General features: G+C 46.5%; 1 protein-coding gene and 1 long non-coding RNA gene across 7 annotated transcripts; both read left to right on the forward strand.

Moving 5' to 3' along the window:
* The first annotated feature begins 7,144 nt into the window (after nucleotides 1-7,144).
* Nucleotides 7,145-90,788, forward strand: NXPH4 (neurexophilin 4). Of its 5 annotated transcripts, none has more exons than XR_014521935.1 (2): nucleotides 7,145-7,251; nucleotides 24,825-25,308. XR_014521935.1 is itself a non-coding variant. In XM_083486760.1 (2 exons), the coding sequence occupies exons 1-2, from the start codon at nucleotides 7,198-7,200 to the stop codon at nucleotides 85,317-85,319; spliced, it is 810 nt and encodes a 269-aa protein (XP_083342886.1). In that variant the 5' UTR covers nucleotides 7,146-7,197; the 3' UTR covers nucleotides 85,320-90,788. The 5 variants fall into 5 exon arrangements, 4 of the variants coding, with proteins under 4 accessions (XP_083342886.1, XP_083342888.1, XP_083342887.1 ...); XM_083486760.1 differs by lacking the exon at nucleotides 24,825-25,308 and adding an exon at nucleotides 84,564-90,788 and having other exon boundaries at nucleotides 7,146-7,251; XM_083486762.1 differs by lacking the exons at nucleotides 7,145-7,251; nucleotides 24,825-25,308 and adding exons at nucleotides 62,337-62,914; nucleotides 84,564-90,788.
* Nucleotides 8,206-12,171, forward strand: LOC310699170. Of its 2 annotated transcripts, none has more exons than XR_014521962.1 (3): nucleotides 8,206-8,462; nucleotides 9,742-9,880; nucleotides 12,154-12,171. It is a non-coding gene; the product is annotated as an uncharacterized lncRNA (long non-coding RNA). The 2 variants fall into 2 exon arrangements; XR_014521963.1 differs by having other exon boundaries at nucleotides 8,206-8,445; nucleotides 9,731-9,880.
* Nucleotides 90,789-107,502: the final 16,714 nt, after the last annotated feature.

Here is a 107,502-nt window from a genome sequence, read left to right on the forward strand (position 1 = left end):
CCTACTAATTAGGCCATCTAGGTCTGTACTGTCTACTTATAATGGCTCTTCTTCCAGGGCCCCAGGCAGAAGTCTCTCCCAGCACTGCTTTTAAACTTTTAACACTTAGAGATTTTTAGTTTAGAAAAACTGGATGGGAGGACATGATAGAGGTGCATAAAATTATTCATGGCATGGAGAAAGTGTTCTCAAAAAACTATGATTTCGGGACATCGAAGAAGCTGAATGTTGGAAGATTTAAGGCAGACAAAATAAAGTACTTCTTCACACAGTGCATAATCTATGGCATTTGTTCCCATAAGATGTAGCGATGGCCACCAACTTGGTGTTGGAGAGAAAGGGTTGGAATGGAGTTCAGCACAATGGCAATTATTCCAAGCACGTTAAAACTTGGTTAGATTTACATCCGTCCTCATCCACCTTTAAACAAGTATTCCCCACAAAATATTTAGGCTAGAATAAATCGTAGACACTTAGCTTTACAAGTACAGGCAGCAACCATTTCGCTTGGGGGTTCCCTTCCTGACCCCCACATGCATCGGTGGAGCATGTATAAGCATGTGCTGCCCTGTTCTGCCTTCTTCTGGGTCCAAAAGGACCGTGCATCAACTAGGCATACCTAAAATGGTTGCAGTCTGTAAGTGAATGTTTTATTCACAGTCTCCATCGGCTGGCAGTAAAATAAAGGTGTAAAAAGGTTCCAAATAACTTCATAAAGAAAAGGAATTGGTTTCCTTACAAAATGATAATGCAATCTTCAGGTTAGCAAAGAAGCAGGCTGTAAAATCTCCCTTTTGGAGAGAGTAAGGTTCCTTCATTTTTCTTGCATCTGGGAGCCACTGACTGTATGGAACCTTGCTTGTTTGAGGAAGCACAAAGAAAAAAAGACTGAAAGTGGGGAGCAAAGGCTGCTGTGTGCCTGCCAAGCCACACTCTGGTAACTTGAGCTCAGGGCTCAGGTTAACCCTTTCATGCATGAAAGTGTGAGTCAGTGACTGTATATAAAGAGAATTAGACAAATCCATGGGAGATAAAGCTATCAATGACTACTAGCAACACTGGCTTATGTTCTGCCTCCACTGTCGGAGGCATAAGGCTGTGTATACCGGTTTCTGGGAATCACAGGGTTTTGCTTGCTGGCTTCCCATAGGCATCTAGTTGACCACCTGTGAGAACATGATCCAGGATCAGGTGGGCCTTTGGCTGATCCAGCAGGGCTTTTCTTATATTATGCTTAACTGGAGATGCTGAAGAATCTGGGACCTTCTGAATCCAAAACATGTAGATCCTTCATTGAACTATGGCCCTTCCTTAGCTCAGTGTTTCATACTTCACTCTTCAGACAAATTCACCTTTGAAGCAGAGGCCATATACATATTCTTATGCTTTTGAGACTGAGGCAAAACAGTTAAGTGATCTGTGCAGACAGGAAAGCCAAGGCTCAAGTGACTATATTAAATGCTACATTTTGCACATGTCAGAATATAAGCACACCCCTGGCAAATGCTGAACATGTTTTTCCACCTCACCCCAAACAAACCCCATAGGCATCATCTACACTTCTGTCTGCTTCCAAAGCCACATTTCTGGATGGTATCCTGGAATACAATTCAAAACTGCATGGTGGGACATAATGAACCACAGCATTTAAAAATGCATTGAACAGTGGGACATAGGGACTGCTGTGAAAGGACTTTGTAGAGTGAGCACAGTTTGAATTAGGACCACCACCATGTGTCCTACATTTACAGGGGACAGTTTTCTATTTGAAGGTTCAAGTTTAGTTTGTAGAAAGAAGAACCCTGAAAAGTGAGAGCAAAGAGGGGGCCTTGGAGTTGGCCATCAAAAGGAGCACCTGAGCAGCAGAGAGAGCAGGCCACAGATCACCTGGGCACAATCTTCCCCACGAGGGTGAATTGCATTGTATCTCTTTCTCGCTTTTAAAATAAATGTTATTTTTCAGTCTTTCAGAAATATTTTGACAAATCAACATACAACATACATTTTCTAACAAATACGTATATTTTGACTTCCCCCCCATTCCTTTTGTGGTTTTTAATTTTTTTTAATTTGTAACACTGCATCTCCTTCAGTACTCCAGTTATTAATTGCTCCCTAGTTATTCCTTGCATTGTATCTCTTTCTACATACTAATTATTTATTAATTAGCATGTGAACATTTTATAAAAATCTGTGTCCTTTTTTATGGTGAAACGTGTCCTCTTTATTTTTGCATCATGTAACTGGTGCCCTTAATCTGAACGGAGGTGCCACTTCAAACGGGGTGCCAACTAGAAAAAATATTGAGGCGGGGGGAGGGAAGACCTGCCCGGCATAATCAATCACATGATGTGGCACACACACAGCATTTTTGGGGGGGGGGGTACGAATATTTTATTGGGGGGTGTCAAATACCTCTTGGCCCTTAGGAGTTGGCTCCTATGACTTAAGATATCACTGGCTGTGATCAACATTCTTCAGCAGCATAGCTGTCAAGTGTCCCTTATTTGAAGGGACAGTCCCTTATTCCAGTGCCATGTCCCGCTGCTGTCCCTTATTGATGGATGTCCCTTAAATGTCCCTTAAATTTCAAAGGAAGCAGCTCCTCTCTCTCCCTCCCTGCCGGCCAGGGAGGAGGGAGGCTCCAACTGTGTTGCTTGGCTGTGTTGCTCACCCAATAAGAAGTCTAAGAACGACTGGGGGTGGAGCTTGCATGCCTTGTGTGTGGCTAGTTAATGCAAGCTGAGGGGGGTTTTGAATGCTGGATGCCATTTTGTTGCATGTGCTGCTGCAAACTTTGCAGTGCAAAGCCAGGCCGGGGAGCCATCTTAAGTTGAGGCTGCATAGGCCTTGTGGTGCATGTGATTCAGATTCTATTCAGTTGAACCTTTGGTTACAAAGTTGGTTGGACAGCGTTCTTGAAGCTACCAGCATGAGTTTGACCAGACTGCAGGAGGACAGGAAGACTGGAGTGCCTGGAACAGGTGAGGCTGCAGGTCCCTTATTTTGGCTGCTGGTCCCTTATTTTCAAATCTGTAAGTTGACAGCTATGTTCAGCAGGGCCCAGCTTCACTGGGGAGGGGGCAGGACAAACGTGCCAGGCAGGCTCCTTCCCACACATAGATCATGATTCCATTGCATACATTCAATCTCATGATTTATATTTATAGCCAGACATGGCAGTAAGGTGTGTGCATGTACTGGACATTTGATGACATATATTTTCGGTCTGTAAATCAGCACTAGTTCCCCCTGTTCTTGGGATCAATGTCCCTGATTATCAATGTGGTTTTTGAGAGAGCATTTGACGTAGGAAAACACAAATGATTTCTCTGTCTCTCTAACTACAAGTCCTGGCTTAACTGCACAAAGTATATACTCCTTGTCCTAGGAAAAAGGCCTGGGGCAGCCTTTTTCTCTTCAGACTGTTGCAGAACTGCTTCTGTTCCGATTGGCTCTAGCAACTCTCTCAAGATCTGAAGTTCAGCTTCATGTTCTGCCCTCGTGGTAAAGGGTTGCAGGCTGGTCTGGCCCCTGCCCCGGATCAAAGAAGCCCCGGTAAATTGTACCTTTCTCCCTCACGCTTGGGCCCCCCACCAGAAAGATGCAAAGATCCACTCCTGGTAAACATTTGACAATAAAATGGCGAAAAAGGTGGATTTTAAGAACAACTGTTGTGATTAGTTTCTTTAAGTACCTCAATAAAACAAAAGCAATGTTATCAACAGCAAACAGATCCTTCCAATCCCACTCCCTTTTAGTAAGCAAAAGGGATTTGAGCCTTTGGCATGCATATCTAATTCATACGTCAGCCTGCTGGAGTGTTTATATAACCATCGTCACCAGAAAGCTGAACTACAGTTGCCGAAGCTGCTGAGGAGGAATAACAACATGTTATCCCAAGTATTCAGGGTTGTCTGCCCCCCCCCCCACTACTTAAATGTCACCCCGGTACATTTGAATAACTTTCTTAAGCACATGGTGACAGGGAACATAGTATGGGAAGGTAATGCACCATATTTAAAATACTTTGGGAGTGATTTTGATTTGAACAAATTGCACCAATGGTAGTTAAGGGTGCAGGCTTTGGATGTCAAACACACGGCCTCCGTGGGCAGGGCCAAAAGCTGTAGGGTGATGCCCCGTGATGAGATGAATACCATTTCAAAAATACTTAGAATATTTGTATGCTACCCATACAAAGATTATCTGGGTGGCTTATAATGTATATTTAATATACTGTACAGTAACCATGAAAAGAAAAAATATGTAATGCAGCATTTAAACAAACAAACCTCAAGCAGCCTATAATAAAATCAATAAGACAAGACTCTCAGTCAGCACTAAAATTCCGAAAAGATTTTTAAATAATTTTAAAGGCCTGGGAAAATAAAAAGATCTTCACCTGGCACCAACACAGAGGACATGCCAGGTGGCGAAGCTAGGGTGGCACCATCGAAAAGCCCGTAGTTCACTGCAAACTGCTTTATCTGGTCAGTGCAAGGATTTCTGCCGTACACATACCCCAGTCTTGGCATATGCCCACCTACAACATCACTGGGCACTTTCCCAAAATTTCAGATATGCCCACTTGCCCAAAAGGATTGGCAACCCCTGTGAGGGCAGCAAATGTGTTGCACTCCCGATATTGTTGGATTACATCTTGCATCATTCCTGCCCACTGACCATGCAGGTTAGGGCTGATGGGAACTGGAGGCCAACAACATCTAGAAGGCACCATATTGGGCTATCCCTGCTATAGACCATGGCACCTCCCCACCTTCCTGACTCTTGAATCAGTGCTAGCAATGTACCAAGTACCCAGGAGGACACTGCTGGCAAACTCCTCCCAGTCCCTCCATCCACGTCTCAATGACACCAACCAGATTTGCCCCAGCACCCACAGTTAAATCAATGATTAGATATTTTATTGTGGACTAAGCCAGGGACTCAGCTAATCAGTAAAGGAAAAGCATTTTAAATGCATTGTAACACTGTGGCACCAGATGGCGCTGTGGAGTTCCGTCTTTCGGCAACACGATTTCCCACTATGAGGTTTACAACGCGTTTTGCTGAAAGTTTTTTTGACGCGTCTAGATCCAGCCCAGCAAGCATTCAGTTGATGCCCTGTGGGTATCATACTCCAACATCTGCAGAGCATCCTTTCACCTTGTGCTCAGAGGAGGGCAGAACAGAGGCTGGCCCCACAATCCCATGATTTCAGAAGCTGGTGTTTTAGGGAAAGAAACACACGGCATTGTGAAAGTTGTCTCCCACCTCCTGGGCATTTCCCCTCCCTGGCCACCAGTCCCTTGGCATGGCCACCCTTCCTGGAAGGCCCAGTTGTTCTGAGATACTTCTATGTGGGGTGGGAGATATGCCCCCCCTCACTCCGAGAGAGGGCACATTTGGCAAGAGCTCTCCCAGCACCCTCTTCAGAAAGCCAGGCAGGTGTGCCAGCTGCAAAAGAGCCAGGTGGCCAGTGAAAGGGCAAGCACCTGCTGGTGCCAGCATTAAAAGGGCAGCTTTATTGCTTCCTTGTTTGGGTTGCGTAGGATCCTGTCTTTACTCCCCCCCCCCTCCCTTGGTGGCTCCCTCCCCGCATCCCCGCTCCCCTGCTGCTCACACACCAGGCAGAGCCCTGTCAGCCTTCAAGGGGAAAGAGGGAGAAGAAAAATAACACTTGAATATGTATTCCTGCTGAAATGAAAGAATTACTGCCCGCATATGAGGCGGCAGACACCTTAGAATATATAAGGGCATCCTCTGCATACGCAAGAGGCAGGTTCTTCAAGTCAGCTTGCTCTGGGGGCAGGAACTGGAGGGCAGAGGGGCCTCTGGGAGGAATCGTGTCCTTGATGGGGCAGCCTCTGTCTTTAGGTAGGTGCAGGTGGCTGTGGAATATAAAGGGGATTTTGATTTTGAAGTGGATGGGTCTCCAGTTCTCTATGAAACAATTAAATGCTTGGTGATGGGATTCAAGCCCACCTGGAACTAAGTGTCTACTGCTATGAAAGACCCTCCCCAAAATCCAAGATGCGTAAGCTTTCTTAGTGGTAAGTGAAAATAACCTGGCACAAACTCTGCGCATGCTTGAGGACACTATTTTCTCTGTCAGAGAGGTCTTGAGGCACCTTAAAACATTTGTTAGGGTACACCCACCCCTCTGGAAATTCTTTATTATCACGTTTCAGAGAAATTTATAAAAATAATCCTCAAAAACTTAACATGTACTAGGCGTTAAAAGCACCTCTGACATTTTTGAAATATTACCTATATAGAAAGTAAAATAGCAAGGTTAGCCTATAGTTGCATACAACCCGTTAGACTGATCACTACGGCTGAAAACAGATCCGAGAGCTCAGATTAAACCTTATTGTATGCTGTCCCCTGTTTAGCCCCCCCCCCCAACATCTCTTGTTCGAACTGGAAGATTTAACACTCTGCACCCTGCGATTTTGCGCATGGATCTGAACCCACTGAAGTAAACGGATTGACGCGTGTGCTGCCGAGTGTGGGGCGGGGGTGGCGGGGGCAACCTTTGATGTCTTCCTTCCCCTTGAGATCACAAGTTCAAACCAACCAACCAACCCTACTCTCTTCTGTGAAAAGTACAATTTTAACTTCTTCAGCATGTTCTCCGCCTCCCCCTGCTCACATTTTCTTTTTGCCCCAGACTCTTTCCCTCCCAGGAAGAGGTGTAGGAAGAAAAATCGCAACACCCTCTCCCACCAGCGGCGGGCGGACTGGGATTGGTGAACTAGGGAATTAAGGAACATCATACACCCCCCCCCCGCCGCCGCCAGCGCCCCCTTCCCTGCCAGCATCTTGGGCAGGGCGCATGCAACTCACGCCCGTCTCTTCTCCGCGCGCTCCCCCCCTTCCGATCAAGTGCAGAGTCAACTTTCTCCCCCCCCCCCCGCCTCAATTCTCAGTGCATCTTGGATTGCTGCTCCGGATACCTGCTGCTCCTCCTTCCCGCACAGCTCTCTCGCGGTCTCCTTCCCACCGCAAGGATTTTGTTGTTTTCCCTTTTTTTTGGGGGGGGGGCGCCTGCTGCTGGTGGTGGTCTTGCTTTCTTCGAGCTCCCCACACCTCCTCCAGACCCACCTCTCTCTCTCTCTCTCTTTCTTTCTCCCACCCACCCCCCTTCCCCGCCGCGCTCTCGATGCTGGCGGAAGATTTTTGCCTTGAAAGATGAAGGTCCTTAGCTGGGTGCACCTGCTCCTTAGCCAGTGGCTCTTGCAAAAGGTAAGGGGCGAGCGGGGAAGGGAGAGGCGCGGGCGGCTTGGCTGGCTGGCTGGCTGGCGAGGGGGTCGCGGGCGGGGGAAGTTGCCGTCGCCAAGAAGGCAGCCTTGTGCCCGAAGCAAACTTGCCCCTTGGCACGAGGGAAGGGAAAGTGGGCACCAAAGGAACCAGGAGGGATTTCTGCCCGGTCCAAAAAAAGGCTAGTACTGTGTATATGGCGAGGAGGGATGGCTTTAATTCTGGCCGCCGCCCGCATCGTTTCCCCAACTTTGACTCGACTCCGGGTTACAATTCGTTGGAATGTAAGCAGCAGAGACTTGACGCGTGTCTCGAAAGTTAAGGGAGACGCTGATTTCTGGGGAGCGGGGAGTCGTCTGCATGCATTCATTGGCGAGCCGGGCGGGCGGCGGGGTTGTGTGTGGGTTGCGTGTGTGTCCTGTTTTCTTAGCGTGGGGCACAATCAGATTATGTAGCAAGTTCGTCTCCCCCCGCCCACAAAAAAGAAACCAGCACGGAGCGCCTGTGTGGGGTGTTTGCTTTGGTTTTTTTGGCGGAGTGGGGCGAGGAAGAGAAGAGATTGCCAAGCTGTAAAAACACCTCCTCCGCTCTCCTCTGGGGCGACGGCCCGTCTGGCGGCTCGCGAGACGTGAATCGTGTAAATATAGCCTGGCTGCCAATTCGGATCCTCTTCCCGCTTAGCCCGCAGACAGCGGCGGGGGCGGTTAGGTGTAACTCCGGGTCAAGGCGCGCTCGCAATGCTCGCGCCGCGGCGCTTCGCAATGGCATCGTAAGAAGCCGAAGAGCGGCGGCTTGGTGACGCGCGGGCACCCCGAGGTCGAGTGGTCGGTCCAGCCGAGAACAGCGCCGATCTTTCTTCCCGAACTCAGACGTTCATGCATCGGACGCTCGTGTCATAGTCCAGGACGATATTGCATATTCTTTCAACTCCCATAGGGCTGAAATGCGCACGGAGCGCGCTCGCAGGCGCGGCACAAGCGAGGCTCCGGCGCCCGCCCTCGCGTACCCGTTGTGTGTACAAACGCGCGCACGTGGTCGTGCCGTGCCACTTGGCTCCCGGAGGCAGGTGGATCAGTACGGAGTTGGTGTGCAAGGTTTGCACGTGGGAACACCATGGAAGCGTGAATAGACTGCACCTACACGTCCGGGTCACACCGTACAATAGCGATTTCGTGCAAGGTGGTGGGAAATAGTGTGTGTGTGCTCACACATATTTCAGACGCTTGTTCTGTGAGTTGTGCAAAGTGCTAGACAGCTGTATAAACGTACCTAGCATTTGCTAGGATCTGGGGCTTTCAGGGCAGATCAGCCCATCCAGACCTTCCACCGCAATCCCAGCATTCAGAGTTTTATTTCCATTTCATTATCTACAAAAACTGGTTTCCACCACTTTTTCAGAACCCACTTCCACTGGTTAGGAAAAGAGGTACATTTCCCCCCTCGTGACATGGCAACTCCCGCGCTCCCCTCTTTTGAGGTGCTTCTTCTGGTTCTAAACTGAGTAATTTTAGACAGAGCTTTGACCTTTTGCATTGGGTGTTCCTGTTGCGAATTTAGCTTGTCTCAAATGCCACAAGCACTGCAGAACCCTGGGAGCCACGGTCGCTCCCCCCCATCCGATGCACTAGTTCCAATTTGCTCGTCTTGAGGACAGGGTGGTTGTTTGCTTGGTGCAAGCCCTCAGAAAAAATCAAACTGGAACCCAGTTCAGGCACAAACCCTGCCCCCCCTGCCCTTCTGACCTTGACGCCCATCTTCTGAATTACAGTCCAGTCCGAAGAGATGTCTTCCATAAAATGCATCATTCTCTCTGTTGCACATACGTATGAAAGGGGACGTAACAGCCAGTGTGTTGCTGCTGGTTCTGTTTCTCCAACATGCTTACAGATTGTGGCATTAAGTGTTTCTTTCTGCCTAGTATAGTATACCCCTTATTGGTTAAACCAGGGCCCATTAGCTGTTCCACTTGGAGGCTTGCTCCTCTAATTTGCCCAGTTTAAACTGAGTGGAGAAGCACTTAAAGCAAAGTGTTATTAAATAATTGCAGAGGCCTTCCAACTCAAACCTCCCCCCTACTTCCATTCCCCTAGGCTTCGGGTCTTCTTTTCTTCTACCAAACATGCTGCCATATTTTTTTAAAGTGACTTTTGGGAGCAGAAATGACCTGGCCCTTGTGATTTGGAACTTTAGAACTTCCCAATTTCTCTTTAGACCAGTCAAACAATAGCTTTCAAAAAGAATCATAAAATTTTGATTCTCTTCCGTCTGCTTCATACACGTCCGCTGGTGTGCAGTGTGTGTGTGTGTGTGTGTGTGTGTGTGTGTGTGAAATAATTCTTTCACAGGTAACAGGCATTGCAGTTTTTAGTGCTTGCAAATGGGGAGTTAAGAGCTTCGGTTTCATTTTTAATTTTTTTCTCTGCCTGTGTCTTATTTTTCTTTTTATGGCATTGTAATGTTGCAGGGAGAAATAAGGAACAGGCTCATTAAGCACCAGGCCAGCGAGAATCGGATTTCATGACAATCAATTTTTACTTTTCAACAGTTTCATGAATGCAAACCCCTCCCCCACCCTCTTTTCTTTCTCAAGGAGCTACATACAGACTTTTGCAAGGTTAGATCTAACTAGTTTGTCTTTCTTGGGCTTATCTTATTCTATGTAGCAAGATGGGGAGGAAAACATTATTTGGGGGCTACCCTCAGCTTTCCATCAGCCTGAGAGCACTGCTTTTAAGAGGCTGTGGGGGGACCTTTGTTTTAATCAGATAACAGCGATTTTTGTTGCTGGCTGAAAGGCAGGGAGATCAAAGGAATGAGGTGTGCTTTGGGTTTGGAAAGAAGGTTTAGCTACTGGGGTTTTTTTGAGCCCTGCATTAGAGAAAAAAACATTCAGTGAAGGTACAAATGAGATGCTCTCCTGATTCTCAAACTAGGTCTTGTGCGATGTGTGTGTAAGAGAGAGAGAGAGAGAATATACACTACTGTGAGCTCAAAAAAAGCCCAAAATCTGGGTGGGAAATCCGCAGCCCCCCAACTACACCTCACTGGATCATCAGTTGTTTCAAATAAATATTACAAGCAAAGTTAAGGAATGAGAAACAATTCAGACACCAGTGCCTGGTCTGTATTAACTTCTCAGGCTGCAAGCTGCCACTATTACTGTGGAGGTGCCCCATTAAAATGTGGGGCTGCTTCTGTGGACTTCAATTTTTTATTCAGTTCCTTTGTGGCCCTCTTATAGTCCATCTTAGGCAGACAGCATCCCTCTTCAACTACATTTCTAATTTATCCCAACATTTTCCGTGTTGTCCGTACCATTTAGACAAATGAGATTTTGCAGTTGCCTATAGAACCAAAACCTTGCTGTGAATGAATATTTAGAGCAGAGCCCAGCAATATGCCATTCTTTCACCTGAGAATTTGGTTGATACTGAAGACCATTGGAAGTTTTTACTTGCCCCATCTGTGCTTCCTGGTTTCCAGTCTACCCAGCAGCAGGCAAGGAAGTCTAAGATCATGATGTGGAATCAAAAAAATAATAGTGCTGAATGTTGTAGCTGCCATGGTAGCATTTTGGGAGTTTCCCTCAAATAAACAAAAGAAAAGGAGCAGTTTGCTAGCCCTCAAGATGTGGACTCTAACTTAAAATAATGTCTGAGTGCTATCTGGTAATATTGATCTACTAACAGGGAATTGACTTCCCTAAAGTCAGGGGTGCATCTCATCTTTTGTATCTTCCAAGAAGTCTGTGATCGTGTTCATGGGGATTGTGTCCCCTTTTATCTTCACAAGATGATAACTAACTCAAGACTTCTCAGTGGGCTTGGAATGTAGATTTAGTGTTTCAGATTTATTTGTTTCTTTTAAATGCAGAATTGCCAATCACGCATATAAGTATCCTATCTGTGGCTCTGAGGATGTTGAATGTGATGCTTTGACTGAAAAGCATAGCTAAGTGAAATTTTACTCACCTATTTCTATCACTGAGATAATCAGATTCAACTTTATGCAACCTTTGGCCATAAGGAACCCAGGATGTTGCTTAATACCAGGTCAGCTATGGACAGACTGTGGACATTATACATTTAAAGCACATTCAGCCCACATGTAAAGCCCCTAATTCATCCCTGAAGGATCCAGGGAACTGTAATTTCCCCTTCACAGAGCTACAGTTCCCAGCACCCTTAACAAACTACACTTCCCAGGATTATTTGAGGCTAATTGTGTGCTTTAAATGTATGGTGTGAATCCATCTAGCCCAGATGGATACCCGAGAGCAAGCCTGGTGTGAGAAAGAACGACTTTGCATGAGTACCCTATCCATTACCAGGCTTTGCCCAGTACCAGAGCTTAGTGCTGAAAGGCTCTCTGTCGACCACCCACAGCTGTCCTTTGCAGAAAGGGCACGAGTGCCCCACAAGGCAATTGCTAACAAGCCGATGTGCATTGTCTCTCTGAAGATGCTAGCATTTTGGCACATGGCAAGCTCTGCAAGGGGGTTCAGCTGAAAATCTTGTTGACTCTCAGCCCAGAGTTCCCTTTCCATGCGGATCAGCCTTCAACCAGAGCATTTTGTCAAGTTGAGGTGGGAACTCTGATTATCCACAAACCAACCTGAAGTTCTTTTAACAAAGTGGTGGTGGGGAAATCTACAGACTTCAATAGTTGATACTGCTTTTTGAAAACAGTTCAGTTGATATTGAGATTCTTACCCAAATGTTGTTTATGGTGTTTAACCAGCACACGATATTTTGAGATATTTCTAACTTTGCTTTTGCAAATTGAAAAAAGCTTATTAATGGCAGCCCCCTGTGGTTCAGCACCGTCCGGGTCAACAGGACCCTGTCCATTAACTTGTTTTGTGCTTGTGTACATTTCTGTCAGCAGATGCTGGGAGATTATGAGCTCTGAGCTAAAAAAAAGTAAGAAATCCCCAAACATTGCAGGATGGAATAGAATAGTGCTAAACTGTTTGGTGTGCTTGCATTGTGGTTGCAAAAGAGACAGTAGAATTTTAAATTTACTTCACCAAGGAATAATATGTTGGAGGAAAAGAGGAACTGGGTGGGTAAAACATTAGAAATAACATGATCCAGAAGTGTATGAATGAAGAAGACCAAAAATGTAGCAAGGAGGTAGGGTTGGGGGATGTAAAGCAAAGATGTGGCCTTCCATCTGTGACTGGATTCTGCTTCCCATCATTCCTAGCTGAGGCTCATAGGATTTGGAGTCCAGCAACATCTGGAGAGCCCCTGTGTCCCTCACTCAGCCACCGACATCCCAAGAATCTCATTTTGGAGTGTTTAGAAGTTGCTACTCAATTTTGTACATTTTGTGGTGAGAGGTGTCTCTTTGTTATGAGGACCGCAATTCTGCTGCTTTTGAAGAGTGAAGGCTGTAGTGAACTAAAAGCGAGGGTTCAGATTCCAGAAAGCCATATTCATCTATTATAGCAATGCAGATAGATATCTGAAATCCAGCCTCAAATATCAACCTAATAGTGGTATTTAAAAATGTACAGTGGAAAAACATTGAATGTTGAAAAGGAGAGATTTGGAAATTGCTACAGCAGAATCTCTGCCCTTCCCCTTTCCTGATTCCATCTTTGTTTCCTGTAGTTCCTCCAGTGCTTTTTTCTGGGGGGGACGCAGGGGTATGCATACCCCTGAACATTTTGTGAATCTTTGTACTTTTATCTATTTACTGTATTTCTTTTTCCCGATTTGAACTATAAAATGGTGAGCCAAAACTTTTCAAGGAAAAAAGCACTGAGCTCCTCCCTATGTTCCGCTCATATACTGCCTCAGTTCTTTGGAGGCTGGGGGGCAGGGAGGGGCTGATGGTCACAGCAGGAGGCAGACGACCTCAGGACTTAAAAAAAAAATGATTCCTGGCTTGACAGAGGAAATGGGATTTAGTTCAGAGCCAAGAGATCAGAGATGGGATGCAGGACAAACCTCTACTTTGGTTTTTCCACTCAGTTTGCTTTGGTAGGGTGAATTTAGTGCATCACTTTTCCCCATATGAAAATGTTTCTAATAACGTAGAGCAGGGGTCAGCAAACTTTTTCAGCAGGGGGCCAGTCCACTGTCCCTCAAACCTTGGGGGGGGGGCAAACTATATTTTTTTTTGGGGGGGGGAATGAACAAATTCCTTTGCCCCACAAATAACCCAGAGATGCATTTGAAATAAAAGGACACATTCTACTCATGTAAAAACACGCTGATTCCCGGACTGTCTGCGGGGCGGATTTAGAAGGCGATTGGGCTGGATCTGGCCCCCCGGGCCTTAGTTTGCCTACCCATGATGAAGAGGCACCCTTGCAAAATGCAACACGTTTAACACATGTCTGTTTCTAAAGGAGTTCCACAAAATGAACATCCTACTATTTTTCTGACCCAAGGACAAAGGCATGTGTCCTCATCCTCAGATAATAATGCCTGTCCTTTTGCTGGGCTTGCTATCTTGCTGTGCTCGGCATTGCCCTGTCCTGGGGAAAGGGCTGGCTTCCTTTTCTTTTCCATTTATTACGCTCAATAGCCACTTAAAGTAGCTGATGGGTGCCTGGAGCCCCGTCTGGCCCTGCTGTTTCACAGGGTCATGCGGTGCCAGATGTTCCTGCATTTAAACAGCTGCCGTAGCCTCATTTTGATAAAATAATAAATCCCTCCTCTTTGGCTTTAACCCCTTTCTGGCTCATACCACTCACAGCCAGTGCTACGTAGCAACTTGGAGCTATTCACGTTCACACTGGATTGACATAATGATGTGAGGGGCAGGGAATTTTTTAACCAGTAGAGAAATGGGCCTGGATTGTAACTGGAGGGGGGATTTGTTGAGGCCTTGAAGCTGTTAGCAGATGTATAGAAGGGATAATTTTGAAAGGGGCTGCTTCTCCCGCCATTACAGCAATATTATGGAAAAAAGGGAACACTGAAATTCCTCCTCCAGTAAAACGATTCAGTGCACCGGAACACTTCTTTTCTTTGAATCTTGCAACCCTGGCTGGAGTAGTAACTGGTGCTCTTGTCTATAAGACTGGTGGTGGGCACTGAAGGAGTTATCCTGCCCAATTCTGAACTGAGAATCTAAGAAATATTCCCCATCTCAGCAGTATTAATTAGCAAGGACACACTTCTTCATTAGCCACAGCCTTGTTAAGAGCTCATTGTCTGACTGGCTCCCCCGTATTGTAATTGGGACTGGTAGGTAAACAGACAAAACACAGTTCTTATTTTGGGAGAGAAGCAATCATGTAACATGGGAAACAGCTTTTTCTAATGGATGCAGCAAGGTTCAGAAGGGCCCTTGAACACCTGAGAAAATGAGAAGCAAAATTTAAAAGTGTGCGCTTGTGGACTAAAAGAGTGGGGAGCAGGCTGAGAGCCAAGATGCCTGAGGGATGTGGCTGACTCGGGCCCTCTGGAAACAAAATGGCCGCTGCATGGCTGCTACATAAAATGGCACATGTGTGACAGGCTCCCAGTGGAGCAAGCTGTGCAATGCCATAATCAGTGCTGGCTCACCTTCCATACAGATGGAGTTCTAGGCAGCCTTCATGTTCTGTCCTTTAATGTGTGATGGGATTCCTGCTCTAACTATTTGTTTTGCCTTTTCCTTAAGAAAGGCCCAGGCTCACCTAGAACTAGTTTCATCCAAATGGCGAACACAGAGGTGGGCCTGGAGCTGGGAGGGTGAATTTAAGAAGCTTGCTTGGTCACGGACCTCCTGCCCAAGGGATGTGGCTGACTCGGGTTTGGCCAAGTTGCTCTTTGTTGGCCTCAGTATATAAAATAGAAAGGGGGATGCCTTACCTCCCACACAGTTGTTGGGAAGCTGAAGATAAAGCCATAAAAGCATTTTATATTATGAACAAGCAGTATGTAAACCAGGCTTCCTCAACCTCGGCCCTCCAGATGTTTTGAGACTACAATTCCCAGCATCCCTGACCACTGGTTCTGCTAGTTAGGGATCATGGGAGTTGTAAGCCAAAAACATCTGGAGGGCCAAGGTTGAGGAAGCCTGATGTAAACCATTAATAAATGCATCTGTATGAGTATGTGCAAGTCTCAGGAGGCATTAACACTTTTAGCCTTATTTAGTCAGTCCTATTTACTCTCATAGTTCCAAATTGAACCCTGGAGTTCTGGCTCCTATATTCTTCTGTATTTTCCACCTCAGTTTAGGCTTATGCGCTCTTACTTTTTGCCCTGCTCTTTCCACACAGAGGTCTGCACTTTAGTGGTCTGTGTCTGAGTGTTCTTGTGGTTGGTTTTTTTGCCCCAAGTTTTCCCCGCAAAATCCTGCTCTTTAAAGCTCAATCGGAGCAACTGCCAATTCTGGTTTTCCACAGGTTGACTTTGCTCCAATTGAGCTTTAAAGAGTAGGATTTTGCGGGGAAAGATCAGGAGCAAAAAAAAAATGAAGGAAAAAAACGGGGTGTGTGTGTGTGTTTGGATAGAGAGCTTTAAATTGTGGACTGTGCCTGGAAAGAGCAGAGGAGAGGCAAGTGTGGATAAGCCCTTTGTCTCATTAGACCCTCACTCATTACACATGCAAAAATATGAAAGGCAAGTATGTGCATCCAGGAGTTGGGCGGGGGAAAACAACAGCGCATTGTGCAAGCCTAGAAGGCCATATTGGAGATCCAGGAGTCCCTGATCTAAGCAAGCCTCGCACACCCTTTTGTCTGACTATCAAGGGGCGAGTGGACAGAAGCTGCTGTCCCTGGCTGAAGAGAACCTGCTGTGGATTTCCTTTTCTTCCCTCTCTTCCGCTTTGCACCTGCATGCTCCGTGTCCATCCAGTAAGGGGAGCTCTTGATTTCTATTCCTCTCAGTTTCCATTCTAGCCCCCTTTTAGCTTTAACTCAAAGAAGCTGGTTGAGAATTGGGACAAGCTGTAGTTGGCACAGCCAGTTTTCAGCCAGAATGCGGACACCTCAGAATCGCAGCTGTTTTTACTTTGTTTTACAATTTTGTTACTGGTATTTTCTTTTATATTTAAGCGTAAGTTTCTAGCCCTTATGACTGTTGAGAGATGTGTTTCAGATGTACAGTGCCTTTCTAAAAACTCGCTCCTTCTGTTTATGTGTAGTTCCTTCATGGCTTCCAGTGATACTGCTCTCTGCATATACCAAACCCAAACAGTACGTCATTCGGCAACACCTAGGAGAGTGTATGGGGTGTGTGTATGTGATTCCCCCCCCCAACTATTTTAATTGGTCACATTATATTTTGCCCTTTCTCCAAGGATAGCTGATTCAGAATAAGACATGCAAAACAAACTAATTTGAAAATGTTTGAATGGTAATCCATAATGCAATTGATTCTGAGTTAAAAATCTTGAGTTTCCATTGTGCAGGATTTGGAGAAACAGGCCTGGCCCCCAGCAATACGAGGAAAAAATCCTGGGAACAATTTGGAAATCTAGGGAATCCACCTCCCTTCTCTGCCCTGTATTGATTAAATGTTAAAATAAGACTACCTCATGCCTTATTACTTAAGAGTTGCCTTCTGTTCTTGTAGAGCAGGGAGAGTCATCAGGCCTAATCTGGCCTGCCAAACCTCTAGATCCATACCCACCTCCTCCCATCAGGTCCAGCCTATTCTCCCTAGACTGCTCTTTCCTTGCTATTGATCTGCAGTCCCTGTGCAGTTGTGCAGCACTTCCTGCCATGTGATCTCTCCCCACCCTCCAGATTATGCTCAGCTGATTGCAGGTTTCACTACTACTGAGCAGTAATCTTTCACTTTGTAGTTTGGCTCCATTCTCCACCCATATGTCACCCCTGATCACTTTGCCCAAGAGACTGTGTTCCTGGGGGGTGGGGACCCACCCTCCTTTAAAGGTAAAGGTAAAGGGACCCCTGACCATGAGGTCCAGTCGTGACCGACTCTGGGGTTGCGGCGCTCATCTCGCTTTATTGGCCGAGGGAGTCGGTGTACAGCTTCCGGGTCATGTGGCCAGCATGACTAAGCCGCTTCTGGTGAACCAGAGCAGCACACGGAAACGCCGTTTACCTTCCCGCCAGAGTGATACCTATTTATCTACTTGCACTTTGACATGCTTTCAAACTGCTAGGTTGGCAGGAGCAGGGACCGAGCAACGGGCGCTCACACCATCGCGGGGATTCGAACCACCGACCTTCTGATCAGCAAGTCCTAGGCTCTGTGGTTTAACCCACAGTGCCACCCGCACCCCACCTTAAAGCAATATAAAGAAGGCCTCCCACTGTTTCATGTTCCTACCTCATATTACTTCCATAGAACTGGTATATTCCATCAGCTCCCAGCATTTAATACAGCACATCCTGGCACAGCTGGCGTTCGCCCGATATCCTCAGTGGAGCAAGCCTCTCAGCTCTCACGGCACACCCATATGATTTTCCTTAGCATTGTTCTACTCCAGGGGTCAGTAACCTTTTTCAGCTGTGAGCCGGTCCACCGTCCTTCAGACCATGTGGCGAGCCAGACTATATTTTTTGGGGAAAATGAACAAATTCCTATGCCCCACAAATAACCCAGAGATGCATTTTAAATAAAAGCATGCATTCTACTCATGTAAAAACACGCTGATTCCTGGAATGTCTGCGGGCCAGATTGAGAAGGTGATTGGACCGCATCCAGCCCACGGGTCTTAGGTTGCCTACCCCTGCTCTACTCCCTCCCAGACTGTCATCCATTCTCCTTGTCCCATATCCTTGCCTGGGCAATCCAAGGAATTGAAAGGGGTGGTGGTGGGGAAAATGTGATGCTAACAACCAAATACCAAGATGAAGGTCTACCAGGCTTGCGTGTTGAGCATGCTGCTTTATGGAAGTGAGACATGGGCAACTTACACCCACCAGGAGTGACACTTCAATGCCTCAGGAAGATTTTGGGCATTGCACGGCAGGACAGAGTCTCAAACAAAGATGTGTTCTTCCAAGCCCACTTTGCCAGCATGTTCGCACATTTCTGTCTCAATGATGGCCTGGTCATGTACACAGAATGGAAAATGGCAGGATCCAAAAGGATATGCTCTACAGGGAGCTGACTTCAGGTACCAGGACTGTTGGCAGACCAACTCTGTGTTACAAAGACGTTTGCAAACGTGATGAAGGCTGGCAACATCAATGCCGCCATGTGGCAATCCCTTGCAGATGCCTGCAGTGCCTGGAGACGGACATTCAGGTCATGTATCCCCAGCATTGACCAGAGGAGAAATGACCACTGGGAGAAGCGCAGAGAGAAGAAACACCATAGTGCATCTGTAAGAGTGAAACTTGACACCTTCAGCTGTCTCACCTGCAATAAAATATGTTTCTCCCATATTGTTCTCTACACCCACAGCAGGAGCTGTAACTCTCCAACAGTTTTGTCTCTCAGGACAAATCAGTGCCAACAACAAAATTCCTCCACCAGTTCTGCATAACTGGAGTGGTGGTGTTGGTGTTGAAAGGCTGCCAGAAGAAATCGCATTGGTATGAGCACCAAGACGATGCACAGGAGCAACCCCTGAAACCAGATGTTGTAAACCAGATGTTGTCTTGCATCTGCCTTGCATGATCTGCTCCCCCCCCCCATTCTAATGTGTGCATAGGTAGGTAGGTAGATAGATATATGATAGAGATGATAGATAGATAGATAGATAGATAGATAGATAGATAGATGGATTGGATCAAGGTCCAGCTAATCTAGGACTCATTGCAAGGTGGTCTTCTAGAAAGCAAAACAACAACAACAACAACTCTGGGGCAAAATCACAGCAAGGGATTTTTATAAAACTGGGTTTGTCAAGAGGCCAGAGAACCAAGTTGTCAGGCTTAGGCTCCCCCAATTTGGGACTACATCTGTTCTGTCTAGGTAAGGTTTGAGTATGTAACTGTCACTCTTATTTGAATTCTGTCTAAAAGTAAAAGGTAAGGTAAAGGACCTCTGGATGGTTAAGTCCAATCAAAAGCAGCTATGGAGTTACGACGCTCATCTCGCTTTCAAGCCAAGGGAGCTGGCATTTGTCCACAGACAGCTTGCTGGGTCATGTGGCCAGCAGGACTAAACCGCTTCTGGCGCAACAGGACACCGTGGCAGAAGACAGAGCGCACGGAAACACCGTTTACCTTCCCGCCACAGCAGTGCCTATCTATCTACTTGCACTGGTATGCTTTCAAAGTGCTAGGTTGGCAGAAGCTAGGGCAGAGCAACGGGAGCTCACCTCTTTGCGTGGATTTGAACCGTCGACCTTCTGATCGGCAAGCCCAAGATGTGCTTAGACCACAGCCCCACCCGCGTCCCTGAATTCTAGCTATTGTTGCTGTTTCCATACACAACTGTCAAGGGCACTTCTCAGACAAGGAATACACATGGCAGATAGTTAAGTATTTCTTGTCAAAGATAGCACAGTCACTTCTACATCTCTGGATATCTACACACCCCAATCTAAAGGCTAGGCAACTATTCTCAGGTCCGCATTCTGTGGAGTAGTTGCAGCAACGGGGGACCATTCCCTCTCCACCAGCTTATGCACCTTCCTCCGAGGGGCGGTGTGCCTGCAGCTGGAGACTGTGCCTGTATGGAAACTTTCTCTGTGCATCCCGTTTCAATTCCCTCCTCGTTCTGGGAGAGTGGTGCAGGAAAGGGTGGAGAAGCACCTTCCCTTCCCTTGCCTGACCTGCCTTTTTCTCCTCTTCTTCTGACCTATCCTGTGCTCCACTTTCCAGCTCCGAAGCTTCCCCGTGCCTCTGATTCTTGCCTCCTGCCGGGTACAGGTCCCTACAAACCATTGCCCCTCCCTCAGAAATTGCATCTCCTTAACTGGGAGAGGGGGGAAAGTAATTGAGGGGTGGGGTGGGTAGATTTACCCTGAGTTAAATCTGAGTAGATTTAAGCTACTTCCTAACATGCCCTAAAGATAAGTGCTTAGTGATCTGTACTGCAACACCCTTGTTTCAGTTTGCTGCTCAATTGAGCACAACCAAAGCCATTTTGCTTCTGGTGGCCCAAACAATGCCCGTTTCCACCAACTCCTTCATGCCAAAGGCGCATCTGAATTTGAGAAATTATTATTATTACTATTATTACAACTACAAGATCACTGACAAACTGGAACGTGTCCAGAGGAGGGCAACCAAAATGGTCAAAGGCCTGGAAACGATGCCTTATGAGGAACGGCTAAGGGAGCTGGGCATGTTTAGCCTGGAGAAGAGGAGGTTAAGGGGTGATATGATAGCCATGTTCAAATATATAAAAGGATGTCACATAGAGGAGGGAGAAAGTTTGTTTCCTGCTGCTCCAAAGAAGCGGACACGGAGCAATGGATCCAAACTACAAGAAAGAAGATTCCACCTAAACATTAGGAAGAACTTCCTGACAGTAAGAGCTGTTCGACAGTGGAATTTGCTGCCAAGGAGTGTGGTGGAGTCTCCTCCTTTGGAGGTCTTTAAGCAGAGGCTTGACAACCATATGTCAGGAGTGCTCTGATGGTGTTTCCTGCTTGACAGGGAGTTGGACTCGATGGCCCTTGTGGTCTCTTCCAACTCTATGATTCATATGATTCTATGATCTCCACACAGTACATGTGGGGAATCACTTCAGCTAATGTAATGCCAATACTGTACATACAGTGGAGCTCTTTTTATTTTAAAAAAACTAATAACATGGAAGACCTCTGTGTTAAAAACTGTGCAAGACCTTGGCACCATTTTTCGATTTTTAAAAAATGCCATCAGATTCGGGGTGTGGGTGTGTTATTATTTAAATGTGTAAAGGTACAAAAATACCTGCTTGCATGCCTAGAATGGGAAAAGGTAGGACCAGAAAACACATCCTAAGAACATTCCACCAAGCACTGCTCACTGGTACAGATGGGATACAGCAGAATGGTTATGAAAAATGTGTGGACACTTGCATACCAATTGCCCACATGAAAAAGCAGATCAGAACAATCAAATCGAGACGTTCAGCCCCCATCTGGAAGTCCCCTAAGGGAGCCATTGTTAAGTCTCATGTGCATTCTAGCCAATGGTAAGTGTTACAGTCTCAGGAGGTGCAAGAAGCACATTCAGTGCTGTCTGAAAATGCCTCATTTACTGCCCCCCACTTACTACACTGGCTTAACAAGCTTTTTGTGAGCCTGAATGAGATATGGAGAATGAACCGCAGGTGGAGGAAGGCTGGGCCCGCTCCATGAAACTCTGAATGCACCCCGCAAGCAGCGAATTTGGTATCTCTTGCAGAATTCAGCATTGTGCGAAATCTCTTTAAAAAGTAAAGCAAGTTTCTAGCACTCAGGGCTAAACATTTCTAGCTCATATGAGGTAAAATCATAGGGTTGTAGAGTTGGAAATGTCCCCAAGACTCATCTAGTCCAACCCCACAGCCATCCCCAGGTGGGCTTGAACCCCCACTTTGTGGTTAACAGATGCACTAACCCATTGTGCCACTGGGGGAAATCTCACACATTGAGTTAGGGGTTTAAAGAGACTTCCCGCAGAATAGAGGTGGTGAGTGCTGCAGAGCTCATTGCCCCCTCATGGAAAACAGAAATGGAATGTATTATTCAAATGAGAGTGAAAATGCTCTAATTTGCATAATTTATTCCATTTGCAGAATCTGTTTTCTTGGTGCTAAATTTGGACCAAGTGTGCTTGTGGGCAGAGTGTACAGCAGTCCTGGGTACAGGAGGAACTATAACTCTAACTAATAATTATTTCTGAAGTGCTCTTAATCGATATTAAATTTATTTTCTGAGTGTTGCATACTGCCTGGATTCCTGCATCTTACAGCAGTAGCCGAGGTGCTAATGTTAGGAACTATGCATGATTGAAAAGCTGTCTCCAAGAGACCGGAGTGCTGGCTGGTCTCTTTCCAGCCATCTCCAGAGCTAATATATTGCCGAACAAACACACTGTAATTCAGATTGAAGCTTTCCAATATGACTCATTTCCCTCCCTTTTAATAACACTCCCCCTGCTGCGGCCTTTAAACCCTTGGCTGCGAGCAATTCAATAAGGAGGCACACGACCCCGTCTGCCACCCCGAGACAAGCGCTGCGCATATCGCAGGACGCAGCACATCCATCTGGAATAGAAACGAACCAGCGGCTGGGAAGCTGGGGCTAGACTGGGGCAGAATCCGACTTCTCCTGACAAATGCCACTTGCTTTTTAATAAGAATGAAATATTCTCCCTTTGCCGCCCCCCCCCTTTGCGGTTGATTATATTTGAGAGCATTGCAAGAATCAGTATAAACAGGGAGGCTGGAGGTCAGAACTGAGGGGCACCGTCAGAGCTAGGTTATCAGGAGGTGTGGGAGAAGATTGACAGACACAGAGGATGTTGTGGCCAGTAATCAGAGTGTCCATGGAGGGTGGGGGGCTCTTTCCGTTTGCATTCACTGGAAGTTCATGTGTGAGCTTGTCTTATTCAGAAGTGCGGCTGTGCAGATGAGGGTTTAGAGCTCCTTTATCTGTACCTGGAGCGAGATGGTTGCTGAGCTTCTGTGGTTTCTCCCACATCATTCCAGGAACATTAATAAATGTCTGTCCACATGGTTGTTTTGTTTTTGCTTTTCTTTGTAACAGAGAGACGATGCCCACACTCCCTTGGGAAGTGTATTTCTTCTCTGTTACACAAACACCATAAAGCAAAACATCATGGTCAAAGATGTCCAAAACTTGTAGAGGGAGTAACTGCGGAGGCAGGAATATTCCATGCTGCCCCAGGAGCCTCTATAAAGTGGGCCTTAGACTTGTTTCCAAGAGAGCAGAGTTCAAGTCCTACCTCTGCCATGGATTCATAATATCAGCCAGGCTAGTATTTCTGAGGGTTTCCCAAAAACAATGCTAAAAAGTATTTGAGCCTTCCGTATTGCACATGGACGCTGGTTAATGCAGGAGAGAATTGGGATGTTTGTGTAGTCAGAGTCAGCTGGATTTAAAGATTGTGGGAAGGTTGGTGCCTCTTTCGTGAAGTTCTAACTTTAATGCCAAGAAATTAAGAAGTGGAGTGTGGTTAGGGGCAGGACTTTGCAATATGCCTGTGCTTTATCTCTCCTCCGCAAACCCCCCCACAGTTGAGGAAGATATCCCGCAAGCTAACAATGGCCAATATTTTTTGCAAGTGTGCAACAGGCTCAAACTGTTGCTCTGGTTAATGTTCGCATAAGTATTTAAATGGCGTTTGTGAATTATTTGGAAACAGTGCTATATTATGTAAATGTTTCTGACGTAAGATGTTGCGAAGATTTCTGGTGGAAGAATGGCATGCAAGCTAACTGATTATGAAAGTAGACATGCAACCCCCTGTCTTCTGAGCCATTCGTGTTAGTCTGCTGAGCCAGAAAGAAGGCTGTAATGCAGAACAGGAGAGACAAGCGGGTCTGTAGCTCTATGGGCCCCCCAAGTGTGCCAGGCCTATGGGACCCCCCTATGGGTGAGAGTGGTGACACTCAAGCTGCAGGCTGGCTATCACACCCATGTCCAAATATATGTCTGCGTTTAACTGGAGGACTAAACTAGGAAGAGTCAACAGTATCATATTGAACACTCCTCTCCAAAGTGTCCCTGAATTCTGCTTTGAACCCAGTTATTTATTTATTTTACATTCTTAGCCCACCCTCGCTTTAGGGAACTCAGGATGAAGTACTGTACACGATTCCCCTATTATATTCACACAACAGCCCTGTGAAGTAGGTTAAACTGGAAGATAGTAACTGACCCCAAATCATTTAGAAACTTTTGTGGCATGTATTTAAACCCAGTTTTTCCTCTCTTAAGTCTTATGCTAGCCATCACATAATACTGGCTCTCACTTGTAAGGCTTTCTATACTGGATCCCTTGGACGGAAGACTATTGCTGCAGTGTTTGTTGGTGACGGAGTGTCCAATGTTCACGATGATAGGAACCCACTTCAAAGCACAGTCAACTGATTTTACTTAAGCTGAATGCAAAATGTTCATCAGCAGAAACCTGGGCTGTGTATCCACCATACATTTAAAGCATATTCCCTGTCAAAAAGAATCCTGGGAACTGTAGTTTACCCCTCACAGAACTACAATTCCCAGCACCATTAAAAACGATAGTTCCTGGGATTCCTTGGGTGAAAAATGTGCTTTGAATTATGGTGTATATGTCAGCTCACTAGAGCTGTGGGACTAAAGAATGAAAGGACACCGGCTGCTCTGTGGTGAAGCAAGATGTGCATTTGCCTTCCCCTGTTACACCCAGCTTGGCTTACTTGCATGAGCCATCCTTGGCTGTTTCCTCTCTAAGGACATTAGTAGTTCCTGAGTGTGTGCTGCTGGTGTGGATTGCAGAGAATGATATCAGTGTTAGCTGATCCAGCTTTGCGGCAAAGGGCTGAGATGGATGGCCTCTGAAGTCCTTCCAACTCCTGCAACGATTGCGTTGCCATGCGCCTATCGCTCCCGTCACCATAATCTGCTACAAATGAGCATTCAAGGCAAAATATTATCCCTCCTTAGCAAATCCTCATGTGTCGGCGACACAGGTTTTTAAAGGTCGCCAGCGTTGGCGCGAGACCCCGGGAACAAATGGTTCGTGTCTCTTTTCTTTGTAGGTGATCGAAAAGCCCTTTCCTCTCCCCACCCCAGCCGAATCGCTTCCCCTGTTCAGCATTCCTCCTCTGCTGCCAAGGCTAAATGGCCCCGAGAAGATGAAAACTTTTCTCCGCGCCCGACTGGATTGATGCTAAAGAAATAATCAACCCCCGGATCGCCGGGCGAAAAGCCATTCGGCAAATGAGCACCGGGACTGCAATCTCGGCTATTAAGAGCCGCCAAGGCTCACTCTAGGATTGGAATTAATTTCCCCCTTCTTCCTCCCAGGGCCTGTTGTGGGGATGCTATAAAAGCTGCTGCTTCAGCTCTTGAGGGGTTTTGGGGGTGGGAGGGGGGAACTGTCCCATGGTGGACCCGCTGTCTCTTTATCTCTAATCCCTCCTTTAGTGCTGGTCGCAGGCAGCTGAACTCACACAGTTAGCACTCACAGTGGACAAATACTTTTTAATTTCTTTTGCTCCCCTGAAGGGCAGAAGAACATCTGCCATACACACACACACACACACGTATCTACATCCATATCACAGTCACAGAAAGTCTATGCTCCACTAGGTCATTGTGCATGTCTGTTTTAATAAAGCTCTTTTGAATTTTGTGAGGGTGGGAATGTGTCTTCCTTATGTAGTTTTTGTTGAATGCTGAAGATGCACATCTTTACCCCAGCTTTATATATACATATGTACATATGTAGGGCCCACCCTATTACCTTGACTGTAATTTTTTAAAAAACAAACAAACTATTTTAATACTGCATTTTAAAGTTGTTGCAGCACTCCCTGGGAACTTACGGTGAAGGGTGGGCAAGAATTCTAATAAATAATAAGACTGACAAATTAAGTTTGTCAAAGGAAAAGCCTTTGAGAAAAAAGAGGGAAAACATCTGTCTCAACCACGAGATTCTTAAAATACAGATGATTTAGCTCTCTGAATAAGGTATGATTCAGAGAGATCAAATCCAAATCCCAAGAGCAGCAGCTCTGAGGAAAATCTGTAAGGGGAGATTTAATTTGTCGCCCTGAGCAGCAGCCTGGGCTCTGACTTGGAACAGAAGTGGGTGACCAGATCCACCAGGCCAGCATAACCAGAAACAAAGATGGCAGAAACTCACCCGGGGCCTAAAGAGACCCCTGGAGTCTTTACCTGTGAAGCCTGACCACCCCACCCCCAGGAACCAACCCCTTCCACTCCAGGGACCCACATCCAGTGTTAGAAACTCAGATATATAAGCTAATCACCAAAGGCCACCTTAAACAGAGGTTGCAGTCGTCACAACGGAATACCTAGGCACCATTTTATTTGCAATGGATATTATTATTATTATTTATTTATTTATTTATTTATTTATTTATTTATTTACTATACCGCTTTATAAGGCTTGCCGATCAGAAGGTTGGCGGTTCAAATCCCTGCTATGGGGTGAGCTCCCGTTGCTCGGTCCTAGCTCCTGCCAACCTAGCAGTTCGAAAGCACGTCAAAGTGCAAGTAGATAAGTAGGTTCTGCTCCGGTGGGAAGGTAAACAGTGCTTCGTGCGCTGCTCTGGTTCGCCAGAAGCGGTTTAGTCATGCTGGCCACATGACCCAGAAGCTGTCTGTGGACAAATGCTGGCTCCCTTGGCCAGTAAAGCGAGATGAGCGCTGCAACCCCAGAGTCTTCCGTGACTGGACCTAACGGTCAGGGGTCCCTTTACCTTTACCTTTATACCACTTTATATTTAAAAGAAAAAAGATCTCAAAGCAGTATAGAACACATTGAAACATCAAATCAATCCAGAATAAAACAAATTAAAGCTTCAAGGGAAATATTTCAGATCTAAGTGACATTTTGCTTTCCCCTTATTTGTTTGCCTACTAAATTTATATAGCTGCCCCACTGGAGAAGTACTCTAGGGCAGTGGTTCCCAATTAGTTAATTACTGAGGACCCCCTATTTTTCAAAAGCCAATCCATGGACCCCCTACTTTTGAATTTTTTGATAACCCTATGCGCTGGGGGGGGGTGCGCCCAAGGTGAAGCACAAGTCCCAGAGCCCAGTGTGCCACTCCCAAAAGCAGCGCCACTCAGGACTGGGCTCTTAGCGTCCCGTCCCCCCAGCTGCCAGAGGGCGGCCGAGAAGGATGCAGCTACCACACACTGGAGGGCAGCTGAGGGGAGCAGCGGGCAGATGCCCTGCAGGCTCTGTGCTGCTCACGGTACGCGCAGACACGCCGTCGCAGCTTGCGTTCCACTTGGGATGCGAACGGGGCTCCGGAACGGATCCCCTTCGCATCCCGAGGTACCACCGTACAGTTGCATTCTCTGGACCCTGAGAAAGGTCTTTATGGCACTATCAGCAGTGAGGCTGAACAAGCACAGAGAGACCAAAATATAATCTGAACACCCTCCACTTACAACTTCTTTCTTTTTGCAATAATTGGGTTGCCACAAACTTAAGCAGGGGTTACCCAATGCTCATTAAATACTTGTTCAGTAGCCCAGAGTGGATCCAGTGAAGTTTTCATTTTTCAGAGGGCAAAAGGGAGGTTGAAGAGTCCACAGCTAAGCTGAGGTTTGAACATGATACTTCCAGGGTCAAGAGTCAAAGGGTGGTTCCTAAATCACAGGAGTGGTGTGGGGTATGCTGCTGGCTAGCAAGGGAACTAATTATGCCAGATCTTCCCAATTGACTGCTCCCACCCATTAATGCTATTAGAGTCTCATGGGATGGAGCCATAGGGAAACAGCAGCCAACAGTGGAATTGTTCCTGTAGCATCTTACAAAATGCATTGTTATATGCATGCAAGCGCACTCAAATTTCTCACATTCAGTAATTCATGACTCTTGCCTCCAAGCCCTACTAAAATGAGAGATTTTGCACAAGTACGACTGCGTACTAACAACTCTCATCCATTTCACTGGGGCGAGAGACGTTTCTATGGTATGTTTAATGCCAATACCACCCAGCTGCCCAAATAAGCCACGTTACACCAGTGACACACCATATTTAATGTGAACAGTGCTCCTGCATTTCTGCAAGCATCTGTCTGCTGCAAATGTTGCTCCTTTCTCTTTTTTTAAACTGGAGTACTGGAGCACTGCGTGGTTTTTAATGGGTAATAAACAGAAGAGCAGAATATCTAAAGGTAACTCTGTGACCTCCATTAATGTCATGTCTGAACATGTTAAACAGTTTAATGGCCCCATTAGGGTCCCAGCTAATGGTCGGAAGGCACTAGATATAAATGGCTCCATCTCTGAAGCAAAAGTAGAGGCTGCCTTGGCCCCCCCAAAAAATGCTGCTCGAAGGAACAAGGTTCTGAAAGGTGCATGGTACCCCTTCACTTTCTGTTGCTTGGATTGGAGACTTTTTCCACTGTGATGCATTTTCAGGGACTATATTGCCTTCTACTGAGCAGTTATCAGAAAACTTCCTGTATCCCCAGTCTACAGATTGGAGAACGGATGCACAGAGAAATTAATGCCTCAGTATCACATGTTCCATTTCAGTATCTGCTGATTCCTATATTAAAGGCTAGAGAGGGGAAAGGAATTGAAAAACAAACTGGTAATAGTGCTTAAATTTTATGGATCACTATTCCAAAGTGTACATGATTTCAGTCATCTTAACAGGAATCCTGTAAGGTAGCCCAATACAATTGCCTCCGTATTATAGAATGCCTAGGGGCACCTGCTGAGGGACAGCAGCTTGCCTAAGACCACCGATTTGGTTCCTGGGGTGAGCCAAGGTTTGGACTGTGGACCTCTCTACTTGTAATTCATCCACTATGGAGGACACTGTAGCTCTCCAGATGTTGCTGGACTTCCAACTGCTATCATCCCTGACCGCTAGCCATGCTGGCTGGGACTGGTGGAAGTTAGAGTCCAACAATGTCTGGCATGCTGCAGGTTCGCTGTACCTGGCACTCAGGAAGGACCATAGGCTAGGCAGCGTGAGGGCAGGAAGGGCATCTTTTTACCCCACATAATGTCGGGAGTGAGATGTGACTTGGTGCATTTGTTTGGTGGGAGTTGACTTCTCTGGTCGAGATGAATGGGAATGAGTGGATCTGGGCAAGTGATGGATGCTTTGGATTCCCCCCCCCCGCCCCCCAGCATTCTGAGAGAGGTTGGACTTTCAGCCTTCTAATGCTTCAAAGGACATTTTGGCTAGTTTATTACAGCAACTTTTTCTGAGTCACTGAGATAAAGGCTGTATGGAAATCTAAAGCAGAAATAAAAATGAAGAAGAGCAGCTTTTCTTCCAACTCTCATCACTGCAGGTCTCTTCCATTTTAATCTTTGGAACATCCCGGGGGGGGGGGGGAGGTTCGCTTCCAGCTACCATTGGCAGCCCCTCTGTCCTCGCCCTGTTCATTCCGGGAACTGAACAGGGAGAAGAACAGGACATCATCACTGTTGCCCTGCCTTGCTTCCCCAAAAGTCTTGCTCTCCCTGTTCTTCCAGCTCAGTCATCCTCGTCTGACTGTACTTGTCCACAAAACAAATCATCCCTCCTGGTGCCTCTGCTTTGATTTCTTTTTTAGCAATATTTCTCACACGGTGATTTTCATCTGTGTTCCTGCTCTCCCTCCCGTGGCCCCAGGAGAGAGCAGGGTTATGTAGATAGAGAGGGTGTGCAAATAATATATTGTCCCACCTGAGCCAAGCGAATCAACTCTCTCCCTAGAGGGCCTTTAAGATGCAGTGGGGCTGCTGTTTGTTTTGCTTAACTCTTTAAAGCGGATGTAGCTGAACGAAATCAATTGGGTAGGCAAACATGGTATGGGGGAGGGGAAAAGCAATCCTGGGACTGAAGATGGCGAGAGGAATTGAGGGCCAGGGGTGGGCCTGAGATTCCACAAAGACAGCCTCCTGCTGTTTTGGCGAGCAACCGAGGTGGGATGGTCTGTGGCTGTTTTCTGTACGTTCACCAATATTGTTTGTGTGTTCTGGGAGCAGGGAAGGTCCTTGTTATTTCAAGCTTTCCCCTTCTTGGAATTACTTGGGGAGCCTGGGGAGGCCTTTGCTCCCACCGCCACCCTCTGATGCCCCACTTTTTCATTCCGACGTCTGACCTTATGTGCCACCAGCAATCGGCTCTCATACAAATCAAGGGGCGAGCAGTATGGCGGGGGGAAAGGGAACTTGGAAATGCAATTTATGACCCTTCCCGATAAGATCTTATAAAATTTCCTGGGCACACTCGAAATTACATTTCCATAGCTCCGTCGCACTGATCTCCTTGAGTATATGATACTTGCCACTTTTATGGCTACATTTATTGCAATAATAAAGCGAAATGGTGGGGCCGGTGGTGGCAACGATGGAGAAACGGGGAGCGTCGAGACATTTCATTTCCCCCATGGCAGCAGACAAAACTTTTGCTTTCCAAAAGGAAACACCCGCCTGGGAGTCAGGCCTCTGTTTGGTGCCCTGAGCTGGGGGTGAGCCATGGTGCATCCCAAACCACTTTCCTTTCTCTGCTTTATGTGTGGTGCATGGAGTAGAGGAGGGAAGGAAGAGGAGCGAAGGGAAGGCCCGCTGCTTGGTGGCAGAGTATTTGCTGTGCATGCAGAAGGTTCCTGGTTCAACCTCTGGCACCATCAGGCAGGATTTTGAATCTCCCCAGTCTGAGACCCTGGAGACACAGGACCATTCAGTGCCAGCAGTACTTGAGCTGCTGAGGGCTGGTGTAAGGCATCTTCCTAAGGCATTCTGTTTTCTAGTTCTTCTTCTTCGTGGTGTTTCTGCAGCTCCACATTCGGGTTCTGTGCCAAAGCAGAACAAACCCTTGCCAGGCAGGTGGCATTGCCCTACCACGGTCTGCCTGAGGCATTTAGTTGGGGTCCGTATCAGCTCTATGTGTACCCCAAATTATAAGGTGGCTCAATATTCAGAGAAGGGTCTCATAGAACCATAGAATTGTAGAGTAGGAAGGGATCTCGAAGGTCATCTAGCACAACCCTCTGCATGTTTCCAAGTCAGATGGTGCCATTAACGAGGCTGATCTGGACCCCCAAACTTCTGAGTGGCTCTGTGATTGTTGACTATTTTTCTCCCTGAGTAATAGAACCAAGCTGACCTGGGTGGGAGGGGGAATCTTTTGCTTTAATGGGCAGGTCCATACCCTCCAACATTTCCCTGATGAAAATAGGGGCGTCCCATTCCATAATGATAACTTTACTGTTTATACCCCGCACATCTTTCTGGGTTGCCCCAGCCACTCTGGGCAGCTTCCTATACACACACACACACACACACACACACACACACACACACACACACAATAAAGCATTAAACATTTTTTTTAAACCTTCCCTATACAGGATTGGCTTCAGATGGCTCGGGGATTGGGTAATTCCACACCCTCCAACATTTCTCAAATGAAAATAGGGATGTCCTAAGGAAAAGCGGGACATTCTGGGATCAAATCAGAAACTGGGACTGCTTCTCTAAATCAGGGAGGTCCCTGGAAAATAGGACCACTGGTAGGGTGTGCAGGTCTAGCTTTAAATCACAGCTAGCTATTTTCCCAGTGCACTCCAATCAAAGTGATTCAAAGTAGTGTCTGTTTTTCACATGGATCTATGGCTCTCTCATGGCAAGTCAATGGAGAGCTTTCCCATTGCATTCCCCAGAATTGGAACTTGTGTATGGAACTCTTCCCCCAACGGTCCTTGGGTTAACAGGGTCATTGTTGCAGCTGGGTGGCCAGCTGGCTATGAGAAACATAAAATCATAGCCAGGCTAGTGGTTTATCTAGGTCAGCATTGTCTAAATTGACTGGCAGTAGCTCTCAAGGGTTTCAGATGGGGGACAGTCCCAGCTCTACCTGGGGGGATGCTGGGGAGTGAGCCTTTTGCTACCTCACCTTCTGCTTTTGGAAGTCTATAAGAAGCTGCTGCAGGAAAGCGGCTGTGAGCATCATCATAGAAGGCTGTTTCTAAGACTAAGGTGAAAATTTGACACTACCTTGTTATTTCTGCTAGGGGATGGTGTGTGCTGTTTAAGTACAGCATTTACCGTACATAGGCTTTCAGAAGTTTAGAGTCTTAGTATTCCTTATAATACCCTGTAAAGCAGACTGGTGGCGCTGTGGTCTAAACCACAGAGCCTAGGACTTGTCGATCGGAAGGTCTGCGATGGGGTGAGCTCCCATTGTTCGGTCTCAGCTCCTGCCCACCTAGCAGTTCAAAAGCACGTCAAATGTAAGTAGATAAATAGGTACCGCTCTGGCGTTTCCGTGTGCTGCTCTGGTTCGCCAGAAGTGGCTTAGTCATGCTGGCCACATGACCCAGAAGCTGTCTGTGGACAAACGCCGGCTCCCTTGGCCTATAGAACGAGATGAGCGCGCAACCCCAGAGTCGTCCACAACTGGACCTAACGGTCAGGGGTCCCTTTACCTTTAAAGCAGATCAGTATCGGCCTCCCTCTCCCACTGGCGGTATTTAAGAAGAGCGCTTCTGGACCAGACCAAAGACCTACCAAGGCCAGCCTTTGGGTTCCTGCAGTGGCCACCGAGATGCCTCTTGGGAAGCCTATGGCTCCATGGTAAAGCGCACATTGCAAGCAAAAGGGTCCGGGTTCATTTCCTGGCATCTCCAGGTGGGGCTAGGAATACCCCCTGTGTGAAAGCTGCTTGTCAATGCAGACAAAAACTGACCTAGATGAACCAATGGCCTTAATTGGTGCAAGGCAGCTTCTTATGTTCCCACTTGCAGGGTCAAGTTTCAGACAGGTATGTGTGCTGAGGTTTGCCCAAGGCTACTTGCTCAGTTCAGGCCAGAGCCCAGATAGTTTACCGCTCATTCTCCCATAAATCCCTGCTCAGAACTGCCTCCCACTGAGTTCAGTAGGACTTAACCCCAAGTAAGTGTGCATAGGAAAGTATTCTGCCCCACTATGGCTGCTTTCCCATATTCCTTCCCCACTATGTTAGAGCTGTATTAGTTCCATCCTACAACTGCGGCTGTTCCTTGGATTGTTGGAAAGTAGCAAGCTCACATTTTTTTGCTCCTGCTAATCAGCCAAGTCTAGGCTGCTTGGCTCTCAGGGTAGGGAATCTAGCCCAGGGGGGATTAACCCCCCAGCCTCACAGGCGAGGATGAGCCGGGCCGCAGCCTGGTTGTGTTCTTACAAGGGAATAATAAGAAGTCTTAATAACCTGCCAAGGCCTGCGCTCAAAGGAGAGAGCGGTGTGGAGATTTCGAAGTGATGAGCCTCTATCGATCTCACTGCTGCCGGGGATAAAGCGATGGATAAGGTCTGCTTTCCCAGAAGCTGCCTTCTGCCTTCTGCCTTCTGCCTTGGCTTTAGGGGATTCTGTGTTCGTGTGCCTCGATCCCAACCACCTACAGCTATTTGCTGTCCTCGTCGTGGACTCATCCTCCTTTCTCCTGATCTGATGCTGAAGGCTCCACTTGCAAGTTACTCTGCCGTTCCATATCTGTGCTGTGTCTTTCTAGGAACACACTGGAGTTTTGATGCATTGATTATGCCCCTACTAGTCACTGCTAGTCCACTTGGCAGACCAGAGGAATACGTGGGTGGCCTTTCAACATTTCATAGTTTAAAATGGGGTTATTCTTGTCTACTGCCAGTGTGGTGTAGTGGTTAAGAGCGGTAGTCACGTAATCTGGGTAACCGGGTTCGCGTCTCCGCTCCTCCACATGCAGCTGCTGAGTGACCTTGGGCCAGTCACACTTCTTTGAAGTCTCTCAGCCCCACTCACCTCACAGAGTGTTTGTTGTGGGGGAGGAAGGGAAAGGAGATTGTTAGCCGCTTTGAGACTCCTGAAGGGGAGTGAAAGGCGGGATATCAAATCCAAACTCTTCTTCTTCTTCTTCTACTTGTAACAGTTCTGTTCACACATCCCCAAACACTGACTTATCTCCTAGTTAGCTACTTGTCATTATACATATAGTTGCTCTCCCTGCTGCCCATTCATTCTGCCAGATTCTCCTGCATTCACTTCTGAAGGAGTGTGAATAGACCATACCAGTTTGATCGTTGCAATTTTCTCAACACTTTTAGCAACCTTTAATTTCTCAGTAAGCAAGAGAAATGGAAGGAAGGGAAGGAGCACACTGGTATTTGGGTCTACATATGCATGCATTTTTCTTGCTTGAAATAGGCATTGCCCTGCCCCCCAACCCCTTCAGAGGTGTACAGCTTAAGACAAACTTGAACAAACTGGTGTTTTTCAGATGTTTTGGACTACATCTCCCATCATCCCTGACTAGGGGCCATGCAGACTAGGGGTGGTGGAAGATGAGGTTCAACATAATGTGGAGGTGACCTGGTTGGAGTGAGGTGGAAATCCTATGCATGGCTACTGAGAAGTATGACTTACTGAGTGGGACTTACTCCCAGATAAATGTAGATTGGATTGCTGCAATCCTATTCCACTTTGCCTGGGAATGAGCCCTGTTGAACTCAGTGGGACTTACTTCTGAGTAGACATACATAGGATTGAGCTTTTGACTTCTAGAAACTCTAGGTGGTAACTCTAGCAATTGACACAGGTTTTTTTTTTAATTTAAAAAAATAGCATCCTGACGTCTCCCCCAAAGGTAATTAGAGGCAAGGACAGCTGCCTCCCACCCAAGAGATTGTCCTTGGTAAATGCAATCCATGTGGCACAGTAGATACAACTGAATTGAATAACAATAAATAAATAAGCCAGGAGAAGCTGGGTTTGCACAGGACTAATAGGCCAGTTCTGTACCAATCAACCATAAAGCAGCTTTCCCCTCTCTTAGAGCAAGGCTGTGATCAGCTCTGATTGGCTGGCCTTCATATCAATCAGAAAGCCACCTCCCTCTCTCCAGACACATCTCAGTGTGCCTATAATAAATAACTTAACCAGATGCCCATACCAGATGCTTGAATGAGGAAATGCAAAAAAGCAGAATATGTATGGCACCATGGGTCATGTGGTGTATTTATTGTGCCCATTTATAAATGTTCATAAGGGGAAGTGACCATAGGCTTTGGTCATTCCAAGTTTTTAATATATGGGAGCATCAAGGATTGCAGTCTCATTGGTCCCCAGTTACATTCAGTAACATAATATCATGCACAACACCATACAGCAGCATGGGACCTCATTTTGTGTGTGTGGTGTCCCCAGTTTAACAGTAAAGCTCTTGAATCAGCAGAGTGGGTAGATCTCATCTGGACATTCTCCCATCCCAGCAGTTCTTGAAGTATGAGGTAGGCATTCCCTAGCGAAGCATTATACATCTAAGAAATCCCGGACAGCCTGAACAAGCAAGCAGGTGGATGCACAGAAAGAAAGCAACCGCTTCACTCTTCCTCCAGTCCTAGGACATGAAGCCAAGCCATGGTTTGGCTTGGTATTATGTCTGAATCTAGGTTCATGGTTTGTCTCTCCCAACCCATGAGCAGTTTGCCAACAACAAACCTCAGCTATAACTTTTTGTCTGTTTGGAACAAAACAGACCACAAGCCCAGATTGGCTTGCAGTGCTAAGCCAAACCATGGTTCAGGTCTGGGTAGCATGGCAGCAGCACAATGAGGAGAGGTGGGAAGAGGTTACAATTTCTGCTTTGTGCAGCTGTACATTTGCTAGTTAAGCTATAGTTTGTCTTAGAATTGCATGCAAACTATGCCAGGTTCTCTTGGATTTCATTACTGTCTTTTCTTTGCTGGGTCACAATTTGCAATGATGGTAGAAGCCCTTATATGCTGCAAGGTGGTTAAGGCACACAAGAGCCCTCTCAATAGACCCATAGACCTTAAGCCATGTTGTTGTTTGGCTTGTTGTCCCTAAACGTTTTTTCCATGCCTCTGCCTTTCTCTGACTTTTCTTCGCAGGTTCCTTTATCTCATTCTGCTGCCTATTCCTCCCCTTCAATCTTTCAGTTACTGTTCTTGACCCTCCTAACTCTTAGGTTCCCTATAACCTAGAATTTGCCTGCCAGCTTTATAATTTTTTAGTCTGTTCCTTCTTCCATGGGACATGTGTTTTAATGGTAGATTACACTCTCAGCTATCCGTTATCACAGAAGCCGGCCTGTTTCTGACCACTTTGTGCCCTGAACAGTTGGAATGTTCAAGCACATTCTGTGACACCACACCAGTTTAACCAATCAGACGCCTTGCAGCAAGTGCAACACAGTAGAGATTTAATCTGTATAGGCCTCAAACATAGGTAGAGAGAAGAGTCTTCCGCTGGAGGTGTTTCTGTATTTTTTTTTACTGCAGCTCATCACCTGGAAGGTTGGATGAGCTGACTATATTTAAAATTGGCTTGCCTTTTCATCCGGGTAATCAGTTGCAGTAAAAACTCAGAAAATGCCTCTAGCTGTACAAACACATCTACCCGTATCTGTACAAATGACTGTCTGGGATTGTGGCCTAAAATATTTTTTTTCAGCTGTCTACAAAACTAGCTCCTAGAAATTTGAAATACATTTTCCAGCCTGATCCCAACCCACTATTCACCTGTCCTGCAGTCAACATGCAGCCTCACATTCACTTGAACCCCTTCCTGTGTTGAAAGCATGTGTGAAGGCATCTCATGCATAGCGCTTCTTCTCTTCCACCACTGATGCATCTTCTGGTCATGCTGTGAGCAACTGTGATCAGGGGCCTACAATCATACCAACAGACACATGTAGGGGCCTCCATGAAAGGGAGGACGTCAAATGACCCATGACTCCCTCGTGTATGTAAGGACTCTTCTCACAGAAACCCAACACACAGAAGATGAGCACTGGGCATACCAGGCAGTATTAGAAACTCAGATATATAAGCTTGGCACCAAATGGCTCCTTAAGCCAGGGTTGCAGATGCCAAAATGGAATGCCTAGTTGCCATTTTTGAGCCAGACGACTTTTTGGTTCCTGAATTCCTTCAGATTGTGCAGATAAAATATAATGGATAGAATTCTACAGGATGTGCTGCTGGTGTGATCCAAGGATCCCCAGGCACACACCTCCAGATGGTGGAGGCAGACGTCTTCACTTGGTTGCAAGTAGCTGATAGCCAGGTGCAAAATGTGCCCGGCAAATTTCGAACGCTGAGGGCAGGAATGGGACTAACCCCCACATCGCCCCTCACATAGGCTTTTAATGCACGAGAGGGCTTCTGTGACTCACTGATGCACCACCAGCGCTTTGTCCTCCCCGCCTCCGGCAGAGAAATTAAATAATGATATTTTCGTACCTGGGAGCAGTTTGGGCTTCCAGTTTTGCTACTTCTGCGGCAGAAGGTTTTAAACCACTGATATGCCAACAGCAGCAACCTCCCATTTCCTTTGACCAATTGGCTGGTAGCTGTTGCCAGCTTTTTATGTATCACATCCATAGCTTTCCTTTCTCTCTCCACATTTACTGGGTTCACTGTTCATTTATTCCGTTCTCTCCCTCTTTTTTTTTAAACCACCCGATGAGTCACCCAGCTCAGATTCAATGTCCTCTTGGCGGCTGCTTCCCCTCACTGCTTTTCCATTTTGCAGAGTTTGGTGGTTAATAATGTGGGAAGGGGTGTGTGTGGAATTGAGTGGTACCTCCTCTCTCTTTCTCTCCCTCTCTCATTCCTCTCCCCTCCATTCCTGATTTCCTCCAGGCCAAAGATGTTCAAACACAGAGAGAGAGAGAGAAAAGAAAGAAAGGGAAAAGGCAGGAAACAAGTGACAGGGATAAAGCACAGTAGAAGAGGGTGGGGGGAGAGCAGTGATGAAATATTTATTAGCTGGCATGCGTTCCGGGCGCATTAATAAAGCAACCACATTTGCATGGTGCTCCTGTCAGGGGTGGTGGTGAGGTGTCTTATTTGAGGGTGGGGAAAAGGAAAGAAATACACTGGGTTGTGGCAGAGGAGTGGGTGTGAGAGAAAGAGAAGAATGTGACGTCCTTACAAGAGAGAGATTTAGGACCTGGACACTATGTGCAAAATGTATGCTGGATGGTTCAATCAGTGGCTATTAGTCATAGTGGCTACGTGGAGCCTCCGGTTTCAAGGACAATATGCATTTGAATGCTAGATGCTGGGGTCAACAGCTGGAAAGGGCTCTTGCCTCCAAGCCAGCCATGTTTCTGGCTTCCCGGGACAGAGCTGTAGCTCCCGTGGGGGGTGGGGGGAGAGGCTAGCTAGGTTTTTTTGCCCCAGGTGAAGTCTCCAGAAGGGTGCCCTTCAGGCTTGCAGCATGTGTGTGTATGTGTACAGAAATGTGCATGGTGGGGTGCCATACGGGGTCTTTGACCTGGGTGAAATAAAGCCTCATTTGCCCCTACCTAGGGGCACTGTAAGAGGCAGTGCTGGTCCAGAATATAAGCAGAGCTCTTCCCACATTCCTCCTGGGTTCTGATGGAACATAGGAAGCTGCCTTATTGCTCCATGTAGCTCAGTATTGTCTACAATGACTGGCAGCTGCTCTCCAAGATTTCAGCCCAGAGTCTCTCCCAGCCCCAGCCCCAGGGACTGAACTTGGGAACATCTGCGTGCAAAGGGTCAAATGAAAGCTGAGTGGTTTCTGCAAGGGCCTCTTGAGTGTCAAGCAGCAGGAGTTTCTGTGGCCTGCATTCTAGGAAAAGCATCACCTGCTGGTTTTTTGCAAGCAACACTGGTAAAATAGTTGGCAATGCTTGAGGTATGCTGCCGTTGAATACATACATTCATTTCTTAGCATCATGGTCAACAGGCACTGATATGACCCCCCTTGGGGCTACCTAATCTTCATGAATTGAATGTTTAAACCTTAAAACAACAACTGCTCATGTAACACCTTTTAGTCATTTAATTCCCTAGGTTTAGTTTCGCTTTCTGGGAAGAAGTACTTCCTTTTGTTTGATGCACAAAGGTTCCTAACTTTTTTTTTTTTTTTTTGCAGAACTCATGTGCCTTCCACAGGTGTTTACCATGCAGAATTTCAGCCACCAATGCTTTTCATGGCATGTGGGTTTAAGGTTGTGGGAAGAATCAGCTGTTGAAGTTCTGAGTGTGATGTAGCTTTGGAAAAGGCTAAACTCAGTGTGAAGGACAGAAAAGGTGAAGTAGGGGTTGGTCGTGTTGTATGTTGGAATCTTGGTACTTCCCTGATGAGTAGGAAGTTTTCAGGAGTAAACCTTTTAAAAAGTTGGCTGTTTCCTTGTGAGGAATGAGAACTGGAGACATGGAGTGTTTTTGTATTGTTGCCTCCCCTCCCTGCAAATGCAAGCTGAAAAGTGGGAAGCATGCAAGCATCTAGACAGATGGTGCTAATCTTCAAAACAGTGTAGATTTCCACCCCTCCAGCATCAGCATACTCTTGTAGCCCTCCAGATCTCCTTATCAGCCAGCTGCAAAAGTTGTTGGTTCTATTCCAAACTGTCAAACTGTTGCCTTCAGCCTGCACTTCAAGCAGGAAAGATGTGTGCTCAGTAGCTTGGTGTCACCAGCCATCAAAGGCCATCTGGCAAGCACATTCAGCTCCAAGTAATACAGAAACGTGAAGGAAAGGTCATTTTGCGCGTCTAAAAGAGAATGCCTGCAACAATCCTCTTTCCTTTGTTTGCATTCTCTCTCTCTTCTTTTTCAGCCTGTGTTGTTCCCTTCCTTCCAGTCTTCCTCTCCCTGCATCTATCTTTGCTGTTATCCCCTCTCTCCCCCCTCTACGTGCTTTCCCTAGAAACTGCTCAGTCCCCCTCTTTTGCTCTGAACACGGTGGTTGGTATGCCAGTCCTAAGCAGACACTCCTGAGTTGCACCCAGGACCCCCTTGAGAGGACCAGTTAGGGTCCCTTCTACATTTCCATCCGGCACTGTCGATCTTGCTGTAGTGAATCCGATTTCCTTTTTGCGTTGGGGAAGGGCAGGGTGGGAAAGAAGAAAGCAGAGAAGCCCCCCTGGCGACGGCAGCTCCATTAGCGCCCACGACTAATTGTCAGGGTGGTTTTGAAATTAAGATCAAAGCCTTTGAAGTCGGGGTCGGGAATAAGCGGATAGGCACCAAATGCCAAGCGCAGGGAGTCCAGCCAGGAGCTGGTTAACCAGCGTTTAGGAAGGAGCAGTCGGGATGTAAATGAAATGAGTCTGTAGCTGGCTGGTTCCCCAAACAGACGGCCAGAGACCGACTCTCTTTCAAATGCCTTTGATTCTGGATTTACTTTGCAGAAGGTTGGCTGTGTCTTTACTAGCGTGCAGCCCATGTGAGAGAAGGGGGAGAGTTAGGAGCGCAGTTCCTTCGGAGTGCGAAGGCAGTAGGAAAGATGGGGGGAGGGATATCAGTGGGGGTTGTTTGGAGCGGATCAAGAGGAGGAGAGCTCCAGACGCAGCCCTCAACTCCACACTTTTTAAAAGGTCCAAATTGTTTAGTGTCAACATTTGCATATTAATCAGAGAAGGATTTTTCCATAGAATGAGTATGCAAATTATGCAAAAATCAATGTGGTTCCACTATTTCCCCTCCTAGTTATGGAGACAAAGCACTGCTCACAGGGAGCTGTGAAAAAAAGCCAGTGTGGTGTAGTAGTTAGAGTGTCGGACTAGAACCTGAGAGATCAGGGTTCAAATCCCCACTCAGCCATGAAGCTCGCTGGGCGATTAGGCTAGTCACTGCCTCTTAGTTGGATAGTTTGCCATGTTTTAGGGAGCTCCTAGCAACTTAAAATAGGGCTCTGTGTGTGTATATACAATTTATACGTAGCTGTTTAGACTTCCTTTCAACGGGTTTCTGATTAGGGGCTCATCCACACTTTCCAGGCATGGTCTGCAATTGAAAGTTCCATCTCCAAGCACCCCTTTTTTTTGCTCTGGTGCTTTCTCCGCAAAAACCCGATCTTTAAGGCTCAGTCAGAGCAAACGTCAATCCATGAAAACCCAAATTGACGTTTGCTCCAATTCAGCTTTAAAGAGCAGGTTTTCATGGAAAAAGCTCAGGGCAAAAACAAACATATAAATGCTCAAACACCTCTGCCTGAAAAGAGCGGAGGCAAAAGGTAAGTGTGGATAAGCCCTAACTAACCCTCCCTGAATTTCACAAAGAACGGGATGCTTGCATGATGCATCCAGTCTTCCTGGATCATAGAACAAAAGCTAATGAAATCTTTTCTTGCCTTTGTGTTTTCTGACCTTTGTTTGTATGTATGAGCATTTGTGCGACCATTAGCTACAAACTACTGATGTACAAACTATGCATTAGTTGATCACCAAGCCTTGAAATTGCAGGCAAACTTGTTATGGAGGCTGCAAACTGAAATGGGTCACGAGGAACTTATCATAACATGTGCACTCAGCCTGTTATCCTAGCTCTCTTGATCAACTTGATGTATACCTCCAAATAAAGTACAGTATGTGACTCTGTGTGATCAAATGCTCCCCCACATAAATCAAAACCAAACCTCCCTGCTCATGGAAAACCAGCACATCACTGAGATAATGAGGCTTGGCCCCTTCTCCTTAGCACGCTGGCATTCCATAGGCTGGTCTTCCTCAATCTGATGCCTGGCAGATAATTTGGAATACTACTCCCCATCATCCCTGGCCAACAACCTCTTGAGTGAGGGTAGCAGATGGGGAAAAGCTGCAAGAGGGAGTTTTTGTGTTGAAAAGAAAATAGCACAGGAAAGAGCATCCCTGTATTGTGTTCTCCCTCTCTTCCACTGTCATATGTAGTTACTAGTTGCCAGATTTCAGGACTACAGCTCCCAGCATCCCTGATGGTTGGTGATGTAGGCTGGGACTGATGGGAGTTGTAGTCCAAGAACATTTGGAGGGCACCACATTGACTAACCTTGCCTTATGTTGTTGTGCTAAAATGTTGGGTGCTTCCTGCCTCAACTCCTCATCATTGGCTGGTGGTGTTGGGAAAATGCTCAGCACCATGTCCATGAGGGCAGGGAGGAAATATGTTGCAGAAGGCGGGGAATTCAACACTGGGGCGCCATCTTCAGCCATAAATTCCATCCCTTTTGACTCCCTGCCAGTCGTCCAGTTCCTCTGTCTGCATCCCGAAGTGGTGCAGGCACCGGAGGACTGCCTCACTTGCCTTTTCTCCCTGCTTTTGATCTAATTGCTCCAGGCTCTGGGCATCTCCTTTCAGCTCTCAAACTGGCACCCAACCCTTGTGCCACTCATTCCTCGCTTTGGTCACCCACCTCCACCTTGAAGGACTTGCCCCAACTACTTGCAGCTCTGGCCTCTCAGGAGCCTCTCCATATGCAGTCATATGCCTACTTACCTGAGAGTAAGCCCCACAGAATTCAGTAGGACTTACTTCTGAGTAGAAATGGATAGGATTGCATTGTCAGGCACTTGATGTGCATATATTTGATTTGCGTACACTTGATTTGCATGTTCAGGTGAACAAACTAGTACTGTGTGTAAATTTTCTACTTCATTTTTTGGGGGGGGGAGAGGACCTTTCTCCATCAGTTAATGAGAAAAGAAATACCATTTGAAAATTATCAAAAATGGGGAGGGGGAGAAAATGTTGGTGAAATTCTCATGGATGAGGTGCTGGGTTTTGGTTGCATTTAGCTTGCTTTCAAGGGAGTTGAGGGATGTTTGTGGGTGTCCTTTCTTTCATTCTGCAATTCAAATCTCTCTGGTGGTCTGCACTCTGAAGCTTTCCTGAGTGCCTGTGCTTCCTGGAAACCCAGTGATGTCCTCAGCCGGGCTTTTCTGTACACACAGAATGCAGGAATGCACCTGACCCTATTGTCAATTGCTATTGTTGCTTTAAGGCAGGGGCAGTCAACCTTTTTATACCTACCGCCCACTAATGCCTCTTTCTTGATGGTAAAATTTCCTTACTGCCCACCAGTGCTCGATGGAAGGAGGATTCAGCTTGTGCCGTAGAACCCCCTGCCGCCCACCCAGAATCCTGAAACGCCCACTGGTGGGCGGGAGGGACCAGGTTGACAACCCATGTTTTAAGGTGAAATCTTCTTACTTTTAAAGAAATTGGTGCAGAAAAAATATTTTAAAAAAGAAAACCAGTGAGTTCACTGATCTAAGACGCTCAGTGGTCAACCTCTTGAGCCCCCCCCCCCACTTCAATAAAAACCAGTGAAGGCTGGTTCATAAAGGCAGACAGAGCCCTGCTCTGGCAACTTAAGTTTTCCCTCAGCCAGTGCCCCCCCCCCCCGTCTTGGCTTCTTATTTATGACCAATCCAGGGTGGCACTTCCTTTGGCATCTTCCTCATCCTTAGCCTCAGTGTTTCCCTTGCAGAAGTCTGCATGGAGGACAAAAGGGACCAAACTAGAATGAGCTGCTGGCTGGCCTTGCCTCTGGCTCTGGCTCTGCTGTCCCTGACTCTTGCTCCCCCTGCCTCTGGTCTTCCTGCGCTCTGTGCTGCCAGTTCCAATGGGCACCACGGGAAGACGCCATGAGGTAACTTCTCACACGGGGCTTCATCAGATCAGGATTTCTGGGGGAAGGTTAACTGGAAAAATAAAACACACCAGCACCCCTCTCTCTCACACACCCAACGAAAGTAGAGAGAAGTGTCCTGTGAAAGAGTCAGAGGAACAGAGGGCACTTTCACAGGTGAACTAAAACTTCTGGGAAACTGGAGGACACATTTCGGCGCAGAGCATGGGAGCAAATTGCTGGCGCGTCTTCTCTTGCCTCCCACGTGCATTCGCAAGAGGACTCCCCTGTGGCTGCCTTGTCCCTCCCTCCCCCCTGTCTGCAACCCCCCCCCCCGTGTCCCAGCAGCGGTTTGTTCTTGGGCTGCTCTTGTCAGGCCCTGACAGATGCAGCTTGCTGCGCCATTTCTTCTGGCCTCATTGAGGCAATCGCATTAAAACCCTCTCTGGTGTCCTTCCCCTAGCCAAGATAAATGGGATCTGTCACCAGCTGTGTGTTCACTCCTAACCCTTTGGAAATGCCACGCTGCCTGGCTCTGAACTGCAGGATGGAGCAGGGGGAGGGGAGGCAGGCGGGAGGGGGGCAGGAAGGGCCAGGGAGGGATGTCGCTTGCAAGCGCCAGTTAATCTCATTACACCCACGTAGGTGAAGGTACTAGGGCTCTGCCGGGTCATGGTGAAGTAGAGAGGCTAATAATAGGAGTCCTGAGCGTTTATATCTCGCTTTGAAGAGTTCACATCCATTATCTCATTGTATCTGTATTGGTCAGTGGTATTATTGTAGGTCACTGGTGGGCAGGAGGGAGACCACAGCTGAGAAAGAATCATTCGTCTAAGACCATCTAGGAAGTCTATGGAAGAGGCGGAATTCGAACTAGGGGCTTGTCTTGGAGGACAGTCTTGGAGGCTTAAGCTGCCCAGTCACATTTATCTTTCCCCCAAAGTTCTCTTTTAAACAAAAAGCTGGTGCAGGGGGCAGCACACAAATGAGTGTTTGCAAGAATTTGTTTGGACTACGGAACCTGTCACCCTCCAGCAGTGGCATAGCGTGGGTTGTCAGCACCCGGGGCAAGGCAAGTAATTTGCGCCCCCTAACCCGTGGATTTGCGCCCCCTAACCCTAACCCCCAGATGTTGCGCCCAGTGCAGCCGGCCCCCCTTGCACTCCCCACGCTACGCCACTGCCCTCCAGAAGCTTCTGGACTCCAGCTCCCGACACCTTCCAATCAGCATGGCCAATGACCAGGGATGATGAGATTTGTATTCCAACAGCACCTGGAGGTCACAGGTTCCCCATCTCTGCCCTAAACGGACTGGGCCTGGCATATTCCAGGAACAGCCTGCGCCCCTGTCTGTCTTCTCAAGCACGGTGATCCAAGTCAGCCCCTGCTTTAGAGCTGAAGTCAAAGTAGGGTGTGTTGACGTTACCTCCTTAGGGTGCAGTGAAGTCCTCCCCCCTGTAATTTCACACCTCTTCCCCCCACTAGCTGTTTATATCAGCACAGCTTCATGTCCTGACTCAATATAAGGCAGCTTCCTGGGCTCCTAAGCAAGGGGCTCCTCTGGGTTGTCCTCTTCCACGTCTTTGCTTCATGAGAGGTAGTGCAGTGTACTGTGGTACCTGGGGTTACAAACACCTTGGGTTACAGACTCCGCTAACATGGAAGTAGTACCTCGGGTTAAGAACTTTACCTCAGGATGAGAACAGAAATCACGTGCCGGCGGCACGGCGACAGCAGGAGGCACCATTACCTAAGTGGTACCTCAGGTTAAGAATGGTTTCAGCTTAAGAACGGACTTCCGGAATGAATTAAGTTCGTAACCAGTGGTACCACTCTACTTCTCAAGGTTGTGAACTGAAAAGCCCCAGTTCAGATCTTACCTCAGCCACAAACTCATGCCAACTTGAATAAAATACTGTATTGTGGGGCGGGGGCAGGTAATCAATGCACATACACCACTTGAATGGCCATCCCCCATGAAGTTTGAGGCCCCGACCCCCCTAAAATATTTTATTGGGGGGACTGAAGGGACCTTGACCCCTAGGAATTGGCTCCTAGGCCCATGGCATTAGGCAGGATGCTGCTCTTCGCAAAGCTTCAGCCCCTTAATTTATAATGCACAGATAATAATACTGAGCTGTCTCACAGGGCTGCTTTAAGATTTAAGGAGACCATGTATGTGAAACACTATATAAAGGCTATTTTCAAAATTCGGAGATGTGCAAGTTTTGAAGGATAATTGTTTTTCACTTCACGTATTGGTTTGTGAAGAGTGTGAATTAGGTGTTTCTCATAAAAGTGCAAACAAAACTGAATTTCTTCCCCATCCCTAGTGGAAGGTTAGGCTGAGAGGCCGTGCTTAGACCCAAGTCAGCTTTGTGTCTGAGTGGGGATTTAAAATCTAGTTTTCCTGGTCAAAGACCAATGCTCTAACCATTACACCATAAAATCTAGCAGCAATACAAGCCTAATCAAGACCAAAGCTGTCATATATTTAAGTACCAGCTCAGTACAGGAAAAAAGGGGTGGTATTTAAAATACGTATCATATTTTCGGAGCTCTACTGACCAGGCATCTAGGATTTTCTCCTGCCCTGCCTGATTCCAATTAAGTTCACTGGGCTGACACATTTGCACTGGTTCAGTACACTTCACTGCACACTCCACATAACAAAAAAATGTGCTCATCCCACCAAGAATGTCACAGGTGTAGTTTATTAACGTACACACCATAAGGCCTGAGAAACCCACAGAAGGTTGTATGTAGAATAAGCAGCACTGGATTAAATATTGAAGCTGGCTATCCACATGATGTGGGTCCCTGGGCCTTGAGTTGCATTCCGTGTGTGTGTGTGTGTGTGTGTGTGTGTGTGTGTGTGTGTGTGTTTTGTGTGTGTGTGTGTGTGTGTGTGTGTGTGTGAGAGAGAGAGAGAGAGAGAGAGAGAGAGAGAGAGAGAGAGAGATTTTAAAGAACCTAAACTCAAAACACTATCTAGGGAAATAATTGCTGTTGCCTTTGGCACACGCTTCTTGCAGGAGCCTGCTCTAGGGAGACTGTCACTGTGAGTAAGGGGCAAATGACCTGTGAATTGGAACCGGGTGTCATCAGCACCAGGTAATTGCTGGGTGCTCCTGGCTCTCTTCCTCAAGTACATGCATGTCCAGTGCCCTCCTCTGCCCCACGTGCCATCGACCACACTGCCTGGGCTGCCAAGTGTTTTCCAATTCCCTTTCATCACGCCCATTGCAAACTCTTGCTGTGAAAGGGAGTTTGGAAAAGGAGAGAAAGTGGGAACATGAGGAGCTGCAGTTCCCTCCGTGCCTGGCTGGGGCTGATGCAAGCGGCCTTCTTTAGAGGAAAAGGGGATTGATGGATGAACCCCTAGGCTGCCCACTTCCACATCACCAGAAAAAGGGGCAAAGAGGCACCGATTTCCGTGACATTTGCATATGTTAATTTGTACATATCATGGCAAATTTAGAAATATCTGAAATTTAAATAGAAATACATCTCACTGCAGGAAAGACTATGGCTGGTTGACCTCTATGGCTGCTCAGACTGCTGTCTCGGTGCTACCCGATCCTGGTGGGCAAATTCAAAGCCCCTTCCTCTCCCTTCCTATGTTTCTTTATCTAATAGCTCTTCAAATATGGGATGGGGAAACTGCCACCCCAAGGGCTACATTCCCTTCTGGATCACTTTCCGTGAGCCACCCAACAGGGGCCAGAGCAAAGGTGGGCAGAGCAACCAGTGCAAAGTTTGTCTTTGCACAGTAGGCCACTTCCTACTCACACCTGAGGCAAGCAAGAGGCATTGCCAGAGCTCAAGGACGCATTCCAGCCAGGCAAAACACTCCAGGAGACTAAGAAGCAAGGCTGGTGATGGCCATGTCGTAGGGAGCCATGGGTCTGGTATGGCTAGAGTTCTGAAGTCCAGATCGAGAGGCTCATTTGATCCTTGGGCCTGAGGTTCCCGCACATCTGGAATTGAGGACTGTCCTCTGCAAAGTGGGTTGCATGCCCTTCTAATGCCTTTCGCCACAGCAGGTCCTTCAGGATTGTCCCGAGATTTGCCAGTCTTGAGCTCAAGCACCTGATTTTGAAAAGCTTCCCTTCCTTCATTTGTTATTTAATTCAGTTCTAAAGAAAATCTATACCCTCCCTTTCCTCATCCAGCTGAAGATGCGTCTCAAAAAATAGCAGCCAAAGATGCAACGCAGTGAAGGCAGCAGTACAAAAAAGAAAACAAACAACAATGAAAGCCAACAATGAAGGAGTTTAAGAGGAACTGCAATCAACAGCATAATAAAATGTAGTAAAAGCCAGTTTAATACACACACACCCCATTCATCAAAAACAGAGGGATACACAGATACACACCCACAAAGCTTCTCAAGGGCAGTCTAAATTGGGAGGTTTTCAAGCTGCACTGGAAGGAGAAGGACAAGTAGCAGCTCCCTGTGGAAGCAGTTCCAAAGTCTGGGTGCAGCAGCCGAGAAGGTTTAATGCTGACGCTGTCTCTGGTTGTTCCTCTGTGTTCCCCTTTCTGCAGGTGGGGAGAGGGGAGAGCTGTCTTTCTGTTGACGGCTGAAAGTTTAGGACAGAAGAAGCCTTTGCTTCACTGCTTTCCTCACTCAGATTCAACAGGCAGTGTCAGGCAGGTAGCCGGCAAAGGCTTCTGTAGGGGAGCCAAGGCTGCGTCAGTTGTTGCCCCCATGGCACTTTCCCAAGCAAGCCACTTTTTAGAGGCACATGGGGCTCACCTGAGGCCCTTCAGAGGGTTTGTTTGGTCTTTATCCCAGCTTTCCTCCAAGGACCCCAAGGCACTGGCAGAGGAATGGGCACCAGCAGGGAGAGGGGTACCATCACGGCCACCCCCCGACATGTTCTGCGCACCCCCCCCCGCCCCGGGCGCCATGCTCCCAGGGCGCACGCCATGCCCCCGGGACACGTGCCACACCCCCAGACGTGCACCAGCCACGTCCCCACCCACTCTCCACCCCCGGTGCCAGAGCATGCAGCTTCGCCACTGCCCCAAGGTGGCCTGCATTCTTCTCTGATTTGCCATTTACCTTCACAACAACCCTGTGAGTTAGATTAGGCTGAGAGACAGTGACTGGCCCAAGGTTACCCAGTGAGCTTCATGGCTGAGGGGGGATTTTTCATTTGCTTCCACTTTCAATTTGCATACTACAAATAGCAATTCTATTTTGCTACTCACAAGACGTTTACAAGGCAGTAGAAACAACAAAATATACAAGGAGCACACATTCTATAACAATCCAATCCAATGCAAATAAGTCATAATAAAAAGTAAGACTTTAAAATAAACAACTTATTTCAAGCATAATCCAATTAGAATATAATATGACACATTAAATTGACTCAGAATATCAGCAAATAATAATTAAACAGAAATTCACTCTCAGCAATTACAATAAATCATTGCTAGACTATAATAAAAATAACAGCAAAGTTACAATAAAATACTACAATACATAAAAGACCATGTAAAAGGATCAAACTGAGCAACAAAGTTGCATAGCTTATAAAATTACAAAATACACAAACGTAACTCACCCTGTGGTCCAGGTCCAATATTATTGCACAAGACTCTTGTGTGCATACAGGGATGGGAACCCTGGTGCCTCAGGGCCTAGTCTAACACTCGGAGCACTGTTGTTGGACTCCAACTCCCAGGAGTCCCAGCCAGCATGGCCAACAGTCTTGGACCATGGGAGATGTAGTCCAGCTGCATTTAGAGGGCCACAGTTTCCCCATCCTTGCTTTATAAGGAGGAGAGGATAATGTAAATTTCAGGTGTTTTGGTAAGATCTATTCATTTGGGGCTCCGACAGGGAACAGACAGACACACGGACATACCCTGCTGGTATTTTAAACAGCACCAGTTTCCTCTCCCTACAAAAGCAACCATATCAAGTCTTTGTAGCTGCTCCAGAGGCTGCTGCTTATTGGCCAGCTACAAAACCCAGACATTCTTTTTCACTTTTGGTGGCTTTATTCCAAATGGTCGGATTTTTTCTTTCAACTCTGTATTGAAGCTGATGGGAGGAGTTAGCTAGGGGCCACCAGGTGTCCGAGGCCATTAAGCAGGTGCAGGGGGTACCAGATGTTTAGGGCTTGCCGGACACATCTGGAAATGTGAAAATCTGCTGCATGCACCACCACAGAATGGCTGCCATGAGAGTCTGACATAGTCAACAAGGGACAAGTAACTTGTGAGTGCAAGGCAGAGCTGGGATCTGCAGTGCACCCTAGAACACAAAATCAATAGTGTTATCTTGAAGCCATGCACAACTGAGCCTCCCTGTGTCCTGTTTTCTTGCCAAGGAATCCAAAGACCTGCTGCCATCCAGCTGCTGGGAATTGCAAGTGGGGAGAAGACTCTTGTGCCCAGGTTCTGATTGTGGTCTCCCCTGTGGGAAGAGGATTAGATGGGCCTTTGGCCTGATCCAATAAGTAGCCAGCTGTGTGTGTGTGTCTGTCTGTCTGTGTCTGCAGGGCTAGGGAGAAAACGGGCCGAAGAAGCTATAGGTCCAGCTCCACTGGGAGATTCAAAGTGTGTGTTCTCCATCTTTGAAAAATCTGGTTACTCCAGAGAGTGGCAATGGCCCAGATCTGTCCTCCATATTTGGGCTTCCATAAACTCAGTGAAGCTTATGAAGAACCATTTTATGCTATGTGGCAAATATGTTTGTGGCATATCTGCCAAATGTAAAGCATTGAGCTTGGAAAGTGAGGCGCACATCTCTAACCATGCAGCAGAATTGCACCATCCTTATTGGGTCTGTTCCAAGGAGTGCACATGGTAGACATGTGGCAGATGGGGAAAACTGCAGCAGCATTAGTGGGAAGCTCTGTATAGCAGTTTGTGTATTGTACTGTATTCCCTAGATTTGCTTAGCTGAGGCATCTCAGTAAAGGGAAAACGCACAGTTTCCCTGCACAATTGTGATGCATTTTCAGTGGTGGTGGCTGAGAGAACGCTGTTCGGTAGCCTCAGCCCTGATGGCATATCAGCCGCAACACTAATTTCCTGGTAATTTCCTGTGCTGCCGGCGGGGTCCCCTGCACCAGGTATCGGGAGGGCCCCATAAATATGCATAAGATGAGGCTTTAATAACTGCAAAAAGAGATGGTGGCAGATTATCTCTCCATCCCCAACTCTTGTACTTTCATTATTTGTTTATGTGGCAGCTGTGCTCTTTCTCAACCCCCCATCTGCAATGCACCCCTGTTTCTCCCCTGAGTCAGCAGAGGCAATGATACCCACCAACTTGGTTGGCTTTAAAAGCGGATTAGACATATTCATGGGGGAGGAGAGGGCTATCAGTGGCTACAATTCACTGTTGGTGAATTGGTGTTGACCTTTAAAGCCCTAAACGGCCTCAGCCCAGTATACCTGAAGGAGTGTCTCCACCCCCAGCGTCCTGCCCGGATGCTGAGGTCCAGCGCCCAGGACCCAGTGAGCTGAGCATGGCCCCACTGGCACTGTAGCGAGGCCTACCAGTTGCATACCAGTCCTGTTTTCCCAGTCCCAGTCAGAAGATTTTTCGGGCCATCAGCAGGCTACCAAACAAGTTATAAATTCTGTTGGTTTGGCCTGGGCTAATCTATCTTCTCCAAGGCTAAAATATACCATTGCGTCCCACTCCAATCTCCAAGTGGTGCGAGATTCCAGGGTTTCCAGATGCTTACCCAAGATTTGTGTTTCCTTTTGGAAATGAGGCACAACAGAGACTGTGGTCTCTTTAGGATACATGGTTTATTTGCACATATATGCAACCTGAGCCTAGATAGAGGGGTTCACAGCATGAATACCCCAAAAGGGTCTTGTTTCTCCCTTAGCTACAGCCTTGGATTCAGAAATCAAACATTGTGCTCCGCCTCTCCAGCTTTCCAGCTTCTAGCTCACATAACAACTAACAGTAAACTCTGACTTTACTCATCCTCACTATCTGCAAGTTGAGGGAGGGGGTTCACCCATTTGCCATCTCCCACAGAGCCCCTTCCTTGGCTCTCTTTACACCTCACCAGGAGGCTAGTCTGTCCCTTTCCCAGAATCTGAAGGCTTGATTAGCTTTTAATACTTGCTGGATCCAGGGATTAGAGACATCTAGCACCCCAAGAAGAAGAAGTAAAAGAGTTTGGATTTGATATCCCGCTTTATCACTGCCCGAAGGAGTCTCAAAGTGGCTAACATTCTCCTTTCCCTTCCTCCCCCACAACAAACACTCTGTGAGGTGAGTGGGGCTGAGAGACTTCAGAGAAGTGTGACTGGCCCAAGGTCACCCAGCAGCTGCATGTGGAGGAGCCGAGACGTTTAGCCGGTTCCCCAGATTACGAGTCTACCGCTCTTAACCACTACACCACACTGGCTCTCTCTCCCAAGACTTGATTAAATTCTAATACTTGCTGGATCCTGGGATTAGAGGGGTTTGGCACCCACACCCTCATAATGCTACCAAACTCAGCTCCCCACTTATCACCACTGCCTTCTCAGCTCTGTCTGTTCCTGATCACTGGCCACGCTCATTGAGGCCAATGGGAGCTGTGCTGCAAAACATCTGGTGGGAACCATTTTGGCTACTCCCAACCTAGTAAGTTCTTGGCAGAGGTAAATGCAAACCAGATTTGCTGCTCTTGGTGTAATCCTATTCATGTCCATGCAGAGGTAAGCACTGTTGAATTCAATGGTACTCCCAGGTACGTGTGTATGGGATTTTAGCCCTGGTCTCTCAGCCATTATACAGCACAATCTTTCCTAACAAAGAAGACACCTGTTTTCTCTGTATGGTTGCTAAAAATAATCCAGATAAAATCAAAATTATTTGCCAACATAAACCAAACTCTGGCAGGAAATTTAAATTCCCCATGATTTTGTTTAAAATATGCAAATCAAACATATACCTTTTCCTAGTTTGGAAGGGCAGGGAGATATAGGGGGCACTGAGACTTTGACTCTTGATCACTGGAAACATTCTGCTGAGCCAGATATTTCCCTATACATTACCCACACTCAAGTTTTATTGGGGAGTACTGAGGCACTCCAAATATTTCTGGACATAAACTTATGTCTTCCTTGACCATTAGACATGCTGGCTGGGTGCTGATGGGAGTTGGGAGTCCAATAGGACCTGGAGGGCCATAGGTCATCACCCCCCCCCCCCGGCCTAGGCTCAGCACCAAGTCCTTGGATCTCTCCCATGGAGAATCAAGGCCGAAAGCCTGGACTCCTTGACTGCCTGCTGCACTTTCCACAACTGAGAGCAGGACCTGTGAATTCTGACCCTTCTCCCCAGGAGGGCAGCTCACGCTCTTCAACCCACTGCCGCCATTTCTCTTATTTCCACATCTGCCTCTTTCCCCTTCCTCTGGACTTGGCCATTCTCCCTGTTACAGATTTGGCTCCCAGTGCTACATTTCCATCCTCCACCTCCTTTCAGCATAGTTAAGGTACTCCTCCCTGCTCTTCAATTAGCTATTAACCTTGCCTGCCTCCCCCCTCCCTTTATCTCCCCATCTCCCACACTGTCTCTCTCTGCCTTTGAAGATGCATTGAAATATAGATAAGGCCCAATGCAGCAGAGAGAGAGAGAGAGGAGGTAGAGGGGGGAAAGTAAGGGGGGGGGGCATGGCAGCCTAGCTGAGATTGTCTTGCACTTGGCTTGGCCACTTATTACCACACCCCCTGGTTCCATTATTTCTTATACGTAATGGCTCAGCCCTAAACTATGGGTCAGACTAGATCCAATCCTGAATGCATGTTGGACTAGGACTTGGGAGATCAGAGTTCAAATCCCCATTCAGTCAAGAAGTTCACATTGGGACAGTTGCAGTTTCTCAGCCTGACCTGCCCCATCAGGGTGTTGTGAGGATGAAATGAGGAGGGGAGAATCCTGTGTGCCTGCTTGAGCTCCATGCAGGGAAGGTGGGAGTGATATGAATCTCTGCACTATACCAGCCACATCCCCATCTTGACTCATCATAATAAAGGCCATTTATGCAAGTGGGAAGTAATACTAAAGAAAACAGTATGTTTGACCACATGCAAAGTTTGTTCTTACACATCAAGGATTATACTTGAACCCCACTCACTACCAAAGAAAGAGAAAGAGAGAGAGAGAGAGAGAGAGAGAGAGAGAGAGAGATGGATTGCTGCAAGAAGTCAAAGTTCTGTGTTCAGAATGAATCATGAAATTTAAATATATATATGCAGTCATTTGCCTGGCTTTAAATGATTTATTCTGCTTTCACCATTCAGGTTTTCAAATCCACAATGTTATTTTATGGTATTAGCGAGAAAGGGAAAGGGTAACGGCGGGAATGGGAAACTCTGATGACCTTTTCATTGGGGCTTTGCAACTAAAAACGAAATCTGAGATTCCCAAGAGACCAAATTCTAGGCCTGATAGCAAACCTTGCATGTGTGTTCTTTTTCTTTTTTTAAAAATGATATTTATTAGAAGTTTAAAGATTACAGAAAAAAGAAAGAAGGAAAACAATAAAAAGTTTTACAATACATAAAAAGAAAAACATAAAAAACAATACAACAATACAGCAAAAGAAAACAAAAACACTAAAACACACATCCAGTATTCCATATCTTTACCTTTCATTTACTTGTTTCATCAACCTCCTCACACCTCCCTTTTTTGTATTCTAGTTCAATTAACTATTTCAGCAAATTCTTTCCATCTTTCTCAATTTTTGTTCTATAATTTATCTTAACGGTCCAACCTTAAATTTTTTTCATTTTAGCCCATTATCAATCAGCTTTTACCCTTAGATTTTAACCCATTTATAACCCTTTTTCATATTCTCTTAGATCATTACAGCTGGAAACCCCTTAATTGCTATCCAACATCATTCTATCATTCATTAATTTTACAATATTTCTGTAGATAGTCTTTAAATTTCTTCCAGTCTTCTTCCACCGACTCTTCTCCCTGGTCTCGGATTCTGCCAGTCATTTTTGCCAATTCCATATAGTCCATCACCTTCATCTGCCATTCTTCCAAAGTGGGCAAATCTTGTGTCTTCCAATACTTTGCAATGAGTATTCTTGCTGCTGTTGTAGCATACATAAAAAAAGTTCTGTCCTTCGTTGGCACCGATTGGCATGTGTGTTCTTTATGAATTGGCAGCCACAGGCACAATGCACACAGTCCCCCCCCCCCCGCTCGCCTTAGGAGACTACAGCCCCCACTGTCAAGTAGAGGGAGGGGCCACACAGTTATGTCCTTGCTTTTAAAAATGTATTTATATAGGAGATTTTCTACCACTTTTCTCCTTATGCTCCCAAGGTGGCATATATGACAGTAGTCACATAAAACACATTTAAAATCAATATCAAAACAGCAATCAAACTAATTCACTGAACAAACATCTGCAACCAATTCAAGCAGCAGAAAAGTGCTGGTAATGGGGGCCAAGTTCCTCAGCAAAACCAAACAAAACAGACACGGCTTTATAATATTATTTGTTTTGTGACGTGTAGGAATCTGCTTGAAAGAACATAAGCTTGAGACTGCTAATGGGAGAAGGAATTATGTTCTGATCGTACTTGTGCAGGGATGGGGAACCTTTGGCCCTCTGGACTACAGCTTCCATCATCCTTGACCATTGGCCATGCTTTCTGGCGCTGATGGGAGTTGAAGTCTAATAGAAACATACTGAAAGACTCTGAGCTCCCTAGTGCATTCTGATCTCCCACCTCCTTCACTTTCTCTTCCGGAAGTGTTTAAGTGTTTAGCTGAGAGCTAAGATAGACCAGGAGCATGGGGGCTTCTTGTAATAACTCAGTGGTGAGGGAAGGGTCCTCTTCTTATCACTGTGCATTGGTACTTCATAGAGCTGACCTTCAACACTGAATGAACGCAGAATCAGTGTGCTAATAAGTTCTAAGTCAAATGAAGCCCTGCTTCCAGAGAAGACAACTGGAGAGAAAGGAGTGAGTGTAAAGAGAAAAGTGTGACAGAGACCCAAAAGGCATTTGGGAAGGAGGAAGAAAAGGGAATAAAATATTGAGTGGGAAAGAGAGCTATTGGGGGAAAGTGGGGATTGTGCATTGTGGTGGATGGCCTGCAATTTTGCTAGTTTCAAAGACCAGGCAGAAATAATCACCTAGTTTTTTCTGGCTTCTCAATGAAAACCGTGTGTGTGCACATATATACAGAGAGACATCTATATATAAAAAAAATTCTAAAATTTATATCTTGAACCTCATCATCATAGATGATCCCAGAGCTGGAAGCAACAATATAGTAAGATATAGTAAGATATAAGACACCATTAAAACAGTGTATACAAGTAATTATAATAGAAAAAAAATTGATCAGTATCTCACTGTGCAGGCCCTATACATACATATTCAGAGGGCCGGCAGAAAAGAAAGGTCTTCAGCTGGCAGCAGCCAGACCTCATGGGTGATGCACAACTGGGCTGCCATTGCTGAGAAGACGCTCTGGCGAGTAATAGATCCTCTGACCTTACGTACTGATGTTAATCCAGAACTGCCTCGCGGCTGATCACAAAGTGGGATGGTCTTGGAAGAGGCCCCAAGTTGTGTGGACTTTATAACTTTGAAGTGAATTGGTTCAGGTCTTCCAGGGCTGGTGTTACATGATTCTGTGCTGAAAAGCCCATTAAAACCTTGTCTGCTGCATTTGGCAACACTATCTTAATGCAGAGCAAATCACAGTAAGTGGCTTAGGCTCCTCCTTTCCCCAGCTGATGTTTCCAAAAAGGAAATAGGGTCACAAATACTTTCTGCCCATGAGCGCAGCCAAGGGGAGGCAGGGGGGCAACTGTCCCCCCAATCAATACAAATCTTAGGTTCTGCCCCCCCAACAAAAGCCTGCCCACCCCTCAAAAATCCTGACCATTCCCATATATTCTCCTCCTTCACATAAAACTATGATTCAGCAGTCACCCTGACTTGCCTAGATCCAGGACAAAGCACCAGCTTCTGGAACGCCCCCCCCCCACGTCAATTCTGCCTTTGAAATCTTGGTAATGTCTAGGAAAATCCAGGCGTGTGGCAGCCCTAGTTAAAAGAAATGGAAAAAAGGCCCCAGGCTGTCTCTATTACCAGTTTAACTTCATCCACAAAGCACAGGAATGTTGCTTTGTGGTGTAATACAACTCCCCTGAGAATACAGTGGGTTTAGGGGAGCGTTCTGAGAGAGAAAGAAATGGCACCGCAGAGGGGCCAGAACTGAGCTCCAGTGAGATCTGGCTGAAAAAAAAAGCCCTTGTGAAGAGTGTGAACTTTTACTAAGAAATCCCTGGTTGGAATAGTTCTATGGCTGTGAGACCCTCAGTGTTGCTCAGCTGACCTCTCAATCTGGGGATATTGCTGATTTAACTTTCAGTATTGTCTAGAGGATTAATAAGCACATTTCTCTGGAATTGACACAGTTGTTTATCCAGTTGTTGTGATGCATAACACCACCAAACATTTGTATTTCAAACATTTGTATTTCAAATTTGCCTCCCCATCTTTTTAAAGAAGAGCTTTGTTGCAATTTTTCTGAGCATTTTGTTTATGTAATCCAGTCCTTAAAGTCAAGCCCTCCCGAAGCATCTTGCAGGTGAAAAATGTTTTTAAAAAACAAAACTATAAACACAGTATTAATTCCAGCCTTTTCCATGTTGCCTGGCAAAGTGCTGTTGACGTGCCTGCGGGGAGGAGAGGTCCGTGAAGCAGTTGGCATGTGGCTGGTGAGGGCCCACTTTTCTGAACTGCCTGCCCTGCATCTCCTGGTAGAGCTGCCATTATGTCACACTATATGGTCCCTTCCAAAGCCTTTTTAATATCTTTTTTTCCTGCTAAAGCACAATTAAACGAAAATAAAATGAAATTAAAATAAGCAAGCAAATGGTAGAATTGTACTGGCTGCAAATAGGAAACGAGTCATTAAACAGCTAATGTCAACAGGCCCAGTGACTTGAGTTAAAGGGCCTGTTTCAGTTATGCTGGGGGGGGAGACACAGGATGGAAGGCAGCAGGAAATGGCTGGTTATAAAGGGCTGATTTTGTGGGATAACCAGCCTCATACAACCAAGATGCTTAAGTCTATGCATGCTTAAGTTAATATGCATGAAGGGGTTAAGACCACAGAGTAAGCTTCCCTGCCAGGCTTAGCTCCCTTGAGAAGGACTAGGTAATCCAGCTTTTGTTTTCTTCCAGTCTACCTGAGAAATTTGCCTATGGTATAGAAGCAGTTAACATGGTCTCTCCAGATGTTGTACTACATCTGGGACTTAGTTGACCTTTGCGATAATGTATGACTGGGGTGGGGTGGGGTATTTTCAGTTTCTCTATAGCTTTTTGTACCATCCACCATTGTATCCTTCCAGACTAGCTTTGCGGGATGGTTCTACAATGGTTCTACTACTGTCTTGAGGATCTGCTGTAGACAGTAGTATGGGGAGACTGCTCTTTGTCCCCTTAGCAGTTATGGGGTTCCACAACGCATTATTTTATCCCCAATGCTCTTTAAAAATATGAAGCCATTGGGAGTGATCCTTAGTGGGTTTGGAGTGTGGTGTGATTAGTATGCTGATGATGAACAACTCTTTTCTCCATCGCACCTGAATCAGGTGTGCCTGGGCACAGTGGCGGGATGTGTGACCATGAATAACCTGAACTTGAATCTTGGTAAGAAGGAGGTTCTGTGGGAGAGCTGTTCTAAGGTCCAGAAAACAGTTCATATGCCTGTTCTGCATAGGGTAGCACTCCCTCTAAAGCTGGGGACTCCTGCTACATCCATCTTTGTCTCTGGAGGCTCAAGTAGCTTCAGTGGCTAGGGGCTTATCCATACTTCCTCTTGTCCCACTGCTTTCCCCCGGGGAAACTGTTCTTTAGTGCACAATCAGAGCAAACAACAATCAGGTTTTCCATAGATTGCCATTTGTTCTGAGTTAGAGCTTAAGAGCAGGTTTTCCCTGGAAAGGAGCAGGGCACAGGACAAGCAGAAGTCTGCACAAGCCCTGAGAGTGCCTTCTAACAGCTTTGGTTGGTGCAACAGCTACAGCTGTTTGTAGATCAGGAAATGCTTGATGAAATGTATTCATGGCATGCTGAAATCCATAAAATGTCAGCCTGTGCTTTCACTGAACATCAGACAGGCACCTACAGTATTGGCATTTAAACCCCTGCTTAAAACTCAGCCTGTTCAGCTGGGCTTTCTCCTGCAGGGTGGTCCAGCTATAATAATAATAATAATAATAATAATAATAATAATAATAATAATAATAATAACATGAAACATTAAGAACTTCCCAATACAAGGCTGCCTTCAGATGTCTTCCAAAAGTTGTGTAGTTCTTTATCTCCATCACATATGAAGGGAGGGCGTTCTACAGGGAGGGCACCATTACTGAGAAGGCCCTCTGCCTGGTTTCCTGTAACTTTGCTGCTCGCAGTGAGGGAACCAGCAGAAGACCTTTGGAGGAGGATCTCAGTGTCCGGCCTGAACAATGGGAGTGGTATTCAGGTATTCAGGGCCGAGGCTGTTTAGGGTTTTAAAGGTCAGCACCAACACTTTGAATTTTGCTCAGAAATGTACTGGGAGCCAGTAAAGATCCTTTAAGACCGGTGTTTTATGGTCCTAGTAGCCACTCCCAGTCACCAGTATAGCTGCCGTGTTCTGGATTACTTGTAGTTTCCGTGTCACCTTCAAGAGTAGCTCCACGCAGAGCACATTGCAGTAGTCCAAGCGGGAGATAATCAGAGCATGCACCACTTCTGCGGGAAGGTAGGGTCTCAGCCAGCGTACCAAATAAAACTGGCAGATGGCTAACCTGGGCACAGAAATGACCTGCACCTCCATGGACAGCTGTGAGTCCAAAATGACTCCCAGGCTGAACACCTGGTCCTTCAGGGGCAGGGTTACCCAATTCAAGACCAGGGAGTCCCCCACACCCGCCTGCCTCCTGTCCCCCCATAACAGTACTTCTGTCTTGTCAAGATTCAACCTCAATCTGTTAGCCGCCATCCATCCTCCAACCACCTCCAGACACTCACACAGGACATTTACTGCCTTCACTGTTCCGATTTAAAAGAGAGGCAGAGTTGGGTAACAATAACAATAATTTATTATTTATACCCCACCTATCCGGCTGGGTTTCCCCAGTCACTCTGGGTGGTTCCTAATAGACTATTAAGAACAAGATAAATATATCAAACATTTAAAACTTCCGCATACTGATAAACACCCAGCCCAACCACCCTGATGATCTTTCCCAGCAGCTTCATATAGATGTTGAAAAGCATAAGGGACAGAGCCCTGAGGCACCCCACAAGTGAGAGCCCGGGGGCCTGAACACTCATCCCCCAACACCACTTTCTGGATACTGCCCAGGAGGAAGGAGCGGAACCACAGCATAACAGTGCTCCCAACTCCTCTAGACGGTCCAGAAGGATACCATGGTCAATGGTATCAAAAGCCACTGAGACATCCAGCAGAACTAGGGAACAGCTTTCACTTTTGTCCTTAGCCCACCGGAGATCATCAATCAGCACGACCAAGGCAGTTTCAGTCCTATGATGAGGCCTGAATTGGAAGGGATCCAAATGGTCCTCATCCTCTGGGAGTGCCTGGAATTGTTCAGCAACCACCCGCTCAATCACCTTGCCCAAGAATGGGAGATTTGAGACTGGGCGATATTGGCCATATTGGCTGAGTCCAAAGATGTTTTTTTAAGAAGCGGTTTAATAACCGCCTCTTTAAGCAGATCTGGGAAGTCTCCCTCACAGAGGGAAGCATTCACCATCCCACAGAGCCCATTGTCTAGCCCTTCCAGGCTCGCTTTTATGAGCCAGGATGGGCAAGGATCAAGGACAGGTGATTGGTTTCACTCGTTCAAGCAGCCTGTCCACATTCTCAGAGGTTAGGGTATTAATTTGAGCTACTGATTTTTTATGTATTTTGTAATTGTTTTGTGGGTGTAATTTGATTGTTGATCTTACGCCACTCTCCACCATGAAATTTTCCTGTAACATTGGTGATATAGAATTGTTTTATTTATTTATTTTGCAAATGACTGAATCCTTAAGCACTGGCCAAGGGGATTCCAGTAACACCTGGAGGGCACTCCGTTGGCTTCCTCTGCTAGAGTATAAACCAGCTGTCTCCCCAGTGGCAGCCACTGACATGTTCCTCTTAGCTGCAGAAGCTCTCTCACCACCAGAAAACATGTGCTCACATGCACGCGCGCACACAAACCTCCCACTGTACAGATCATCATGTCAGACAAGATGCACTCACTCAGTAGCAGCTAGGGCATTAGTGGGGAATAAAGCAATTGAGCTGGGAGCAAGAAGCCTTACAGCTGGTTAACGGAACAGCTGGGGACTAGGATTGAAAAGCAAGCAATTGCTTGAACTCGCCACCTGGCTGGAAACAAAAGCCAGAATCTTGAGTTACTTTCCCAACAATTCCATAGTTAGCTTTGCAGCAGGTCTTTCACGCCTTTCTTATAGAGAGGCGAAACTGAGGCCAGAATGATAATCGGATCACTTGCCTAAGGCCGCCCAGATTGCCTGAGGCAGAACAGAGGGTTGGATTCATTTGTTTACTGTGTGGCTGTGATCAATGCTATATATAGCTGAGTTTGATTTCCACGCAATAGCATCTTCTTGAGAATCCTGGCATCCTGTTATACGTGGAAGTTTTCAGCTCTTGCATGTTTGCTTTTCATTTTAAAGTGATGACACTGTTCTTCAAGAGCTGTAGGATTAAATAATGTCTGGCAAGGGCTTCCGGTGGCTAGGGTGGAAGATCTGTTATCCTTCACACTCCTCTGTCCCTAGGCTACGGCTCCTGGTCTCAGGTATTCTGCCTTTACCTACTTCTTGTAAGATTTGAATGTTCATTTCTCTTTGCTTTTATGCAATTAGAAGAGCTTAACCTAGCATAACTCAAAGTGAGTTCTTCCCACCTCTGCTAGTGCTGAATAGAGTGCCTATTAAATCAAATTTAACTGATGCAAACCAGGGGCGGAGAATCTGTTGCCCTCCAGATGTTGCTAGACTACAGTTCCCATAATTCTTGACCATTGGACTGTTGACTGGGGCTGACTGGAGTTGGAGTTCAACTGTACCTGGGAGGTCACAGATTCTACATTCCTGCATTTGACAAAGTATCATTTTTTAAAATAAATAAAAAATCTGCATAAAATTTGCATAAAAATACATTTGCCTTGGTAAACTTGTGTATTTTATGTTTTCCTGGATTACACAATTTTGGTTTCCAGATTTGCAGTACATTTATAGCTTGTCAACTGGGAAGGCAGCCTATCTAGGAGAAGGAAAACTCTGATCCTATACTGCCTTTGAGAGAAGAAAAGGCTAAGAAGTAAGCCATACCCAAATCCGGAGTGGAGTCCCTAGGAGAGTTGAATAGCGCCTTGTACACCTCCTTCTGACGACTCCTGAAGCCTAGCTGCTTTCCTTTGGACTCCATCAGCAAGGCCAAGAGGGCAGCCCACCACCTCCATAGACACTGCCCAGGCTTGCGCCTTATCTGGTGGTCCTGACTGAAATATTTAATCGTGTGAGTTGGAAGAGAGGAAAATGTCATTTAGACCAAGCCCTACACAAAGTAAGACTATCCACCATCCATAGATCACTGCTCAGTGTAGACCACAAGTACACATTTTGAAGAAAAAAAATACTTGCTCACAGGTAGCATGAACTGATTGATGCAAGTAGCGAGTAGAGAATTTGTGTGAGAGACACTTTACCCATAAATTGCACCTAGGAGAAATTCCCTTCCAAGCTCATGGAGTGGGGTGGTTTGATCCGCTATTTTTGAGTTGGGAACTGGGCTTCATGGTCTTCATCTCAAATGACATTTCAGCCAGTGTCCTGTTTTCACACACACATCTGTTTAAATGTGGCTAGATTTAAAGAGGCCTCTTCTTTGTGGCCTCTGTACAGTCCCACCTAGAGAACCCGTTCCTGAGCAGGCCCAAATTTGCAGAATCTTCCAGAACCCTGGAAGTTCACAAGATGCCATCAGGTAGTTTCCCCCTCTTCCCTGCCAAATTCCTTCCCGAACCACCACATCGTGGGAAACAAAAACCACTCTTGTCATCTCACACCCTTTGGAGTAGTTTCATGTGTTCATTCATTTCAGGGTGCCCTAGATTAAAAATTGCCCACTGCTTAGGGGCTCAGTCTGAAACCTAGCTGGGTTTTGCAAACAGATGAAGGAATGAGAGGTAGCCAGAACTCTGTATATTGGAAAAGAAAATCGCAATCCTTACAATAATAATATAAATCCTGAAAGTTTTTCGGGGGGCAGGCTAGCGGGGGAGTTCACAGTAGGAAAGGAATGGCTCCTTTAAAACCAGCTAGGCCACAAGCCTAACAAGACTTCATGTTGACAAGGAGTTAGGCTGAGAGACACAAGAGGCTTGCTACATCAGCGGGAGAAAGGGGCTTCCAGTCACGGAACAAATTAGAATGGATATAGGTACTGAGCCACACAGCCTTGCAGTTTTGCTCCACTGGTGATCCAGCCCTCTTGCCCCCTTTTTGCTTCCGAAAAGCTCAGACACATCAGTTTCTGAGATGACGGGTTGTCCGTGGCCAAGCCAAGAGATTTTTTTTTTTTTAAGTCCGCCAAGTCAGATGCGACAGTAGGCGACAATGATTGACGAGCCTGACATGGGCCCACATGATGATCAAAAGCCATCAGAGCGCAGCTGAGGAACAAGCAGCGAAAAGCAGCTGGAAGGGAGGAGGAAGCTGTTTGAGGGGTGAGGGAGGCATCGCATCAGAGCGGACGCCCACATGATGGATAGGGAACTGAGAGCTACTGTAGCCGGCTATCTTCTGTTGATAGATGGAAGAGGCCAAGGTAGAGAATGGGAGCTGTGTTGCCTGTGGCAGACTTGGCAGTGGGGGGGGGGGGGTGAGGCAGCAGCAAGACAGAGAAGTGAGCAATATAAATTGAGATTGATAAATGGTCCATGTGGTCAGAAGGTGATGAATAAGCTCGATACTGCTTAACCCTAGACTTATCTAAGTAGGTTATGTATGTTTTATAACACTGTGGTACTGCGGGGCTGGAAATTTTGACTGGTTCATCTGCGTCTTGAATTATGAAGTGGTAGGGGGTTATTAAAATCTACAAGTCCCACTCTCTGACTCCCCTGATTATAGCCAAATCATGCCGCCAATAGCCTTCTAAAAACAGTAACCAAGGGAGCCGTTGCAGAAATCAGACCCCCACTGCCCCAGTTGTAATTTGAGCTCTGTTTCTTTCCATAAAAGTAGTTATGTGGATTCATCATTTTGGGTGATGGAGGGAATATGTAACCTTACCTTCAACCCAGTAAGTAAGAAAAGACGACAGTGATTCTCAGTTTGTTGGCATCTGTCCGTCTCGAGAGACAATGGAGTGCGTCCCCAAGCTGTGTTAGGCTGGGCAGTGTGCATGGAGGTTCTGGGCTACCCAGATGACAAGATTTCCCCCCCCCCCCCTGGCCTCACTGATGTCATCCAAAGGAAAGCAGAGCAATAAGTCTGACAGCCGCTTGGCAGCAGGAGTTGCCAGAAGGCACCACCCACCTGCCTTTGGGACTTCTCAGGTCCAACATTAGGGTTTTCCATGCTTGATGGTTCTATGTTGGGTGGCTGTTTGTTTTTATCTCTTCACTCCAGAGGTGATATGTAAACACTCTTTGCCATACAGTATTTGCTCTGTGATAACCCTTTCACACATACAAGTCATTCACCTGTTGTGGTCATCCCGGGATGCATGGATAAACCAGCAGCACATAGAAAGGTCAAAACACGCAACACAGCCTTTCCCAATGTTTGTCAAGCCCTTCTCTTGAACCTGGAGGAAATTCCACAATCTCAGTAAGCAGCGTCTTATATTAAGGGAGAAATCCCTTAATGGCACAAAGCTAGTTGGTGTCAGACAAACCAGACAAACCAGGAGCTGGCTGAGCTGGCCTAAGCCTGGCAGAGAGAAATCAAGCTTTTACAATAGTGTTTGAGTTATACCACCTTTTCGGCCAGCTTAATTTACCCTGGGTGGCCAGGTCACATGTCCAAGCTGAATGGGCTTCGGTCAGGATCTAGCCCAAGTCCCCACTCTCTGGTCCTGCCTCTGCCACTCCTCTGGAGTGCCCCATTATCAGGACTTAGGCTGCCTTGATATCCACTGGATTTGGCTCAGCTGGCTGGGTCCCAGCTGAGCTGAACTGGGGAAAATACGCTGGTGTATCTCCAGCTGAGCCAAGGAAGGGGTGTTATACTGGTGTATCCCAGGTATGCTTGGAACCTCCCAGCTCAGCCAGAGATTTGCTGGATCCTAACCCCACTCATGCTGGCAGATCTTGCTATATTCTGCAGTGGGCTGATACCAGACTAAATAAATTTTAGTCAATGAATCATATAAATTAATCAAGGAAGTTGATTGTGAATAAAATAAATTTTGAAGTAAAAACTGCTAATTATAACTAATAACAATGAGATTTCTGTATTGCAGCGGGTTGGACTAGAAGACCCTTAGGGTCCCTTCCAACTCTATAATTCTATGATTCTAAGTCATATTACTGTTTTTATTAGATGATGCCTGGTCATGTTGCAGCAGGCACCACCTTACAAGAAGTACTTCATCTTTGCAAACAAAGTGAATTACCATATTTTTCGCCCTATAGGATGCACTTTCCCCCCTCCAAAAATGAAGGGGAAATATGTGTGCGTCCTATGGGGCGAATGCAGGCTTCAGGAAGCTTGTGGATAGGTGCTTGCAGCCCAAAGTCCGGGGAGCGCGGCACTGCGCACCCCGGGCTTCGGATAGCAGCAAGCTCCGGGAGCGTTGGCGAGGTTGAGCGCAACCTCGCCATCGCTCCCGGACCTGTTCTGGGGGCTGGGGAAGTTCAGGCTTCCCCCGCCCCCAGCCCCGCAAGCTCCGGGAGCTAAAAACGAAGCCAAGACAGCTAGCGGGATCCATCCCGCTCGCTGTCATGGCTTCTTTGCTCTTTGGGGCTCGAGGGGAAAATAATTTCCCCCCTTTATTCCCCCCCCCCAAAATAAGTGCGCCCTATGGGCCGGTGTGCCCTATAGGGCGAAAAATATGGTATTTTAGTTTCAGTTCACAGTGCATTTTCAGACAACCTGTTTATTGAGCATTCATCTGGTTTGTTTGCACAAAGTTCTCATGGAGGTCATACAACTCCAGCTGTTTATTGGGCATTCAGCCTGATCTCTTTGCAGGGAATTTATACATTGTTTCTTCAAGCAATGGTTATTCCTTATTTTTCTGTGCTCCCCCAACCCCATCACTTCTATCACCACAAAAAGTCAGGTGGGGTTTTTTTAGAAGTGGGTTTGTTGTGCATGTGTGCCAAATCCATTTTAAATGTGTTTGAATCCCACCTAAAATAGCAACAGTTCGTTGGAGAATTTGGCAAGGAAGATGTTGACAAAGCCAAAGGTTTGTTTGTCAAAGAATTGAAAGAACAGAATGAATTAAGATTGAGAACTGCTTAGCTGGAAGGTCACTAAGCATAGATAGCCAGCCCTGAGATTACTGGATGATATGTTTTTAACTGAATCAGTTTTTATATGCTTTTAACTATAACTGTTTTTAGAATGTTTTAACTGTTTTAGAATTCATTGTTTTTTTAAAAAATAAAATTTGTGGGTGTGTTTACTGTCCTGGGCTCCTTCCGAAGGGAGGATGGGGCATAAACTAACTAAATAAATGTACACCATCCTTGGAGGAAAGCTGGGATATATGGAATAATAATAACAATGATGTGCTGCTAGAGAATTGCTGCAAGAAAGGAAATTTGGAAAACAGTTCTCCATTTTGTTTTCATACTTGTTCTCTGTTGACCATGTGGTCCAAAGGGTGGCCAGTGTAGGATGGAACATAACCAGAAATCCACAGTACTGAATTAGTGTTTCGAGCAAAAGCCCCTCAGGATGTGTAAAAAGCAATCATCAAAACACACACACAAATGAGCAGATGTGGCTCACAGCAGGGAGGTGCAAATTTCTATGGGAAGACAGAGTAGAAGATGTGGAGACCTTTGTTGTGGTCCCTTTGGCAATCTAAGTTAGATATTCATGTTTGGTAAATCATGTTTGGTGAAATCAAAACCAGCAAGCAGGTTGATTGCTTATTACACAAATCAGCATATACTATTCATTAATCTGTGTTATTCATGTACCTGGGTACTTTCAGTTGGATACCTGAGGTCCAGACTCACCCTTGGAAGGGTGTCACCTGCTCCCTAGTGGCAAGGGAGAAGTGTGGAGGAAGTGGTGGGTGTAGCATTGTGGGATCTGCTGGCCGGTCCTTTTGGGTAGCTAAATGTTGATCTCATGACCCGTCATCCTCACAGAGGCCCACATGCAGAATTAGTTACTAACCTGCACAACTCATCATTGTCTTGTTGTTGCAGTATCCTAGAGAAATTATGAGGAAGCTTTAGTTGTGTAGAACATAGTGGCCTGCCTCTGGTGAGCATAGGGCAGCAGGAATTTCATATGTGCACCAGAGTGCTGTGGAACGGGTGGCTTCCCTCTTACCTTCTGGGTTAGGGGTGGGGGAAGCTCAGGCCCTCTCTGGCCTTTGGGAATCTCCAGACCCTTAATCATCATTCATCCTGATTCACTTGCCAAAGCTTACACAGAGGTTCGATTATATATTTATTGAGCATTCACCCTGCTTTGTTTGTGGGAAAGTTATATGACAGTGAACGTTCCTCCTGCAATTGTCCTGATTTGCTTGTGGGGTGTCTATATGTTTTCCTGTTAATAATTTGTTCATCCCACAATTTTCAATTCCTTTCTACATCACTTTCCTAACTGCGAACAGTCTGTTTCTTTTTTAAAGCGGTCCTGTTATGCTAGGGTGACAAGAGCCCTTTAATCCATTGTAATTGCACATACCTCCTGATATGCACCTATAATAGAATCATAGAATTGGAGAGTTAGAGTGGACCATGAGTACCATCTAATTCAACCCTCTGCAATGCAGGAATCTCAACTAAAGCATCCATCCAACCTCTGCTTAAAAACCTCCAAGGAAGGAGAGTCCAACACCTCACAATGGAGTCTGTTCCACTGTCAAACAGTTCTTCCTGTAAAAGAGTTCTTCCTAATGTTTCATTGGAATCTCCTTTCTTGTAACTTGAATCCATTTGTATGAGTCCTACGCTCCAGAGGAGAAAACATGCTTGTTCCATCTTCCATATGATAGTCCTTTAGATATTTGAAGATGGCTATACTATCTCCTCTCAGTCTCCTCTTTTCCAGGCTAAACATACCCAGCTCCCTCATAGACCTGGTTTACAGACCCTTGATCATATTGGTTGCTCTCCTCTGCACACGTTCCAGCTTGTCAACATCCTTCTTAAATTGTGGTGCCCAGAACTGGACACAGTATTCCAGGTGTGGTCTGGCCAAGGCACAATAGAGTGGTGCTATTACTTCCCCTGATCTGGACACTAGACGTCTCTTGATGTCTTTAATCCCTCCTGCAAAATAGTGGCAGTCTCCGGGTGCCTATAGTTTGCTGATTGTTGTTCTTTGCCTAATTTACATATATTTTGATATTTTGCTACCCAGATTAGGCTGAGTATTTGTCCTTATTTGCCTTTTATGAAACTCACAGGCCTTATGGGTCAAACTAGACACTGATCCTCCTATCCACAGTGTTATTTTCCTCCCCCTTGTCTTTGTTTTTGAAGTGTAGGAAATAAATTTGTCCTGACAAAGGAGGTGTTGCAAAGATGAAACATCACACGTGAAAACATTGTCCTTTATTTCAACATGTACGTGAAGATACCAGCCTAATTTGGGGCCTTGGGTGCTAGACTGGTTTTTTCTTTTTTTATATATAGGACTTATGGGTATGCTTTCAAATGTAGTCAGGAGGTTAGGTTTCTATTAAGGGTTCTGGAGTTAGGACTGGCAAGTTGGAATGATGTGTGTGATGTGGAAGCTTTGCGGGCATGTGTGTAAGTGTGATAAAAAGTGAGAACCAGAAGCAAGGGCTGCTAGACTGTACTTGCAGCTTTTGAAAGGTTAGGGCTTTTTGTTAGGGTTGGCAAACAGGTACTGGTCACCAAGCCTGAAAACTCCCCAAGAGACAGAGGAGCCAGGCCAGGGTCAATAGCTTTATGTGACCTGTTATTAGCCCTTTTGGATTGTGTGGTCCCTGCCAAGTTTGTGGTTGCAGCACCACTCTCTGGCCAGCAGTAGTGCTGGCACTGAAGCACAGTGGTGAGCAGTGCGACAATTCAGACAGGCTGTCCCTCAGGGTAGACTAAAACCCCTTTTCTCTGATACCTTCACCTTCTGGGTGAACAAACTTGTTGTTTGTAACTTGGAGAAACATTCCCACACAATTCCCACACCTGAAGCAGTGCTGCCTGAAGGCTATATCATATGACATTAGTGGATTTGTAGTTTGACTCTCAGAATACCTCTGAGCGGAAAGTAGGTCTGTCTTCCTCCTCAAGGTCCTTTAGAACAGCTCCTGCCACCTCTGAACATGGGACAGTGCTCTCAACGGATTAGGTGGCCACAACCCATTCCGTAGAAGGACTTAAATGCTTAGCAACCTGCAGAGCATGGATATAATGAGCTGCATGATATTGTCACAGGCCAATGCTTCCTCTAGCACACAGCTGACAGTGGCTTTCAGAGTCTGATCCGGAGGTCTTTTCAAGTACTAGTACCTAAGATCCTTTAACTGCAGGTGCCAAGAATTAACCCTCTCAGGAGCCCTCTTCAGGCAGCATGATCTGTCCCCATGGAAGCAGTGCCGTGTGTGGCAGAGCAGGGATAAGCATCCTAAGCTCTGCTTTCGTCCCTGTCACCCTCTGCAAGTTGAAGGGGCCATCGCCAAAGCAAGGTGCCTCCTGTACTCATGGAAACTCACCATGTGATTTAGAGCCTAGTCTTCAGTAAGTTCAGGAGGCTTCCTGCTCTCGTGGAGGGCAACAGAGAGGAGCTTAGTGTGCTCCCCCCTCTCTCCCCCCCAACGATGCTACTCACATGTGAATAAACCCCCAAAGCAGACTAGGGATAGAAAAAACATTTTTGTCAAACAATTGCATTATAATCTCTGTGCTATCACCTCTCATGCAAAAGAAGAACCCAAGGGTTCCATTCCCCAGCCTAGTGCCCTCCAGGTGTTTTGGGATACAAATCAACTTTAATTTTGCAGCCTGTGTTTGCTGGTCTGCAATTGAATCCCACCCCCCAAATAGTAAAGGTCTGGAAGCTCCTTGTGTTCTTGCCAATTTGCTTTATATGGGTTGTAGACCTCCCTTAGCAGTTACAATGCTCAGAACTTCATGAGATTGCACGTTTCTGTATATTTCCTAAGTGAAATAAGCAGGATAGGGAAACAGCATTGTTATTATTTAAAGCTGCATTTTTGTGCCAGTTCATATGCCCATTTGCAGCTCACAACAGCTGTAGTTTTTAATTTTAGGTTCATTATACAATTGTAGAGCTGCTAGGGATTCAGTTCTCTAAAGGCAAATCTACCTCACACTTTCTGAAACGATATGCAAACAGAAACAGCCATCCTTCAAAATCCACACTTCTTCAATTTTTTCAATGCAATTCTCTGGCCAAGTGGTGTGTACAAAGCAAAGCAAAGCAAAGCAAAGCAAAGCAAAGCAAAGCAAAACAAAACAAAACAAAACAAAACAAAACACTGAACATGTACTAGGGTAAAGTGTGTATAAAATGTATTACATTAGGAAAAATTGCTTTGCAAAAATGTGTATATCAAGCAAAAATGCATACAAAATTGTGTGTATCAGGATAAATTTACACAAAAATGCTGTTGAATTTTCATGAGGACATTTTAAGAAATCACAGACTGATGTGCAAATGTGGAGAACTGATATGAAGAGTTAAAAAAACCACACAACGGAAACAGAGAGAAACCAAATATTTATAGATTCACACATCCCTAAGAACTACAGGCTGAAAGCAGCCCAGGTTTGGATTCTGGCTTAGCTGTGGCTGGTCCTGCATTTGAGGTGATCTGTGACAACATAGCAAAGGCCAAATTCAGTCTGTGGTGGCATGCTCCAAAAATTGCTTCGTCAACATGGACTTGCCATCTGCTGAACCAACTGGTTATGAGAATTAGCTCTAGTGAGGCAGAGGAGAGAAGATAGTGGCATACAGATAATGGAATCATAGAATTGTAGAGATGGAAGGGACCCCAAGGGTCACCTAGTCCAACCCCCAGGAATCTCAACTAAAGCATCCATGGCAGATGGCCACCCAGGCTCTGCTTAAAAGCCTCACCACCTTTGGAGGGAGTCCCTAGAACAGCTCTTAATGTCAGAAAGTTCTTCCTGATCATAGAATTGTAGAGTTGGAAGGTACCACAAGTTTAGTTGGAATCTCCTTTCTTGTAACTTGAATCCATTGGTTCGGGCCCTACCCTCTGAGAAAGAGAAAACAAGCTTGCTCCCTTTTCCATGTGACAGCCCTTGAGATATTTGAAAATGGCTATCCTATCTCCTCTTAGCCTCCTCTTTTTCAGGCTAAACATTCCCAATTCCCTCCTACCAAACTCCCTCATTTCATTAATATTGCTGGTTAGTTGGGTAGGTTGTTTCTGCAGCTGTGGAGAATTTGTAGAGCCGATGTGGGGAACTTGTAGCCTGCCAGATGTTGCTGAACTCCAGATCCCACCATCCCTGACTCATGGGCCATACTGGCTGGTGCTGACAAGAGTTGGAGGCCAATATCTGGAGGGCACAGGTTCCCCAATCCCGGCTTACAACGCAATCCTAAGCATGTTGCCTCAGAAGTAACTCCTACTGAATTCAGTGGGGTTTACCCCCAGGTAAGTAGGGTTAGGATAGCAGCCTTAGAGGTGGATAAGAGGCGTCTCGGGCCCTGCTCCTGCTTCTAACGAAAGGCAACTTCCCCCAGCTCCATGCCTTGTTTTTCTCCCCTCCGCAGCATGAAGTTCACACCAGCTGCCCTCTCAAGAGCGCACAAGGTTTAATTAGTGCTCTCCAAACGCCTGTGACGAAGGATGCAACACGAGGTTAACCCACGTGAAGCTGCCAGTGGCTGCTGCTTCTTTCCCAGGGGGACTTCTGCTTCGATTCCTATTCCCTCCTTTCCCAGAAGAGAGGCAGGCAGCAGGACCACAACCCTTTGCCCACCCTGGAGGATTCACAACTCGGCTCACGTAAAAGCTGAGGCCTCTTCCAGGGCAAGGCTTCTTCCATTCCTGCTTGCTTATGCTGGAGACTAGAGCCCCCTAACATGCATGGCCTTGCATCTTCACACCTGCCTCATGAGTCCGCTCCCCCCTGCATGCAGTTATTGCCCAGGGAGGCTCCATTTTGCCCAGGCACTGCACACTACCCTGGGGTGAGGGCAGGGGCTCTATGAGTCAAGCAGCTTGTCAGAGCTTTTTTACAACAATACAATTAGGGACCTTCTGCGCTTTCTAGCTGCATGGTGTGCTGGCTGCCCTCCTACCTGCCTTTTAATGACCCTCAGCACTTCCCTGAGCAGGTGTTAACAAACTGCTGGGCGTATTTTCCACACTGAATGCTGAGAAGCAACTGGGCGGGGGGGGGGGGGAGAGACTGCTTAGCAAACAGCACCTTTCTTTCAGGCATGGAAGAGCAAGGACTCACCCACACTTCCGCTCGTCCCGTGCCTAGAAAGCATAGGCCTGGGCTGTTTCTGCTTGCCCTGTACTTTCCAGGCCTGGGTCCAAGGGCTTCTGTCTTTGCACGGCTGCTTTCCCCTGGAAAACCCACTCTTTAAGGCTAAATCAGAGCGAACACCAATCCAGAGAAAACCCGATTGAAGTTTGCTCTCATTCAGTAAACAGCGGATGAGCCCTAAGTCTCTTTTGGGATTGTGGCGGGCTTAAATTTTGTCAGGCTGTACCCTTGGACCTATTTTCAGTGTCCTAGACACTTGAGCATGTCTGGAGTGCCCCTGTTTCCTCATTGAGGCTGTGTACAGTAGCCGCTTTTCATTTTAAGAACTAAACTGCCAGTAGGCTGGAGCTCTGTTCAATTGGCATAGCCAAAATTTTGGGGGGGCAGAACCTCAGTTTGCTATGTATTTTTATTGATGGGGCCCAGCTGCCCCTCCCTGTCCCCCCCGGCTATGCCCATGATCTATTCCCTCAACTTATGCATGGATATTAACAGATAAACAGTGGTCATGGAATCACACCTGCTAACCCCCAACCCCAAGCTCCTGCAAAAATTCTTCTTTCTCCAGAGCTGTGATGTCCTGCCTTCAGAAGCGGAATTATCAACATATAGTCAACAGCACATCAAAACAAGTCAATCCACCCATCACATTTGTATCTTGCTGTTCCTCCAACAAACTCAGTGGGCACCTTGAGCCGACCTACTTACTGAACATTCATCCTGATTTAGTTTACGAAGAGGTTGGATTATATTGGTCTTTATTGAGCATTTGTTCTCATTTATTTGTGGAGTGGTTATGCAAGAATAATTATTCACTCTGCATTTGTCCTCATTTGCTTGCAGGGTCTTTATACATTTTCCTCTTAGTAGTCATTCACTTATCCCACATGTTTCAATTCATTTCCCTGTCATTCATCCTAACAGCAAAAAGTCTGCTTCTCTTTTTTGAACTGGATTTGTTATGCTTGGGTGAGTGAACACTTTAATCCACTTTAATTGTGCAAACCTAAATTTCCAGGACACATTTGAATCCCTTCTGCAAAATAGTGACAATATGGAGGTGGCTGGCGTTGCTTACATGGGGGCTGTCCTATTTTATCCTCACAACTCTACCCCCCCCCCCCAGGTTAGGCTCAGAGACAAGGATTTATCCAAACCTCCTCTTCGCCCCGTCAGACGGACAAGCTGGGCATACTAGCCAAGCGGGCAGTTGAACCGGGCCTTCCCTATATTGCCAGTCCGATTGCTCTCTACATTAGAATCATGCTAGGTATCAAATCAAAATTCTGGGTATCAAGAACAGCATGTTAGAGCAATAGAGTTGTGCACCTATTGTTACATTCCAACCATTCAAAAATCAGAATTTGTGTACACACACACACACACACACACACACACACACACACCCCTCCATCCAGGAAAGAAAAAGTATGATTACAACAAGAATATGTTCTAGCCAAGCAAACGCCCTTGAGATGGTGTGTACTAGGGCCACTCTGGGGTGTGTGGCTTGAGGGAGGTGCATTGCCCAGACCCAAGATGGTGGGCCAGGTGGAGAGGCCTGGAGGTTCGCATCAGCTCTGGGTCTTGAGGTTCTCCACTCCTGCTGTACATGATGGAGGAGAGTGTGCCCCATTACAAAAACTCTCTGAGAGCCTCATGGGTTGTTGCGGATGTTTCCTCCCAAAGTATTTCACTTTTGCCTTTCCCCCACCCCAACACACACAAAGACAAACAGCAGATGCATTCTGACAAATTCACTTAGACAACTTGCTATTTCCCTGACTGTTTGGGTGCAATGAAATAGCGATTGGCCCCTTTAAAAATGTTGCAGTGGAAAACCGCTTGGCCCATTACATAACTGATGTTTTTCCAATATGTCCATCACATCCAAAAGACCTCACAACAGCCTGTGAAGTAAGTTAGCCTGGAAGATGATGCCTACCGGGCACCTGGTGCGCTTCAGGGCTGAGTAAGGAATTGAACCTGGGTTGCCCTAATCCAGTGCTCTAACCACTGCACCCCACTGACCCTGGCCATGCTATGTGTGGCTGAATACATAACTGCTTAGGGATTTTATTGCTATTAAGCAGTAGGTAAAAGTTGTGAAATAAATAAACTGTATGGGCGTATGTATGTCCTGTTCCTACATGCCAGTCAGACAGGTGGGCTTGCTGCCATGATCCCACTTCCCATAACATATATTTACTGTATGCGCAATAGTGCACATCTGAAAAGTGCATTTGACAGGGTCGGTTCAAGACCTTTTGGCACCTCACTCTGCCTCATGGCTGGGCCTGCCCTGGCTTTTGCAGTCATGTTATGTTATACAAATTCAGCTCTTTATTTCTTAGCCAAGGGCCACCAGCAAATCATACAGTAGCACAATTTAAAACATAGTGCATCACTGAGAATATAATTAAAACAAACTAGTAGCATAATCCATTGTAGTATCTAATCCATTGCAGCATTCAGTATTTCCCCCCAACAACATTAAATCTACAACAGTGCGAAAGTGTAACATTCACTACAGAAAAAGGGTCCTTCTCATTTACACTTTAGCCCAGCGCTTCCAGCAACAGAGCTGACAGTCCTCAGCCTTGCTCCAAATCGTGCTGGCAATCAATCTTATGGGATTCGGCCCATTCTTTTTTAATAGACAAAACCACAGAAAGCTAGCTAAGTCAAATATGATCCTGTGGGTCTGATTTGTCAGCAAAATGACCAATATGTCACCACCTACCCAATCCTTTATGTCCCCCAGCCATTTTTGCTATAAATTTCTGCCTAGGGCAATTACATAGACTGTACTGCAACACAATTATGTTCCAGAGTTTCCACTCTTGGTTGTCCACACTTCTTCCATGGCTGCTCCACAGAAATCCCTCTGAGCCATCCTAAAGTGACTGCAGAAAGGAAATTGTTTAGTGTTGCCAAGCTGATTAGTCTTTGGCACTTTGGTACCTATTTTTTGTTGAGTATGGGGGAAGGGAACTCATGTTATCCAATCTTGGGTAGAAGGGAGATGTTATTTGGGTAATAATATCTGCCAACAGCTCATGAAAATCCACATCCATGATATGCTGTCTCCTCACATTGAGAGCTTTATTTTCTCCCAGCATGAACATAAGATGAAAATCCTATCCTGAAAAATCCTATACTGGCTATCAGATTAATGGCAAAATTTAACCCAATCAAAAAGGTTTTAGCACCCAGTACCTTCTGCCAATGAGCATATCTATATTCCATACTCTCTAAATGCAGAACCTGTTCACCACTAGGCAGGCAAAGGCAAGTATCCAGACAGATTGTTTGGCAGTGGGTGAGAAAGTAATTAACCCCCAAAATCTTGAGTCAACAGCCTGACCACAGACTCCCACGCCCTGCCTGTGAGGGAGTACTACAAGGAACCAAAGCATTCCACTCCAGTCATGAGGTGTCTTCAAAAGAATGGAGAGCAGAGGAATTATGTCACTGAACTATGAATAGTTTTACTTCTTGCCTGGAATCATTGGGCCAGAAATGCCAACAGGATTTCCTGGGCCTAGTCCACTGTGTGTGGATTGGGCTGCCTGCCCCTGCAGTCTATTGATGAGCTGCTCCCCATGTATATACTAGGGGCTGTGCCCCTGTTCACTCTGGTCTCCAACCCCTCGTTAGCCCTTCTGAGCTTCTGCTTCCTGCCGCATGCAAACTACTAAGCTCACTTTTGATCTGCACCATCCCATTTCTAAAGGCTCTTCTGTTTTGCAGTCCTACTTTTCACCCCTTTTCCACCTTCACTCCTGTAAATATGCCTCTTGTGCTTGCTTCTGTGCAATCCCCCTTGAACACAAACCATGCCCCTGGTAACTTCCTGCATCTTCCTCCTTCCAGGCATTATGTTAAATGCTGACCATGGGATCCTCCAGTCTGGAGCTTGGCCTTTACATTTCTACATTAGCCGCGGCTTCTGGACCGACCTCGAGGGTAGCCCCACATACAGTAATCAATTTTCAGGGTGGACAATCACAAACAAACATCTTCCCAGCTTAATCTAGCCAGTGCAACCAAGCTAACATTCAGATAGCTAGGTGGTGGTTTGGTGCAGATCAAGGTTCCAGCCAAACATGAACGCTGAGCTGATATGCACTGAGGCACTTGCTGTTGGCTCATATAGAGGTGGCTACACATACTTGGCCAATTGTCCACCTTCGCTTGGAGAAACCTTTAGGAACATTATTTTTTAGAGAGAGTGAGAGAAACACATTGTAGCCACTACCAATTTCAAGAAGGAAGAGTTTCAGGAGGAGCTGTATCTTCTGTTGTGCACCATATTCAAGGCCTTTGAAATATTAAAAGATAATGGGATGGAATTCAACATCACACTCTTTGTTTGCTCCATCTGGGCAAACAGTTTGGCGTTCTCCCCGCCCCCAAACCTTGAGTCAGTTGTGGTGTGTACGAAGGGAGAGGAGGACGAAGTCCTGTTGCACAAGGGACAGTCCTTGCACAGGACTTCCACTTATGGTGCTCATTAGATCAATCCCATTCAAGAGTCACCAGATAGGATGTATGTTTGCATGCCATGGACCTCTAATATTAGACCTAGTGCTTCTGAATGAATCCAGCACCACTTATGGCTAGTTCACACATTTAGGCTCACCACTTGAACTCTGTAGCAACCAATGATGACTCAGCGTGTGTGAATGAGTCATCACAGATGAAGTGTTGCACAATTTTCATACCTCCTTCTGCCACCCAGCCCAAGCCCACCGCAAGGAAGCTTCCCTCTGGGCCAGTTCAAACATGCAGCATCAAATGGTGATTTGTATGCCTAAATCCACCATCACAACCAGTCAGACACCATCAAGGACCTCACACCCAAGACCTTTCAGTGGAGTAACATGGTCACACCTTCATCTGCCAGTCACCCAAACTGCACAGTAACCACGTATAGTGGAATCCCATACATGCATGTGTGAACTATGACACAATCCTATGTGGATTCACTTGGAAGAATGTCCCCCTGTAGTCAGTGGGCCCTACTCCCATATGAGTGTTTATTGTAAAGGCTGCCATCCTAAACACAGTTACATGGGAGTAAGTTTCATTGAGCTTAGAGCAAGCGTGGGGAACATGAACAGTTCATCTTGTGTCTGCACTATGAAGATAGACTTCTGTTCACAGATGGGTTACTTCAGAACAGATGAGTCTTAAAGCCTGCCTTCTCTCTCATCACGCTGAGACAAAAGAGATGCTGCAGCCATGATTTTCTGCCCTGGTTGCCTGAACTAATTACAGTCAGTGACTGCAGAGTTCTCTGCACTTTGATTCCATGTGCTGAAGAACTGAGTGGGGAGGACAGAACACTCTCTTGACTCGGACTGCATCTTCTAAGACTGCTTAGAGTGCTTTCAACTTTCATTTAAAATTTGATATGCACAAACTCCTTAGGACTAATGCAGACTAAAAGCACAGTGTGAACACACCCCAAGAACCAAACAAGGAGAGAGAAGGGGCGTGGGTTTTTTATAATATTATTAAACCTTTGATCTTAAAATCTACAACATATGATTTCTGGCTCTCAGCAAAAGGATGAAAGCAAGGATGGAGAATGAAATGCTGTTCCAATGCATGCTCAGAAAGTAACATTTGAAATGACAAAGTCCCTGACTCCTTTTTGAGGAAATGCAAAAGACTGGTGTAGCCTCCAACATTTTCCCTTGCGAAAAATGGTGGGATAGGTATCATGCCCCAGTTGCCGCCCTTGGATTCGGAGGATGTGTTCCTTGTTGTTGTTTTTTTAAGAGCTCCAGAACCTCATGTAGGGCAGTGTACCCATTACCTCTTGCTATGGCTCCACTGCTGGTGTTTGAAGCTGAGTACACATGACACTAGCCGCAATCCATAAGTATCCTACAGCTTCTTGAGAAATACTGTTCAATGTGCTTTCCCTTAAACCAGCCTCCATCCGATTGCAAACTAGAAGCTACAGTTAAGCTGCGGTGCATAGAGTTCAGGAAGCCATTGCTCATCCACAGATGACAGCATATGTGCAGACCGCAACTTCAGTGAATTGGAGTTGAATTGGAGTTCAGCACAGGGAAACAGGCAATGGGCATCATCTCTGTACTGAACAGCAGCATAAGAATGTGACTTGAAACACAGCAGGGGAAACATCCTCACCGTGTTTCATGTCTCTGATGTGCACATAGCATTGCTTTGGAGTAGCAGCTGCATCCCCCTCCAATGCCTGCCCTTCTCCCTCACTTAGGCCTCCTCCACTTTTGGATGAGTCTGAGCAGTTTTCTCCTTGCCCTGCTCCTTTCCCAGGGAAAACCAGCTCCTTGGCGCTCAGAGCAAATGTTAATCTGGAGAAGATCAGAATTGGCTTTTACTCTGAGTGCTAAAGAGTGGTTTCGTGGGGAGCGGGGGGAGCATCAGGACAAGAGAAAGTGTGGACAAGCCCTCAGAGTTGTCATCTTCAGTCCAGGAGACTGCCTAATTTGAAGAGCTCCAGGGCAGCAAGTCTTTATGGAATAGTTGTGCTTGCCTTCCTGGTGTGGCGCAGCAATCTTCATTTTACAGCAGGCAGGAGAAGGTGGTGGTGAACAGGCTGCTTGAGGAGTGGGTAAGAGCCCCCATATCTACAGGCTGGCACCCTGACCTGGAGCTCTAAGCTTACAGGTGCAGTCCACGTGTCTGGATCAGGCAGTGCAATCTGCTGAGGATGTGCAGCTCTGGGCAGAGATCTTCCCAGACATTGAAAAGGGGGTGGGGTCCACATGAAAGCAGAACTGTCCTGCCAAATCGGCTCCAGTAATAATCCAGAGTAAGCAGATGCATTTACTAGATGTCCCTTAGATGTCTAGAAAGCTTAGTTCTCTGGGTAGCTGGGCTCCAGCATGATGATAATAATAATAATAATAATAATAATAATAATAATAATAATAATAATAATAATAATAATTTATTATTTATAGCCCATCCATCTGGCTGGGTTTCCCCAGCCACTCTGGGCGGCTCCCATCAGAATAGCAAGGATGGCTCTTTTCATAGCATGATGGCCCATCTGGGGAAGCCAGGTCCCATGTGAGTTCCAGGATTGGAGCCCAACCAAAGGCTGGGCTTTTACCCCAGCTGAACCCAGCTCCTTGATTTGAGGAGCACATATCTACCTGTATCTTTTCAGCAAGTGTGAGGGGCATGTCTGAATATGAAGAAAGAAGCCTGGACAGCAGTAGCAATAGTCTCATTGACAGATGAGAGAGTGAGGAGCTCAAAGGAGCGTCAGACACCTTTCTACCCTGTCATCTGCTACTATCTGCCATCACTGCCTTCCACTACACTTGGCAAGGTGGCAGAGCTGCAGCTGTGAGAGGGTGGTGGTCAATGGGGGAGAGTGGGAAGAGGAAGAGCGCCTGCTTTGCCTGCAGAAGATCCTAGATTCATACCCTGGCATCTCCAGGTAGGGCTGGGAGAAACCCTAGTCTGGAACTGGGGAGCTGCCTGTCGAGTTGGTGTAGACAAAATTGAGCTAGATAGACGAATGGGTCTGACTGTATAAGGTTTCTGTGAGGTATTGAGGTGATAGAAGCTGAAGCAGGAGAGGTGAGAAAAACATGGGGACCCACAAGTTGTGGCTGGGCTTGATAGCAAACCATTGATTCTAGGAGCCATTGCAGATGTGTTAGAAGGACCTTTGAATTCATGGATGTGGTGCCACAATACCTACTGAGCAACTGCAGTCTGGTGGTTCCTCAAACCGGAATAAGGTAGTAGGGCTTAAGAATGGAATGGATGGAATGGAAGGCTTTTAAAGAAATTACAAAGCAGCCTCATATTATGTGTCTTCCTTGTTAGACAGTGCATCAGCAACAAATTTTAAGAGAGATTGTAACGCAAGTGCATACATTCATCAAAGTAATTTGTTGCTTCACCATAGGTCATAACTAGCAAATGCATGGATTGGAATCCTTCCAAAGAGATTTCAGTTCTGGAATATATTTAGTGGAAGGAGAAAAATTCAAAGATGTGTAGCGTGTTAAAGAGCAGGGGAAGGGAAATGGAAGAGGCAAGAGTTAAGAGCCTTAACAAAGCGGCCTGTGTGAAACTTCACCAGCTTCCAGAAGTAGCAAGTCAATCGAAGTAATTTGGATGCCCACCTACCCAAAGTGGCAGAGGAGTTTGCTCTTCTGTGGCTTTTTCATGGTGCATCTGCTCTGGAGTTTGTGACCAACATGGGTTGATCTAGAGGTGTGGGTCTGTGTGGGCACATATATGGCCCTGCCCTTTGGTCCTCTGATCTTTCCCTGCCCTGTGCTGTGGCCATTTTAATAAGTCAGCCTCTCTGTAGCAAGCAGAAGGGTGGAGGAGAGAACTAGATGACCTCTCTTTTAGTATCTACCAGCTCAGAAGAGAACAGAATTGTCATTAAGGAGGGGAGGAACCGGGATTTGCTAATAGGCTGACTTGACCAGCTTTACACCAGGGCTGGCCTTGGCCCTTGCTTCTCCAGCCTCCCTGGATCTTAAGCTGCCAAATCTCCCAGCGGTTTCAGTCATCACCTTTTGCAGCTCCTGTCTCCCTTTTAATGAGCATCCCTGCGTGCTCCCTGTACCTGTGAACAGCTCTGTGTCTGTAGCTCCTCTCCACCTGCTGCGCTTATGCCTTGCTGCCTTGGGGGATTTGGGCTGAAACCAATCAGTCAAGAAGCATTGGTGGTAAGAGTTGGTGGTGGCTTACATTCAAGGTGCGTGCAGCTGCGGGGGCTTTTATTTCCTCTCTTTTCTTTCTCACTCTCCACATTTTTCCTTTTATTTGGGATGGCTGCATATGGCTCTCTGTGCTGCTAGGCGAAGTGGGTCTGAGATCTGTGAGCCACAGGATGCAGTCCCCAAGGGCCGCTCCATGTCCTCAGGCAAATAGCTGCAGAAGTGGAGTATTTCTGGTCAATCAAGGCAAAGTGGGTGAGGGAGATGGGAAGGGCCATTCATGTGGCATCATCAAGGCTTCACAGAGCTCTGCCAGGGGCCTGTCGCTCACTCGTGTGCGGCTTGCTGCTGCTGTCATCAACTTTCTCTGAGTAAAGTCTGATGACAGCACACAAGTCCCTTCCCTGGGATGAAGCATCAGGCTCTAATGGGCTGTTTAATCCCGGAGTGCTGGGATGCGCGGCAGGAAGGCAAGAGCACGGACAAAGACAAATCTTAATCAAGGCAGCTTTTGGTGCCCCAGGGCCAACCCACAAATAGCTAGCCATTGGGATAGTGTGCTGTGGGAGAGACAGCTGTGGAGATTGACAGCACCCAAAGAATATCATCCCACTCTTAAAAAACCCACACAAAAAACCCAAAGCAAAACCCACACAATGTACTTCACTGCATTCACAGTTGAGTAGCACACACATTTATACTGAATTTATTTCCTTTATTGGATTATCCCTGGATTGGGAAAATCCAAATGTAATGGGGGAAAGTGTGAACTGCTAGTTGGATGAAGAGGACATAATGTGAACAGCACCAAAAAAAATATGGAGACACAAGCAGCTTCGAATCCACATTAAATTTCTGTGTAGACTAGTTCAGGGGTAGGGAATCTTTGGCCCATGGGCCATATTTGACCCATCTGAAGTCCTAATTTGGCCCTCAAGGCTGTTCTTTGGAAGCCATGCCCACCTGCCCCACACCTGACATCATATATGACGTCAGGTGAGGAACAGAAAGCCATGGAATAATGGGGGGCTTAAACTGGGCTCCCCATCGTCTGCCCTTTGGAAGGATTCATCCTCCTTGTGTGCCCAGCGTTGTCGACAAGTAGCCCATATGCCTGTGATACAAGCAGCTCTAGTGATGGCAAAAGAACACCAGCAATCCATCATGACCTGTCATCCAGCTGCTGCGTTGGCACAAAAACTTTCCTGGGCTTGAGTGGGGGAGAACAGATGACGAGAATTTGTGAATAAAGCTAAACTGGAATATGAGAGGAAAGGTTCCAATAAAGTGGAAAGGTTTAGAAGAAGAATACAGAAGATCAGGGAAGCACAGAAGGTTTAAACTTGGTTAGAGGGACTGATTGCTCATATCAAAGCTGCCAGGTTGGGTCAGTCTAGTGGTTCATTTAGCCCAGACTCCTTGCTTTCAACTGCACCCAATGTTGCTGAGAAACAGAAGGGACCCACACCTTATTATTTGTTCCTAATATCTGGTACTAGGCATTCAGTGACCACCTTGGCCAGTGGCTTTCAGTAGCAGGGTGTTGTGTTGTGGAGGTGCTTACCTGGCCTCCCATAAGAGGGAGAGGCAAAGAGGAGGCCGCACTGATAGCACCATGCAAAATCAAGGCTGTAGCACTTGCCCACTCTAGTCTCTGGCACTGGAAACAGAAACTCATGAATTCTGGCCCTTCCCCCCAACCCTGCGGTCACTTTGTGCCCTTGCCCATAGGCGCCAACTCCATGGGGCTTGAGGGGGCCCGAGCCCCCTCAAAAATTCGTTTGGGGGGGCTCCGCCCCCCAATAATCTCCGGCGCCCCTCCAGCAGAGCGCCATCGCCGCCCCTCCCCCAGCCCAAAATGCACAGGGAGGGGCGGGCTGCATGCCTCCTGCCCTCCCTCCCGAGCAAAAGCTCCACCCAATTTCCTTTGGAGCTGATTAACAGGCGCAGCACGCTCTCCCCTATTCGCTCACGCGGAGGCGGCGCCACTTTATTTGCATATTCATGAGCTTATTTATTATTCATGAGCTTTCCCGGGGCCCCCCAATATTTTTTATAAGTCCGCGTCCGTGCCCTTGCCAAACTGTTTGGCTGCACACTAAACCTTCCAGGTTTGCTTGTATTTTCACCCCTTCAGCACAAATAAGCAAGTACAAGTATACTTCCCAAAAACTCCTTTTTTCCACTTCCCTCAGAGCCTTTCCCTCTGCTTCCTCTCCACGTCTGTTCGCCACAGTTCAGTGCAGAGATGGGTCTGCCTAAGTCCACTGAAATCAGGAGGCTATGAGGGCACATGCTGTAGCTCAGTCTCGGGTTATGGTCATTGTATCTTCGCACTGCATGAATAGTCCAACCCCTCCTTTCTTCAGCCTCTGCTACCGACATTGGAATGGAACTTTTCCTAACTACTCCATACCATGTAACATTTCTCCGATGGAAATTGGGACATCCCATTCCATAATGGAAATCTTACTAAGTTGCCCCAGCCACTCTGGGCAGCTTCCAATATATAATAATAATAATAATAATAATAATAATAATAATAATAATAATAAAACATTAAGAAAAACTTCCCTATACAGGATTGCCTTCAAACGGCTCAGAGGTTGGATAACTCCATTTATTTATTTTATTTATATTCCGCCCTATACCCGTAGGTCTCAAGGTGGTTTACAGAATAGATTCACACGTGGGTCCCCTAACTGTAAAATAAAAATAAAGATTAATGCACTTCTAATGTTTTTATTTTAAATGTGCTTCAGTTTTGAATAGAGCAGTGGCACTCCTGGAGGGGATATTGTCCCCTATGCCATTTTCTTGCTCTGTATTGCTCACACACAAACACCACCAGGGGAAAAAATCAGAAATGAATAAGTAGAGAAATAGCAGCTTGAAGTGGGGAAAACAGCATGGGTGGGATTTAGCTAAGTTGTATGAATGGAATGAGGTCTGCTTGTGCAGCAAAACTTCTCTCCCCCCTACTCCCACTAAACTTGCACTCCCCCCTATACCCACTAAACTTGCTCTGGATGGTTGGGAGGAAACCTAGATTAGGTTTATTTGGGGGCGCAGTGGAGAGTGGGGGTTCCATTGTGAAAGTGGTCCTTGTTCCCTGCATGTGTGCCCAGTGCTATGTTTATTTCCAAACCATGGTGGGAAAGGATTAGACACTCCCCCAGTTCTGCTGCTCTGATCAAAATCAGAACCCTTCCAATCACCCCCACATGGCAGCTGTAGGTTCAAACTATTTGTTTGTTCATTTGCTTTATTTAAAAGCATTTATAAACTGCTAAATACATCAGAAACCTCTAAGCAGAGGTCTAAAAGACAAACATTTTATCAGGAAAACATTAAAACAAAAACACAACTTAAAACCAATAAAATAGCAGTATAGAACACATAAGAGATATCAAAGCAAGTAAGAGAGAAATTCAGAGGATTCGAACACATGGAACAAGGCCCACTCTTGTGGTTCAAGGGAAGCGTGGGCAAAAAGGTAAGTCCTCACAAGAAGTCTGAAGCAAGGGATCGTTGCCACTTCATGTAAGCTCGAGGAAAGGGCCTTCCACTATGCAGGGGCAACAGCAGAAAATGTTTTCAGGTCAGACAGTGTTGGCATATTATGGAGCTCACATGTCACTGCTATTGTTACTTGTAATAAAGGCAGAACTTCACATCTGCCAAATGAAGTGTGTGATATGAACAAATGTGCTCACTTGTTGTCTGGGTTGCACCTGTTGTCTGTGTTGTGGAATTTCAGGTGCAGAGCTGTTGTGTTTTAAGGGTAACACTAGAATGAAGCAGGGCACCACAACTTCCCACTGTGGTCCAGTGTACACATTACAGAGAGATGAAGCCCTCTTACAAGTCCTTTTTTAAACCTGTTTGTGTCCTGAAGATACCTAGATGCTTTCTCTGTGCACAGGGCAGGGTTCAGATGCACCATGAGTACATGAAGGATCTCAGAGCACACCTGTTTTAATCCAAATTCCCTATTTTCTCTACCTCTTTGATAGGTTGCGTGTGTGAAAGGCCATGTGACCAAGACCCTGAACTACCTGGAGATGAGTCCCTCAAGTGTCTTGAAGGGCACTGCTTTGAAACCTCACCCGCTCAACCCTGCTCGAATATTTTCCAGTGAGCCATCCAAAGCCAAGCTGGACCCATACAGTGGTGCCCTGAGTCCCTGGGACTGGACCAAGAACCAGACGGCCATGGAGCACTTCAACCAGCGAGCTAAGAGGAAGCCCTCCATGAAGGCGGGCCGAACCAAGAAGATCTTTGGCTGGGGTGACTTCTATTTCAACATCAAGACCATGAAGTTCAGCCTGCTGGTGACAGGCAAGATCGTGGATCATATAAATGGCACCTTCAGTGTCTACTTTCGTCACAACTCCTCCAGCCTGGGCAATGTCTCTGTGAGCATTGTGCCACCCACCAAGGTAGTTGAGTTTGATGTACTGGTTCCCCCTATCCAAGCCCAGCACCTTCACCCTCAGCAGTCCACTTTAGCTGAGCCCAAGGAACCCAAGACCTTCAACTGTCACGTGGAATATGAGAAGACCAACCGGGCACGCAAGAACAAGCCTTGCCTCTATGACCCTTCTAAGATCTGCTTCACCGAGCACACGCAGAGCCACGCCGCTTGGCTGTGTGCCAAGCCCTTCAAGGTCATCTGCATCTTCATCTCCTTCTTCAGCATCGACTACAAGCTGGTCCAGAAGGTCTGTCCAGATTACAACTTCCAGAACGAGAACCCCTACTTTGGCTGATGAGGGGGGAAGACTTTGGGAGGGGGGGACAGTGCAGAGGGGTGTTAAGTAAGTTGCACTCTTTTTATCAGGACAGGAATTGGAAGAACTTTGGCTGGCAGTGAAAGAAACAGGAGAGTCCCCCCCCCCCCGATGCTTAGTGAGAGAAGGATGGCCGGTTCTGAACAGGAACTGGATTCTTCTCCATCTCATAAGGCATTCCCTTCCCAGTGGCCACTAAACTGCCCAGGACTTTAGGAAAATAGAAACTGGCCAAAAGGACACTGTTGCTTTTGCTCCCCACTGTACCCCCTTTCCGATGCTCTTTGGGTCATCTCAAGGGAATTCCCAGCAATATGAAGAAATGGCTTGCTGTGGCTTTCATCTCTTTTGTGCATAAATGGACCCTGCTGCTTCTGTGGGGCTGTAACACTGACTTATATGAGAATGTCTTTCAGGATCATGCCTCCCATTTGGAATATAAGGTTCTGGTAGCAGCCAAAGGTCCCTCTGTGCATCTCTCTGTTTCTCTTCTCCTTGGACTGAGCCACAAATTGTCAGCTGAGTTGCTACTGAAGCTTTTCATTGACCTGCCTGGGATTGTGGAAAAAGCATATTAACCTACAGTACCAACTCACCTCTTGCCAGATGCTCTACAATGGAAAGGACCAACAGAGGGCAGAAATTGTCAAACTCGGGAGCTTCTCTGTTCATATAATACAGGAATGTAATGTGCAATGGATCAATCATGTTAAATTGGGAGGGAGAGTGAGAATGTGTGTCAGCTGGAGTTAAGGTGAATGTAAACAGGGAGATTGGGGTTCGGTGGGTGAGATCATGTCAGAACACGGGGTTTGCATGAGAAACTGAAAGATTGGGAGGTGCATAAGAACACATGGATGCAACCGGGACTGTAACATTTCAGTGTGCGCACGTGCACATCTCTCTCTCTCTCTCTCTCTCTCTCTGTGTGTGTGTGTGTGTGTAAGTGGAACTTTATGTTCATAGCAGAAGCCTGAGTTGAGTGTTAGTAGAAATTCAAATGAAATTCTATTAAGGACTGTGAGATTCAACCGAAACATGTATGTGTGCACAACTTAGGAAAGTGTATGTGAGAGTGTGTGTGTGTATACACAGCATGACAGCGAGTAAGGATGTGTGCTATATTAGGTGTGCTCTTTTGGCCTTAATGGCATATGTATTTGCAAGTACATTTATTTAAGTCTGTATAACTAGGAATGCATATATGCCACCATGACAGTAATGAAGTGTGTGTGTTTTAATTAGGGCTGCAAGCATTCATTGATTTATTCTGCAGATTGATCAACTAGAGCTTTAATCTCAGATTAAAATTTGTCCCCTTTGATTGAGTGGCAGGGCTAAGACTGAGCGGCACACTGTTGTCCAGTCCTTGCAGGTGTAGCAGTTTCCTCTTTCCTGCGGATGGGTTTGCTTTCCAGCTGACACCCAGAGTTTGCAGATCTTTTTTCATTTCAGGGTGAAAACCCACTGGGGTTTTCCTGCCAGCTATATGAAGCACAAAGCAACTAAGGCTGACAGTGCTCATTTGAAAATCACATCAGTTTCTCTTTTAACTCTGGATCTTCCGCAACACTTACAGGATTTTGAAGTTGTTCCTTTTTGAAGACATTTTGGTTCTGATGACTTTACTGTAACAGGGAATGCTCTGCACAAGAAAGAAAAATGTAAAGGATGATCAATCCTTCTTAATAGTGGTGAGCGGTAGCTGTTGTTGATTAAATTTTAAGCTATCTCACATTTAATAGGAGGCCATGCCTATCCTGCTGTATCCTAAAAAGGCACATGCGTTTTTGTGGTTTAGGTAAGGTGCAGATTTATTTAAAGACAATTGACAACCCTACTTTCAATATATTCACATATTTCAGTGTAAAGATTTCGTTAAAGGGTATGAAGAGACATTTGAGTTTGCATATGTAAGTATGAGTGTGTGCTATCAGGAATCTGAATGCTTGAGTAAGGAGTGTCCGTATAAATCAGTGGCGGCGTAGGTGAGATGGTGTTAATGGGAGTCTGCATGTGACTGCATGTGCTGGTGGGGTGTGAGAGAGAAATTGGCTTACTAAACTGTATGAGAGGGAGGGAACAGATTCATTTTTTGTAAGAATGTATGGCTGGGCTTGCTTACATGAGTCTTCTAGAGCAGTTACTTTGAAAGCGATTTCTGCAATGCTCCTGCGCTCCCCTGCTCCCTCTTGCACATGGTGTGTCTAGAGGACTTTGGGTGTTCCATGAGAGGCTAGTCTGTAGTCTGTCCTGGCTTCAGAGGGGTGGGTAGACTCTAGTAACATTGCAACTACTTCTAACGTAGCTCAGTGATGCTCTGAATTCCCTTGATTCCTTCCTCTTGCTTATCAGCCTCTCCCTTCCACCCACGGCCCTTGCAAGTATTACAAAGGGTTTCAAGTTGGTTTTTAGCGGTTGCCACATGCCAGGTATAGAAATGAAGAAGGGAAATGATATGCTTCTTTTTTTGACAATCAGTATTGTTTGTTGGTTGGTTAGTTTGTTGGTTAGTTAACAGCAAAACAGTAATATACGTGTGGCTCTTCAGGTTTGAATGCATACAGTAAAAAGCAACTACAAAGGAAGGAACAATTTAATTGCGTGCTGCCATTACAAAACCAGACAGTTGGAATATTTTCTGATGTACAACTTCAAAAACATTTATTGTCATTAAGACAGTCATTTATTCATTTTTAAAAGCAACGTGAGTCAAGTACTAGTAAAAGAAGTATGGCAATACCGTATGGTTCAGTCATTTCTGGACTATGACATTTGTTAAAATGTTTGAGTGCTCCTTCCTGCAAACAAACATTCAGCTTGCATGTGAGGAAGGAGCCTACCTATCTCTCTGTCATGCTAGCTTTCTACATGTTGGTTTGGGGATTATGGTTTGGCTTGGTTTTAACAAGGGCATTCAGACATTCATTCCTCCCCCTACATTCTGAAGTAGTACAGTTCTAGGAAGGCAGTATCACCTGATGCTTCCAAATGTGCAGTTCAGCTGCAAGAGCTTAAACACCAGAGATGAAACTTTAGATTGCTTTTCAAAATTGCAAATCAAATCTAAGGACAAAATGTGACTCATTGGAGAGTGGCCTGAATTTTAACTTGCACCTTTTTATGTGAAGGTAGCTTTGACTGAGAATAAGTCACTCTGCCTTCACCTAAAACCAACTTTGTTTCCATGAGTGAAGGACATGTGACACACATCCAGCCAGTTGTGGAATATGTTAGGCAAGCTGCATCGTGCTGCATTCACACAAATGTTGAATTATGAACTCACACTAACAGCGGGTGATGAATTCAGAAACACAGCCAATTCACATATAACCAAGTGACTGATGTCTTGGGGACCTCTGTGGGTGATGTTTACAAATGAAATAAAAGATTCATGTTGGAATTCATGAGTTGTAGATCATGAGTCTAAAGGCTCATCCCAGCTGTAAGGGATCCCACCTGGAATTTGCATGGCCAAGTGGTGAATCATCCAGTTTTGCCAGTTCTAAAGGTAGAGGCTGTACCTTCACTACTCTCCTACTTGTTGCAGGACACGGGTGGCACTGTGGTCTAAACCACTGAGCCTCTTGGGCTTGCTGATCGAAAGATAGGCGGTTCGAATCAGCGCGATGGTGTGAGCTCCCATTGCTGTTTCCCAGCTCCTGCCAACCTAGCATTTTGAAAGTGCACCAGTGCAAGTAGATAAATAGGTTCCACTGTGGCAGGAAAGTAAATGGTGCTTCCATGCGCTCTGGCTTCCGTCGCGGTGTTCCATTGTGCCAGAAGAGGTTTAGTCATGCTGGCCACATGACCCAGAAAGCTGTCTTTGGACAAATGCCGGCTCCCTTGGCCTGAAAAGCGAGATGAGCGCCACACCCTATAGTTGTCTTTGACTTGACTCAATTGTCTAGGGGTCCTTTACCTTTACCTTACTTGTTGCAGCAAAGCTAGAGAAATACAGCAGCCCAGCTGAAAGTGTGTGCAGGCTACTGTCTCTGCTGTTGTGTTTTGTGGGTGTACACAACCATGAACAGGGATGCTCGTGCACATCAGCTCATGTAATAGGCATGAATCTCATGCAGCTGTCAGTGTATGTAAGTGATTTTGTGAGTGCTTTCAACAATGTCTGATGTCTCTGTGGCTGTATTGGTGTACTTCCTATTGTGTTAGAACTAAGCATAGATGTGCTTAGTCTACACAATCACATCAGCGTTTCCTAAACTTCCCAAATTCTGTCCCCCCTCCCGCCGCTGCCACTTAAAATTGAAGGCATACTTCACCTGTATTCTCAAAATGAGATATACATTTCCAGAACATTGGGGAAGCATTTTCCTTGGAATGACAGGTTATCCTAGTCAGTATTCTTTCCCAGCATCCTTCCCTTTCCACACTCGCACTCAGGGTTGGGACTATGACATGCTTTTGGGATTCCCCACATTTGTCTACTCTAGTCTACTCTACTCTAGGCTGCATTAGTGAGTTTGAATCCTCCCTGACTCCCTCCCTCAGGAAGATGTTACTTCAGAGAAAGGATCCATGTCGCACAGAGCTTTCCTGCGTGAAAGGTAGAGAGCACAGGCGGGCAATCTGTGGCCCTCCAGATGTTGCTGAACTACAACTCCCATCACCCCTACCATTGGCTGTGCTGGCTGTGGCTGATGGCAATAGGAGTGCAGCAACCTCTGGAGAAAGCCACTGTTACCACTGTCTGCACATGCCCCTGTTTACATGTTTTGTGAACTTGCAAGTTTATACATGTTGCCAAAGAGGCATGTTATCTGGAATATTTAATCCAGAGCTTGTTGTGCTCTGTCTGATTGCTAGGGCGGACATTGGCAAACAACAAAGCCACATTGCCTGGATCAGCAGGTTGTACTAAGCTTGTTGCTCTGAGAGAGAGAGAAGCTGATGGAGCTTCAGAATCTAATGGCTACTGTGCTGGGAGTTGAGAACGGTGCTAGGGCTCTGGCCTGCTGAACTGGAGGCCTTAAAGTGCCCAGAAGAATGCTTGAACACAAGTGGCATGGGTTTGGACCATGCAAAGACAGAAGGATGTTGAGATAAGAGAGAAAGGAATACGTTAATAATGTTCCGAAGAGGGGGAAGGAACAGGTTTTGCCATGACCCAAGACTTTGGGATCGTCACAGCTATGTAGTGGGACACCTGGGACGGCTAGGTGCAGGTTTTGTGGATTTGTATGCTGCAGTCTGCAGATACTGCGTGGTGGGATGATCTCTATCATTGGTTTTCAACCAGTGTGCTATGGCACCCTGGGGTGACTGGAGGAACATTCCGGGGAGCTCGGGGGGGGCACCCTTTCATTAAATTGCAGCCCATATCTTTCTGCATTATCTTTCTCTCTGAGGAACATTCAGGGGAGCCAGGAACTTTAACTTACAGCCCATTATCTTCCTGAAATAAAACAGCGGCAAAAAAAAGTGGGGAAACACTTTTGCAAGACTGTTTATCTTCTTAAAACCTTTCCCCCACACCAACAAAAATCCTTCCCAGCTTCAGTAACGAACAGTTCCTCGTTTTACACAGAGGGCTTGAGAAATGCAAGAAATTAACAAAGTAGCTTGATAGTGTGTGTGCCTGGATGTGCGTGCGCTCTATACAGTGGCGTAGGAAGGGGGGTGCAGCGGGTGCCATGGGCAGCTCGCTTCACCCCTGGCTGCAGGACACGTGCACCACACCGGACACCTGAGCAGATAGCTACTCCGCTGGCTCTATAAGGAGGTATTTAAAAATAACTCCGAAAGTGAGGAGTGTCTTCTGTGTTTCTCCTTCTATCCCCTGCCCCCGACATCCCTCTCCCTGCATCTTCTTTGCTTCTCCCTCCAGGCAACCCCCCTCCTCCTTAACAGTCGCCCAGCTTTATGGGCATGGAGGGAATGTTGCAGAAAAGGGCCATGTATGCATGTGTGTCCTGTGCTGTGTGTTTCTCACTTGCCTTCCCTGCAATAACAACATATTTCTGCTTCTGATCTTAATCTTGTTTTGCCCTCTCCACCCTCACTTCCACCATGTGCACACAAATTTTTGGAAAGGCAGGCTGGGGCTGCCATGTGGAGTGAGTCAGCTCGGCCCTGCAGAGCAGTGGCGTTGGTTGGGGTCCTGTCGACACAAGCGCTCCCAAAATGGTGCTGGCAAGGGGCGGGGTGGAATAGTGCAGGGGCAGAACACTTACACACGTCCTGCAACGGAAGCCCAGTGTCAGCGGCTTCCACAGGGGATCCGCAGAAAGAATGTGGTTGGTCAAGGGAGCTGGGACTCAAAAAGGTTGAAAACCACTTCTGTGGATCATTCAGGACCCTGGTAAGGATAAGGGAACCACAGGTTAGTTCCTTAAAATTCTCTCTATGTAATTTCAAAAACAGCCATTTCTACAAGATGGAACATGTGGAAGTTATGTTCCTTTGCAGTTCCTGAGTAACGCAAGGGGAAAAAAAACAGGGCAGCAGGACAGAGGAGGCAAAGGAATGGAGGTAGCTTAAGCGTGGTGTGGTGATCTATTCCATGAGGTCAAGCATACTTCAATCAAAGCTTAAAGCAACGTGTTTGAGGAGGGGGCTCACCAAAGACGAACAATGTGGTAATGTGGTTTCTTGGGGAGAGATGTTGACTTCCTGAGGGAACATGATAACCTGAATCCAAGAATTATTAGACTGAGGCTGCGAAGGAATATTCCAAAGTCAACAGGGAATGTGCTAAATCACTGCAAGGTTCCTGCAGCCACAGACTGACTGAACTGTCCCAGCGGGCAAAGGTGAAGTCAATTGGGACAAGATGTTCCAAACCCATACCATGCTTGGACTTGGGTGGGGGTCAGAGGTGTCCTACATGGAAGCAGATGTAGGGGTCTTAATCTTTGGAGAAGCAAATGGTTAGTGATTAGGCTACTGGCAGAGCAGTGCCAGCCAGAAGGAACTTGAGGTCTCACTAGGGCAAAGGGAAACCAAGTAGTGGCTTGTGCTGCCTTGTGTTGGCAGTTGGCTGATAGCTTAGCCTCAAAATGAGGCATTAGCATACATCTAGAGTTCTTGCATCTTATGTGGTCACTTCCTCTGTGCTTGATACGAATCCACACTCACAGCACAATCTCCTGTTGAGCTAAGCTAAATGAACCACACAGTGCTGGGCTTGTGCTGAGTGCCAGCTCACCTTCATAACACAACTGGTTGCTCACCCCCTATAAAGAGTATGGCAGGGGTCTCCAACGTGCTGCCCTCCAGATGTTGCTTGACCAAAGTCTCATCATCCTTCACTTTGGCTAGCTTGGCTGGGGGCTGATGGGAGTTGGAGTCCATCAACATCTGGCGGGTGCTATGCTAGGTATTCCTGGAATATTGGATGCATCCAACATGCTTTCTTCATTCTTTAAGGCCTGGTTCAGCTCCTCTTGTGGCAGGCTAATTTGCCCTAGCACACAGTTGGCGTTCAGTGGTGTATCCTCCCCAGTGTGTATGTGTGTATTGTTATCTTCAGTCATACCTGTTTGTGTTTTTATGTGCATTTCCGTAAGCATCATTCCAGTCTCACGCTAGTGCAGAAAGAAATCTCCAGTCACTTCCATGTGGACGTACTGCGCACACAAGTCCAGCTTCCTGCATGTATACATGTTTGGAACCCACTGCCAATTGCAGCTTCCCAATTGCACATGACCAAATAGATTCATGAACAATCTTCACACATCATAATGTATACATGGTGGTGCATGCAATCTGTACATTCGAAGGAAAACCTGGGAAGCGATTCTTGGTCATTGCGTCTCAGTCTTGTTTTGTGTGTCCTTTCTCTGTCCATACAAGTTCAGATGGTTGCTCTGTTTAAATTAGGATGCAAAGAACACCTTACAAGGAGTCAGATTGTTACGTTACCAAGCCCAGTGCCATGTACTCTGCCCAGCAAAGCATGTTCTCTGCTGCTGAGCTGTGACACTAGTAGGGGCTCCTAATGAGGAAATAACGTGAATCACAACTGTTTTCATTTGGAAAGGCCAGGCAGTTTTTAGCCAGTGAAGTAGTGAAGCTTGAAAACACGCCAGCAGCTCTTAATGTACCCTTACATCTCTGAACTGTGAAGGAACCAAATATGTTTGTAAATACCTCATTACTTTTTAATCCAGCCTTTAGGGAGGAGGCAGGCAGGGAGGGGGAGGCAGGAGGTGGAAGGCGAGAGGCCTGGAGTCCACAGGTGGTTGTGTCATTTGGAGTTTGTACTGCCGTGTACTCGTGTCGTGTATTGGTATGCATAACTATGCCTCTTTCCAAACATGGAGCCAAAGTTTGTACAATCCATTATCAACAGATTTTCTCCATGAACTCAGCCCCCTATTGCAGCTGATGGCATGAGAAGCATCATTATGTGACTCTTGGCTGTCAAGATCCTGTTTCACTGCCTCCATTCATTTCAGGCATCGGATCATACATAGCATCGAATGGCATAAATCCCCACGTCAGTGGCAATTCCTGGCCGGTTGCTGGAATGCTACTTGTTTCTGCATCTACTGTTGTGAGAAACACAAAGGGGTGTGTGTGTGTGTGTGTGTGTGTGTGTGTGTGTGTGCAGATGCCAAGGGTGTGCATGCACATCTATTTGTATGTGTGAGTACGTATGCATGTAGTTGCTAGGTGTGGCAAGGGTGTGTGCAATGTGTATGTGTAATTCAGACAGTACATGGCAGAGGGGACACGGGTGGCGCTGTGGTCTAAACTTCCAAGCCTCTTGAGCTTGCTGATCGGAAGGTCAGCTGTTCAAATCTGTGTGACAGTGGTGGTGAACTCCTGTTGCTCTGTCCCAGCTCCTGCCAACCTAGCAGTTCGAAAGCATATCAGCGTGAGTAGATAAATAAGTACCGCTGCAGCGGGAAGGTAAATGGCATTTCCGTGTGCTCTGGCTTCTGTCATGGTGTTCCGTTGCGCCAGGAGCATTTTAGTCATGCTGGCTACATGACCCGAAAAGCTGTCTGTGGACAAACGCTGGCTTCCTTGGCCAGAAAGTGGAGATGTATGCCACACCCCTTAGTCGCCCTTGACTGGACTTAACTGTTCAGGGGTCCTTTACCTTTACCTACACGGCAGAGGTTGCAGGAGTTGGCAGAGGCTGATGAGCTGGTAGGAGTGAACTGGGAGGAGTGAGGTTGCAGGAGTAGGCAGAGGCTGATGAACTGTGAGTGCAGTCTGGGAAATCGGAGGCGGGAATTGCGACAACAATTATCTTCTGCCCAGGGACTAGAGAGCTGTGCCTGCAGATGAGGTCAGATTGCAGGAAGCGAGAAGGAACTGTCACCCCTCCTGGGGAATCACCCCCTGCCCTGCCACCCTCTGGACTATCAGCCATTCATTGTTGTCATTATCTATAGAATGTCTGTATTCTGTGAAGAAGCAACAGGCCACTGGACGACGGGTTGAGAAGGGGGCAGCAGCGAAGTCTACTTCGCCACGGCAGGGTTGCTCCCTTTGCGGTGGTACAAACCCACACCCTGCCCACCTTTGGCTGCGCCCTTGGCCAGGGTGAAGACTTCTTCATATTTTTATATATTTAAATTAAATAAATGAATAAATGAAAAACTGGAGAGAATTCATTTTTTGGAAAGGGGTGACTTATGAGTGTTGAATGTGGCATCACTTTGAAGTTTTAGTACAAACAAGTGGCGTATAAATTGGGTGAAATAAAAGAAAAATTATTATAATTATCACCATCACCATCATTATTATTATTTAGTCTATATATTGCTTAATTGCCAAGGTGGCTACTCAGCGGTTCACAAGTATAAAACCAATTACAAAACATACAAATAAGCATCCATAAAACACACAATACAAATATACTTTTTATTTTTTAAAAATGTTAACGTATCTAGATGTGGTGTTAGGAACATAACGAGCTATGTTACATCACCAGCTCAAGCTATTTCTCCATCTCTCCCAAAACTGGATCTAATCGGACCGGCAGCAACTTGGTCTCAAGGGTTGTCTTTTTTGGGGATTGTCGGTCTTATTCAGCCACTCAACTTCAAGGCGCAGGCAAAGAGCTGTCTGACGCTCATTTCAAGACATGAGCAAATGGCTCCTAAATCCATGTGAACAGGTAAGGAGGGTGGTTGTGTGTGTTCTTACAGGCCTCTGCCATTAGATCTACATTATGCTGGAGCTTTTTTCACAGAGAAACACAAAGGCTCTGCAAAAAGGTGTGTGTTACCTTGTGCAGGCATTGTGGATAAGGATTTGGGGTAGTCTGTGCTTGTCACTTGTTGCAACACAGGAACTAGCCAACCAGTGCACTGCCTGTTCCACACAACAATCACATTGCACTGGTTCGCTACAAGAGCTAGTGCTTTGAGAGTTCTGGGGGTGGGGGGAGCCTTGCAGCAGATACAAAATGGGAATGGCAATAGAAGTATTTGCAGAAACTCCTCCGATCCCCCTGCCCCTTTGGTCCTGCTGCCAGGCCATTTTGTTTCCAGAGGTCTCAAAGCACAAGCTTCTATACCATGGTTAGGCAAACTAAGGCCCAAGGGCTGGATCCAGCCCAGTTGCCTTCTAAATCTGGCCCAGATTTGTCTGGCTACAAAGTGATTGGCATACGCCCTTTCAGAGTTGGTTACATTGGTTGAAACCTTAAACCCAATTAGCCGGAAATATATTTCACTTATATCAGTGGGTCTTAGCTCTAACTAAACATGCTGAGATGGATTCTAGAGCATGGGTAGGCAAACTAAGGCCCGGGGGCCGGATCTGGCCCAATCGCCTTCTAAATCCGGCCCACGGCCGGTCCGGGAATCAGCGTGTTTTTACATGAGTAGAATGTGTCCTTTTATTTAAAATGCATCTCTGGGTTATTTGTGGGGCATAGGAATTCGTTCACCCCCCCAAAAAAAATATAGTCCGGCCCCCCACAAGGTCTGAGGGACAGTGGACCAGCCCTCTGCTGAAAAAGTTCACTGACCCCTGTTCTATACCCAAGTTGTGTGTTAATTGCACTATTAAGCGAGCCATAGTAGTCAATCTTTATTGTTATGATGACAAATCAGTCAGCATTAAGCAGAAAGCACCAGAGGTGGGACAAGAGCAAATCAGATGGAAGAGGCCATCATCTGTGAAACGGAAGCCCTGAGCACAAGAAGGTGGTCACCATAGCTACCCTTCAGATATGTTGGCTCTATTCTATAGCAGTTTAACTGCCACAGTTTCCCCCAAAGACTTGTGGGAAATGTGGTTTGGCATTAGAAGAGGGGAGCTGAGAATTCTGTCTCGGAGATCCCTTGCCCATCTCACAGAACTACAGTTCCTGGGGTTCCCTGTGGAGCAGGAATGACTGCAAAGACAGTTTTAAGTTTTGCAGCGCAGCTGTGCCATAAAAATCTGCATCTTGTTTTAAAATAAAAACACAGCATAAACTTCAGGGGAGAATACAGAAGCCAACAAGCAAGCTTCCCAATTGCTGCTCTGACATATTTTAGTGTGGTGCAATTCTTTTGTGCTTGCAAGATGTTGTCAAATATTAAATATAATGCTTGTGTCAATTCCAAGATCCTCTGCGGTACATATGAGCTTCTCTGTAGCCCAACAGATTCTTGCTGGTCCAATCTTCTTTTCTCTCTTCCAGCATTTCATCAAAAGGAGCTGGCTGTTGTTGTTACCGATTCCTTTTCTCTATGCTCCAGTGGATTCTTTTCACCATGAAACCAAGTAGCACCATCACCAGAAAAGGGTTTGTGTAACCTCTGGCTCTGTGTCACTGGTGTGTCCCTAGCTGGGCTAGACCAGCCCAGGAGATGAGAAGGGTGTGTGTGCAGTAATTTGTGGGACTTGAGTCCATGGCTAGGTCTGGAGGTGCCTCTTCGCATGGCTGTGTACTCACCACACTTTATTCTATAAACAATGGAGACTGAGTACTTGCTTGTTTCCATGTACTCCACACACAATCAAGATCTGTTGCATATTTTTTTGCCCCAAAAGTGGTTTCATTTTGGAAAGAAAAACATGTTGCAGGTTGATTCTGCATTGCCCTGCAGTGTGTCCATTTGAAAACAGATGAAAACAAATGTTGACAGTCCCATTGATGCCAGGTATATCAGTGTCTGCCCAATAACACTGTGGGTAGGCAGACGCCAAGAATCAATCAGCACTTCCTCCTCCGTTCATCTTCTAGGGCATCTGTGGCAAGGGGGGAAAGTCCGCCTGTGCAATAATGGGCATCTGGCTCTGCTCAGACTCCTGGCTTGTTTTTTCAACTCTGACTCCCTGGGACGACTCCTGGTTCTCCTCTGCTACCTCGTGTTCAAGCCTTTAACTAAGACACCATCAATTTTAGAAGCAACACATGCCAATCAGTATTCAGTCTGCAGGCTGTACCTGCAGACAGCACACAACTGATCCAGAACTTTGCAGAAAGGAAGGGTGAGCGTTAATGTGGGATGAGTGTTAACGTGGGATGCACTAAAAGTAGTGATATCACCAAACATCAGAACATAACATTGGTCCCACTCATAATGCTCATCTCTATTATGAAATGAGTGGCATTTCCGTCCCAAAAAAAATATTCTCCAAATTGGAATGTAAACTGGAATTTTTTTGCACATTGTTATAATTCAGCAGACATACCAAAAGCCTCTTGCTTTCCGTGTGCAAAAGCTACTTTATGTCAATCCCTTTTAATTCTAACTGAAGTTTTCATTGATTGCTGTGAACTATGCCACCAAACCCCTTGTCCAACAAAGAATCATTTCAGTTAGCATTTTTGGTTAGCATTTTCTTTATTTGGCTCCAACACCCAAAACCCTCCCTTGTTCCTAGGGGTGTTTGTATTGTGGGAAGGGGTGAGTTGTATTTCAAAGGGCTCTAAGCCACAGCTGGTGCTGGGAATGACAATCCTTAAGGCATAATATGGTCTGCAACACACAAGGCCTTTTGGGGCAGCGTTGTTGCAGGATGGCAGAGGCTCCACTGGGGCCCCGACAAGGGAGGCATGGCCTCGGTGCCCTTTCCTATCAGTGCCAGGGGGCGGAGCGGGAAAGCTTCCTTTGGGTCCGCTTCCTGGCCATTTAAGCAGGCCTCGCCTGGGGCCCTACCTGCCTTTCCTTCATCGGGCTCCTCACCTGCCCACCCTTGGTTTAAGCTGATAGTCAAGGACTTTGCTGTGGTTACCGTTTTACGGGGCCAAGTAGGAATTTGTCCACTGGGTAGATTGGCTCCAACCTGGTGGTTTTGCCTACCTCATAGCAATCGTCAGAACTGGGTTGGGCATCGGGACAATCCGTTGTCTTGGATGGAGGGGAAGCTGTAGTCTGCGCCTGCCCTCCAAATGCTGGGGTATCTCTTTAAAGGGATCCAGGGGGAGTGGTCATGTCCACATGCCCAGGTGGGGCCAGGGCTGAAAGCACTCCCACAGACGGCAGTCCCTGAGGGGGTCACCCTATTTGATGTAAGTCTCAGGAGCCCCCACTTGGAGTGACCTACACATCATTTCCGGTGTGTGAGCTTGAAGTATTTTGATTGTCCCATGCCCCAGCCAAACCCCTTCCATCTGTATTCAATAAAGTTGTGGCCTGTTTTGATGCAAACCAATCTTAGCGGTCTTCTATTCATATGGGTTGGGGACTGAGGCCTGCAAGCACACCACAACATCTTGAGCCGGGGGAGAGAACTCTCAGAACTCTTACTGAATATGTGGAGTCATTCCTCAGCCAGTTCCAAATTTACTTGGTGGGAGTTTGTCGATTGCTGTGTGAAAGTGTGTTCAAGTTCCTTCTCAGATCTCCACTGTAGGACACGCTGTGGCCAAGTCCCTTCTGTCTTTTCTAGATTCCCTTGGTCACTTTTCCAGAGTTGCGGAGGTGGTAACATCCTCTTTTTTCTTCTTTCCCCAAACCACCCCTATTCCTCCTGCTTTTTTCTTCAAATCAATGTGCCAGCATTAATCAAAACCTTAGTTTCCCAGGCCCATTAATGATGAGAAACATAACTGTGCAACAAATTAATTACATGTGGAAGGTACTGAGGGACGTCGCTATGAATCTCCCCCTGGAATGTCCATCAGACTGGGACAATGTATCCCTGTTCAAAGCCGCACTAGCAGTGACAGATAGAGATGATCTTCCCCCAAATGGCCTCTCTCTCTTGCTCTCTCTTCTCATCATCAGCTCTTGCGCAGCGCTTCTTGCTAGCTGACGCATCACGTGAAATTTATCTTCTTGCTTCCCACCGCGAAAGCTTTATTTCCAGAGCCCAGATGTTTGGTTTTGTTGTTGTTTTAATTAGATTCTGTTCAGTTAGTAGTAGTATTGCCTCAAGCAAGTAAAAAAAGAAGAGGTGGGGGGATTAGAGGAAGGGAAGGAAGAGGGTTGTAGTGAAAGGAGGAGGAAAGGCTAGAAAGGGGGAGGAAACAGCAGCCTCAGTGCAGAGAGCATTCAAGGTGGTGGAGGAGTTATGGATCGCACATCCAGGACCTTTTGCTGGCAGCAGACGTAGCCCCCAGTAGCCTTCTAATAGTGCTGTTAACTGCATATACACCACAGCAGTGCCCCCCAGATGTAGGTGGACTCCAACTCCCATCAGCCCCAGGCAGCATGGATGATGGGAGTTGCAGTCCAGGAAGATCAGGAGGGCCATAGGTGACCCAACTGCAGAAGAGGTGCAGCCAGTGGCAAAGGGGTTGTGGCACCTTTGAGGAGGAGCAGGGGAGCCTGTGGATCTTAAGCCCATAGCTCAGTAGTAGAGCTTCTGCTTTTTGCATGTGGAAGGACCCAGATTTAATCCTGGCATCTTCAGGTAAGGCTGGGAGAGACCCCTGTCTGAAACCCTGGAGAGCCACTACCTGTCATTGTAGACAACACTGAGCAGAATGGTTCTGATGTCTGTTTCTGCCTAAGGGCTAGCCCACACTTAAAAACTTCCCTCTTGTGGCCTATCCCCACAACACCTACTGACTATGGGCCCTACTAAAGCAAACAGTCTAATTGGGCAACGTCTAAAAGATATCGAGCATCAGAACAACCTGACCACTATAAGGAAATTCTGCCCTTGGTATGTTCATTTTCCACCTCTCCATTTTGATTCTCTGGCCCTAAATCTGCACAAACTTATTATCCCAAAATACAGACGTGCTTTTACACTTGCAAGACTGGATGTTTTGCCATCTGTGGTACTTGAGGGTCAATTTCAAAAGATCCCGCCTGAGAAATGTCTTTGCCCCTGTGGAGATGGTAGTACCGAAACAGTGGCACATGTCCTCCTGTCTTGCACTCTGTACAAAGACCTGAGGAACGAGATCATCACCCCACTCGTACTAACCATCCCTGGGTGCTCAGCCACTGCCACAATGGCCTTTCTTCTATCAGATCAAAATGAGCAGATAACAGCAAAGGTTGCTAGGTTCATAGCAGGGGCAATCAGAATAAGGGCCACTAACTGACGGCTGATTCAGGACTTTAAATTGTGCTCTTATATCAAATTTCCTTTTCTGCGTATACTGTAATGTTTTACTGTTGCTATGGCCATTGGCTAATGCGAATAAAGTTTTATCTTTTCTATCTATCTAGTCCAGTGTTTCCCAACCTTTTTTGGGCAAAGGCACACTTGTTTCATGAAAAAAATCTCTAGGCACACCACCATTACAGCCCCGTGACGTCAGCGTGCAGCGTCACGCCAGGAGGGACATGAATTGCTAGCAAATTACATAATCACCTCCTTGAGGGCTGGCTCATCTTCTCCGAAGGCAGAACCCCATTAATTAACAGCACAGACTCACACCATAGCCAAGACGAGGGGGGGAAACCTCAGTCATGCACAGTCATGCACATGTGGGGGCTAAATGAGGACGAAGACCGGGCAGAGAGCAGGGTTCAAATCACCCCACCTGGCCAGGACAATCCCTGGGTGCTCCCTTGGGCCACTCGCCTGACCCACCTCGCAGGGCTGTTGTTGCGAGGATAACACGGGGAGAACCACGCACGCCCCCGGGAGCTCCTTGGAGGAGAAAGCGGGCGATGAATGCAATGCACAAAATATATGAGAGGCGACCAGGTTTTGCAGGTGAGGGGCCCCCGCCAGCCTCCGCTTCCAACACCCGGTGCAACGACGCCGAAGTTTCCCCCCGGGCTCGGCTCGGGGAGCAGCGCTGCTCCCCCCCGGCTCCCCTTCGCCCTCCCGGCTCTCTCTGCCGCCCACTGGGGACCCCCCTCACCTGCCAAGTCCGGAGCGCCGGTGGAAGTTGCATGCATGCATGCAGGGCGCCGCGTTGCCATTGCATTGCACTGCACTCCATGCAACGCCTGCACGCATGCATTGCCTTGCACGCCCGCCAAGGGGTCTCCCCGCGGTCCGATGCGTCCCCTCCGGCGCGGATGCAGCATTGCAAAAATAACCCCCCCCGACTCAGCCCTACCTGGGGGGCAGCCTCCGCCTCCGCCGCTCCGCCTCCGCGGGGATCCCTGGGCTCCATCCTGCCGCCCGATCTCCGCGGGGGCGCAGGCAGGCTGCACGGGGTCTGCGCGGAAGAGCCCCTGCCCGCCCGGCCGCCGCCGCTGCGCTCATTCCATGGCCGGGAGAAGAGCGCTTCAAACAAAACGCCCGGCCCGCCAGGCCACGCTGGGAAACGTAGTTTGCGCACTCCGCGCGGGCGCAGAGCCCAAGGGCGAGGGGACTACGGATCCCGGCAGCCCCCGCGCCGGGGACGGAGGGGGAGAGGCCGGGTGCAGGGATGGAGGGACGGGTGGGCGAGCGAGCGAGTGAGTGGCAGCCGCCAAGCCTTGGCTGAGAGCCAGGAAGGGCCTCCCCGGAGGAGGAGGGAGGCGCAGAGAGGGAGGGAGGGAGGGAACCCCAGGGGTCATCTAGTGACGGCGCCCCAATCGAAAATTTGACTTTTTTAAAAAAAAATCTTTCGAATTTTTTAATTTTTCCCGCGGCACACCAGGCAACATCTCGCGGCACACTAGTGTGCCGCGGAACAGTGGTTGGGAAACACTGATCTAGTCCACACTTCCATTTGCCCTGCCACTTTCTCCCAGGAAATCCTGCTCTTTACTGCTGAATCAGAGCAAATGTCAGCGGGGCTTTCCGTGGATTGGCATTTTCTCTGATTCAGCAGTAAAGAGCAGGTTTTCCCAGGGAAAGCGACAGGGCAAAGGAAAAACTGCTTGGACTCGTACTTTCTAGGCATGGGACAAGCAATGTGTGGATGAGCCCTAAGGCAGCTTCATCTCTGCACTTCCGCCTGCCTCTGGTTTCATTTTGTTCTCCTTGAATTAGTAGTTCAGAGGCAAAACTTTAGATGTATTTTTAAATAACAGCAATAGCAAAGCCTAAATGCTCCTAAAACAATATTGGTTCTGCATGTATACTACTGGAGTGCACACTGGAGCATACATGCATCACTTAATATACAGAACCATGGACATAAGTGATGCAGAGGAGGACCCAGATCACTCACATCTAGAAACAGGAATATATAATAAAGCCTTCAAAGGGTATGAGCTGTGCTTGCAAACTGCCAGTCATATCCTGGTTTAGAAAACGTCAAAGAAGAAATGAAGACTTGTAGTGCTAGATCACACTGCTCAAATGCAAATGCAAAGCATAAGCCCCCAAACTGGCATGGATTCCTATAGTTCATTATTAATTATCATTATGTTTTAATGCAAATTAAATATACTTAACTCAATCTAAAACAATATTTTACTTAATAAAATCAATAAAGAGCAATGAAAACAACAATATTTGCAATTTTCCTACAGGTAATTCCATTTTTTAATTTTTAATTTTGCAGATGTCATCAGCATGGTACATCTTACTTTACAATCTTATGCAGTGATATATTCTATTTCTTTTTCACTAATGGAAGGTTGTTCACCATAGAATAATATTTCAGGCTGCAATCCTAATCCCATTTACTTGGATTAAGCCTCGCTGAATTCAATAGAACTTCTGAGTAGCAATGTTTAGGATTGTGCTATTAATCATTCTTACAACTTACAGTCTCGCATAAACAAATATGTGTTGGAGATGGTTCCCACCCCCAGCTTCTTTCTTCTTTGTGTAACAAACAAAACCAATGCATAAATCAAAGAAGTATACAGTGGTACCTCGGGTTACGAACTTAATTTGCTCCGGATGTCCGTTCTTAACCCGAAACCGTTCTTAACATGAGGTGCGCATTTGCTAATGGGGCCTCCCGCGGATGCCACACTGCTGGCATTTCCGTTCTCATTCTGGGGCAAAGTTCTCAACCCAAGGTACGCTTCCAGGTTAGCAGAGTTTGTAACCCAAAGCGTTTGTAATCTGAGGTACCATTGTATCAGTATTGATCCCTATAGTTGTAGCCTCCTCCTCCTCCCACAGAGAAGTCTGCAAATGTGCCTCCAGTGGTTATAGGAGATAAAACCGAAGACCTTACTGATCACCTCCCTAATTTCAGCAGCATCCTGAATTGCTGTTGGGGTGGACTCACTGTTGGCACTCACTTGAAATGCAGCCAGTTCTGGATAAGGTCAGTACAACCAATGATTCAGCAACATCCACTTTGTGTGGGTGTCTCTACGGGAAGCAGAAAGGGTACTTATGGAGGGAGAAAGCAATAACCCAAGTTGGGGTGGAGCCAGGGGGGTGTTGGAATTAAAGCCACAACTCTTGCAAGGAATGATCTTTAGTAGCTGGGATATGTTTGTGCAGTAACTACACCATAAAGCACCTTTCATCCTGAACAAGAGACCCCTGGGGCACCTTAGCGTGAATCAAGCAGTGCAAGAACATAAGAGCTGCCAGACAGCATAAGGGCAATGATCCATCTACCTGGCATTCAGCTTCTCCAGTGGTAATGGAGGCTGGAGAGGAAAGGTCTGAGATGCAACAGGTGGTCTGTCCACTGTGGTTTAGACCTGGTATCCAGGTGAACTTGAAAATGTAACAAAAGCGCGTGGGAAGATCTTCACTATTCAAATGCCCTCCAGTGTGGGGGACTTCCTGAAAGCTAGAGCAGTGCTGTGCACCAGGAGTTTCATTTGCAACAGACTGACCCATACCAGGATGTGTCCCATCTGTGCCAGGGACTCAATGGATGTTTTGTCTGACCTAATGGCATTGGATTAATATTTGGAGAGTGCATCATCAGATGCTTGTTGTTGTTGTTGTTGTTTAAACCTTAATATCATCCCTTCACTTTAAAGAAAGACCACTTTTTAGCAGCTGCCAAAAGAACTCAGTCAAACAAAGGGTTCTTTCAAAATTCTGATGGGAAAGGGAGAGAGCTTTTTACTCAAATACAAAACTCATCACCACCAGATTCACCTTCCTTACGAATGGACCAGGGGTGAGGTGGGGGAGGAAGCTCCAGTAAGGTGGCCTTCAAAATGGATTAGGCCAATTCATGAAGAGACCATCAGTGGTTAGTTGCTATGAGATTCCTCCTCCTCCTGTTGACGTTTGAAGCCCAGACCATGGAGACAAGCAATGTGGAAGGTTTGTTGCCTCCACCATGCTTTCCTGATGGACTTCTCAGAGGTAATGGTTACATGGCTAGGATTCATGTTTTCAAACACCTATCAGATTTTTTCCAAAAACAACCATAAAATCTTACACAGGTGGAAGCACGCAGGGATGAAATGACATCACAATTACAAATGAGAAAGAACGGCAAAGCAGGATAGGCTCAGAAATTCATGAAAAACAAACAATGCAAGATGGAATCCTGAATTACACCCCCAGTTGTCACATTTCACATTGGAAGTTACATTGCAAACTTCAACTTTTTGTCCCACATTGAACAGTTCCAGGGGAAAGCAGATCATAGAACCTAGTAGAAACTTCTTGAATTTCTCCTTTTCCAAACTTCTTTCCAAGTCTCTTGCCCTTGCATACACCTAGAAACACATACACACAAAACCTTCCATAGCTGCCTGTTTGATAAGGGAGTGTGGGGAGATTGCTTGCAAGCAAGACTGCATCCCACTGCATCCCACAAGTTTCTATGGTAGGGATTGGGAACCTCCTCCTTGACCACTGACTGTATTGACTGAAGCTGATGAGAGCTGGAGTCCAGGAGCATCTAGAGGGCACCACCCTGATCTAGGGATTGGGGAAACTAGCATGCTAAATGCCACTATAGCCACCTGCTGTGAGAGTATGGCGGAATCTACATCATATGTTTAATGCACAATTATGCCACTTCTCCCAAAGAATTCCGGAACTGTAGCTTACCCCTTGCAGAGCTACAATTCCCAGCATTCTTAACAAACTCCAGTTCCCAGGATTCTTTTGGGTAAGCTATTACTGCTAAAATGTAAGAGTGTTTTAAATATGTGGTGTGGATGTGACCTAAGACTCCTTTGGAAGCTGCAAGGATGCCTGCATTGCAGGGTGTTGGGCTAGATGACCCTTGTGATCCCCTCCTTCCAGCTCTACAGTTCTCTGATTCTCTGATTCAGCACTTGTGGCTGCTCATTGACTCCCTATTTCAGGGTCCTTACCTGCTTCTTCTTCTTTGGTGATCACTCGTAGCCAGGTAAGATTGTCTTCCATAAACACGGTTTTAACAATGAGTCCATAAGTGACTGTGGAGGCCAATTCTGGACCCACACGTCCTTCCATAGTGGGGACATTGGTTCCTGGGCAGGAGTTGATCACGGTGTGGATTTGCCAAGCGTGCCTTCCTCTTAGCACGTTTCTCCCTTGCGTTCTGAGTTCAAGAGTCTTCAAAGCCCATGACACCTTTGGTAAAGACTGTTCTCCAACTGAAGCGCTCACAGGCCAGTGTTTCCCAGTTGTCGGTGTTTATACTACATTTTTAAAGATTTGCCTTGAGACAGTCTTTAAACCTCTTTTGTTGACCACCAGCATTACGCTTTCCATTTTCAAGTTTGGAATAGAGGAGGTGATTTGGAAGACGATCATCAGGCATCCGCACAACATGACCAGTCCAACGAAGTGTGAGCATGACCAGCTGTTGCAGCAGAGGTGCACAAGGCACTGCCTTCACATTTTCGAGTCACAGCAAGACTCTTGCATTTTTTATGATAGCCATTTCCCCCTTTCTGTTGCAATTTCTTTAGAGCTCCATTTTATCGTTCTTTTACCTGCCAGTTCATTGTCCATTGTTAAATAGACTTGTAACAGACCTGTTTTCATATAATGATGGTGGAGGAGGAATGTGGGTTTAATACAGTGGTACCTCGGGTTAAGAACTTAATTCGTTCTGGAGGTCCGTTCTTAACCTGAAACTGCTTCTTAACCTGAGGTACCACTTTAGTTAATGGGGCCTCCTGCTGCTGCTGCTGCGCCGCTGCCATGTGATTTCTGTTCTCATCCTGAAGCAAAGTTCTTAACCCAAGGTACTGTTTCTGGGTTAGCGCAGTCTATAACCTGAAGCGTCTGTAACCCGAGGTACCACTGTAATATGGAAAGACCCTAAGGCTGTAATACTAAACATGCCTACTAGAAAGTGACCTACTATGGGCTGCTGCTACTCAAAGTAAACACGTGGAAGGATTGGTGTGCTTTGCTGTCATAGTCAGGGGGGGGGGGATCTTTTCCTGTAATAGGCAGCTGGTGATCTGCTTTGATTTTCGTGCAATTTTTAATTGTAATGTAATTGTTATAAATTACATTGATTTTTTAAAAATCAACTTGCAGTAAGCAAATAAATAAATAAAATGGGAGAATGGAGTGCAAGTTTACTCCAATGTTGGAGGGATTTTATGCTTGGTTAGTTAGCTTTTTTGTTTTTGTTTTTTTGCAAATCTAAGGGTAAAGAGCATGTCCTCAGTGATGTAAAATATTTCTAGGGTTGCTAACTGCCCTCACCAAACAATATTCTAGTCTGCTGCTGTGCAGTTTGATATGCCCCCCCCCCCATATCATCAGGTGAAACGTCTCACAGCATGGAGATCAAACACGATCCGTCGATATTGTCATTTATCAAATTATCTCATTTATTTATTATCTCAGATACGTATGTAACACCATTTGAATCCACTAATAAATGATGCCCGAACACTGAGTTGCTCTTAAAAGCACAGCTACAGTGACAGCTTGCAAATTTGGCAACCCTTCGGACTTCAGTGTGTTCCCATTTTTAATGCCTGATTTGTAAGTAAGCCACTATAGGGCATCACTGATAGCAAGCAATGCCATATGTGACATTAATTGCCTCTCTGTTGAGGCTGTT

This window comes from Podarcis liolepis (genome assembly GCF_965112155.1).
Source record: "Podarcis liolepis genome assembly, chromosome: 2".
In the NCBI taxonomy this organism is placed as follows: domain Eukaryota; kingdom Metazoa; phylum Chordata; class Lepidosauria; order Squamata; family Lacertidae; genus Podarcis; species Podarcis liolepis.

What these genes read in the sequence shown, in the direction of transcription:
- NXPH4 (XM_083486759.1), top strand. Translation starts at nt 80,500, where the DNA reads ATGCCTTGCTGCCTTGGGGGATTTGGGCTGAAACCAATCAGTCAAGAA. An exon ending in TCAGTCAAGAAGCATTGGTG is followed by an intron (nt 80,557 to 84,563) that starts GTAAGAGTTGGT and finishes CCTCTTTGATAG; the next exon opens with GTTGCGTGTGTGAAAGGCCA.